The sequence below is a fragment of the Lagopus muta genome, chromosome 4, assembly GCF_023343835.1.
Source record: "Lagopus muta isolate bLagMut1 chromosome 4, bLagMut1 primary, whole genome shotgun sequence".
Lineage (NCBI taxonomy): Eukaryota > Metazoa > Chordata > Aves > Galliformes > Phasianidae > Lagopus > Lagopus muta.
In genome coordinates, this window is record NC_064436.1 from 69,606,793 (window position 1) to 69,729,592 (window position 122,800).

Here is a 122,800-nt window from a genome sequence, read left to right on the forward strand (position 1 = left end):
CAAGGGCTTTTAAAGGTGAAATATGATGTATTAAAATATAACTCTTAAATAATGCACTCGTTGCAAAGCAGAGTATAAAATAGAGGTGTCCCTCATTACTGCAATGAAAGAAATAGTGAGAAATGAGGTCTTGACTTGTGCTGATGACGTTAATGGCAGACCTTTTGGCATTGGATTCTGCCTCATGCAGAAGCACCCGAGAAACCGAGGCTCCAGATGAGACCTCAGTGAAAGTGTTTAATTAAAACAGATAGAGAAGGCTCCGGGGAGACCTCATTGTGGCCTTCTAATACTTGAAGGGAGCACATAAACAGGAGGGGGAATGGCTTTTTACGAGGGTGGATGGTGATAGGGCAAGGGGGAATGGTTTTAAAGTGAGACAGGGGAGGTTTAGGTTGGATATGAGGAGGAAGTTTTTGCCCCAGAGGGTGGTGAGGCACTGGAACAGGTTGCCCAAGGAGGCTGTGGATGCCCCATCCCTGCAGGCATTCAAGGCCAGGCTGGATGTGGCTCTGGGCAGCCTGGTCTGCTGGTTGGTGACCCTGCACATAGCAGGGGGTTGGAACTGGATGCTCATCATGGTCCTTTTCAACCCAGGGCTTTCTGTGATTCTATGATTTTATGAAGTAGACTCCAGTTTGAGGGACCTAAACGTGTAGAAAGCTTGAAATTTCTATCAGTGTTGCATAATGTGTTGAATTTCTATCCCATTTAGAGGGGAAAACTGCATCAGAAGGCTCCGAACCAGGGCCAAAATCAACCCCAAAGAGATTGTGAGCAAATAAGGACTCTAAAACATTCAGCAGGAGGGCTCATCACCAAAAAAGCTTTATCCTCTGAATGAGGAAGCTTAGGATCCAATACCAAGCGTGAAAGGATAAGCTGGGATAAGAAAAGGAGCTCCAGCACCTTCCTCCCAAAGAATGGGTGATGCTAAGCCCTGCTTTGAAGCAAAAGCAGAATACTTTTATCAGCCTTTCTCCAGTGACCCCAAGCAGGATGGTGTGCTGCTTGTTGTAATCCCAGCTGACAACAGACAGTGCCACTCCTGCGAGTGTCACAGTCACAGTGTGAGGACTTGTGTCTTGACTCACATGTTATGCAATCCTCCCCACCAGGAAGCTAGAAAGAACCTATTAAATCTGCCCACACAGCGTCTCTAATGCCTGAGCTGAAAGCGTTGGGAAATTATGATGGATGCATGGAGCCCTTCTCCTGGTTTCAGACAAATGGGGGGGGGGGAAAAGCTCCTTCAGAAAAATGTACAACTAATTATGGATTTTCCAGCTGAGATAATGTTTGGAGGCCTAACTTGTTCTTTAATTAAATCAGAGGTTTACACCGGAACGCTTACATTGCTGGTAGCAGTCTGTAGGGAGTAGCCTTGGATTTGGTAAATCAGCTGCCTGAATAAACCACTCGTCAAACTAAAATGTTACGTTCCTTGAATTATGTGCTAAGTTTAAACAAAAAAAAAAGGGGTAGAAAAATAAAAAATAAGTGAATTTAGTGGGAACAAAGAATGACAAACTGACAGTGCTGGAAGCTGGAAGCTGGAATCTTTCTTTTACGCACAGGATTAGGATAGCACCTGCGGTACACATTCTGTCTGTGCCACCCATCAGTCCTTCAGCTCTGGTGGCAGAGCTCCCCAGAATCGTTTGTGCCTCATCTCTCACTCACAGCTTTCGGTGGGCATTCAGCTATTGACATGGGCTCTCTCCTATCGGGTCGTTTGAATCATTCCTGCACTTCTCTAGGTTCTCCTCTTGCTGCTTAGCCACATCTACTGCCACCTGAGATGGGGCAGACAACACGGCATGTCTATCTGGAGCTGGTAAATCTGACACCAGACCTATGGGAGACCTGTGCCCTTATGGAAATGGACACGTGATACCGCTGGGCATCTCAAGTAGCACCCGATGCCTATGTCTGGGCCACAGAATTGATCCTCAGATTTTAATTGACCGTAAAGGGAAAGTAAAAACCTAATTTGGTTGCAGATGTTTGCGTGTTGACATGCTCCTGTATCAGGAGCCCCAGCCTTGTACCTGCAGCACTCTCAAGGGGAGCCACTCAGTGCTCTGCAGGCACGATCTCTGATGGCTTTCTGAAGCAGCCTGCTCTCTTTCAGCATTAGCTGTAAAGCCACAGACAGATTTTCCACCACACCCAGATGAGCAGCACTGGTGAATTCTTTTCTGTGCTCAGCTCTCTCATCTCCATCTCTCTTTCTCTCTTCCCTCTCTTCTATCTGCGCCTCTTCTGCCCTTCCTTCCCAGCACAAGGCTGCCCAGGCTTCACTCAACCCTGAGACCAGGATGCAGGCTGGTTGGGATGGACAGGCAGCGTGGCAGTCACCTCAAGTTATGTTCCTTGTACACACTTCTAATCTGAACTCTGGAGTGTCAGCTCCCTTTATAATCTGTGGGGAAAAATCATGCTCTTTTAGGGCATGAGTCAGCTGATCTGTTTTAAACATCTATTTTAGGATGAGATGAAGCATGCCTGCAAAGTTTCTGTTCTCTGTTGACTTTAAAGGGAACCTGAGGTGTTTTGCTCAAATAGAAATACCTGTACTATAAAAGTCTATCTTTGGTCTGATGAATCCCGACATTAAAGAGCAAGGGTGACTTCATCCATTAGACACTCATTCTTTTGAATTAATTCACTCAATCTTGAGTTCTGCTACCTGGCTCATACACCATTAGATTCTTGCACTGTTAGCTCCTCGAGGTTCCCTTTCTTCTTTGATTTGCTTCTCTGTCAGAAAAGGATCTTGCCTAATACTTCCAAGAGTTTATGCACAGAACGTAGTATGACTCTGCCCCGTGTCTGTGCTTTCTGCCCTCCATCTGCCTCTTTCTCTCTTCCGTGGTCACTGATGCAGGAGTTCCTTATCATCCCCACACTTGCATTGAGAATCTCACATTGTCTACTGATCTCTTTTGCTCTCACTTTCATCCCTTGCCTTTCTGTTTCCTTCCACTCTTAATTTTTCACTGCTTATCTTCTTTCTCACTGAGTACAATCATGCCTTAAGGCCTGTCATAGAATAATATAATCATAGAATGGCCTGGCTTGAAAAGGACCACGATGATCATCTGGTTTCAACCCCCTGCTATGTGCAGGGTCACCAACCAGCAGACCAGGCTGCCCAGAGCCACATCCAGCCTTGAATGCCTGCAGGGATGGGGCATCCACAGCCTCCTTAGGCAACCTGTTCCAGTGCTATCAGAGCTGCAACCTGTTCCATATTCTATCATCTTTATCATCACCCCCCCTCTGAAACCCATTTGCCACCCCCATTCCTGCCCCACCTTCCTTTCTCTCTCCACCTCTACACTCAGTGAATGCACAATTGCTGCCACAGCATCATAGAAATGGTTAGGGCTGGAAGGGTTGTTTGGAATTCATTTATCAGATCCAATTCAGTCAGGTTGCTTAGGGCTTTGTGCAGTAAATGATTCCGAGGATAGAGATACCAAATCTGTCTTGGATTCTCCCAGCACAAATCCTTTTCAATATCTGGATGCTCAGGCTCAAGAGCCCCAGCTCCCCCCTAGGGAAGGTTCTTCAGCCCTCTGATCATCTTCATGGCTCTCCTCTGGACCATCTCTAACCCCTGTGCTTATTCAAAGCCAGCTGCAAAACCCAACATTTTGCTCTATTGCTCTATTTGCTGCACCCTCTGGCTCCCTCCTCTCCACTGCCTCCAGCTCAAGAGCTTGCTCTTCATTTCCAAGACCCTTTTTACTTACTGCCATGCATCCCACACCTTACATCAGTCTTAGGAAGGCAGTTCTTTCTGCCAACGTCGCCAGCCTCTGCTTCATCTGTGCTGCTGCCCAACCTCCATGCTGGTGTGCAGATAAGCACCTTCAAGCCCTTTGCCATGCCACTGCCTGCATTTTGCTGCTATTCCTGCAGAAAGCTGCCCAACAGCCTCCTGGGGTGCTGAGCTGACTTCCCGTCATGCTGGCTGACATTGTATCATTGTTTTCTTGCTTTCCTCCATCTGTCTGTTTCCATCTGTTATCTCTTGCCTTATCCTCAGTCCGTAGCCTTTGAGAGGCAGACTGCCTTTTTTTATTGCTGTGCTCGTGCAGCCCATGGTACAGCACTTGTCTGTGTGCAGGGCTGAAAGGCATTTTAATGATACGTATTCAATAAAATAAGAGCAGCTCACTCACAGCGATGGCCACCCAGCCTTCATCTCTCAAAAGCAGGAAAAAAGGCCTCAGCTTTGTATAAGACTTGACCTCTATCCCCCAAATCCTCTTCTGGGGTAATGGGAAAACCTCCTTTTTAACTTTCTGATCGTCCTCAAATTACCTGCAATTATCAAACTCTGAAGTAAGATTAATAACATAGAACTCTAGTACGGATTCAGCCTTGGCTAAGAAAAGGCTGTAAGCAGACTGAGCAATTTCAATTTAAGCAAATTAACGATTTAAATTTAGCCTGGCAACGAAAGCCCCACGAATCATAAACCGTCACCCCGTGTTAAATGCACAATCATCTCCTTCTCATAGTCGGGTATCATACAAAATCCTTGTCATTTGGTTTCTGACCACTCTAAAATCATCGCTTTGCTATTAGTCATGCCACGAATGTCTGGAAACTTACCATGCTTAACATTCTGTTTCCTACTTCATGGAAGGGTTTGGGTTTTTTTTTTTAATTATTATTTTGCTATTAAATACAGTGCAGTGCTATTCTTAGATAGAAACCTTTAACGTTAACTGAGTTTTTATACTCAGTAAAGGTAAGGGACCAACTTGAGAAGCTGTCTTGTTTAAATACTCATTCCTCAATTTAACGTTGAGAAGCAGAAGCAGGAGATGATTCGGATCTTAATGACATTAATGAAGTTGATTATTTTAGGAATGCATGCTGCCACACAGATTATCTATTTTAGAATGTAACAGCATCATAAATTAGACGTAGCAATTAAAAGAAAATGTAGCAAATGGGAGATAATGAACATTCTGGACAGATGGGGTGGTTGGGCAGGGGAAGTGGTAGGAAAGCAACAGTCACAGGTGTGCATTCTGAAGGATCCCGTTGTCCCACTTGTTCTTTCCCAGTACAATCAAGAAGGAAGCAAGATTTTCCTTGATCAGAAGTGAGGATTACATTACCATTTCCATTCTCATTCCCCATGCTTCTTTTTTAGCCGGGTATCTACACCTGAAACCTTGCCAATTCTAGACACCAAATCACTCCAAGGAAATGTGGTTTTAAAAAGCATCTGTTTCTATCTGATCATTTCAGAAGCCCAGCCAGAAACAGAAACTGGTTGTACAAAGCACTGTCCAAGCACAGAAGGAAATATTTACTGCATGTTGTGTTGAGGGACATGGTTTAGTGGGAGCTATTGGTAATAGGTGAACGGTTGGACTGGATGATCTTTTAGGTCTTTTCCAACCTTGGTGATTCTATGATTCTATGGTTTACACATGAATCATGGAATCACACCTCATGAAAGGTGTAAGAAATAATAACCCAAACTGCACTGTGATGGAGGCAGAAATCTTGCTGGGGGCTTGGCTCTTGAAAAATCCCTGACCTCAGGGAGGAACTGCCTCTGCTGTTCCCATCATGAGAGCTTTCCTTTCTCAACCTTCCAATTCTTCTTCTGTCATGAGCTGGGCCACCCATTCATTTTAGAGCACAAGCATTGAGCTCCGCACTGTGCAAAAGCCTTCCTTGAAGGTGTGCGCTTGGCTTTGACACTCTAGTGGTCGGCGACCCTGCCCATGGCAGAGGAGTTGAAACTAGGTGATCTTTGAGTTCCTTTTCAATCCTGGCCATTCTATGATTCTATGACACGTTGAGTTCATGTGACAATGCCGTTAACTTGGCAGCACAGCCAACCTTGGTGCAGAAGATGTCCACCAGGTCTCAGCCATCATCAGTTCTGAATCACCAGCACCTGCTGCAGCTTGCTGATGGGCTCTGGTTGGGTTACAGCATGCTCCCATCAGCTGGTGCTGACAGCTCACTGCTCATCTGCACCATCAGGAGCACCATTGGGACTGCAGGCCTGTGGCTAAGGGCAAGAAAAGAAATAGGAGATGAAACAAAATGAAAGGTGATCGATAAAAAGTGTAATTCCACTGATAATCCCATCTGTCGGACTAACAGCTCACCTGTAATGTTTTCTTTAATAATAATAATAACTTATGCTTACATAGCATCTCCTACATGCAGCTTTCTAAGGTTTCAAAGCCCAGTACAGCCATGAGAGGCAGGTGGGAATTCGTGTTGAGTATCGCTATCATCGCTTCTTCATTCTGCAGGCAGAGGAGCTGGCAGAGCTGGCTATGCGCTCTCAGCGCCGCAGGCAAAATTGTATCTGCTCTGCACAAACTGATTTCCTTGCACTGCTTCTCCGTCTGCAGCACGGCAGGCATGGAGCACAGCCAGGAAGGCTTGGGCCACTTCTTGCCAGGATCCTGACCTGCTTGTCCCCTCCCTGTGAGGGCTGTCCGCTCTGCTTCTAATCCAGTGTCAGCTGCACGGCGCTGTGGCTGCAGGTGGGATGTTCAGAGCTGGCTTTGTCGCTGCTCAAAGCTGTTATAGATGACCACCTACTTTGTTTATGTCTAAAGACAGTGCTGGAGATTGGGAAGAAGCATTGGTAATATGTTTGTACATATCCCAGTGTTATAGATAACCGATAGATGACTATGGAACAGGTTGCCCAGACAGGTGCTACGTACCTGGTCCCTGGAAACATCCAAGGTCAAGTAGGATGGTGCTATCTGAACCAGTCTTTCATTTATTCATTTATTCATTCATAGTTATGATGCTATTTGGGTTATCCTAGACATGGTCCAACAAATAAATTGCTCTCCTTAGGCTACAAGCATGAGAAACACCACTTTATCTATACTGGAAGAAAACAAACAGATGAGCTGGACCTTGATCCACATATGTACATGGGGGTGCTCTCTTGTACAGCAGGCATCCAAGCTCCCATGTAGGCAATGGAGATCAGGCCTGTGGATGGATTCACAGTCCATTCTCAATGGAGCCTATGGACTGATTCACACTCCCTGGAATGCTTATATTTGCTCTGCCGTGCACCATCTGAGCAGATTGAAGTGTCCGAGTTGTGAACCCAGACAGAAGGCAGCGAGGTAATCCACATCAACAAATGCTGGCTCACCCCAGCTCCAGCAGTGCCAGCTGTCCCATCCTTGGACTGGAGGATTACCCTCTTGCAGAGCCAAGATGGACTCCAACACAGTCCATTGGTGGAGTCACCATCCCTGGAGGTGTCCCAGAACCATGGAGATGTGGCACTGAGGAACGTGGTCAGTGGGCATGGGAGGGATGGGTTGGGCTTGGGGATCTTAGAGGTCTTTTCCAACCTTAATGGTTTTGCGTTGCAGAGAGTCATCAGCACCTCATTACTATCCTGAAATCCCAACACAGAAGATTAAACTCATAGCCCATCCCCACCTATTGACCCATATGTTCTTGGTGAATCGCTTGAGCTGTGCTCCTTCAATCTTCTCATATTCTCCCCTGCTCCTTTCAATACAGAAACAACTCTAAAACTGTGATTGACTAAAAATGCACTTTACTCCCTCTCATGCCTCTTCAGATGTTGCCAAGCTGGCTTTTCACACGCTTGCATTGTCGGAGCCTGTTATAGAAAAGCATGATGCTGACTTCTGTCTGGCAGGTCACTCTCAGTGTGGGAGTTTGTGAACCCACACTTGAGAAGTGTAAGATGTCCGTCCTAATTCCTTGAGACATCTGTGAGCCCGGCTTCCTTGGAAACAAGGCTTAGGTGACTGCATCCTGCCTATGTGTGCATTTCTCTTTCTGTTTATCTTCCTGATTTAAGAGGGATAAAGTAATAACTGGCTGATAGCCATTGGGAAGCTGCAAGCAAATGTTGTGAATTGCCCAGCCGCAGGAGGCTTTTTATAGAGTCTGTTAATTAGAGCCTTCTGAAACACCGGGGGACCCAATTATGAGCTACAGCTCTGTAGGACATCAGGCTTCACTGGTTCTGCTGATCACTGCCCACCTCGTTCACTTACATGGCTCATCACTCTTTGTGGGCAAAGCTCACTGTGCGTGGAGGCCTCGTGTTCCCAGTGTTACACTCCAAATAAAGCTGAGTTAACCCAAGTTACCTGCCTGGCAAACTTAAGCAATAGTTTGTGCCACTGTAGTGCTCTTTCTTTGCAGCCACCACACAGGTGTCTACGCCGAGTGGTAGACATTGGTCCAACCTCTCTCATTCAGAGGAACCTCTGCACTTTTGGGAAAGACTGTACTCCAGTTCGTGATCTACAAGTAGAATATGAAGCCAAACAGGCAGCCACCCAGCTCAAAAGGATCCCAAAAGGATCCCATCCCAAGCCAGAGCAGAAATTCAGCCCAACCAACAGCCTGCACTGGGAAATAAGAAGTTGGAGATTTGGGGCTGAAACTAGATGGCCTTTAAGGTCCCTTTCAACCCAAGATCTTTGATTCTATGATTCAGGACCGCTGTCCTGTCACCACCTGCCTGTAATGCATCTGTCCTCGTCTTGCAGTCTTCTTTGTCTGCAACATCCCCTTTCCACTCCCATCCCCTTCTCGGTTTCTCTCCCCCTGCACAACAACCCTTTTTCTATTTGGTTTTCGATTGCCTTTGCCATGCCCGTGATATTCCAATACTTGATCTCTCACGGTGATTAACGCTCCCGTTTTGCCAATTGATGAATCATCCTGGCTGCTTCAGCACACAGCCACACAAAGCACACGTCGTTATTCTTGGGCACCATGTTGTACGAAGGAAATGCGTCCCCTCAGATTGCTTTCCCCGTTGCCGTTTTTGGCTACAGGATCAACCCGAATTTGCATGCAAAAAAAATTTGGTAGCCAATGTGCTGTGGGCGTGTTGCAGTTTTCAGTAATTTTATCAGCACGATTGCTGTATCTTTCCATCTGTGAAGCAGATGGAAATTCACTATACCAAGATTTTAGAAGCTCGGAATTGGTCTCCTTCGGAAATCCATACAACCCAAGTTCGGAGCCTGCTGTTGTGAGACAAAGCCTGCCTCACCTGAACCAGAAGACCCAGGAAAAACCACCTCCTCCGAAGGAGAAGACAACTATTTGGGGATTCATTCACAGCTGAAGCAGAGTTGGATCATAAGGGCTGGAATATCCACAGTTTTGGCCTTTAGGCAAGGCAACGGCCAGGAGAAAGCAGTGCAGACAAGTAGGAGGCGCACTGGTGTTTCTGCATTTTGCCACTTAGAGCTTTGCAGGCATTGATGCTGAACGTTTAAGTAAAATGAAGTTTGCTTTGAGGAACAAAGCGGAAGGACCCGTTGCTGTAGATAACAAATATGGTCCGTTGCCGGCTCCTCTGGCTCCTGCTTTGTTCATTGAGGCTTTTCCCATTTCCAACGCCCAATTTCAGGTGCTCAGAACTTCTGCCAAAGAGTGATCGTTTGGGCAAGACATTTCTGGGCCAAATGCCTCTCTCCAGCTGTAAAGTTTCAGATGAAACGGTTCTGTGGTTTTCAGGAATGAGGGGAAGAAAAGACTATGTTGTTTAGTTAGATTGAAAAGTATTTTGGAATCTTATGAGACGTGGGATGATGAGGGAGATACCCATCCTGGGAAAATCCACCTCAACGTGCCCAGGGAGGTGGATGCCTTTAACAAACCTGGCTTTTTTTCTTGTGTTCGCTCAGATTTATGGCAGCTTTACAGACAGGATCTGCGACTGTTTTGCCCTGGTTGAGTCTATCTCAGCCCTCCACAGCTCCTGAGTGTGAACAACACTCGCTCTACTGCTTGCTCCAATTCCTGTGTTAGGAATACAGCAGCTCGAGAGAACTTGGCCAGTGCCAAGGATAATATGGGCAAGAACTGACACGAAGGCAGGATTCTGCCCACCTCTTCCCAAGGCATCACGGTGGGGTGAGGTCTGTTTCTCTCATGTAGGAGGAACAAAGAGGTAGGGAGAGATAGATGAGGCAGAAAGGAGGCAGGGCTTGCTATAGAATCACAGAACCACAGAATGGCCTGGGTTGAAAAGGACCACAATGATCATCTAGTTCCAACCCCCTGCTATGTGCAGGGTCACCAACCAGCAGACCAGGCTGCCCAGAGCCACATCCAGCCTATAACTGTCCTCTGGCACAGATCATTCTGGGACCAGGATCTCGTGGCATGTACCACGTTCCTGTAGCTCTGACATCAGCTGGTGTCATCCTGATGAATTCTGGCGTTTCCTAGCCAGGGCAATCTATCCTGCAACACTGTGCTGTGCAAGCTGGAGGCAGATGCTGTTTGTGTTGCTGTGGGAAAGCTCCCCCAGAAGAATGGCAGAAAAATTGGAAGCGCTGATTAGAAGCATTTAGCATACGCATTACATAGCTTTCATTCCAAATTACCCTGATCTAACAAGTGCTGGGGGTGATAATGAAGAGCTACACAGACATTCTGGCAAAGAGCGCCGTAGGGTTTTAACCAGGTCTCAGGGCTGAGAGCCTTCGGTCTTCTCTGGAAGAGTAATTCAACCCCAGCCAAGTGTTATGAGTCAGATCTTCTGTCGGTGTCAACCGCTTGGCTCCAGCGCTGGGCTTGGCTCTGCGATTCAATGGAAATCAAAATGCAACGCCTGTTTTCCATGAAGCTAAACACGACAAAGGGGAAATGAAACCTGATAGTCGGAAACAAACATTCCACGCTCGGTTCAAGCGAGAGCCTGGCATTTGCAAAATGGCACGGCATTCGGTTGAGCTCATGGGAGAGATATCAGTTGGGATTCATCACCGCGCTCAGTGACTGCGGAGGGGTTGTGTCACTGGAGAGAGCAAGGAGGGAGGGCAGAGCTGTGATGTTTGATACGGCCCACGTTTGAGGCGTTGCTCTGGTCACCACGGAGTGCCGTGGAAGTGCCAACAAAACGCGGTCTCGTTTCATCTGCTTGGAAAACAAAGCACGTTTCCTCCTCTGAAGCATCCGCGCTTCCAGTGTGTTGGGGGCATCTGACCTTTTGCTATCACTGATTGAATCTGAATTCTGAAAGGAGAAGGAAAAATAGAAGGAAATGTCACGTGGAAGTGGAAGCAGAGCGTATCAGCGTGGTCCGTGACAAAGCTGGCTCTGTTTCCAACAGAAGAGTGAGTAGCTGTGATCATATTTGTGCCCTGAGGACAGCTGGGTTATAAATCAGAGAATCACAGAATGTCCCAAGCTGGAAGGAACCCATGGGGATTGTTGAGTCCAACTCCTGGCTCCACAAAACACAAGCCAAAAATCAGACTGTATGGCTGAGAGCATCATCCAGACACTTCTTCTGCCTGGGACAAACTGGAAAATGAGTGTCCTCTGTGACTGCATCCTCATCCTAGAGGCTTTCCCTGACCATGCTGGAAGGGAATGCTTGCTTTTTGAAGGAATGCATTAATTTGGGGATGTTTCCAAAGCAGAGATTTAACAGGAATGTCTGTGCTCAGGGACATGGCTTTTTATTTCTATTTGTCTATTGCTCCACAGTTCCTCGCAGCAGACTCAGCTCCTTCTTCTGCTTATTTTTAGCCGTGAACTGGAGCAGCAAAGGGGAAGCCAGCATGAGTTGAGCATACATCTGTCACCACCCGCTGTCACAGCACCCAGACCTGGGTCTGTCCCCTGCCACACTCACTGCGTTGTCTCCAGCAGTCGCATCCTGCTTTCCTTGAAACATCCAAGCAGGAAGCCCACACCACCAGCCTGCTGCAGCCTTATCCCTGCCATCACTGCGTCAGCGCTGGGTTCTCTTCTCGGGGTTCCTATGGAGACTTGCAGTGTCCTCGCAGGTGGCTGCTCCATGTCCATCATTTGTCCACTCCTGTTAATTGTCATCAGTGAGCCGTAGCAAGATGAGCCCTGCCCTGTCACACTGGAGTAAGGCAGGATTCCCACTGTTCCATCCGTAGCTGTGGGCACCAAGCAATGAAACTCGCTACGACTGCCCGCTGGTTGGGTTTGTTTTATTCTTCCCCACTGGTGGCAAAGAGATTTGGGTCCCCTTCACCTGGAAGCAGCCAGCTTTGGTCCTCTGTGGAACACATCACAGAGGAGACAAAACAAAAGCACAGACCCCCTCGGAGGGCCCTTCAATGGGCCACGTGAGATGCTTTGTCTTTATGACTCTTTCAGGCTGCATGGGTAAGTGTTAATTGCATCGTGAGCCATTTGTATGTTCATAGGAAAGTTTAAAGCCCTGGCCCTCATTTTTCAGCTCAACATTTGTATATGGCTCCCTAATGGCACTGTTTAGAGCTCTGTTCCAGCTTCATTTGATTCCAGAATCATAGAATTGCTGAACCATTAAGATTGGAAAAGACCTCCAAGAGCATCTATCCCACCATCCAGCCGTGCTGACTGTCCCACTCCGGGCTCATACAGAAGCAACGTTGACCCAACCGGATGTGTGAGTGCAAACCCAGACACCATGCAGCCAGGTAATCCACATCAACACATGCTGGCTCACCCCAGCTCCAGCAGTGCCAGCTGTCCCCCTGATGGCCTGTTCTCGGACTGGAGGATTATCCTCTTGCAGGGCCGAGATGGACTCCAGCAGGGACCGAGTCCATTGGTGGAGTCACCATCCCTGGAGGTGTCCCAGAACCATGGACATGTGGTGCCTGGGGACTTGGTGAGTGGGCATGGGAGGGTTGGTTTGGGCTTGGACTTGGGGATCATAACTTAATGACTATGATTCTAAGTCCAAGGCAGGGGTGCCCAAGAGGATGTCCTTCCTCCTGCACCTCAGCAGTGGAATGCCTTCCTGCTGCAGCAGTGCAGGCTCTGTCACTTCAAGTCAATCTACATGGAGTCCTTTGGCAGTGGCTGCTGATGGATGCCTGGAGGAGGGTATATTCATCTGCACCTGTGTTCCCCTGCTGTCTCCTTCCAGGTGCTGGCAATCTGTAGCAATTGCCTTCAAAATGCAGCTTCAGGCATACTGAGCAGTAGGCAAAACCAGCTTTCTCCCATGGCATTTTTCCAGTGAGGGTTTTGGGGTAAAAAATGCTTTCTAACCTGTATATCTGAGAGTGACACTTGTTCCATTCATGCCTGAGTCGAGCAGCCTCCTTCCTACAAGTGAGAATCATAGAATCACGAAATCATTAGGGTTAGAAAAGATCTCTAAGATCCCCAAATCCAGCCCCAACCCACCCCACCGTGCCCACTGCCCCAGTGCCACATCTCCATGGTTCTGCAACACCTCCAGGGATGGTGACTCCACCACTCCTAAGGCAGTGCCTGACTTCCATTTCCAAGAAGAAATGTTTCCTACTAACCAACCTGACCTCCCCTGGTGCAATTTCAAGCTGTCACCTCTCCTCCTGGTCACCATTACCCAGGAGCAAAGGTTGACCCCCACCTCTCTCCAGCCTCCTTTCAGGGGTTGTACAAAGAAGGCAACTTCTGCAGCTGCCGTAGCTAGGCAGGGGCATTGGACAACAGATACAACTTGGATTCATTTGCATACCACGCTATATTTATTAGTTCACTTAATTCTATGCTGAGAGGCCAGAGCAGTTAATTTGCAGAGTCCCATGAATTTCCAACCTTTGATGTGAACATCATCAGGGGTTTTAGTAACGTTATTAAAGCGAATGGTGAAATCACAGAATCACAGCTGTATTTGGGATAAGCACCGAGATCACGATGCTGTAACCACAAGCAACACAGCAGAACCTGATAGATGGGTTTGCCTTCTTCAGCAGCTGACGGCGACAGCATTGAAATTTAGTTGGAAAGAAGGATGGATGGCACAGAAAGGCAGCTTGGGAGGCTGATGGTTTTATTTCGTGGAGAAGAGAGTTAATATATCTTTGTGCTGCTCTGATTAATGGTTCTGGAGAGCGTCTTGGAAGCATTCCTGAGGAAGAGCAGTGAGCTGGTCAAGGAAACGAATAACCCTCACTAATAAGAACACTGGAATAAATTCAGGTACCTCCTGCAAGTTAGAAAAGCAGCACAGTCTACACGAAGCATGGCTTTGGCCACTGTTTGTGCACCAGGCTCTCTGCGTGCCCTTGGCCGTGCTGCTTAGTTTGTGCCAGTGGCTGCAGAAAATAGTGCTGCTGGCATGGAGCCTATCAAGGATGTCCTCTGCCCATTCCCAGATGCTGTGGGCACTGGGAGATCATAGAATCATTCAGGTTAGAAAAGACCTCCGAGATCCCCAAGCCCAACCCCGACCCGTCCCACCATGCCCACTGACCTCATCCCTCAGTGCCACATCTCCACTGTTTTTGGACACCTCCAGGGACGGTGACTCTCCCACCCCCCTGGGCAGCCTGTGGAGAAGAACCTTTTCCTAATATCTGATTTGAAACGATGGTGGCTGGATCTCAAAACCTGCTTGATGCTATGGAGAAAGGGATGGGTGGAGGTGAGCCAGCGCAGGAGGCACAGAAATGTGCTCCATGTGAACCAGACAGCACTGCAGCCAGCACAGCCGTTCTTATGTGTCCCTCCTTAGAGGGATTTTATTCTAATGGTTTCTTAATGAATGCTTTTATCTGATGGCAAGGCAGCTCTGTTTCAGGATGGTGGTAGCCTTTATGTCGTGCTTGGGGCATCTCCGCTGGCTCATCCTGGCTGGGTTGGGAGCCAGGCAGCTCCCAAGTATGGAGCTCAACGCTGCTGTTTCGTTTCAGGCTTTGAGGTCAGAGCTCTCTGGAGGTTTCAGAAGTCAAAAATGAAGCAGTTCAATGGTTTAAGTAACGTTTTATTAAACGATACACTGCGTTTCTAGAGGTGATGAAAAACCAGCGTGAGAATGAGTGGAGAAAGGCTTATTTGGGGCTCAGTGAATCATTTCATTCAGGCTGGAAGGAAGGCTTGCTTCAAGTGCCTGCAGCTTCCCATCAGCATGCTGCTAAGACAGAATCTTAAAGGAAAATGTGAATTTGGAAAGAAATTGAGAAAATCAGCCCCTCCTGCTTCACTTCCAGGAATTGTGCCCACAAATGCCCAGCCAAGTCACTGCTCTCCTGACAGTTCCATCTTCTCCCCATGCTTGTCCTGAGCCCAAGCACTTGCAAAACCACACGCTAAAAATACTGTGGCTGGGACACAGAATGAAGGAGAGCAGGAAATTCAACACATTGCCTTTAGGATCAGTTTGGACACGATCGTTTGTTGGGGCAGGAGAAGAGCTGACTTCATCCAACCCTATTTTTAGGATGCAGCTCAATGGCAGGTGGGCTGCCCCGCTGTCCTTGCCTGCTCCCACATTGGAGGGATTTCACCCCAAAGCTGGTAGAACAGCAAGCATGCAGGAGATGCAAGCCAAAAAGGGTGAGGTCAGGAAGAGACAGCATCATAGCCGAGCTCCCAAAGAATATGGTGATATTCAACAACAGCAACATAAAACCCAGAGGCAGATAGCCATCCGCCCTGACCTCCCGCTGGGCTCAGCGCTGAAATTCCAGCCAGCAAACCTCACTCGTGCTGGGCAATGATAAAAACCCTTTTGGCAGACATTTCGCAGAGCCTCACGCGCTGCTTAAACCTGCTGTAGCCATCAGAAGGAAGGTGATGGTGGGCAGAAGTCCCCAGAGGGATGCAGAGGCGGTGCAGGTGATCTCCTCGACCTCTCCATGTCATCCCCTCTGTCACCGAGCATCCTCAATGCGGAGCTGGGAACGGCTTTGCTGCGGAGCCGGCAGGGCTGGTCGTGTGCCAGTTGCCATGGAAATGCAGAGCGATGTGTTTGGGAAGTGATCCTGGAAGGGCATGTTGCTGGTTGGAGGAGATGTGGGGCGAGGAATGGAAATGTGGCAGTGGGGCAGCGGCCCGTCGGTGTGTCACCTCCTGTGGACGAGCCATGAGGAATCGCTGCTCCATCCATCACAACCCGGGGTGTCCAGCAGATCACGGCATCGCAGCATAGCTTGGCTTGGAAAGGACCTTAAGGATCATCCAGTTCCAATCCCACAGATCAAACTATAGGTCGGTTCCCTTGGGAGGACCTTAAAGCACACCTGGTTCCGATCCCCAAACCATAGGATCACAGAATCAGAGCATAGCATGGGTTGGAAGGGACCTCAAAGCCCACCCAGTTCCAACCCCTAAATAACAGAATCATAGAACCATACAATGGTTGGCTTGGAAAGAGCCTTAAAACCCACCCAGTTCCAACCTCCACATCGTAGAATCATAGAATCACAGAATCATAGAATCATAGCATGGCTTGGATTGGAAGGGACCTTAAAGCTCACCCAGTTGCAACCCTTAAATCCTCAGAGCATGTCTGAATTAACAAAGAGATTTATTTACCAAAACCACTCCTCATCTCGCAGCACTGAGGGTTCAAAAAGGAACTGGACAGTGGAAAAAAAATACCAAGAGCTACTGAATATAGGGCACTGTTTTAATGCAGGAGAAGCATGAGCCATGAATGTCTGGGGTGTGAAAGAAAGCACATGGGGGTTATCTTTTACCCTGAACATCATCTATGACTACACAGGACTAAGTCTGGCTGTGGCAGTGGCATTGCCATGAGCCTGTGCTCAGCCCATCCCTTTGGGAAGATGGATTCCAGCCTCAGCACAGTTCTTCTTTACTTGGAGGTGAGGTCCTGGCACAGGTTGCCCAGAGCTGGAGGTGCTTGGGGCCAGGCTGAGCTGGTGGGGAGCAACCAGCTCACAGCAGGGATTGGGGCCAGGGGGGGGGGACTTTAAAGTCCCATTCTGTGACTGTGATAAAATCCCCCTGGAAGCATAGGGAAGAGCCCAGATCATGCTCCTAAGGGTGAAAACTGAAGGAGAAATGGGACAAACTCAAGAGTTAAAACTTTGTTTCCATGCTGGAAACCCCCTTGGGAAACATCAGGACCTGAAAACTGGGGCAAGATACGAGCTCCATTTGCTCTCCCCACAAAACAGGGAGAGAGCTGGCCCCGGTGCATGGATTTCCTCCCCGTCCCTCTGTGACGACACCATTCACCATAGGAAGGCTATCCCACGTCCTCCTGAGCCAAGTGCCCCTCTGTGCACCGAAGCCTGGTGCCAGCAGCCGGCCCCAGGGCCTGGCTGTGCTCCCAGTCACGTTTTCCATGACCTCATGCACCTCATTGGAGCCATCTCTGGTGGTGTCACCTCCCTGCTCAGAGCCGATGCCGCCCTCGCCAACGCGGCCACAGCTCCGCAGTGGGAGCTGCCAACAAAAGGAGTCCTTTACAGATTTCAGAACTGGTTTTCTAACGCCGATCCGTTTTTGTTTCTCTCATTCTAAGCAGAATTGGGTCAACAGGGCCGTACCCAAACCACTGCAGCCGCCCCTGTGTGATTAGCAGCAGCTAATGGGTTGATGGTTGGACGTGGTGCTCTTAGGGGTCTCGTCCAACCTCAACCATTCTGTGATTCTGCAGACAACACAACGTTTCCCTGCCTCAAACTGAAACGCCGCCACTACTTTAAGATACACAGGTGGAGCAATTTTTTTTGCCTCCAGGAGAAAAGGAGGCTTTGCCTTCCTCACAAGAGTGTGGACTTTACCCTACGACCCCACATCCCCCTGCGCAGTGCTGACAAACCACATCCAGCTCAGCACATCCAAATAAAACAAGAGTGGAGACGTGGCTGGTGACCCTGCACATAGAGGGGGGTTGAAACTGGATGATTGTGGTGGTCCATTTCAACCCAGGCCATTCTAGGATTCCATGGTTGGTTCTATGTGGCACTGAGGGACGTGCTGGGGTCGGCTGGGGGCTGTTTTGTTTCCATCCCCAACCTCGCAGCCTATTCTCTGACACTCCCTGAATCACCAGCCAGCCTTAATGCTTCTCTGCACTTCTCTGCCAGAGATCTCGGTGCATTTGACAGAGGAAAATGTGGGGAAGAGCTGCGAGACGCATCTGAGAGTGCTTTGCCCAAGGTGCAGCCATGAGTCACGGCCCAGCCACGAATAGCACTGCACCCTTGCTTGGTCCCATAGGTGCAGCTGTGGGCACCTGGCATCCCAGCAAAGCTGTAGCCATGCTTCTGCTGGGGAGCAGGGACACATCCCTACCTGGCACAGCTTGCAGAGGGGTGTTGGACGCCCCATGGAGGCACTTGAGATCAGGTTGGACGGGGCTGTGAGCGCCTGATGGAGCTGTGGGTGTCCCTGCTCCCTGCATGGAGTTGAACCAGACGACCCTTAGAGTTCCAACTCAAACCATCCCATGGCTCTATAATTCCCAGCCCCTTTGCAGCTTTCTCCTTCCTTCCCACCGCAGCCACATCCCAGATGCAATGCTCACAGCCAACGCTGACTTTCCCATTGGGCTGCACTGCGAATACTGCCCTACAACTACTTTCTAGTGGGCTCCAAATCACCTTGAGAAAGCCTTCCCCTCCTTGCCCAAACCAACCGTGCTCAATGCCAGCTCACCAAGGCATGGCCACTGCTGGGCTGGGCTTTAAATCCAGGTTGCTTTTGGAAATTTGGAAAACTGGAAACACAGAAAACTGAAAATATGGAAAGTTTGGGGAGCTGGAAATCTCCAAATGATGAAGCTGGACAAGCAGGCTTTCTTCAGTGCAGATTTCAAGATGCTGAGAGCAGCATTGGAAAGAGCCTTCCAAATCACTGCTCCTATCACGTCTACCCTTAAAACATCCCCTTTGGGCGCATCGATGGGGTCAGTGTGCCTTTTCCCAGCCTGAATCCGTGCATGTGGCACCGTGCTGGGTGGGAGCCACGTGCGGGGAGGGCTGGGGAGCAGGAGGAGCTGCCTGCAGCCTTTGGCTGCTCGCCCCATCGCAGGAGCAGCCGCACAGCCGGGATCTGAGCGCAAAATGCCAGCAGGAACGGCAAAGCGTTGCAAAAACCTCCTCGGGAAGAGGGGGAGAAACCTCAAAGCCGGCACCTTTCACGCTTCTAGAAGGAACAAGAGCAACAAAAGGCAATTCACGGGGAAGGAAGAGAAAAAAAATATATAGCAGAAGGCGAATAAGAGCTTGGGGAGATGTAAATCTGGAAGAACAGCAGCCCACGTTGGGAGCGGAGCCAGAAGCCCAACGCTCGGGGCCGCATCCGGAGGGCGCTGCGTCCCAAGAGCGGGGCTGGGGGCTCCCAAGGGACCCCAGGGGGGGGTTGTGCACACGTGTGTGTGTGTGCGCGCTTGCACAGCACGGGGATTGCGCGCACACGCAGGGGCGCGTGCAGAAATACACAGAGATAACATGGAAGTGCACGTGAATGCGCACAGATAGAGGTGTGCGCGCATCAGCTCGCGTCGCTGGGCGCGTGAACTGATGCACGCGGATGCACGGGCACACGAAGCGGGCACAGACGCGCGCGCACACGCGGAGCGAAGGCACCGCGGCTCTGCAGCGCCCGCGCGGCTCGCAACGATTTGTTGAGATCTGGAGATTGATAGTTAAAATAAAGAGAGAAAGAGAAGGAGAAAGGGAAAGTGGGGGGGGGGAGAGGGAAAAAAAAGAACCGAGAGAAAAGGCGGAGGGAGGGGTGGGGGGAGGGAAGGGGCAGCGCGTCACGGGAGAGATTTCCTTATTGGGACTCCCTAGCCTACATCCTGAGTCCATGTATGGGCATTTACGTCACGGCAGCCTCACTGGGGACTCCAGAAATGGCTGCGGCGGAAGGGTCGGAGCAGCCCCGCTGCAGCTATAAAGGGGGTGGCGGGGAGGGAGAGCCGGGTGTCCGCACGGGCTGCGCTGCTCCGCCGGCCCCCTCCCGCCCCCCCGGGCACGGAAACCCCGACCGAACCCCCAGCACCGCCCCGAGCCCCCCCGGCACCTTCCTCCTTACCCTCCGGATTGCCCTACGCATCCTGCAGCGTCTCTAGGATTGTTCCCAGCGCGTCGCTGCATCCCCTGCAGGGTCCCCGGCACCTTCACCGAGCTCCTCAAGCACCCCCTGCGTCCCCTGCGTCACCCCAAGCATCCCCTGCATCACTCTGAGCATCCCGAGCATCACGCAGGGCACCACGGAGCATCGCCTGGATAACCCCAAGCATCCTCCTGGAGCACCCTGAGCATCCTCTGCATAACCCTAAGCATCCTCCAGAGCATCCCAAGCACCATCCGAATAACCCCAAGCATCCCAAGCATCACCTCGGGTACTGCAGAGCATCCTCTGGATAACCCGAAGCATCCCTGGAGCATTCCTACCCGGCTCACCCGGAGCATCCCCCAGCCCACTCCGTCTGATCCATCCCTGCATCCCAGCGAAATGCTCAACGTGATGGATTTCTCCTGCTCGGACCCGTTGTATTCCAAGTACGAGGAGAGCTGCGAGATGAAAGCCGGGGACCTGCAGGGCTTGGGGCAGCCTGAGCAGCAACTTCTGGAAGAGGCCGAATTCCTCGGAGGTAAGGGCAGGGCTGGGGCACCCTGCTGGGACTGCATTCCTTTGCCTGGAACCGAGCATCCCCTCCTCTGCCCTGCAGCCCTTGGCTGTGGGTCAGGCAGTGCCCAGGGTAGGGGTGGGGAGGTGAAGCCCAGGGCTCCCTGTGCGTCCCCGGGGGGAGGGGGAGGGAAACCACACAGTGACGCACCATCCAACTCCCACCGTTCCCTCGCGTCTCCCGGCCTGCACCCCATTATCTTCCTAACGCTTTCCATTCTGCATCCCCAGGTGAGCTGCTGGAATACCCCCCCCTGGGCAGCCAGCTGTCCCCCTCGCTCAGCTACACCGGCAGCTTCTTCATCAAGGCTGTGCCTGAGCACCCCCAGGACCAGGAGTCCCTCTTCAACCTGATGTCAGGGATCTTGGGCATCTCCCCCTTCGCCCCCTCTGAAGGCCACCAAAGACACCTGGATGCGCTCTATCCCTGTCCTGAGGTGGCACCCAACCAGATGGACATCTATCCCAGCTGCCAGCCTGAAATGAATGGCTCCATGCAAGCCCCCTTCGCCGAGCAGAGCTACGGCAGCTTCCCCTCTGCGGACGCCGTGCACCCGCTGCAGCCTCAGCCCTCGTTGGGAACCACCTCCCAGTGCTTCTTCGAGAGCAAGCTGCTGGACACCAAGCAGGACATCAAGCTGCCCTCCAGCTCCACAGCGCTGGATAAGTTCAAAGCCCCCTGTGCCCAGTGGGAGCCCATCACCCCACATCAACCCTTCCTGCCCACTGGCTTCCATCCCACCGAGACCTTCCCAGCGGGGGAGAGCGGCCAGGCCATGTTCCATCCATTGGGCTCCAAGATGGAAAACACGCTGACCATCAGCTGCCAGGCAGAGCTCGGAAGCCTCACGGAGGATCCTGGCTGTTTCCCCAGCACCAATTTGGGTTTTGGCTGTGAGCCGGAGAACTTTGCTGATACCAAAATCCAGAACCTCCCTGCCCAGCTGATGCCTGAGTTCGACTCTTCCTTGGCACAACCCGACGTCCTTCCAGGTCTGATGGGCTCCACCGAGATCCTCCATCCCCATCCCTCGCCTTCGGTGCCCCCCACGGACTTTTTAGGCCACCCTGTGCCAACCTCCGTCCCCTCCCTGCTGCCCACCCCTCCTACCTTAGCCGAGCCCAAGAAGAAGACGCGCCGCACCAAGTGCTCTTCCAAATGCTTCTGCCCCAAACCCCACGAGAAAGCCTTTGCCTGCCCAGTGGAGAACTGCGTGCGGAGCTTCGCCCGCTCCGATGAGCTCAACCGGCACCTGCGCATCCACACGGGCCACAAACCCTTCCAGTGCCGCATCTGCCTGCGCAACTTCAGCCGCAGCGACCACCTCACCACCCACATCCGCACTCACACGGGTGAGAAGCCCTTCTCCTGTGACACCTGCGGGCGGCGCTTCGCCCGTAGCGATGAAAAGAAGCGACACAGCAAAGTCCACCTGAAGCAGAAAGCGCGGACGGAGGAGAAGCTCAAAGGCTTGGGGTTCTTCTCGGTGGGTCTCTCCTTCGGCACGCTGTGAAAACCCCATGTTGGTGATGGGAGGTGGTGTTTCCCAATACAGGACGTCGAACGTCCCGTGGAAGAGCATCCCGTGGTGGGAACAACCTGGAGATGGTGCAGCCGTGGAGAAGGTGCCAGTGAAGGTTGCCACAAAAGGAGCGCTGGGAGGAGAGGTTCGGACCAGGCAGCGCTGGACAGAACGACTCACATTGCCATAAAATCACGGAATGGTTGGTTGGAAAAGACCTCTAAGATCATCCAGTCCATCTGCCACCAAGACTTTCCACCATTACCACCGAAATCAACACCTCCAGCCAATGGAGCCATCTCCAACCTGCAGAGACTGAGTCATCCCTACAGCTCCTCTTCCAAGGAGGAAAACAGGGCCGAATACACTGTACAGAAGGGGATTGCCCACCGTTTTTATACTCACGGACACACGGGCTGGGGCTGAGTTTGCAGCCAGCTGTGCCTCGCCTGCATTGCACGCAGCGTTCTGGGCGCACGGAGTGCTTTGCCAATGGAAGGCAGTGGCAGAGGAGCGGGCGCCGCGCGGCTTCACGATGGAGAGCGGTGAGCGGCGGCGCCCCTTTAGGAACGGTGATGGTCGTAATTATGGTTATAAATATTTTCCTGTTTGTAAAAAGAATCTATCAGGACTATTGCAGAGTCGTGTCTATTTTTATAATTAAAGCTTTGTTCTCATCCCAGCTCTCTCTGCCTTTCAAAACCCGCGACAGCCGTGGGATTTCTGCGGCGTTTTTTTGTTTTGACCTTTAGCTGCTACATCACGGGGGGGGGAAAGGGCCCAAATAACTGAGCATGGAGGGGAAACCCATCAGCAGGGATGGAGAACCCATCAGCGGGGATGGTCTTCATCCCCCTATCGCAGGGTGGGCAGCTCTGTCCCAAGGCACAGAGGGGAAGGGGTTCTCTGCAAGAAGGACGCTGTGGCTCTGGGTTGCTTTGCAGGGAGCAACGTGGCTGCGGATGCTGTGCCCTGGGCACCAGCCCAGCGCTGCTCCTGGAGGGATTTGTCCTACTTGGAGTCCCACAGTCGGCTCAGCCTCGGGCGGCCCCAACCTGTGGTCCCTGCGGTATTATGGGGGCATTGTGGGGCTGTGCTGCAGGAAGGAGGCACGGACACGGCATCCCGGGGGTCTCGATGCAAGCGGTGGAAAGGATGTGTGCCTCTGAGCACCAGCAAGGCTTGGGTAGAGGGCAAGAAGGAGGCATCCTGCAAGAAACGGGGGGAAAATGGGCCTCAGGGATCGAGGTTATTTTTCTCCTCGTTACCATCTCAGAAAATTGGCCATCTGAGCCAAAACTGCGTTACGGAGGAATAGAGATTTCCCGCTCCATCCTCGGTATCCCTCAGCTCTTTGCTGGCATTTGGGCTGCAGCATCCTTCCAGGGATGAGGGACACCGTTATGAGGGACACCGTTATCCCGTGTTATTCCCACAGAACCCCCTGCCCCACACCATGGGGTGGCCGTGGGTGGGAAATGAATTTGGGAACTTGGACGAAAGGTCTTTCAGGGCTGCGGAGAGGTGGAATGTGGACAGTTGTACCTGGTGCCCTACGTCCTAAAAGTCCCCTTGCACCTGTCCTTAAGTCTCAGGCCCCCATTGGCACCCAAGGGTGCTCACCCCCTCTGGGCGGTGCTCCTGCTGGCACCCACTGCAGCACCACACCAGGAGAGGGCACACGCAATTCCCACACGCCACTCAGCCATGCATCATGCATGAGGCTTTATTAATACCCCTCCCAAAGTTCATCCATCATTGATGAGAGCCTGAAAGCTCTGCAAAAGCTCTGGGCTCTGTAAAGCCTCCAAGCTCTGCTCCATGAGCGGAGCTATCGAGGGAGGAAGGGATGGAGGATGCAGCTGACTCAGGGCAGGATGGGGGCAGGTTGTACCACAACCTTTCAGGGTTTCTTGGGCATGGGGACAGCTGCTTGTCCCCTGGGATGGTCTCCCCATGCCATCTCCCCAGAGCTGTGTTCACAAAGAAAGGAACACCGTGCTGGGTGGCTTTGGCACCAAGGACCAAGCTGGAGTGCTTGGGGTTGGAGGAGGAATAAGGCAAGGGCTGCTGTGGGGTGCTTGGGGACAGATCAGGACCAAGCCGAGGTCCAAGATGAGATTTTTGGGTTGGGACTACATGGTCTTTGAGATCTTCCAACCCAAGGCATTCTCTGATACAGGACCATGATCCAGGCCAGGACTCTACTAAGAACCAGACAGTGACTGAGGCTCCAGATCAGGACAAAGCTGGGCGCTCAGGGACCAGACCAGCACCAAGATGGGGAGCTCGGTGTTTGGGAGCCAAGCCAGGATGCTCAGGGACCAGGTTAATCTGTTTGGGGACCAGATTACGACCAAGCTGAGATGCAGCCTGGATCACTCAGATCTGGATGGGGACCAAGCCTGGGGACTGCCTGGGAGTTTGGGTACCAAACACAGGGGCTCAGGAATCAGAGCAGGATCAAGTCCAGGATGAAGCCAGGATGCTCAGGGACCGTTTCAGGACCAAGCCGTGTTTCTTGTGCCCACGGCCACCCACCCATGGGATGCTGTAGGAGGGTACTGAGCGGCAATCCCAGGCGGCTGCTGCCGAGGGCAGGGAATGGCTGTGGGGGGCAGAAGAGAGGAAGGGCGGGCAGGAGGGATGCGGGTTGGGGAATGCGGGTGCCGCATGGCAGCGAAGCCCGGCGGATGGCCCGCGGTGTTCGTGGGGAGACAGGCAGAGGGAGCTGTGCGGGAGGAAAGCAGCAGCGAGCGGCACTCCGAGCTGCAAAGGAGGAGGAGGCGGCGGCTGCGGGCGCTCCATCCCTTCATCCTGCCGTCCCTCTTTCCTCCATCCCTCATCCCTCCATCCATCCCTCCATCCTCCTCCCGCTCCCCATGCGCAGCCCCCCCTGAGCCTCCGCTCCCTCCTCCCAGCGGGGCCTTCAGCCTCTGCCCTCCTCCTCCTCCTCTTCCTCCCGCCCCTCCCGCTCCCCCCCCCTACACCCCCCCCCCCGCTCCCTCTCCTTCCCCGGCCCCATGGAGGTGCTGCCCGCGGGGAACCGGAGGCCGGGGGCCCCGCATCTCTCCTCCCCGACAAAGCCCTGAGCCGCTTCGCAGACGCAGCCTTTGTGCACTGGGGCGGGTGGGCGCTCCCTGAGCCCCCCCCTCCCCACACACACACATACACACTTATTCTCGAGGATAAGGGAAAAGAGAGAGAGATGCTGCCCTCGCCGGAGGAGCCCGGAGAAGCAGGTATGGGGCAGAGGATGCCGAGCTGGGAGGAGGTGGTTTGTCCCTAAAGCAGGGGGGGGGACGCGATGGGGACAAAGGTGGGAGGAGAGGGGGACCCGCCGGTGGGGTTCAGCCATCCTTGCCCCCACCCTGCCTTCACTGCAGCCCTAAGGATGAGGACCGGCATCCTCCACCCTCCTTCCACCAAGCAGCTGCAGATCGATGGTCTCTTTATTTGATTTTGTTTCGAAGGGGGGGGGGGGGGGGGAGGGGGAAACGGGGAAAGAAAAGAAATAAGGCTCAACAACGCGATGAAAGGCTCCATGATGGATCGCAGGTAGCAGCACCCGAGCAGCCCACAGCTGTGGGGTTTTCTGCCATCTCTGAGAGCGCTGCTCAGCTTAGGGGGGGGGGGGGGGGAGGAAGGGAGGGAGGAGGGAGTGAGGAACGGTGGTCTCCTTCAGTCTATTTCTCATCGTTATTTTGGGGTGGGAAGGAGGAAGGTTTGTACGGACTCACGGCCGTGCCCGGGGCTGGGACCATGCGGCGTTCAGAGCAGCCTGGGCTGGATGGTGGCTCGGGGCTGGAGAACACAGAGCGAGGCGGGTCGGCACCACGGGAGACACGGGCAGCGATCCAGGCCTGGAATATCAGCACTGCACGATGCTGTGGCCCCGGCCCTAAGGGTAGAAAAATGCTTTATCATCCCACCAAAGGCGACCGATGGAAAGCAGGTTGGCTTTGTGCTGGTTGGGCTCAGCCAGGCGGGGTTAACATGAGGGGATGCGTTTTGTAACGACCCCAAAATACAAACCAGGCCAGCAGACAGCTTGCAGGAGCAGCCAGGCAGCTCCATACATCCTCCCAGCGCATCTCTGATGTGGTTTATTATTACTGTCATTACCATCATCGTATTTTTACATGGATTTCTTTCCCTTCCTGATTTTTCCCTAAAAGAAAAACGGTTTGGAGGGGTGTGTTGAGCCACCCTGGGCATGGGTGGAGGTTTAGTGATGGATTATCCCCTCAAAGTTCCATGGTTTTGGGGTATAGAGGGGTCTTAGGGCGATGGGATTTACCTTTTGCAGGATATGGCTGGGGATGTTGCCACACTGGGTCCCCTCAGTGCTCTGGGGAGGGAAAAACCACCATGGTGTCTCTTTGGGGTAGAAACACGCTGTTTTATTTCAAGCTGCAACACCGTTGCCAGGCCAGTGGTTTCACGCATGGTGACGACCTGAAATAATTAAACCAAATTCCTCGAGAGAGAGAAGGAGGCCATAGCTGGATGCTCCCAGCCCTGTGCGGTGCTGGAGGCTGGCTTTCAGCTGGCTTCTCCCATTTCCCAAAGGCTTGGTTGCCCCCTGATACTTTGGAGGGTTTGGGAGCAGTGGATAACCCCACGGAGAGCCTCCCTGCAGCACTGCAGCGTAGGGGTCCCACAGCCTTGGAGGGGGGTTTTGAGACCCAAAACCTCATGGGGAGAAGGGATCCTTCGTTTGTGGATGTCGCATCTTTGGGGTGAACCTGGGTGTTTTATGCCCAAGCAGCAAACGGGCCAAACCTGATGGGTCTGGGTTGGTTTGGGGGGAAAATGGGATGGAGGAGCATCGGCTGAGCCTGCAGCAAAGAGGGAATGGGAGAGGGACAGCCCAGCACCCATGGGGTGATGCCATCATAGGTGTGAAATGGGGACACCCCCAAGGCAGTGATGAGACTTAATGGTTGTGGTGAGGAGCTGAAGAAGTAACTGTGGGAGACAAATTCCTGATGTGAAGCTGCATGATGTAAAATGGCTGGGTTGCCCTGTGCTGGGAGGAAATGAGACTCATCTGGAGACAGGGATGCTCCTAGGGCTGGAGATCTCTGGTACCACAGTGGCTCCTTGCAGCATGCTTGTGCAGGAGGTACATGGAACACCTCTCAGCTGCAAGCTGAGGGCTGATGGAATGGACAGAGGTTTCCCATGGGTTGTATGACTGTGAATCCTCCCAATGACTGTGAGCTTTCACAAGGGTTGTGCACCTCCCAAAGAGCTTTGGATTTTCCCAAGGGTTGTGGGTCTTCCCAAGGGTTGAGGACCTTCCTAAAGGTTGTGGATCTTCCCAAAGGTTGTGGGTCTTCCCAAAGGTTGTGGATCTTCCCAAGGGTTGTGGGTCTTCCCAAGGGTTGTGGATCTTCCCAAGGGTTGGGGAGCTTCCCAAAGGTTGTGAATCATTCCCAAGGGTTGTGGATCTTCCCAAAGGTTGTGGGTCTTCCCAAGGGTTGTGGATCTTCCCAAAGGTTGTGGATCTTCCCAAGGGTTGTAGATCTTCCCAAGGGTTGGGGAACTTCCCAAAGGTTGTGGATCTTCCCAAAGGTTGTGGATCTTCCCAAAGGTTGTGGATCTTCCCAAAGGTTGTGGATCTTCCCAAGGGTTGTGGGTCTTCCTAAAGGTTGTGGGTCTTCCCAAGGGTTGGGGACCTTCCCAAAGGTTGTGGATCTTCCCAAGGGTTGTGGACCTTCCCAAAGGTTGTGGATCTTCCCAAAGGTTGTGGGTCTTCCCAAGGGTTGTAGATCTTCCTAAAGGTTGTGGATCTTCCCAAAGGTTGTGGATCTTCCCAAGGGTTGTGGATATTCCCAAAGGTCATGGATCTTCCCAAGGATTGTAGATGTTCCCAAAGGTTGTGGGTCTTCCCAAGGGCTGTGGATCTCCCCAGGTGTTGCACACTTTCTTCAGTGCTGTGCACCGTTCCCAGGGTTGTGTATGAGTGGGAAAAACATGGGAGGGATGCAGTCCGGGAACTGAGAAGGACCGAGGAAGGACTTTTGGGGACCCATCATCCCCGTGTCACTAACACCCCTCTCCCTTCCAGTGCCCAGCACCACCTGATGCCGACATCCCACAAGACTTGCCGGAATCCCGCTCCTGCCCCAGCACTCCCACCCCGCCATGTGGAGCTGTGACCCCACCGCCCAGCATTCCCCAAGCCATTCTCCGCTCCACCCATCCGTCCGTCCCTCGCCATGAGCGATGCTGCATGGTTTCCCTGCGTTGGGGCACATAGCTGAGGGATGGCCTCGTTGGACCTGCCCTACAGGTGTCCGCGGTGCGGGGAGCACAAGCGTTTCCGCAGCCTCTCCTCGCTGCGGGCACACCTGGAGTACAACCACACCTATGAAACCCTCTACGTCCTCTCCAAGACCAACAGCATCTGCGATGCCGCCGTCTTCCCGCTGGCCGCCGACGGGGCCTTGTTGACACCGGCTGCCCGGCGGGATTACTTTGAGAGCACCTCTTTCCAAGGCAAAGAGCAGCGCTTCTCCTGCGACCTCGTCCCCGCCGAAGAGTTGGAGCCGGCTCCATCTTCCTCCCCTTCGCCTCGTTATGTCCACGAGATTGAGATCCCACTGACTGAGATCTTCACCCGGGGCAAGGCTGTGGCTCCAGCCCCAACGCCGCCAGCCGCTATGGATGCAGCCTACGAGGAAGGCTTGGCTCGCTTGAAGATCCGCGCCTTCGAGAAGCTGGAGGTGGACAAGAGGCTGGAGAAGCTGACGGAGGAGGTGGAGCAGAAGATCGCCTCGCAGGTCGGCCGGCTCCAGGTGGAGTTGGATCGCAAGAGCTCGGAGCTGGAGAAAGCCAAGCAGGAGAGCCTGAGGCTCAGCCGGGAGAAGCAGGAGCTGGAGGACCGTGCATCCGAGCTGTCCCGCCAGGTGGATGTCAGCGTGGAGATGCTGGCCTCGCTCAAGCAGGACCTGGTGCAGAAGGAGCAGGAGCTCACCCGCAAGCAGCAGTGAGTGCTTTGTTCCTTCTCCGTGCTGTGGGGTGGGAGGAAATGAGTCCTGGTGGAGAGCTGCAAGGAGCCCAATGCTGTCACCAAACAACGCTCATTAGCACCATCCCTCATTAGGGTTTGCATCTTCCTCCACACGTGGAGGAAGTGTCCATATAGATCTGAGCTCCTCCATGTTCATGTCCAAGCTCTCACGAGAGATTGTGTCCAAAGGCACCAGAGTCCCATGGCCAAACTGGGGATGCTTATGGCCATCCTGCTGGGGATGCTTGTGGCCACACGGCAGTGCCCACGCTGTTCCAATGGGTGTCCCCCAGATCAGGGCTGGTTCACCCCTGTGGCCCCACAGCTGAGTCATGCTTATGCTCATGGTTATAAAGATGAAGAGGACACCTCGGCCATGCCTAATTCAGGATTGTTCTCCCAGAAGGAGTGGTGTAACCTGAGTAGTAATACCTCAACTCGCTGTTTAAGACTGTGGCATTGCCCTCTTCATTTTCATCCCATGCTGCCCATTCAAACCCTTCTTTCCACTCCAGTGCTGTTCCAGGGATTCCTCCAGCCAAGCTTGGGATCCTTTTATCCATCAGAGTCTATCACCTAAACAGGACCTTGTTACAAAAGAGTTTCTTAGCAATGCTGGAGGTCATGGCAGTGCCTATAAAGTCAGTGAGGATCAGGTTAATGGAGGCAGTCACAGTTGTGCTGGACTGGAAGCACTGGTGGGATTCCTCAAGGACCTGTCTTGGTCTTCAGTGTCTTTTACACATTCATGAATGATTTTGACTCCAAAATAATGACTGTGGGTAGGAAACAGTGCTCATGTCCATGGGATTTGCTGGTGTTAGGGATGGTCCTGGGGTGCAAAGCAGGATGATGCCAGGTGCTGGATAAGGACAATAACTCTTGGTTGGGAGGTGGATGTCTGCAGAGCAGGAGATTCAGGGGCTGCCATCAGCTGCCCCATGAGTGTTGTCCAGGGGCATTTCTGGGGTGGGCAGCAGAAGGACAAGAGCCAATGGCATGGACAACTGAGCAGGGCCTGGAGGGATGTGAAGCAGATGGAGTTGGCCGATGGTTCAGATGGGGCTTATTTGGTTCATGCACACTGTTGCCCCCTAAGAACCTAGTTATGCACCAAAGACACCTCTTGGATTTGCGTCCCCTTAGAGAAGTCCTCCTGCCCATCCACCATCTCACAGGTCTTCTATGACCACAAGATCCCCCTAGCTTAAATGACTTATTTCCAGGAGGATCAGCTAGGAGGTAGGAAGCTTGTAGCACCCAGTGACATCCCAGAGCCCTCGCTGCAGGCTGGTGACATCTATTGCTAGCAGCCTGTTTGCACCTCAGCTCTGCTGGCTTTGCTGAGGGTGTTTTTCCACCCGTTCCATGGGAATGAGAGATGCAAGAGATAGCCATCAGCATCTCCTTACAGCACCAGCCACGTGCCAGCACCCTATTTGCTCTCCAAAGCTCTGGGGCACCTTGCCAGGAGCCTTCCCAAATTATTGCTGGTGAGCTCACTCTGCAAGCAGCAGGGTTAGGGGCAATTAATTGGTCATTGAATGGCAGTTAATAATCGATGGCACAAATTGCATCGCTATGGGCTGCCTCCTTCTCTTCCTCCTCTTCGTCCTCCGGTTCAGCTCAGTGCACGAGTGTGCCCGGGTGTATTTCTGTTTCCATGGTGCTTCTGCATGCAAGTGTGGCTCTGCGTGTGTGTGTGTGGGTGTGCTCAGCAGCTGTGCATGCCTGAGTGTGCAAACGTGCATTTATGGGGCACATGCATTTGCAGGGATGTGATGGCAGTGTGTTTGATGCATGTGTTTATAGGACTGAAGCAGCACCTCAGCAGGGCAAACCTCATTTGCCTGAGTCCATCCATTGGCCCAAGGTTCCCAAGCTCTTTCTAATTAACACATTAACGACAGTGCCTCTGAGGCTCTGTACCCGCTGGGCATACCAGGGTATAAAGCTGAGCAGGATTCAGACTGCCCATAAGGCTTTTTCCTTAAGTCTGCCCTTCTCACACAAGGCAGCGTGCTTTTTTCCATCATCATGCTACGCCATCACCATCCATGCTACACTGTCATCATTCTTCTCCCTCTGCTCCATCACATGCCTGGCCCCAGCCCTGGTAACGGGGGCTTAGGCTGGGCTGTGCATCCCAACAGAGGCATTGGAGATGCTGGATCCTCCAAAATGAGGCGGTCACATTCATCCTGCATGCAAGAGCACCTCCTGCTGCCCTGTATGCCCAAATTAGCCCCAGACCAGGCTAGATTCAAGGCACATGGGCATCCCTGGCCAGTCGCATGATGGAAATGGAGTGGGGTTGAGTGGAAGAAGACGCACTGAGTGGGGATGAGTGTCACTCGCTGTCCCTCTCTCACAGGGAGGTGCTGCAGATCGACCAGTTCCTGAAGGAGACGGCCGCCCGCGAGGCCAACGCCAAGGTGCGCCTGCAGCACTTCATTGAGGAGCTGCTGGATCGGGCGGACCGGGCTGAGAAGCAGCTTCAGATCATCAGCAGCAGCTGTGGAACGACTCCGAACGGCAGTTTGGGACGCTGCGGAACACCAGGCGCTAAGGCTGCCGGCCGAGCAGTACCCACAAGGGCACAGGCACGACCATGTGGCTTCTCTGGTTCTGGATCTAAAAGGGTTCAGTGGGGAGGGATGGGGGCACCTGTGAGGACAGGGGGGATTCATTAATGGTCTTGGTTGGTGTCCGGTTGCTACATGCAGTGAACACGGGCAAGGCACGGGGGACGATGCCGGAGATGAACTTGGACAGCCCAGAACATTGGGTGGGAGGTGATGGCTTCAACCAGGGGAAATTCAGGTTGGGTACTAGGAGAAATTTCTTCTCTGAATGAGTGGTGGGTTAGGATCAGGGTTAATGACAGGCTGCCTAGGGAGGTGGGAGAGTCACTGTCTCTGGAGGTATTCCAGAACCGTGGAGATGTGGCATTCAGGGATGTGGTTAGTGGGCATAATGGGGATGGGCTGGAACCAGACTTGATCTTAGAGCTCTTTTCCAACATTAATGACTCCATGAGCCTAAGTCCACCTGCATTTCTCACATCTGATGTATTTCTCCATGTTAGCTCCTTTTCTCATCTATCCCCACAGAGAGACCGGCACCCAGGGCTGGGGGCAGCCGTGCATGGCCCCTATGCCATTCCCAACCAGCGCTCCTCTTCCAGCACTGGGTGAGCGTTTGGGTTTTTAACGGGACAACGGGCTCACGGGAAGGGGACACCCAGCCTCGGGGATGATGATGAGCACTGAGGTTGGATATCATCAACCCCAGGGCTTCGAGCCGGGCCAAAGCGGTGTCGCAGAGCTCGGGCTGCTACGACAGCGACAGCGCAGAGCCGTGTCCCACCGACGACACCGCTGATGGACATCCGTACGCGGCGCGGGACGGCGGTCGGGGCTCAGGGCTGCGGCGTCAAGCCATCCAAAATTGGCATCGCAGACCCTACCGCAACAGCACGGAGGGCGAGGAGGGTGATGTGTCCGACGTGGGATCCCGCACCACTGAGTCAGAAGCTGAGGGCTGGGAGCCGGAGGTGCCTGGCATCGCCGCATCCCGGCCCGCTGGCAGCTGTCGGCTGACGGGTGAGAGTGCACTGGGGGGGCTCAAGGATAGGGAGGATGCATGGGGGGACGGGATGTCACTGTGATGGGCAATGGCAACACGACACATGGTTTTCGGTTGTCCTTTTCCTCAACTCCACGCGGAGCATCAGTCCATGGCACTGATGGCCCCTGTCCCACAGCCAGGTCCGAGGGGGCTATGAGCAAGGGGGGCCGGATGGAGAGGGGCAGCCCGGGTCACTGCAGCGAGGTGATCAGCCCTGAGATCCTCAAGATGCGGGCAGCGCTCTTCTGCATCTTCACCTACCTGGACACCAAGACCCTGCTGCGGGCGGCTGAGGTGTGCAAGGACTGGAAGTTTGTGGCCCGGCACCCGGCCGTGTGGACGCGGGTGCTGCTGGAGAATGCCAGGGTCTCCTCCAAGGTATGGGGACAGGGGTGGCACAGTTTGGGGTGAGACCACAGAAATCTTTCTTTCAGAAGGACGAAGCCATTCTCCTGGCTTGCGTTGTGTGCCCATGTGTGCAGGGTTCCTGGTGTCACCATCAAGGGACATCAGTACGCACACTGATGGGTGCACTCGTGCATGAGTGTTTGTGGGCATGGGCCCACCTGTCCTCACATTTCCACATTGTACTCACATCCACCCATAGCTCTATGCATAGTTCTGTCCACGCATGCCCTTACGTATGCACTGTCACCAACTTATGGCAGAAACACCCATGTGTGTGCACGTGTGCACTGCAGGGTGTGCACAAAGGCCCCCCTGATAGCCAAGGGTGGGTGGTTGGGACATCACCGAGGATATCCCCCCGTGACGGCCACCCCTGTCCCCCAGTTCCTGGCCATGCTGTCCCAGTGGTGCACCCAGATGCACTCCCTCACACTCCAAAACCTCAAGCCACGCCAGAGGGGGAAGAAGGAGAGCAAGGAGGACTACATGAAGAGCACGCGGTGAGTCCCCGCGGCCCCGGGCACCCCCAGCACCCCTTCAGAGCTGATGATGTCCTGTGAGCACCGATGGCCCCTCTCCACCAGTGGCCATTCACCATCCAATGGCTCCTGCTGAGGGTTTTGGGCACCGACACCAACACCCACGGGTCACATCACTCTCCGTGGATTTCCAGCACCTAATTCTGCCTCTATCCCTGCAGGGGCTGCCTGGAAGCCGGCTTGGAGTCCCTGCTGAAGGCGACGGGCAGCAACCTGCTGATCCTACGCATCTCACACTGCCCCAACGTGCTGACCGACCGCTCGCTCTGGCTGGCCAGCTGCTACTGCCGGGCCTTGCAGGCTGTCACGTACCGGTAAGGATGGCCCATACAGACCCTGCAGTTCCCCACTGGGAGATGACAAGGAGTATCCCTGCAGTGTGCTGGGACCCCTCTGGTGCCCTTCGCTGTGTCAAGCATGACACAGACTCACTTCTCCGTGTCTCCAGTCCCAGTGTACTCAAGGAACAATGAAAGGTGTTCCTATAACCATCACGCTCTTCTCGCACGTTCCCATGCAGTCATTCCTCTTGCTGGTCCATTCCCACCATCCCGTTACCCATCTTGCTCACGTGGCCCAGCAGGGGTCTTGGTACAGGGACATTGCTTTGTGTTAGAGAAGGGCAAAGGAGAAGAGCATCAAAACTGGGTCCCAGTGAGGCTTCATCTGATGAAGTCACCATCTGACTGCCACCATCTGATGAGGTTTCCTAATGGGGAGTAGAGAACTTTCGGTCCCTCTGTCTGGGGCTGGAAGCAGATGATCTTTAACAGACCTTCCAACCTGAGACATGCTGTGGTTCTATGATAATTCTGTGACTCTGTCCTGAAAAGGAGGAATGGCTCTGCTACGGAATCACAAAGACCTGACTTGGAGACCTTGCCCAACAGCAAGGACACAAAGTCCATGGCAGTGCTCAGGTCCTGGAGGATATCACAGGCTGCTCCTCAGGCTTGGCCACTTCTCAAGGCCTTCCAAGTGTGCTCAGGGGGCTACCTTGTGTTGAACCAAGTGAGCTTGGCTGCAGCTCTTGTAACCCCACGCTGCGAGACAGCCTGGTGCCGCCAGGTTTAACCCAAAGATTCAGCCATTGCCCTTCCAAAGGCGTTAGAGCGAGTCCAAGCTCCTGGCACATCATTAACCTGTGATTCTGACTCATGCTCTAATTAACCCGTCACACTCACGAGGGGCTCTTGGCAGGCGCCTTCAGTGGAGACGTGTGAAATGGTCATGATAACACCCACCGCTTATTTTCAGGCTTGTCTGAAGTTTCAAAGTAGGTCATTCCAAGTTAGAAAGCGTGGCCTCTGTCTTCAGGATGGAACAGTAAGGAGAGGCCTGGGTTGGTGATCTCAGGACAGCTGTCTTTGACACTGATCCTCAGTGCCTCTTGTCTTTCTTGATGTTGCACATCTGTAAGCACCATTCCTGATGAAAATGGTTGTGTTTTGGTTATAAATAATGACCAGCTCCCAGGGCAGCATCACTGCCAGCTGGGCCCACCAGGTATGTTCTGTGTTCATTCCAGGAGCTCTACAGACCCCGTGGGTCATGAAGTCATCTGGGCCCTCGGGGCAGGCTGCAGGGACATCATCTCTCTCCAGGTTGCACCTCTGCATCCCTGGTAAGAGCCACACTGAGCTACTGGGGTTTGTGCTGAACACGAGGGGATCACTGGGATGGGGAGAAATTGGGTGCCAGATCCACATTGGCTTGTGGGATTCTTGTGAGTCGAACAGTGATCCTGGAGGTCAGCTGGGGGATCAGGAGCTTAGCCCTATCCCCTGCTGCAAAGATGGGGAGCTGTTGAGTAGAGGCACCTCCTTCCCGAGACAGAAATATTTTGAGGAGACTGAACATTGAACATCAAACATTTTCTTCCTCTCCCCAGCCAGCAGCCAACACGTTTCAGCAACCGCTGCCTTCAGATGATTGGGAGGTGCTGGCCACATCTGCGGGCGCTGGGCATTGGTGGGGCAGGCTGTGGTGTCCAGGGCCTGGCATCCTTAGGTAGGTGGCTCTCCTCCAATGGGACAGGAGAAGGGAACCTTGCTGAGGGCAGTGTATGCCCCTGAGAGATGCCCTATGAGGATCTCAATGGGCAAGTCCACTCCAGTGACCATGGGTGGACTTTGCTCCTCCCTGCTGCCCCCCATCCCTCCTAGCACCCCACTCCCATCAGCTGTCCCCAGCCCTCCCCCATAGGGTGCCAACAGTGGGTTCTTTGTCCTTCTAGCCCGAAACTGCATGAGGCTGCAGGTCCTGGAGCTGGACCACGTGGCAGAGATCAACCAAGAGGTTGCGGCAGAGATGTGTCGAGAGGGGCTGAAGGGCTTGGAGATGTTGGTGCTGACCTCCACACCCGTCACCCCCAAAGCCCTGCTGCATTTCAACAGTGAGTAGCAGCGCTGGTGGAGGAGGGACACAGCGTTGTCTGCTGACTAAAAAGCCATCAGATAAAAAGATCCAGTGGGGCTTTCCAGCCCTACTGGGAGGAATACGGCATTGACACTGGGAGGTGCTGGGAACTCCGTGATGGAAGGTTTTTAAGGGGAGACTCAACACCCTTCTCTCAGGGATGGGTCAAGAAGAGCTGGGAGAACGCCCATGTGGATGGGATAAAGTTTCACAAGGAAGAGGTGGGGCTGATGAAATGAGATAGGACAACTGGAATCCATCATGGAGGTGGGTCACCCATCCAGAGTAGGCCTACTCTGTCATCAGGACGAGGTTTCTCCAAGTAAATTAGTACGGGTTGGAAGGTAAATCCCAGATGTTCAGGAAGCTGTCCCCACAGTCATGGCAAATCCAGGTTGTGTCTTTGCTCCCAGGTGTGTGCCGGAACCTGAAGTCCATCGTCGTACAGGTGGGCATTGTGGACTACTTCAAGGAGCCCCACAGCCCCGAAGCCAAGAAGATGTTTGAAGAAATGGTGAACAAACTCCAGGTAAAGGACACTGGTTCCAGGTCACTCATGTGCCTGCAGCTCCCTTCCTGTGGGACCCAGGGACAAATTCTTATCCACTGCTGAAGTCACTCCACAGAGAACCTTTTAGCTCACTGGGGATACCTTGAAGACGTGCTCTGCTTCATACACGTCCTGCAGTCAGCTGGGTTCCACAAGGGCACAAGGTTCTAGATGCAGGGCAGGACATGGGAACATGTTCAGCAGCACAGCTAGGTGAGCTGAGATGGTTTATGTGGTCCATGCTCTGCTGAGCCCACATGCAGGAGCAACGGTGGGCAGCAACCCCAACCCACATCCAGCCCCAGCCTCAGGGACACTCTATGGAAAAGGAGTTTTGGAAGGTCCTTCCCTGCCCACCACCACACCATGCAAACCCTGCACATCCATGTCCTCTGTCACAACCTATCAGTGTCCCCTGGAAATGGTTGGACTCGATGTGGTCTTTTCCAACCCTAATGATTCTATGATTCTACGAGGTTCTATGAAGGATGTTTTTCACCAAGCAGAAAACAAATCCAGAGTTGGCTTCAAGGGCATGGGATTAGGAGGCATTGAGGCAGTCCTGTGAGGAACCAGGTCTTCATAGGATGTAGGTGGTGGGGATGGGACCCGTTCCCATAGTTGCATGCAAGATGCTCTCCCCTTGCTGGCCCCATAGGACCAGTGCTGGCTCCCACACCAACCCTGCCCTCTGCTCCTCTTCCAGGCCCTGAGGAAAAGACCCGGCTTCTCCAAGATCTTACACATCAAGGTGGAAGGAGGCTGCTAGACCTTCAGGGAACCACAAAGCACATTCCCTCTCTTGCCCTGTGGAGCCAGAGGCCCTGCACAACCAAACCCATCGCTGCTGCTCCTCCGTTGCCGTTGGAGCTCGGAGATGCCAGCCCATGCACAAAACCCCAAACTCTTGCAGGCCTTAGCGAGCAGCCGGCGCTCGCCCCAGGGCCGGCTCATGGACGTGTCACGGACAAGAAGGTGCTACTCATGGAAATTTTCCAGCTGCCCAAAGGGGCAGGTCCATGCTGTTTCCCAGGAGGGAAGATGGCTTCGAAGCCCACGGCTGCTCATTGCCAAGGATCCTTTGTTTGGGAATGCCTTTTTCTTGGAACTCTCTTTTTTGGGGGGGCTGTTTGTTGGCATGGAGGCTGAGGATGGCCCAGCCCATCCCATGGGCTCTTTGCAGAGTGCTGTGCTCAGTGCATCACCACTGGAGTGTCCTTGTTCCTTCCATGGGCCGGTGGATGTGGGGTGGGAAGGGCCACTGCTGCAGGGCTCCCGTTCACTTTCATTTCATTTATTTGAGAGGAGCACCCAAATGTGGGTAAATGCTGCCCAGAACCAGCAGCTATCACAGCACAAGCCCAGATGGCAGAGCTGCATCCTGAAGCTGCAGGATGAAGACAACTGGGAGACACTGAAGACACTGGCAACAATGGTTGCTCTCCAGAGATCTCCATCCTCTCCACTCAACCCTTCTGCCAAGGCAATAAATCACCACATCCCACATCCTCGTCCACCAGGAAACACGGATCACTCTCCTGCACCCATCAACATCCACCACTTGCTCTCTGGAGCGAGTTGTTGTGTGGAGAGAGGAACTGGCCTGGGCTTCACCTTTGCCACCTCATCGGGCAGCTTGAAGGAGAAACCTTGGCCAAATAATCCTGACATCCAATGCAGCTGGTTGAAGTACCAGCCCAACTGCCCTGGTAGAGCCCATATCGATACCCACAGCTTATTTTATTTCTGGTTTTTCCTTCTGGCTATCTTCTTCCTTCAAGGACGTTACCCCATCTCCCCTCAAACACTCATCTTTTTTTCCAAAGGAAAAAAGGCTCTTGAAAGGCAACCAACAGGGTAAGCTGTCTCCATCCTCTGCCCTGGTGAGAAGATGCCAAAGGTCCCCAGGCCATGGGGAACACTTGTCAGAGCACTGCCAGCAGCACGGACATGTCCTTAACCACAGCTCTCTGCCACCCCACGCCCCAACCAGGTGTGCTCAGAAGCTGAAAGAAGCCAACTGGGAAGAGCAGATCTGGGGAGGATTTTCCCCTTCTCCTGGGACACTGCTGAAGGTTTTGGTGCCTGTTGGCTACAGGGCTGCCCATGGTGCATGCACGGCTGGGAGGAGCCAGCTCTTCCCAGAGCATCTCCCCATCCTGCTGGGTGATGGGCTGCCGTGGAGCATCTATAGACTCATTTTGGTACCACCATCCTCAACCACATCATGAAAGCATCAGATTTCAGCCTGGAGCTCCCACCATGCTGGGAATCAATAGGAACCTTGAAAACACCCAAATCACCGAGGCTGGTGGTGGGCTGGGGGCAGCTGCTGCCTCTCCAACCCCTGAAGACCATTCCACCCACTCCTCACCCCATCCACGTTGTCCCCCCACCAAAGCAGGGTAGGGTTGCATGCCTTTTTTTGGCTGTAACCCCTGATCTGAAGCACCTGAAGTCCCCCACTGACAGCGGCCTTCCAGGAGAAGGCTGCTCCCTCTACGCACCAAACTTGGGAACCCAAAAACTGCCTGTGAGAAACTACCACGTCCTAGGGATAAGATCCACCAGGGGTTACCTCCACCCCAGGGAGGCCTGGACACACATATTCCAGGGGCAGAAGAAGCAAGGGATGTCTCAACCAGCAAAAAAAAACACCAACCACCAAAGCTTTGGCCCTGTGTGCCACTTTGTCACCATCCCACGAGCGTGGCCCCGGTGGAGGTATCGCCATTGGAAGCGGCCCAGAGACTCTGTGAAATCCCCTTCAAAAGAAACAAAGTATTTATTTCTATAAAAAACAAAGAAGAAGAAGAAAAAAAAAAGGGATTTTAAAGGAAAACGATATACTCCGCATGTTTATACGCTCTATGCTTAAAGACTATCCCATGGGAGAGCTGTGTCTGAAGACTGCAGCCACGGAGCATCGGAGGGTGACTCGGCCACGTGGGATGTCCCCATCCCCCATCTCCACCAGGGTTTTGTCACAACAGAACAACCTCACCCCACATCGGTGCTGAGATCAGACCAAGCCATCCGCCTCCCCTCGGTACCTTCCCAAAAAAGTCAGATTTCTGGCTTTGCAAAGCCACGTTTTTAACCAAAATCCCGTGTCACGAGAGGATCTGAGCAAGTTCAAGGCTCTGAAGATGGGAAATGAGCTTTTTCTCCACCTTTCTCAGTGCCTGGGTTTGGTTGTCTCCCTTCCTCCTCCTCCTCTTCCTCAGCTGGGGATGGAGGTATCTGACACAGTGACAGTGGTGGTAATGAGCCCTGTGTCTCTCCAGCCCTCCCAGTGTCATTGCCCAGGCTGGTAATGGCAATTAGCTCGTTAATGGCTCTGTACTCCTTCCACTCATTGATTCCCTCCCCATCCCACCAGCGTGGCCCCACTGGGTGCCCATGGCCATGGGTTTCACCACCACAGCATCAGCTCAACCCCACACCAGACCCCAGAGAAGCCCCTCGGGGGCTCTGCGATGACAATCCCCAGCAAATCCAGGGGTCCCAGGGTGAAGAAAGGCAGTGATAAGCTTTAGCTTGGGATCCTGGCAGCTTCCCACAGTTTGGAGGAGCTCTTTCTTTTCTTGCCCAAAGTTCTTCCACAGCCAATGTTAGCAGCATTCTCCTTCTCCTGAACTTTGGGGCTGGACAGGGGTCTCAAGAGGAACAACACCAGCAAAGCTTGGGGGCCAAATCCATCCCAAATCCACGTTTTTCTGCCTCTCTTGAGTGTTGGGTTTTGTGTGCACCCATCAAGGAACTGGTGGCACGGAGCCCTGGCTGGGGTTGGCTCCATCCAAGGATTTCAGTGGTCAAGCAAACAAGGCAGGTGGCAAGAGAAAAGTATCCAAAAGGTCAACAGGGCTCACAAGTCAGAAGGCACAGGACTTACGTGGCCAAAAAGGTCTGAATTCAGTTTAAAAACAAAACGAAACAAGAAACAAAAAAAGCCACGAGAAATGTTGACAAAGGCTCCTCTCAAAGCAGTTCTTTCAGCTCTAAGAGGAGCCAAGATGAAGCTGGCAGCGTGGGAGTTGGCACATGGCTTCTTCCTATCATTTTGGGTTGAAAACCTGCAGGTTCAGGTGGAGTAAAGCATTTGGGAGCCGGTGCCAAATGACAAAATGCTTTAAAAAGAATTGAGGAACGGGGAGCAGGGTGACATTAGCAGCTGGAAATGGCTTGTCGCAACCAAAGCGCAGCAGGATGGTGAAACAAAGGAGAGCAGTGGCAATGAGCGACTGCCCCACGGCAGCAAAGAGATGGGAGAACTGCCCCAAAACAGCAAGATGGGGTTTTCTGATCCAGCCCCAGGCTGGGGCCGGGGACAGGCATGTGCAATGGTAGGGGTGGGTGGAATTGCTCTAGGGAGCGAGCGCAGCAACGCACATTGCTTTGAGATAATCAGAGAACACGCTCCCCGATGGACAGCTATCCAGAATGGCAATCGTTTCCCTCAAGCACTTCTCCTGGTGGCAGCTCAGCCCCAGAGAGCCGTGTCTGAGGCACCCTGTACAGCCTGCCCCCTCCTGGAAGGTAGTGAGTTGGCCTCCTAAGTTATTTTTTTAACTCTATATAAATCTAGGTCTATTTTAGTCTTTCGCAGCGATGTGCCAGTGTCTGGAGAACCAAACGTCCCTACCCCCCATCCCACGGTCACCCTGACCCCAATGCTCAGCGTGCTGGAGAAGGGGACACGGGGGTGGCCTTGGGGGCAGCAGAGGTGTCCCCAAGGAGCTGCTGCCCACCCCGTGGTTTTAGCACTTTGGTTGGTACTATCACCTGTAGACGCACTTTGATGTTGTTGCTTTGAAACTTTGCCGAGTGTAAACAATGTGTATTTAAAGAATTACAGGAAAAAAAAGAAAAGAAAAAGGTGTAAAGAGCTATTTTATGATTCGGTGTTGAATAAAGGCTCTCGAGAACGAGGTGGGGGTCTTGGCTCACACAGGTGGCACAGTGAGCACAGATCAGTGCTTGTCCTGAGTGCTCAGCAAGAAACCAGTGGCACCAGTCACCCACTCAGGGCTTACTGGAGGCAGAGCCCTCCTCCTAATTTCCTTTCTCTTGAGGGCACCACCTCCACTCCCCAGCTCATGAAGCGAGCTGAAATATCACTGAGCAGCATCAAATAAGTGCCAGTTATAAATGGGAAGGTTGTGGGAGGTGGGGATGGCCTCTTCTCCCAACAGGCAATGGGGTTAAGTTGCACCAGGGGGCATTCAGGTTGGAATTAGGAAACTTCTCTGAACAAGCAGTCAGGCACTGGCACAGGATGATGCTCAGGGAGCAGGGGGGTCACTGTCCATACAGGTGCTCCAGAACCATGGGGATGTGGCACTTGGGGACACGGTCAGAGGGCACAGGGGGTGGGTTGGGAATCTTAAGAGGTCTTTTCCAACTTGAATGATTCAGTGACTCTATAACAAATGTAGAGATGAAGCACTGTCACGCACTGGAATCAGTCCTACTTTCCAGCACCATGAGTTTTAAGAACAGGACAGAAAACAGTTTGCAAGCTACCCAAACCACAAGTTGTTACCTCAGAAAAGAAGCCAAGCTGGCCACCAAAACTCTGCCATTGTTTTATTGTTTGAACCTGGGTTCAAAACTCCCAGCAGAAAGACATATAAATATCAACCAACCGCAGGCACACCCACCAGCATTGGAGAGGGCTCTGCTCAGCACGAGGAGAGCCTACAGGCATCAGTGCTGTGCACAAAGGGCTGGGCCACGACACCTCACGGGAGGCTGCCGCCGCCAACGCCAAGATTTGACTCTAATTAAACAAGGCCAGCGGTCGCCCGCGAGCCCTCAAAACGACCATCTGGTAAACGACCTCTTAATTAAAACTAGGAACCAACTCTTTCCCAATCTGCACGTCGGAGGTGAGAGCCAAACCCCATCAGGACAGAGCCACGAAGCGGGGTCTCAGTGGTTGTGGGGTCTGCCCCGACCCCGGCCCCGACCGCCAGCTGGGGCATCCACTGTGGAGCGAGGGTTCTTGATGGTTTCATCTACTGACACAATAAGACAGGCGGCCTCGGAGGCGGCCGTCAGCGCGTTGATGCGCACAATGGCCGGCTCCCACACACAGGCCTCAAAGTTATCGGCGATGTCCTCGTTGTTGACATCCACACCGTACCACATGCCTCCCTGTGAGAGAGGAGGGAAGAGGGTCTGGTTACACGGCACAACGGGACCCGAGGGCAGCGCAACGGCAAGCAAAGGCATGCAAATACTTCAGGAGAGGCAGAGAGCAGCTGGCAGCGTTCCTTCACACGAGGGGATGAAGCGACAGCAGTTAGAAAACAGGGCTTAACATGGGAAGTTTGCTCCACTTCACAAAGAAGTCGTACAAGACTTCGTGACTGCTTTCCACCTCAGCACTGAACCACAGAATGGCCTGGGTTGAAAAGGAGCACAATGATCATATATATTTTCAACCCTCCTGCTATGTGCAGGGTCACCAACCAGCAGACCAGGCTGCCCAGAGCCACATCCAGCCTGGCCTTGAATGCCTGCAGGGATGGGGCATCCACAGCCTCCTTGGGCAACCTGTTCCAGGGCTTCACCACCCTCTGAGTGAAAAACTTCCTCCTCATATCCAGCCTAAACCTCCCCCATCTCCATTTAAAACCATCCCCCCTTGTCCTATCACTATCCACCCTCACAAACAGCCATTCCCCCTCCTGTTTCCCTTTCCCTTTAAGTATTAGAAGGCCACAACGAGGTCTCCCCAGAGCCTTCTCTTCTCCAAACTGAACAATCCCAGTTCCCTCAACCTTTCTTCATAGGAAGGAAGACCTTCATGAAGAGACAATGATCTCAAGCATTCAGGACCTTCAGTCTGCAGCTCCTCTGGAAAACACACCACAGAGGCAACTTTTACACTAATTACCTCAGTGTTCAATATAGAAGCCTCCCTCCTGACAAACGATGCATTTTTAAATAGCAAATCAGAACTCCCAGCTCTAAAAAAGTCATCCGACAGCTGTGATCAAAGGGAAAACATATCACTTCCTTTTATAGAAACCTGCCTCAAGCCTACACTGGATCTGAAAACAAACCTCGGCATTTAATGAAGGAGGACAGGAGCCCACCACAAATCCAACCACAGGACACCAGCTCTGCAGGCTCTCCCTGCACCTACCTGCGCATGCTTGGCTCGCAGCTTGTTCAGTATGTTGGTGGCATCAAAGCCAGCGTTGTCACAGAGCTGGCGGGGAATGATCTCAAGGGCTTTAGCATAAGCACCGATCAGCAGCTGCTGCTTGCCTGGAATGGTCCTGGAATAGTCACGGAGGTATTTGGAGAGCTCCATCTCTATGGCACCACCACCAGCGACAACAGAGTCGTTCTGGAAGAGAAGAGGAAAACAGGCCACGCTCACTCTTTGTTCCAGGAAGGGGGAGAGCAGGAAAGCTCCTTTCCCAAGAGCCTACAGCATGCTGGGTTAATGTACATCCACCAGGCCCAGGGGAATCCGTCCTGCCCAGGCCGCTGCCATCCCTGCTGGGAGCACCTGCCAGCTTTGCTGGGTGCTTCAGAAATAGGTTAAAAACCTCAGGTGGCCTCTGCCAGCAGCTCCTCCCCGCCACCTGCAAGCTAGGGGGACGGTGTGCACTGCTGTGCTAGCAGACCTCAGCCTCCCTTGTGTTGGACAAGCTCCCCTCATTGTTGGGAAGCATTCAGAACAGAAGAGATTTGCAGCAGCACTCAGTGGCCAAGTTCTGCTCCTAGTTATTTTTTCCCTCCCTATCTGCTTCAGCAGAGAGATCAGGATGTTCTTTCTGAAAGCAAAGCAGTTCCAAAAATCTTGACATGCTTCTTCCCATCCCCCCAGGGCATTTGAGCTTAAAGAAAAAAAAATCATCCCCACACATTGCGCACAACCCAGAAATACCCACATGCAGAGAACAGCCATCACACAGGACCAGCAGCTCTGCAAGTACAGCATGGTCACACGGGCCTCAGGCTTCCCTCTTGGTGCCACCTGCCCACCTCCACAGCAAGGGGACAGCTGCCCCTGCCAGAAGTCACCAACAGAGGCAGCAAGCAGCATGAACAGGCACACATGAGATTGAGAAGCTAACAGGCACATTAAATCAGCCCTGCTATTCCCACTGCACACCCACCCAGCACTCCCAAAAGATCCCATTCCCCTTCTTGAAGGTGTTTACAGAATACACAATCCAGCAAGCACAGTTAAGTTACAACACTTTAACAGAGGAGACAAAACCAGGCATGCCTGAAAAGCAGATGGCAATGCTGCAGAGAGAATTCTGCCACAGCCAGGAAACAGCACTTGAGTTAATCAATTAGACACTGCTTGTCTGCGTGCTCCACTCTACAGGCTGAGAGCATTGGGTTTCTCCCAGAGAGACCTCAGCCAAATGCTGAGGTGTGAAAACATTGCTGGAAGGAGCTACAGCTGTGCCAGGTGTGATCAACAGCCTCGGTGCCAGCTCAGCCCCAGCAGGGAAGGGCTTCTGCTGGCCCTTACCTTGATAGCTCTCCTGACTATCATGATGGCATCATGCAGGGACCGCTCTGTCTCTTCCATGAACTGCTCTGCACCTCCACGCAGGATTATCGTGCAAGTCTTTGCCTTTGGGCAGCCCGTGAAGAAGTTATACCTGCCAACACACGACATAAGAAGGGCTAAGGCAATGGAAATCAGGCTTAGCACTGCTGGAACACTGCATGGGGACACAGAAATTCCTTCCAAGCCAGATGCATGGCTGCAGCTGTCCCACCCCACAGTGACCCTATCAGATCCGGAGCTGAGCCAGGTAACATACAACACCCTAAAAGGTGCTGCTTTAGAGTTATGACAACACCCCTAAGCCTTCTGTAGGGTACTGGAGGAACAAAGAAACATAAATGCATCTAAAAGAGGTAAGACTGCAACGAAAGCTTATTCCTCAGGCTCATGAGAAGAATTAATCATGCAATCTTTGTTTTTTGCACCATCACCCTGAGAGATGCTCAAAGCTGCTCGTGCTCGTACCCAAACTTTCCAAACCAGTATCACCAGTGCTCTCACAGGACTGTGGGCAGCCTGCTGGCACATTTACCTGTCTCCTCCAATTTGGGTCTCCTCGAAGAGTTCACACCTGCCCAGCACATCATCTGACAGGGCATTCACACTTGTCTGAATGGAACCTCCGCAGGCCTGCAGGGAGGAAGATAAAATGTGGCACAACCAGTGCTGACAAATGAGACAAATCTGCCCAGCAGGCTCCCACTCTTCCAAAGCAGCCCAGCTTTTAGCTGATGCAAAACCACCCTGCAGGATAGATTCAGAAAAAAAAACAAAACACCTTCTACTTTTCTCCCATCGTGTATCCAGGCTGGGTACCAGCAACAGAAATGATCCTGGACAGCAAAAGACGATGATGATGCTACTAACAGCTGAAAACCAGTGCCAGCAGAACAGGCAAGGAGCAGGGAAAATACACTTCTACCAACACACAACATACAGCACCATAGGAAAAAAAGGCAGCACAGGTGCAATCAGCCTGCAGTTATTCATTCCACCAAGGAATAGTTTTGTCAGTATGCTGCAGTTCTGTATCGTAACCATTTGGGGGAATAGTAATAAAATAAATCAGTGTTCTTTTCATTTTACATCCTTGTAAGGAACAGTGTGTTCAGTAAATGATGGCTGTTTTGTTTTGGGAGGGGCCTTACCAGCCTGGCACCATTCAAGCTAAGTCTAAAGTCTTAATGTCAAAACAGGGCAGCTCACCATCATAGTTCTCTTGAGATCTTCCTCTGGGACACGGCCAGCACAAAACATGTCTCTATCTGCAAAGTACTGGGTGGCCACGTCACCAATAGGCAGCTTGGACAGGACAACTTTGGCTCCAGATTTATGGATTTTGTCTAGTTTGTCATACAGGATGTTCCACTCAGCATCCACGATGGCCTGGTAATCCTAGCAGGCGTGAGAAGAAACAAACACACGTTACACAGGATTTGTAATGGAACTGCAAATGCCACCCCACAGCATCAGCCAAGGGAGAGCTCTTCTAAAGCAAAGGCAGCAGTAACACTGCTCCACTCAGCCATTCATGGCAGCTAACTGCTTTCTCAGAGGCAATTTTAGGTCATTCTGTGACAAAGAACCACATCTGTCAAGTGCTTCCAGCAGCAGAACCAAGGATACAGAGGATGACCCGAGTAAAAGATAGCAATATTCATGCTCTTCCCCCAGAACAGACAGCATAACACAGCACGTATCTCCAGGAAGGAAGACGTGCAGATGGCAATCACAGGGTGCCCAGCTCCACAACAGCCCAGCAGGCACCCGGGGGGGGGACAAGCTCCCATTTCAGCTCTTACCTCCACTGTGTTCACTCGGACTTCAGCGTTGTCCTTCTCAGCTTTGAGCTCCAGCTCCACATTCAGCAAAGCAATCTTGGGAGATTGATATTTCTTGGGCTGCATTTCAAACCCAGCGTAAGAGAATGTCTTCTTAAAGGCAACTCCAGCCACCAGCTGGGAATCCTTGAAGAGAGGGATACTCGTCAGGCTCAGCCTCCCAGGGTTTTCTCAGCAGGGTTAATAACTCCCAAAGGAAACTCCCTGCCACAGAGTCCTCGTTTACAAAGCTTCCACCAACAGCTGTCTCCTTTATTAACCCACTTTTGAAGCAAATAAGCAGCAAATATTTCCTTCTCTCTGTTCACAAAACCATCTTCTATCATCTCCTTTCTATCCTTCAAGACGCCACAGAAAAAGATGCTATTCACAATGTCAAGATCAAGGGAGGGAGCAATCTGTTCTCTCTCTGTTGTCTTTCCCATTTCTATCCTTTGAAGACAGGTATTTCTCATTCACAGCCCTGCACTACAGGGTTTCTTTCCCCATGTGTGAGTGCCCTGGTTTGCTTTCACAAGCTCTGCAGAAGGACAACCCTGCCCAACACTGCCTCTGAAGTGAACAAGCAAGAGGCCAAACTACATAGGATACAGGGAGGAGAAAGCACCACACACCAGGCTCTCCCACAACCCCACATCCTACAGCTTCCTACCTGCACATAACAGGTATTCCAGCACTGTGCTACGAAGCAGAGTCAACCAGCAGACCAGGCTGCCCAGAGCCACATCCAGCCTGGCCTTGAATGCCTGCAGGAATGGGGCATCCACAACCTCTGTGCAACCTGTTCCAGTGCCTCACCACCCTCTGAGTGAAAAACTTCCTCCTAATATCCAACCTAAACCTCCCCTGTCTCACTTTAAAACCATTCCCCTTGTCCTATCACCATCCACCCTCACAAACAGCCCTTCCCCCTCCATATAAATGGTGTTTGGATCACCAACAATACCTGCTGTGGAGGCAAAGAGATAAGAGTGTTTTGCTTTGCTGACTCCCCAGCAGGTGTTGTTATCAGGCTGCATTTTATGCCAGTGTCAAGTGAAAGGAGCTGCAATCACTGCCTCCCATCCCAGGCCCCAGCAGAACTTACTTCCAGAGCACCTCCTTGCACCTTCTTTATCCCAATCATTTTGAGCTGCAGCAAGTCATCCAACATCATGACAGCATCCACGACCATCTTGGAAAAAAACTCCTTGCTCTGGGAGATCAGCTTAGAGCTCAGGGCTGTGGCTGCACACTTCTCCAGCAGGCTCCTCTGCTCACTGCAATGGGAGAAAAACAAAAGAAAACCTTGAAATTTTAATGGAGGTGTTATTTGTGGTCTGATCAAGAAAGATACAGAGCTTAAAACTTAATCTGAATAATCATCCCAGTAACACAATTAGCTTGAACTGCAGTTATTCCACACCTGAATACTGAGATGGTTTTCACAGAAGCACTGAGCATTTAACACTGATTTCAGCAAAAGCCACATCTTCACCATCACTTGAAAAAAGAAATCAGGCCACTTATTTCAGTCCTTAGCTTCCCCTACATGCACATGGAAACACTGGCCTACATCCCTGGATGCAATGGCAGCCCAAGGGAGAGCACAGCATCATTCCCAGAGGAGCAGGAAGTTCCAATAGCCAGCTCCACTGTGGGGCCAGAGCTGCTCAACCCAACCTTGGGACCTCAGCCAGAGTGACAGCAGAAGGCAGAAAGGCACAACCAGGTCATCCATAAAGGAAACTTACTCTTTATCTTCCTTCTTCACTGAAACAGCAATATCTTTGATCTTGTTTACAGCCTGGCAAAACACAAACCAACAGCTGGATTAATGATTCATGCTTGTCAGTTGATCAGATCTCCAACTCCTTTTTGTATTTTATGCTATCTTTCATTCCCTCCTTCAACATCACTGCAGTTTCAAGTGCTATGTCATCCTTCCCACTACAGCAATTGTAAGACACACCCAGAAGCAGCACATAAAGTTCAAGCACCTTTACATGCAACCTCAGGCACAATCCAAGCAAAAATCGCTCAGATTCCAACAGCTGTAAAGTTTCCTGCTATAATGATTCCATGCTAAACGAATCACAGAAAGGCCTGGGTTGAAAAGGAGCACAGTGATCATCCAGCTCCAACCCCTGCTGTGTGCAGGGTCACCAACCAGCAGACCAGGCTGCCCAGAGCCACATCCAGCCTGGCCTTGAATGCCTGCAGGGATGGGGCATCCACAGCCTCCTTGGGCAACCTGTTCCAGTGCCTCACCACCCTCTGGGTGAAAAACTTCCTCCTAATATCCAACCTAAACCTCCCCTGTCTCAGTTTAAAACCATTCCCCTTGTCCTTTCACCATCCACCCTCACAAACATTCCCCCTCCTGTTTATACACTTCCTTCAAGTATGGAAGGCCACAATGAAGTCTCCCCAGAGCCTTCTCTTCTCCAAGCTAAACAATCCCAGTTGCCTCAACCTTTCTTCATAGGAGAGGTGCTTCAAAGTAGTTTCCTCCTTTTTACACCATAGAAAAACAACTTTTAACAAACTCTGGTGGGATTTCACTGTGATCCTCGCATGTTTAAAACCCTTCTAACCCATCCTGCACAGTGCTGCCCTACCAGCTGCGTGGCCGTGCGGAAGGCACGGATGATGATCTGAGGATGAAGGCCTTCCTCCACGTAGGGCTTCACCTGTTTCAGGAACTCGGCAGCAAGCAGAGTTACAGATGTGGTGCCATCACCAACCTGCACAGACAGAACACTCTGTGTCACCTACGTAGTGCAGAGGCTTCCAGAGGTAAACAGATTTCATAACTCTTTGCTCACAGAACCGTGGCTGGTTCTTTCAATGATCAACAACAGGCTGGGTTCAGATTGCACTCTGTTTGAGGGTGCAGTGAGGTCTGCCATCTCCGAGCCACCTCTGTTGAAGTCATTTTGCACCCGTAAAATCTCCAAACCCTTTTACCAAACCTGGCTGAAAACTCAGTTAAGGGTTTTAAAGTTATCACGAAAGAGATGGTAGCAATAAAGAAACCAGGATAAATAGCAGCACACCACAACTGAGTCTGACTCCTTAACACAAAGCACACACAGCTGCCACTGTGCTGCTGCATCCTGTCCAGGTTATCCCTCCTACCTCTGCATCCTGAGACTTGGCAATGTCCACCAACGTCTTCGCAGCCGGATGGACAACGTCAAGGAGCTTCAGGATGGTGGCACCATCATTAGAGATTGTGGCTTTGCCTAGAAGCGATTCAGAAAAAGAAGCTAAGCCCCAAATAAAGTCCTTCCCACCTTGAAACACACAACCCCGACATCTAACAGGGCTTTTCTAGCCTTGTTGAAGAGAGGCTGCTGTGCAACGCTCACCCTTGTCGTCCACAATGAGTTTGTCCATGCCCCGAGGTCCCAGGGTGGTGCGTACAGCCTCAGCGATCACCTGGCAGGCATTGATGTTGCTGACAAGCTGGGGAATCCCCTGCGAGGTGTCAGTGCCCTCCTTCAGCAGGATAACTGGTGTTGGCTGAGGAGACAGTTAATAGCAGAGCTGTTATTCCAATTTCAACAAGCAGCCCAGCAAGTTCACACTGCACTGAAAGGCCAAGAAAAAAACCTGCATCCTCCTTGAGCCCCTCTGCTTAGCAGGTACAACCCACACAGCTCACTTTGCCTCCACCACACCAAGGCAGGGTGTCACATGCTTCCAGAGCATAACTGAAATTCACTCAAGTGGCACCAACACACACTCCACAAACTAACTAAGCTTGGAATCATAGAATGGCCTGGGTTGAAAAGGATCACAATGATCATCCAGTTTCAATCCCCCTGCTGTTTGCAGGGTCACCAACCAGCAGACCAGGCTGCCCAGAGCCACATCCAGCCTGGCCTGGAATGCCTGCAGGGATGGGGCATCCACAACCTCCTTGGGCAACCTGTTCCAGTGCCTCACCACCCTCTGAGTGAAAAACTTCCTCTTAATATCCAATCTAAACTCCCCCGTCTCAGTTTAAAACCATTCCCCCTTGTCCTATCACTAAAGCTTCCTTCTCTATAGCACAGCCCTGTGAAGTCCTGATTTCAGCACCAGACTGGAAAGGACTGACCTGTTCAGCAGAACAGCCACAACAGCCCTTTCCCCATCAGACCTCACAAGGATGCTGAAAATGCGCTCACATTGAGCACATGGTAGGTGAACGCTGTCAAAGTGGTTACAGCTGGCTGACAGCAAACTGTGGTGGAGTCAGCTCAAGCATACAGATAGGGGCTATAAAATACCAAAGGCCATAGCAAAAGCTCCTGTGCTCCAGGAGAGCATCTGCCCTTTGCATTAAAATGACCAGACACCCTGCAGGCAAAGCTTTATGTCCAAGCACTGCACAGTTTTGTTAGGTACCCAGATTTAAGTAATTGCTTGAAAGCACAGCGGAATAATACGGGATGACTGCAGCACTGAACAATGACTGCTGCACTGAAGAGTGCCGCCGAGGGCCTGGGGTGAGCAGAAAAGAGGTGTGAGCATCACCACCGACTACACCCTGAAGGCATCTCATGAAAGGAAACACGCCGGATCCTTCCACACCCCTGCGCCCTGCCTGCTCCCCAGCAGCACTGCGGTGGCTCAGAGCAGGCACAATGAGCGACCTCCACCCTCTGTTCCTGGACTACAGCTCCCAGCACACACCGCTGCCCTCCAGGCTGGGACCCCTGGGCCTGTTCTCTCACACAACCCAGGCCCAGAGCCAAACCCAGGCCCAAACCTAGACCCAGACCTAGGCCCAAATACAGACCCAAACCTAGACCCAGAACTAGGCCCAAAACCAAGCCCAAACCCAGACCCAGACCCAGACCTAGGCCCACCATCTCCATCAACCCCAATCCCCAGCCATCCCGCCGAGCCGAACGCCCATCGACCCCGCCACAATCCCGCCCACAACCCGGCGGAAGCTGAGCGAGCAGACGCCCGGCAGCACAGCACGGCAGCGGGGCGGATGGCGGAGGATTGCGCTCACCATCATCTCGGCGGCGCTCCTTTCTGCCGCTCCCGCTGCTGAGCCAGGCGCGCACCCACAATGCCCCGCGCCGCCCAGAAGCTTCCCTGAGGGCGGGAGGGGAAGCGCGCATTGCTAGGAGACAACTTCCGGCCGCGCTCTATGGTGCAGGCGGACAGAGCGGTCGCAGCGAGGCGCCCTTCTTTCCCCCAATGACCATAGAGAGGGAGAAACGGAGGCAAACCGCCGCGCCGGAGTGAAGTGACAGGACCGGAGCTCCCGGCGTCCCTCAGGCGATTGACAGCAGCGAAAACCAATAGGAAGGCGCTCTCGGAGCAGCGCCGCCAATGGGCACGGGGTGGGGCGGGGCGGCGGTGCTGCCGGGCGCAGCCATGCTCCGCCGCTCGCTATGGCTCTGTCTCTGCCTCTGCTCCTGCCCGGGCCGCGGTGAGTGCCGGCCCCTGTTCCCCGATCCGGCTGCATTTTCCCTCGGTGCTCCCCGGTCTGGCTGCGTTTTCCCCCAGCGCACCCAGGCCCGATAGCGCTTCCCCTCGATGCTCCGTGGCCTAATCGTCCCCTTTCTTCCTATTTCTGCACCTCAGTCAGGCTGTATTTCCCCCCAGTGCAGCCCGGCCTGACTGCGTTTGCCTTCTGTGCACCCCGATCCGCGTGCATTTTGTCTTGGCACACCCTGGCCTGGTTGCATTTCCCCTTTGTGCACCCTCATCTGGGTGCATTCACCTTCCATACATCACAATCTGAGCGCGTTTTCCTTCTACGCGTACGAATCTGGGTGCATTTCCCCTCCGTGCTCCCTGTCCCCTTGGGCTATTTCCCATTTATTTTCACAAGTTTCCCCTTTCCCTCCCTCCCCTTCTCCACGCAGGTTTACGTATCCATGAGTACCTCTATTTCCAAGTGCTGAGCCCTGGAGACATCCGCTACATCTTCACCGCCACGCCGGCCAAGGATTTTGGTGGGGTGTTTGTAAGTACGAAGCACTAACTTCAGCTTCCCCTTCCTTCTGTTTCTCCACCGCACGGCCTTAAAACCTTCTATTAAAAATGGAGCTGATTGCTTTTCCACAAGCCTTTGTGTGTGCTGCAGAGGCCCGCCGTGGGGATGAGCGGGGTTGGGGACAGCGGTGGCCGTGCTCCTGAGCCCCGATTCCACTCACCCCTGTTTGTTTCATCCTTGGAGAACACAAGGTACGACCAGATCCACCTGGTCCCAGCAGATCCCCCCGAAGCCTGCGGAGAGCTGAACAATGGTGTCTTCATCCAGGATCAGATCGCCTTGGTGGAGAGGGGGTACGTGTCTGTTTATTTTCTATTTGTCCAGTGTTTGAGGTTTTTTGAGAGTGGCATGGTGCCAGGGAAACAGTCCCTATCATGTGCATCATCTCCTGGGCAAGCTTTGGCATTAAGGCTGGAAAAGACAAGTCATCAAGTTCAACCATCAACCCACCACACCATCCCCACCGACCACATCCCTCAGTGCCATATCTCCGTGGTTCTGGAACACCTCTAGGGATGGTGACTTCATCACTCCCTGGGCAGCTGTGTCAGTACCTGACTGCTCTTTTGGAGAATAAATGTTTCCTAACATCCAACCTGACCTTCCCCTGGCTCCAGCTTCCTTTCAGTGAGTTATACAGAGCTGTAAGGTCTCCCCTGAGCTTCCTCTTCTCCAGACTGACCCATCCCAATTCCCACAGCCGCTCCCCATTAGAGCTGTGCTCCAGACCCCTCACAGCTCTGCTGCCCTTCTTTGGATACACTCCAGGGCCTCAACGTCTGTCTTGTAGTGAGGGGCCCAACGCTGGGACACAGACCTACACACATCCCACCCGCCCTTCTGTCTACCAATGCCGTCAGTCCTGCTGCAGTTAGAGGACACAGAAGGTTCTGTAGGCAGCTGCCAGCCAAAGATTTGTCCCCTCTGTGCCAGGGGCTGCTCGTTCCTGTCCAAGACACGTGTGATCCAGGAGCACGGAGGACGGGCGGTGATCATTGCAGATAACGCCTATGATAATGACAGCTTCTACATCGAGATGATCCAGGACAGCACCAGAAGGACGGCTGACATCCCCGCTCTCTTCCTGCTGGGCAGGGATGGGTAGGTGCCTTGGTTGAGAAACATTTGATCTGCACCTCGTGGGAAGGGACAGGTCTCATTCCCAACTAATCCCAGTGATCAGTGTGTGCTACCTGGGCTTTATGAGCCGATTTGTTGGTGGATTCAGTAACTTTGATCCACATTTTCCCATGGAGGCGGTGTCCATTGGGTCTCAGCAATCTTTCATACATACATATCGTTCCCTTCCCCTTCCAGGTACATGATCCGACGCTCCCTGGAGCAGCACGGACTCCCATGGGCTGTCATCTCCATTCCTGTCAATGTCACCAGCATCCCAACGTACGAAATGATGCAGCCTCCCTGGACCTTCTGGTAGAGGTGGGAAGACTGCAGCAGATCGAGGACTTCTTGGTGGATCCCAGGAGCTTGCCCAGGAATCAGGTGTGAGGGAGGGGTCCTGGCTCCAGAAATCCCACCAGCCTCACCAGATTTGGCAATGGTTACAACCTTTATGCTGCCGCTGGCGTGTAGCTGAACAGCAGAACAGCCCAAGGTGATACCTTGAGCCTGGCACTGAACAAACTTCATTGTGACTCTCTGGGAGGGCAGCGCAGGCCAGTGCTTCCCCGAGAAACATTTTAACAGTGCTGAGATACCAACAGTAGTTTGCATTGCCGATTTAGGGGGTTGCAGTATTATATGGATGCAGTCCAAAGGGGAGGGGAGGGAGCATTTGGCACGGGCTTGGTCTGTTCTAGCAGGGCTCATCCAACATGTGTATATTTTTGTGTGAGCTAATGAAGTGTGAATGAGTTTTAGAAAAAGGGGAGTTGCTCTTTTTTTTTCTTAAGTAGTCTTGTCCCTAAGGATGGTTTTCCCAGTTCACTTCTTGCACTCCCTCCCAGTACACTTGCTTCTTGCAGCTGGGGCAGGGCGCATGTCAGATCCTCACAGACCCAGAGCCCAGACCTTGGGGGACACTTCTACCCTTGTCCCTCCATCCCACTACCAAGACCAGCCCCCATTCCCTCCCTGCATTCAACCACCATCCATTTTAACAGTACAAACAACACAGCCCCAGTTCTCACCAGTCTCAGTTTATTACGAACACTGAAGGGCGCGTGGCCCTGGGACACCTGAGGCTGGGGACAAGCAGCGGGGTGCAGGGCTGGCAGTGATGGTCATGTCAGAGGTGCCCATCCACAGCATCACCTCCATTCCCACAATCCAAACCCCACAGGCCCGAGGGAAACGTGGCAGAAAAGCACCCTCCCCAAAACCCAAGATGGGGAAAAAAAAAAATACCCTGGGTGCTTCCCCAGCCTGCTGTCAGTCTGTCATTTAGAGCTGTCCTCTCCTTCCAGCTGGGCACTGCACACCCCAGAGCTGCTCACAGCATCAGTGGCTGGCAGTGCAAGGTGGGTGACATTTGGCTGCCAGTGACAATGTCGTGCTGGGGGTGCTGTGAACAAACTGCTTCACATGTGGAAGCACAACGGCTGCCACTCCTATGAGTCCTCCCAACGTAGCCCAAGCTGGGGAGTTCACTCTGCAAAACCCAAAACAGCTTTTGGGATTTGGAGATGGCTTTGCTTATGCAACATGGTAATTTGTGTCAGGTTTGTGCTAGCAGTGTGGCACCTCCCCCTCCCCAAACAGCCCAGCAATCGCTGCATGGAGCTTTGCATCATATCCAGGATAAAGTTGAGGCAGGAGGGAGATCCCTGCCAGGGTCAGCCCCTCTCTCCCTGCTAGACTCTGGCATCCGAGCCACCCCTGAGGCATCTCTGTCCCACCTGCAAGATCATTCTGACCCTCGCTTGCTGCTCACCAAGTCAAGGCATGGAATGGAGTATATATAAGGACCCCAGCTCCTTGGTGTGTAGATAGTGCTAATATAGACATTAAATAGTACCCCTTGTGCACAAACACACGTACACACACATATTCCCCTCATCCCTGCAGGGTAGGAAAGGACATGCTCCTCCACACCCATGGCCAGCACTGACACGGGAGGAGCCTCGGAGGTGGCCACAACACGAGCACTACCATGTCCCCTACCCCAGCCCAGGGCCCTGCTCTCCTTCAGCTTCCCCTACAAGCACCAGCTGGCCCCTGGGGTCTGGGATATGGCAGGGGGGCTGCTGGCTCACAACCTCACAAGGGAGAAATGGATGGGCTGGTAAACACACACACACACACACACACACAGAGCACAAGGGCAGGTGGAAGCAGGGCCTGCCTCCAGCTCCCCCTGCTGCCCCACTCTGCCAGACCTCTGCCGGCACACACGGCCTCCCACCCAACCCCACAACACAACCCTGTTTGTAGTATTAAAGCTGCTGCCTCTGGCAGGACCCCCCCCGGTCCCATCCCATCTCTTTACTCTCGCCCAAGGCCAAGATCAAACATCAGTCATCTCATCCTCCAGCTCTGCATCATCCGTCTCCCCTTCAGCCTCCTCCTCTTCGTCCGATGTCACATCGGGGTCGTCAGCTTGTGCTAGGCACTTGGGACACGAGCAGGTAAACAAGTAGTTCTCCCTGGAAAGGGGGTCAGGAATAAGTGTAAGGTAGATGAGACAGGCACAACTCAGACTTGATGACGCTCAGATGAGGTGGAAGTTGTCTGATTTGAAGGGGTGGGGGGGTGTTCTCCACCCTGCAGGTACGACTGGACACCAGCATGGGGATCGTTAGCAGAAGGATGGAGATGGAAAAGGAAGGTGGTGAGGACAGCAAGGGTTTGCCAAGTCAAAAGAGGGGACCAAATGAGCTGCAGCCCACAAAGGGAGCATGTAAACAGGAAGGGAAACAGCTGTTAACAAGGATGGGTAGTGATAGGACAAGGGGGAATGGTTGTAAACTGAGACAGGGGAGGTTTAGGTTGGATATTAGGAGGAAGTTTTTCACTCAGAGGGTGGTGAGGCACTGGAACAGGTTGCCCAAGGAGGCTGTGGATGCCCCATCCCTGCAGGCATTCAAGGCCAGGCTGGATGTGGCTCTGGGCAGCCTGGTCTGCTGGTTGGTGACCCTGCACACAGCAGGGGGTTGGAACTGGATGAGCACTGTGCTCCTTTGCAACCCAGGCCATTTTAGGATTCTATGATATGACAACAGCACGGAACCCCAGGCTTGCTCAGAGATAAGTCTGACAGTAGCACAGGCAAAGCTGCACATACAGACTGCCACAAGCACACCAGTTTGCACACCAGCCAGCTCACAGCTGCATGGCAGGGCCCTAACAGAGAGCCCAGGCTGTGACTGGAGATGTGTGTGTTACCCCCACGTCTCTCCAAACAGCTCCTATACCTGAGTATCTTGTTGCGGCTGTGTCTGCTCCGCTCCCTCTGACAGCAGTCTAAATAACTGATGCAGATTTCCTGTCAGCAAAGAGAAACAGGCCAGGCTGAGAGCTTCCTCCTATGAACCCAAAGCAGCAGTTTGTACTGGTCCCCCTGAAAGCCAAGTGGGTCTGGTAATTCCCACACAGAATAAGGTGTGAATCCACCAGAGCCAGGCAAAAATAATGCAAGAGGCAGAAGATACTGGGCTGGGGTCTGTGGGGAAAGAAGGGGACACGGGGACTGCTAAGGTACGATGTCACCTCAGGTTCATCTGCACCCCAGTGTCTCACCTCTCCTGCTTCAATGTCCTCCAGAGCAGTCAGATGCAAAAGGAAGTTGTTGTCTGGGAAGGATGTCTCAGCGTTGGGGATGCAGCTGTGGTTACCTAAAAGGAAGAGAGGGTAAAGCTGCTAAATGTCAGTGGCCTAACTCTGTTCTTTTGGCTATTGGTGGACAGGGGCATGCAGGAGCCAGCACCTCCAGCTGGGAGGGCCGTGCTGTGGCTAAGGATATGGCAGCACAATGCTCAGCCACACCATCTGCAGTAGGGACACCAGCATTGCACTCTTTGCTCACATTACAGAGCCCCAGGTGCCCTGCAGAACAAGGTGCAGGGTCAGGGCTCTCTAAACAAAAACAAAACAACACTCGAGGAGACAGGGTTGTCTTGGATCAACCCCTGGGGTGCCCAGCACCATCCCATGCTTTTGTGTGCCCACAGAAGGGTGCACAGGGTAGCACTGCTCCCTTACTTCCCAGCTCTCACAGCAGCCAGTGACCAGACCCCACTGTGCTGAAAACACTTTGGAGTGACACAAGGAAGCTCTGAGTGCTGGGTCAACCTTTCCCACATCCTAGCAGCCCAGATAAGAAAGGCTCCTCCCTTGCTTTAATGGCTCATTCAGCTCCATTACACACAGACAAGGCAGGAGATTGTCTCTTCACTAATTGCACATGATGTTCCTGGAGCCCACATTACATCTGAGACCATTCAGGCTAGGACTGACCATTCCAAGGACAGGCAGGATGCCAGGAAACAGTGAGAGAGCAACCAGGCCACAGGACAGCAGCAATCCCATCCCAACTCACCAATCCCATCCTGCCCACTGATAGGAAGCATAAACCCACTTTGCCAGAGGCTATTAGGGATTGTTCAAGTTGGAAAGGACCCTTAAAGGCCATCTAGTCCAACTCCCTGCAATGAACAGAAACATCTGCTGCTCCATCAGGTGCTCAGAACTCAGTCTAGCCTGACCTTGAATGTCTCCAAGGATAAGGCAAGGCATCCACCACCTCCCTGGGCAACCTGTTCCAGTGCCTAGAGGTGAGACTTTCTAGCACAGCACAACTCCCTCCTCACAACTAGCTCAGTTGTGAGCTACCAGTAACTACCCAGTCCTTGTCCCTGCAAGTGTTACTTACAGCAGCTCTGAAGCATGTAGAGACCTGACCCCTCACAGTTGAGGAATTCACCAGATTCTGCAGAACAGAGAAGGGTGAAAGTTAAAGCTGTGCATGAATTTGTCTGGCTCAACCAGGCATTCAGCTCATGTATGTGCTGACAGACAGTGCTGCTCTGGGGTCTGTGTGCTGGAGGGTTGTTTCCAAAGCACCTCTCTCATCCCACTGGGAGGGACAGAGGGCACAAAGATCTGCACTCCTTGTTCAAGCACACGATCCCTTACCTGTCCCTGTACTCATCCAAACAGACAAATGCTACAAGTCTTTGAACACTGGCTATAAATGGTATTTTTATGGACAGGATCCTCAGATAAGCCTTCCAGCTGCCTGATGCTACTACCTACAGCCACAGCAGAGCCTTACCCTTCTCAATGTCCTTGTAGAGCTGGTCAATGAAGGCGTCCAGCTCCTCTCGTTGCAGCATGGGGAGATCTAATGCATCACAAGCATGCACCCACTGGCTCAGAGAGCTACAGGGAAGTAAAGGACACCATTAAAGGACACCATTACAGCCCCACAGTGCTGCCAGTACACAGTGGGAGCTCACACAGGGGATCTAAGGGTTAAACTCAGGGGCTTCAAGTCTGAAGCCAAAGTCTGTGAGGGGGATGCCAAAGGGTTGGACAGAGCTGAAATAAAAGACTGCTTTTACATTTGCCTCTCCAGCCCCACTTCCCATGTTTGAGCCCAGCCATTACTTAGACCAATGCAGATTTGCAGGCTGTACACACCCTCCACGCTTCATCTTTTCTGCCCTGCAAGGAACACCCAGAAAGCCCCATTACCTGGTTCCTATGCCTTGGCCATTGGTCCCAACGAGAGCAAAGAGAGATCGAAAGCCTTCTGGAGTGAACCACTGCAGAAGGGAGATCAGAAAACAGCTGAGATCAGGCCAATCTGCAGCAGAACTCCAGTCTGCATGCACCTCAAACCCCACAGGAAGCTTTAGGGGAAGCAAGAAATGGGCAGAGTCCCAGGAAAGCCCTGGCCTTAGGGGCAGACAATAACCCAAAAGGACTGGCACCCAAAAGAAGGTCCCACTTCTCCTGGCTCAACTCACCCTGCTGAGTTGTTCATCATAAAGGGCTTCAGTGAAGAGCAAACGCAGCAGCTCCAGCTGGCCCTGGCAGAACACAACACCATCAGGGTGGACAGACATTGCTGGGAATCAGACCCAGGCCGATAGCCAAGCCCAGCACAGGCCAGGAGGCTCAGAAGTCAGACTGCTGGTCTTTCTCTGCAAGGCTGAGAGCTGCTGCCCTTAGAGCAGTGAAAAGCCACTCATTTTAGCAGCAAAACCCACCTGCTGAGGTGATACTCAGCAGCTAACTAACACCCTGACCCATTTCCATAGCTGAAACATCCCTGCAACAGGAAGGAACAGCATGTCCTGCTGTAGGACTGCAACTCCAAAGCCCTCTCAGCAGCCCATTTCCTCTCTATCAGCTGAGCTGGCCCCAAACAGGGCTCTGTATCTCCACTGTGCTTGGGATTTCCATTGTCTCCCATCCCAGCTGCACCCACAGACTCACAGATGCGGGCAAAGAAGAGGGCAGGTTCAGGGATTCCAAGTATCCAACATGCCCAAAGCTCTTACCTTAAATTTGTCCCCCAGTAGCTTGTGTGCAATTTCCTCCTCTTCGTTTGCTGTCTTACTGCAGAACTGGGAGAAGGCCTTGATCCACCAGTCCTTGTCTTTAGCCTGAAACAGGAATCAAGCAAACGTACTGCACCAACACCTCTTTCTTCCCCAGCTGGGAGAGGGAGGGTGAGTCCCACTGAGCTCAGATATATTCAGTCTGCCATCAAGAACCATCAGAAGCAGTTGCACAGTAGTAGCTTATTGGAAGTAAACATTGAGATTGCCAGGCTAAAAAAAAAAAATGGAGCCAAAGGGAAGGTTCAGCTCTGCCTAATTAATTTGGTATGGAAAAATGATCTGCTTGGCTCAGGGCATAGATGCATCCCCTGCTGCCTGCTGTCTCTATGGCCAGGGATCATGAGATGTTGACATCTATTCAAGCAGGAAATTGCTCTGCCAGGCACTCGAGAAGAGATCAGTCCTTGAGAATAACAGCCATAACAGGAAAAGGCAACCACACGCTGGCAGCTGCTGACCCAAACTGCAAACCTACCTGTTTGACAGTGGCAACCATCCGGGCCATCAGCATGATGCTGGAAGTCTCTGGTGGATAATGCATGTTTCTGGGGAACAAGAAAGGAGAGCGATGATATCAGTGCTGGTAAGGAAATAAAAAGCTGGAGGGAGGCAGGAGCAGCTGCCATCCCTGTGGGCAGGCCTGCACTCATCTGTCACAGCAAATCAGCCAAGCCAGCACCGCTGCATGGAGACACGATGGCAAGAAGCTGGCACCCACCTAGCTGCTCAGAGCATACAATAATTCCCCACTATTCTGCCAAACTACAGTCCTAAGAATACCTATGGTCCCACACAAAGCCCAACACTGCAACAAGAACTGGGGTTTGCGACCAGCTTTGAGGCAGAGATGTCGCTTCACCCCTCTGTGCCACTTTAACATTTGCAAGCAGGGACAAGAATTCATGTATCCACAAGGGTGCTGCTTGGCAGATCCTAGGTTGGAGATGGCAGATCTCTGAAAGACTGGAAACGTGCAGACACTACAAAATTGCAGGAGTGAGGGGCACGCAGCATAGTGCTTGGTAGCCCTTTAGTGGGTGACAAATAAGAAGTGCTCAGCCCCAAGTGAAAGCCCCACCACAGCCAACACGTATCCTGACAGGGCTGCAGAGCAGAGCAATGTCCCACAGCCTCCATGTCCCTCATGCAGAGATGCAAAGCAACGATGGCCCTCAGGCCTGGTCCCAAGCCAGCATCACCCAGCCTGGGACAGCCACTACCTCAGCCTGTAAGCAACAGGTGGGTTGATCCCCTACCTCCATGCCTCCTGCAGCTTGTTGAGGGGGTGTGTGGGGTCATCACGGGATGGGCCAAGGCAGAGGACTTGGTGGTACTGCTCCAAAGCAGCCTGCCTGCACTCAGCACTGCAGTATGTCACCTAGAGCAAGAGGCACAGCACCCGGCATTGGCTACAGCAGCAGGAAAAGGGCTTCTTGGGCCCAGCCGAGCCCCAGCTCTTTAGCAGAAGGAAAAAGCGGTCACCTATTATAGGGCAGAAAGCCACACCAAAGGCCTGCCCAGATGCTACAAAGGAGTCAGCGACCCCAAGAAGATCACAGTCCCCCCTGACAGCCCCATACCTGGCAGCGAGGACACTGCTGGTGCAGGTCTTTGCGGATGCTGCACTGCTCCGGGTGAGGCAGCACCAGAGAGCTCCTCCCCAGCAGTCGCTGGGCATTCTCCTCTGCTGTCTCCAAAGCCCGCAGGCAGTGATCACAGGCTGCAAGCAGAAAACACAACCAGATGCCCCAGTGTGTTTAAGGGCCCTATGACACATGACAAGCACACCCCTGTCTTTAAGGGCTGCATGATACACGCAGCAAGTGTCCTCCTTTTGCTGACCTGCAGCAGAGCTCAGCAGACAGCACAGTCTAGGTAGGACAAGGCCCAGCTTGCGTCCAACCCTACTTTTGCATTTCTTCTCTCCATCCCCTCCTTTTGTCCCAAAAGACCCAAAAGCAAGAGCCCAGTGGAACAGCTTAAGCCACACACATCAAAAAAGACCGGTTTCCACTTTCACACCTCTGAAGAACACCAGCAACCCCACAGGCTGTACTCCATAGACTCATGAATCACAGAATGGCCAGGGTTGGAAAGGGACCTCAAGGGTCGCGAATCTCCAACCCCCCACCACATGCAGGGCATAAAGATTGGAAAAGATCTCTCAGATCACCAAGTCCAACCCCCACTGTGCCTCTCAGTGCCACATCTCCACGGTTCTCGAGCATCTTCAGGGATGGTGACTCCACCACCTCCCTGGGCAGCCTGTGCCAATGGCTGATTAGCACCCACACCACTCAGAAACTGTGGTGTCCCCAGCGTATTTTGTTTTTTTCCAGCACGATGGTTGGTTGGAGGCCTCCTTTAATCTGTGCCTGCTCTTTCACCTTCTTAGCAGTGTCCAATGAAGGCGTGAAGGATCTGGAGCACAGATCTTATGGCGAGAGGCTGAGGGGATGGGATGGCTGAAGGTGGAGGACGCTCAGGGGAGGCCTCACAGCTCTCCACGGCTGCCTGAAAGAGGCTGGGGCGAGGTGAGGCTCAGCAACAGCAACAGCAACAGCACCAGAGCTGATGGCCTTCAGCTGCATCGTGGGAGGGTCGGGTTGGACATGAGGAAATCAGGCAGGCAGTAGCCAAAGGAATGGGGGTCCCTGGGGATGCTCCAGAACCGTGGGGTTGTGGTGCTGAGGGATCGGCGAGCACACACGTTTGGGAACGCTGGAGCTGGAAGCAGCAGCGGAGCCCAGCCCACCCCGACCCGCAACCCGCGGCTCACCTCGGTAGTTGTACAGCGCGTTCCAGAGGAACTGCGACGAAACCACCGGCTTCTCCACGAACACCGCCTCCCCTTTGCGGATGCTCCGGGTGGCGAACAGCCCCTTCCCCTGCCACGGGGGACAAACCCGGCGTTAAGGGGAAACGTTAAACAGAGCTCGCCCCGCAGCGCGGCGGGCACGGCTCACCTTAGCGCTGCTGATGAACCGCGATTCGGCCGCGGCCCCGAGCCCCGGCCGGGCTCCCAACGCCGCTCCGCACGCGTCCCCCGCCGCGGCGGCCATCTTCGGGCGGCGACTTCCACGCTCTGACCCACGGGGGCGGGGAGTGCTTCTTCTTCCTCCTCCTCCTCCTCCTCCTCCTCCTCCTCCACGTCCCTTCCCGCCCTGCCCGGCTGGAAGATGGCCGCCGCTCCCCACATAGCGCTGGGGCTCCGCTCCCGCCGCCCCTCAGCCCACAGGGCGGGCGGCCATCTTGGCTCCCCCCACCCCGCCGCCCCCCCAAAAAAAACACAACACAGACACCTCAAAAAAGCCCCATATCGGAGCTGGGGCTCTTCCCCAGATGGACAGACAGCAGCTGGGAGCTTGCTGGTGTCTCCGCGATCGGTTTTATTTCATTTTAACCACCAGTCCGTGCGAGAACGCACCGTACCCCTGGGCACCTCCTCAGCGTGCTGCAAACTCTTTTATTTTCCACAAAAGAAAATCATTAAAAATTCCCTCCAGGGCATTTAACACACGCCTTGCTTTTCCCCGTAAACGCCTAAAATGCACGCAAACACCGAGTTGAGTAGCATTGCATCGCTCTCTCATTCACGCCTGCTTGCCTTCATCCCAGCTCTGTCTGGATACGGGAAGGAGGGATTTACAATTCTGGGACGTTTTCAGGTGTTTTGAGTCACTAGGTGTCACTGCCGGCACGAGTTAGAAACAAATCGTGGTTGTGTTGCGAGCCCCCATAGGGAGCGCTGCTCTGCTGGGCCATCCCTCCATCCTGCAGCCGTGGCGATCCGTGCTCCTTTTTATGCCAGTTTTCACCACTTATGCACATAACAGCGAAGCACTGCGATACAACCACGGCACATTCCCTTTCTGTAAGGTTTCAGTGCAAAGATGCAGCGTGGAGCATCCACTTGTGCCATGACCCAAACCCTTCTGCCTGCCTCACACCTTGTGGCATTTCTTGCTATAAATATAGGGCGAATTCTGCAAGAAATGGGCAAAAGATGAATTCGTGTTATACTTCACCAGCGATCAGGCACTGGTGAAGGCTGCCCAGGGAACGGCACTGTTCCTGGGATGCTCCAGAGCCATGGAAATGTGGCATTTAGGGGCACCCAGGTGATGCCGAGCCCTGCTGTCCTCTCCCAATCTCATCTTCCCTCTTAGACACACTGTTTGCAAAGCAAATAAAGAAGCAACGCTTGGCAAGGAGAAAAGAATGTTATTTCTTTTCTCTCTAACACTAGAAGAAAGCAATATACAGTTTTTCACTCAGAGGGTGGTGAGGCACTGGAACAGGTTGCCCAAGGAGGCTGTGGATGCCCCATCCCTGCAGGCATTCAAGGCCAGGCTGGATGTGGCTCTGGGCAGCCTGTTCTGCTGGTTGGTGACCCTGCACACAGCAGGAGCTTGAAACCAGGTGATCATTGTGGTCCTTTTCAACCCAGGCCATTCTATGATTCTGTGGTCGGAAAGAGAAGTGATGAATTACCCTGAGCTCACGGGATGTTGCGCCTGGTGCCCTGGGGATGAGGTGACAGCCTGAGCACTGTCTGCATGGCCAAAAGCTGCTGCTGCAGTGCACACCAGCCCCTAGGAATTACTAAAACACAGAGAAACTTAAATGCTCAGTCCTGACCCCTCGGAGCCCTCCCACCCACCAGGAATATGACGGTAAGCTGCAGTGTGTGGTTGCAAGTGTGCTTGCCAAGCTCTCCAGGTGCTGCTTCCCACAGCACTGCAGTGTATAACGAGGAGAGAAGTGAGCAGCCGCCATCTGGGCCAGGACCAGCACATCTGGATGAGGGCAGGGGGCCGTCTGACACAGCAGAGGTGTTGGAGAGCTGCTGGTTTATAACAGCCCTGGTCTCTGCACCTCTGAGAGCCTCATGAGACCCTTGTTCCCTGTGCAAACCATGGTGAAGTAAGGCAAAAAAAACACTCTGAAAGGCAAAAGAAAGGCAGGAAGACAGCAAGGCACTGGACAGGAGGAGGAGCACTGCTGCTCTAGGGGCAGAGTCAGACCCTGTTCATCATGTTGCATGAATAATACATGAAAATAAATACAATAATGATAAAAATGATGCAGGCGGGAGTAAAGGACTTTTCAGTTTCCACTTTTTTTTTGTTCTTGTTGTGATCTCAGCATCCAACATAGGAATCAAGATGACCAGGAGAAACAATCAGAGCCAAATCTCCTCCCAACACAGCTCTCCCTCATAGGAGCACACAGTACCTGCAACAGGAGTGACCCCTTTTTCAGATGCTGCCATGCTCACAGCTGTCAGAGACATGGACTGACTGTCACCCCAGCCTCTCTATTGGAAACTGTGCTTCCTTGCACTGTGATAACAAATGAAATCACATGCTTTGCCATGGCGATGGAACCATCAAGCATCAAGAGTTACAGCACTGGTTACCAAGCAGGGCATCTCTACACTTGGATGCTTCTTCCCACCCAGTGGCAGTTTAGTTCTGTAGCTCAAAACTCTCAGAGCAAGAACTTTTGAGTCTAGCTTGGACCAAGCAAGCTCAAATGTGCCTGCATCCCCAGTACCTCCATCAGGCAGGCATGGCTGCAAAAACAACAGTGGCAGCTGCATCCCATCAGCTCCTCAAAGCTCAACGTCCACCGTGTCCTCCTCGTGCTCCTTGACATCTGTGGGGCCAGCAGAGGCGGGCTGCATCACCCCAAACTGTGACAGCTTTGCTTTCTTCTGCTCCATGCTTTGCTTCCTCCATTTGATCCTCCGGTTCTGGAACCAGACTTTCACCTAGCAGGGAAATGGTCTTCAGAAACAGACAAGGAGGAGCAGGAAAAATTCAGATCCTGCATCATCCAAGGATCCATACTGCACAAAGCGCCTCCAGAACACCTTAATCTAAATCAGCCCAACTCAGCTTGAACTCCAATGCAAACAGGTTTGTGCTCCCGAACGCTTTTTGTTCTACTTCATAAATGTCAAGTGTTATCATTCATAAATCTAAACTTATCTTGCAACATTCTCCACCGTTATCTCGCAGCACATCACTCTGCATCAATTCCTGCTTCCCAAGGGAGGAATCCCCACCAACTGACCCCAGATCCCGGCTCATTGCAGCCATGCCCAGCTCCCCGATCCCTCACCTGGGTCTCTGTGAGACGCAGTGTCGCAGCCAGGTCCACTCGCTCTGTGCCCACCATGTACTGCTGCTTGAGGAACTCTTGCTCCAGCCGCTCCAGCTGCTCTGGCTTGAAGACTGTGCGCACCCTCTTCATTTTGCAGGGCCCTCCGGACCTCCATGGCACAGCAGGGCCCAGCGGGTCGGCCCCTGTGCAGTGAGACAACTCCAGACCTGCATGCAGAAGCAGGGATTTAAGGGGTCTCAGTGGTTGAGGCCATTCCTCCAGCCCTGCTGAAGAGCCAAGCTCAGCTTGTATGGGCTGTGATTAAAATCCAAATGCAGCTGCTCTACAACTGTAAGGGGGTGGGAGGAAGGAGCACCAAAAACAAAAGCAGGGCACTTTGTGGCACTAAAGGACGTGGTTTAGTGAAGGACTTGGTAGGTCAGGTTAGTGGTTAGGCTTGGAGATAGTGAAGATGTTTTCCAGTGCAGATAATTCTGTGTTTCTATGACAGGTACCACCTACAACAGTCTTGGACGTGCAGCCAGACCCAAAGTCAGTTCCAGTGAGCGGATTTTAACCTCCCATCTCCACAGAATCTTTATAACAACGCCCACCAAGAGTTGGTGAGTGAAAAAAACACCATCCCCACTTTCACGAAGCCTCTCATCACTGATATCCAAACGCTGGGGAAGCTCTGCCCATGCTCAGCCAGCACTGGGGGGAGGATGCTGAAGCTGGCAGCATCCTGCAGGACAGCTGTTCCCAAAGTCCCCTTCAGCTCCTTAGGAAGGCCATCATCTCCCTTTCCTGGTCCCTCCATTGGACTGAATGGCCCAACCTGCTCCTTTTGTGCAGGAGTGACTTCAGATCTGCTCTTTGTCTCTAGCACAGCCCTTTATCTAGTTGTGACCTGATGATAACAATAATTAGCTCATTAACAAACAGCTGTCACAGGACCCACAGGCCCCAGCCTAAGAGCAGTGCTATGCTGTCAGACCCAAGCAGGCACCGTGACCTACTTCATGTCATTAATTAAGGTGTAAGTTCTGCACGTGTTTAACGATTTGTGGGCTGGAGAACTGACAGCTCAACAGCCCTAATTGCACTTCAACTATTTGCAGCCCTCAGATCATTTTACCAGTCACACCTTTTTTTCCCCCCTGTTTTGATACTTGGATAATAGCGAGTGCAATTACTGACATGTGATAGAGATTGTGGATAGAGACATGTATTTTCCTATCTTCACATTCAGTATAATACACAGAGTAACATACGCAGCTATACAGATGCTGGCTGTTAAAGTAAGACATTAAGTAGCTGTACGACGTAGCTTAAAAAGAAAAAGAAACTCAAGTGTAGCAAATATTTGTGGTCTGAATATTGCAGCTCTCAGACCGGACCAGAACTCCCCACGCAGCTGCCAGCTGTGCTGAGCTGCCAGTTTTGCTCCGAATGCTAAGAAGAGACTTAATGTCAAGGACGGGGGGGGGGGGGGGGGGGGGAAGCCTATTTTCGGTCAGCCCGTCCGTTCCAAACCACGGGGCTCTCCCACCCCCCGCCCCCCCGCAGCCCCGCACCCCGAGCCCGGCGCTCACCTCCTCCCCAGCGGCAGCCCCAGCTCCAGGCTCCCGGCCCCGGCATGGGGAGAGGGATGGGAGGCGGCGGGCCGGGGGCTGCGTGGCCGGGCCGTGGGGGTTCGGCGAGGAGAGCATCGATGTGGAAAGGGGTCTTAGGGGGAGGCATGGCCGGCTGGGTGCCTCCGACCGGCCCGGCGCCTTTATATGGGGAGAGGGAAAGGGAGAGCTGCTATGCAAAAAGGGGGCGGGGGGCCGCCCGACACCTGCCGGCCCGCGGCGACAGCGAGACAACACCTCCCCCAAACCCTCCTCCCCAAACAACAGTCCCTGAAAGCCCTCCTTCTGAACCGACGGCCCTCCTTCCGAAACTACACCCCATGGTAGTTTCCTCCCATTCAAACAAGAGCCCCAAGAACGCCTTCCTCTAAAGTAACACCTCCAGGATCACCTCTCTGACCAAAGGTACACCCCTGGGGCCTTCCAAAATAATACCCCCCAACACTCATCCTAAAACAGCACCCTTTAGGGACACTTCTCCTTCGAAACCAACTCCCCCATGGACCATCATCAGCTTCCTCCCCTCCAAAACCCATCCCAACACCCCTCCTTCCCCACCCGTGTTCCTACGGACACCCTTCCTTCAAGGCCAGCACCTCCACTGACACCTCATGGACACCCACACTTTTCCCCATGGACACACACACCAACACCCACTCCTTCCCCCCACTGACACCCACATCTGTTCCAGCTGACCCCCAGAAGTGCAGCTGGCACGGACGCATGGCTGATGTGTGAGCGTGCCCAGCAAACAGCACTGGGGATACGCAGCCCTGCACGCACAAATATCCCTGCATGCACAAATATCCCTGCATGCACAAATATCCCTGCACATATCTCTGCAAGCACAACGTTCACACTATAAACTAACTCCATTGTAAGCAAACACAGAGAAATCCCCAGCACACAGCGTTTGGGTCAATAAACACAAAACAAGAATCCCCCCATGGCTTAATTATCCGGCATTAAGCGTCTCTGTGTGCAGGGCGGGCTGTCTGTACCGAGCAAATCCTGCCTTAAATCAGGGATCCGTGCCCTTCTCACACACTTTGAAGTTCCCTTTATAAAGGGGCATCTCTATATGTCAAGCAATTGGAGGGAAATGGAAATTTGGGGACAGTGCCAGCATCGCTCCCCCCGGCGAGGCAGCACCCTGCTGTTGGTTATGGAGCCTTTGGGAGCAGGATGCCTGCAGGACACAAAGGAGTCCCTCAGCTTTGCCTTTCAAACACTTTTTCCTCCCGTTTAGCATCCTGCCTTCCACGGCAGCTTCAAAATAAGTGAATAAATACAGCTGCTGCTTTATGGCTCCTTATCCAAACACACAGCCCCAACCCTGCCGGCATTTAACTCTGTGCTTAATTGAAATCACACGTTCAAAGCTGGGCAAGCACTGAAGCCTCTCCCCGAAAAGCCCATCACCAAGAAGATGATGCTAAGGATTCACAGCTCCTGGCTTGAGTTTGGCTTTGGGTTGCAAAGAGCTCGTGGGTTAAAACATGCTTAGATAGGAATTTTTCTGGCCAATTGCTTTTTTCTCTTTTTAATAAGTCACCATAACCCATGTCATTTCCCATGGGAAGAGATGGGAGGGGAGCTCTGGGTGTTCAGTTCTTACAGAGTTGGAACGTAGAACTGTTCAGTCATAGAACCATGGAATCGTGGAACTGTAGAGTCATTGAATCATGGAATCATTGGGTCATTCAATCATTTAATCGTCGAATCATGGAATCGTGGAATCATTCAGTCACTGAATTGTTGAATTGTAGAATCACTGATTCGTGGAATCGTTGGATCATTGAAGCATGAGATCATTGAATCACGGAGTTGTGGAATTATGGAATCATGAAATCATAGAATCATAGAATTGTGGAATCAATGAATCATGGGATCGTGAAATCATAGAATTGTGGAATCGTGGAGTCATGGAATCATGGAATCACTGAATCATGGAATCATTGAATCATGGCATCATGGAATCATGGAATCACTGAATCACTGAATCATGGAATCATGGAATCACTGAATCATGGCATCATTGAGTCGTGGAATCATGAAATCATTGAATCATTGAATCATGGAATCATAGCAACGTGGAATCATGGCATCATGGAATCATGAAATCATGGAATCATGGAATCATGGAATCATGAAATCATGGAATCATGGAATCAATCATTCAGTCACTGAATTGTTGAACCACAGAATCATTGATTCATGGAATCATTGAATCATAGAATCGTTGAGTCGTTGAATTGTTTTATCATTGAATCATTGAATCATGGGATCATTGAATCATTGAAGCATGACATCATTGAACCATGGAGTCATGGAATCATGGAATCATGGAATCACTGAATCACGGAATCATAGAATCATGGAATCATGGAATCATTGAATCATGGAATCATGGAATCATTGAATCATTGAATCATTGAAGCATGACATCGTTGAACCATGGAGTCATGGAATCATGGAATCATCGAGTCATGGAATCATGGAATCATGGAATCACTGAATCACAGAATCATAGAATCATGGAGTCATGGAGTCATGGAGTCATGGAATCATTGAATCATTGTGTCAGAGAAATCGTAGAATCATTGAAGCATAGAATCACTGGATCATAAAGTCATTGGATCACATAAACTCTGAATTGTACAGTCATGAAATCATGGAATTATGGAATTGTACGATCGTAGAAACATACAATCACTGAATCATAGAATCATCCTCGAATCCTAGAATCCTTGAATCGTAGAATCATCAAACTGGAGAATCACATAGAATCATAGAAACACTGATGTGTACCATCCTAATATTGCAGAATAACATGGAAGTGTAGAATCATAGAAACATGGAATCATAGAATCGTGGAAACGTGGAACCATGACACCACAGGATGAAATGCATGGTTTGGAAGGGACCTTTGAGATTTACTCGGGGATGAGCAGCGTGGGCAGAGCAGAGCTGGGAGGAAGGACAGAGGGACGGAAGCCCACGCACGGCACAGAGGGACGGACGGCCACCAAAGCTGCTTTTCTATTCAGCATCCCCGGCTTGGCGCCCCGCGTCCCATCAGCGCTGTGTGCTCAGCTAATGCATTTCAGTTCAAAAGCTGGCAATTTTCACTCGCTGGTAATGACTTGGGAAATGTAGCACCCAGCAGCCGAGCGGAGAGGGGCTGCCCTGCACGTGAGGTTGAACGGCTCCGGCCCATCATCCAGCCCCTGAGCCCCTGCTCCCCTTGTGCAGGCGCTGAGAAGGGCAGATGAAAGGACCCTGAGCCTCCCGCCTCTTCTTCTTCTTCTTCTTCTTTTTTTAATGTTTCCAGTTTTGTTTTTCAAGAGTACGGAAAATAAAAGGGGAGGAGGGGGGGGGGGGGAGGGAGTTTCTTTGGGGGTTGGGGGGGAAAAGAAATCCCAACAACAAAACAACAACAACAAAAAGCCCCCAGCTCTTTGTAAACATCCCCCCTGAGCAAAGGGAAGGGGGTGAAAAGCATTTCCTGATAACTCCATTAAAGAATGAGGCTGCATTAACATTCCAAGTACCTCGACAAGAGATGAAAGTGGGGAACTTGAGCTCAGCCTCTCCTTGCTCCAGATGTTATTATGGGCTCCCTGAAAGGTTTTTTTATTTCTTTTTTGCAAAGAGACAAAGATGTTGCCTACTTCAAACGGGGCTAATTGATGCTAATGACTATCAGATAGAGTGGGGGCCCTTGTTCCCCCCTGCAAAGGGAAAAGAGAGAGCGCATTTTACAATCCCCTCATAGAAAAACGCCTCGGCTCGCTGCTTTGGGGATTTGCGTCCCTCTTTGGCCGCTGTTTTCTCTCCCTCCTCGGCTCCCCCCTTTTCGGTTCCCCTTCTCCCGGGCACCCCGCTGCTCTCACTTGTTTGCCCATGAGAAATTTCACACCTCTCCTCCACCACCCGGCTCCTCTGCCATCCCTCTCCAGCCTTCCCGGCAGGCAAAAGATGGGGGGTAAATATCCCCAAACCCACAGCAAGCACACGTGAAAACGTGATCGGGGTTTGGCCCGCATTTCTAATCCGGGCTGCGAGTTGGTTCCCAAGTGGGAAAATATCATCTCAGCACTGAGCATCCCGCCTGCGGGGTCCTATGGGGAAGGAGGTGGTGGCACGATGTGTTGGAGCTGCAGGATGTGCTTCGTGGGCACGGTGGGGATGGGATGTTGGCTGGACTCGGTGACCTTCTTTTCCAACCTTAACGCTTCTATGAGTGGTTGCTTGGATGCTTGGACTCGATGCTCTTAGAGGTTTTTTTATCCAACGTTAACGATTCTACAATTAGGATAACTTGCCCAGCACCGCCACCCTAAGGAGCCTGAGCTCATGACCTCGTGCTTCGGGCTCTTGAAATCCAACAAAACTGGCTTAGAAATAGGAGTACTGACAGTCAGATTTACACGTGTCAGATGTTTTGCACTCTTTTTCCTCTGCTCACCCAGGTGGGGATGGATGCCTGCAGAAAGGCAGTGGGGGATTTCCCTACATCTCCTGGTTTGCCCCTTCCCAAGCCAGGTCTCACCCAATCCCACTGGAGGAAGGGAGCAGGGCCTTCATCTTCACCACGAGAAGAGGAACGTGAGGCTCTCTCTTCTACATAGAATCACAAAATGGCTTAGGTTGGAAGGGAATCGAAGATCCTCTAATTCCAATCCCCCTCCCATGGACAAGATTTGCCAATATGTCAGTTCACTCATCAGAAAGTCTAGAAAAGTGATTACTGAAGCCTGCTGTTCTTTCTGCCTGTGCTTTCTGTTCTGGGAGCACGCAGCTGTGCTCGGACATTGGAGTGGCCACCATCTGCTTCACCTTCTGCATCCTCAGCACCTTGCAAGGTCTCATTAACAGACCCAAATTAGGGGGAGGACAGGAGCCGTGGCATCTGGGAGCCCAGTTTGCAGGCAGCAGGGACACGACCAGCCCAGTATATAGTGGCTGCTGGCTGTGAGAGATGCTGCTTCTGCCCAGTTCCAGCCATTGGCTGCTGAACTGGTGAAAGCCCCGTGCAAGCAGCAGTGTGGGGAGGAAGGGATGGAGAGGAGGGGACGTGGGGACATGTTTTCTCCAAGAAAAAGGCGACACACTGCAGCCCTTGGAGCAGACAGCCCTGCTGCCCTCCCTCCCCCCTGTCCTCTCCCTTCCCACCGTCTTCCTCCAGCCCTCGGGATGCTGATCCGAATGCAGGCACGCCGCCGAAAGCCACCCTGCAAGATGCAAAAACGCTTTCTGCAAGGGGAGAGAAGGCAGAAGGGCAGCATCCTTCTGCCCCCGGCCTCAGACAGCCAATACACAACTCAGCCCTCCTTCAGACGTTGGCCTCGGCTGCATTGTCAGGTTAATTTGGGGTAATGGCCTGCAAAGCACCCCAGCCCCATCCAGGTCTCATTAGCACTTGATAATGTCAAGCATCCTGAGGAATTGCTTCTCCCCCCGCCGTCCCCGGGGCACGGAGCCGGGGTGTCCCCGTGTGCTGGGGACATCGCTGCGTGTCAGGATCCGATTCCCCAACTTTTAGCCCCTAATTCCGGGCTCCTTGGAGAATCCTTAGCCCCACATCCATGGCTTTGAGTCCACGTCATCATCAGGCTGACACCAGGAGCCCCAACATGCTCGCAATATGGATGCAGTTATTAAGAGCATCCCCAAACCACGCATTTCAAATTAATTGGGAATTACCGACAAACTGAGGCAGCGCCGGCACAGCCCTGAGTGCTGCTCCCTTCAATTATCTTTCCTCCCCGACATTGTTCTCTCCTAATGAGGAGGCTAATGACCAAAGGATGGTTCATAAGTGGTTCCCAGACTCTCCTTGCCCAGGGCAAACACCGTCCACAATAGGATCACAAATTGTAGGGAGAAGCCCCGGCTGATCACATCAGAAACGGTGCAGGGATTTATCTCTCGGCCTTAACAATAACAGTATGTTCTTAATCGCCACTCCAAAGGGACAGCTAGCAGGGGATCTGCCCGGCCTCATCATTAAAAGCTGGCAGCATCTTTGCTAGCGCTGCCCCTTTGTTCATCTTTCATTATCCCAATGCTTCGGCCCCGTTAATTCCCCTCCATCTTATTAAATCAATAAAGAGGGACGGGGAGGGGGGGGAAAGGATGGGGCAGAGCGGAGGCCGGGTCCTGCCGAGCTCTCGGCAGGGATGCGAAGAGTTGGGCTGATAGGACCAGGCTGCGTTTCCCTATGTCTGGAACGGGGAAACTGAGGCACGAAAGCACGGCAGCCCCGAGATGCTGCTGCCGCCTGGGGTGCTTTATCTGCCCGCCGACCCCGCGCCTCCTACAAGATCCCCTCCTGCCGTTCATCCCACCCCATCGGGACTGGATGGAGCTGATGCAATCAAGATTTGAAATAAAATCAGCTGCGTTGTCCGCTGGGAACCCTTTTGCAAAAGGTCGGGATGTTGCCGTGCACAGAGGGGAGAGCAGAGGGGTGAGCGCTGTGCGAGAGCCCGGCTGGCTCGTGGTCGACCCGACCCGTATCCAAAAGGGACCAACGGCACAACCTTAAGAGGGAACGGTCCTGGTGCAGAGCATCACTGCGGGCTGAGTCCCCACCTCAGGAATGCGACTTCTAAATGCAGGGATTTATCTGCAGCCCTCGTTCTCATCGCATTCCCAGGCAGCTCACCCCGCTTTGCCCCTGTTTTCATGTACCAGCCAGGTGCTGCTTCCCAGCTGAGAGCTTCATGCTGTCAGTCGGTGCCTCCTCTCTTGGCCAGATGTGATTCGAGCGGGGGAAGCTGATCTGTGCCTGCAGGCATTCAAGGCCAGGCTGGATGTGGCTCTGGGCAGTCTGGGCTGCTGGTTGGTGAACCTGCACATAGCAGGGGGTTGGAACCGGGTGATCACTGTGGTCCTTTGCAACCCAGGCCTTTCTGTGAGTCTCTGTTCCAATGTGAGCTCAGGGGGATTCCACCCCAGAAAGCTGCAGACGAAGGGACACGGTGCCCATTCCTCCTTTACTTCCCAGAGCAGGTGGAGCTGCTGGCAGCCCCCAGTGGCTCTATTTGATGTTTCAATCGAGAATTAAAGGGGAGGGAGAAGGAGGGGGGGGGGAAATGCTCTCTGATCATTTAACAAGATTACACGATGAGACAGAGCTAGGAAATGTGCCTGGCTGTCCCCAGCGCCGCCGCCCCTCCGAGGCACGCCGTAATCCCATTTAGCAACCCTCCCCCCCCCAAAAAAAAAGGGAGACGAGGAGAGCAGGGCTGCCATCTTGGGAAAGAGGCACAAATGTGCCCAGGACAGGAGGATTTGGGGGCTGGCAGCCGTTCCAGCATCCTGCAGACTCCTACATCCCCATGCAAACACACCGCGTCCGTCCGTCGCCCTGTGCTCAGCAGGAGTAATCTTGGCAGGAAGGACACTGGGGGGCGGGGGGGGTATGGGGATGGGGATTATCCACCCGATTATCTCTCCTGCTATCTCTGCTCCTCTCCCATCCCACGGATGCAGCCACCCATTTGCACCTATTCACCCCTATTAACAGTCTGGGGCTGTGCATCCCTCCCCAGTCATCCTTCCATAGGCAGCCTGTGCTTCTCTGAACAGATCCATGCCCCCGTTTGTCTCTCAAGGAGCCCTGGCTTATCCACCTGCAGGCACCAGGTGAGATTTGCTCAGGCAGGCTCGGTGTTGCAACCCTGATAACCTTTATCCCCTTAAGAAGGCCTCTCATTTCTCACTGCCTTGCAATTAGCAGCCACTCCACTGAAAACCAGCTCTTCTCCATTTTGTAGAGGGGTGACAGAGCAGCTCGGTGATACAGAGCAGCACTGGGGAAGGGGTTGATGGGCTCTCTGGGTGAGGGGCTGCTTGCAGAGCACAAGGATGCAGCCAAACAAACACTGCATTTCTGCACGGGGTTCGTGGGAAAGCCAGCAGCAAAGGCTCAGCCCAGGATGAGATGATCCCAGACCTCCCCAAGCTCTCAGAGCATCATTCTCCTTCATTTCCCGTGGTGGGTTTGATCCCAACCCTATAAATATGAGGAACATTTCCACCTTGCTCTGGAAACCATCAGATCTGATTGCCCCCATCATCACGGTAACAGCTGCTTTGTCCTGAAGGTCCTCACCCTGAGGACACTGAAAACATATTAATTAACTAATTGCCAGGGGGGAGGGAGGGAGGCATCCCCAGCACCCATCCATCCCACAGGAGGTGTGAGATGGGAGCTGAGCACCCTGAGCTCTGAGCACCCACCTGGACAACAGGTTGCTGAAGTGCTAAAGTGGAGCCGAGCTTCATTCAGCTGCCATTTGAAGAAGGCAATCGAAGCCTCCCATTCTCATTACAGCTATTCCTCTCTTGGAGCTGCAGAGCATCTCCTGGCTCAGGAACCCCAACACAGAGCATCACCAGCTCCTGGGGATTAAAGGTGGCCTGAGAGCGACGTAACCCCCTCAATCAGCTCAGCCCCCAGCTGAGCGATATCAAAACATCCCCATAAACCCCGTTGTCTCAGGGATGATTGCAATAAACCCAGCGGTATGCGAGATTAGCGCTTAAACCCGCTGGCACTCGGGGCTCTGTCAGACATGGGAAGACATTATTAGCACAGTTTGGGCTCTTTGAGAAGAGCCGGCTAATCCTGGCCCTGAAAAACAGCCAAAACAAAGGGCAGCTTCCATCACATCTCCATCCATCCTCTCTTTTTTCCTTCGTCCTCTTCTCCCATTTTCTCTTCTCCCATTTTCTCCCTACGTTGTCCCTTCTCCATCCATCCATCTCCCCCTCTCCTTGCACTGCCTTTTCTCCCACCCAGGAATTAAAGGACAGACAAACAGGCCGTGAGACAGAGGGACAACAGAAAGACCTGGGCTTTCCTCTAAACCAAGAGTCGCATAAATAATTTATTTTCGCACTGCAAAAATAATCGAAGCCCTGTATATATTAGATACCCTCATTGCCAGCTATGATACATTCATATATAATACACAGAAAAACAATATAAAAAAATACAAATAAGCAGCCCTGGCAGCTCAGCAGCACTTTGCCACAGTCTGTGCAGAGGGAGGTGCAGCCCCCAAGCCCAGGGGTGAGCCTGTGTCCTCCTGGATGCCCTCAGTCCCCATTGGGCAGTCCTTGTCCTCGTCACCACGGTGGCTCTGGGAGTCAGGGCTCCTCTGTGAGGTGGCCAGGCCCATCTTGGCCAATTTGGCTTGCTGTTGTTCCAGGCTTTGTTTTCTCCACTTAATTCTTCGGTTTTGGAACCAGACTTTCACCTTTGGAAGAAATGAAGATTGGTTTGGAAACTCAGATTCTCCATGTCCAGACCTTACACTGAGCCTCAATAGCCCACAGCTTCATCATCCCCTGACCAGTAAGTGCCCCCCTGACCAGTAAGTGCCCCCCTGCCACGCTCTGTCCCCAGCATGGATACAAACTGCCCCCCAGGAGCTGACTTCATACAGATAAGCTGCAACCAAGACCCAAATTCAAGCTGGCCGCAAGCCTGATGCTTCCATACAACATCAGGATAACCACCCTGTGACTCAGTTTCCCCAATCGTAACATCGTAACAGCCTCCATTCCTTTCATATAAAGCACCAGCAATCACTTGGAGACCCCCCCCCCACACCTCCCAGATCTCACCTGCTCCTCAGTGAGGTGCAGTGCAGAGGCAAGCAGGCACCTCTCCGTGCCCACCATGTACTGCTGCCGGGCAAACTCCTTCTCCAGCCGTGCCAGTTGGTCACTGGTGAAGATGGTACGCACCCGTTTGGCTTTGCCAGCTTTGGTTTTGAAGATGGGGAAGCAGCACTTGGAGAGCAGGAAGCCTGGAGGGGAGGGAAAACGGTGGTCAGGGGGCAAGGGGTTGAAAAAGGGGGACAGGAGCTCTTGGAGTGGAGGAATCCCATGGAAGGGGCAGGAGGGGTCTCTCAGGATGGGATTCTCCATTTGGAGGAGATTTCATTGAAGGTGGGCCCTCTTGGAGAGGAATCCTTTGGAAGGGGTCACCTTGAAGAGGTGGGAACGAGGTCCACCGTTTTAAGATGTCCCCATGGGAGAGGTGGACAACGGTCCCTCCTGCAGAGGTGAATTAATGCCCACAGTTGAAGATGTCCCTTGGGGGGGGGAGAGATGGAAGGAAATCCCTGCCCTAAACCAGCCTGTATCAATTCGACAGTGATCCTATGAGTGGAAGGAGATCCCCATTTGGAGATGCCCATATTGGAGAGCTGGAAAAGGGTCCCATTTGGAGGTGGGGGGGGGTCTCCTGGAAAGAGCTTCCCATTTGGAGGTGTCCTCGTGGGAGTGTTGGACTGGGGTCCCATCTGGAGAGGTGGATGAAAGCCCCCAAGTTGGAGATGACTCTAAGGGAAGGGTCCTGGTTACAGAATTGTAGAGAGGTCCCCGTTTAGAGGTGACCCTACAGAAGAGATCCCCTTGAGAAGGGGCTTCCCAGTTGGAGTTGGGTCCCCTTGGGGGGGAGTTGGACAAAAGTACAGTGGGGAAGTAGAAGGAGTTCCCCATTTGGAGATGTCCCTATGGGAGAGGCGGTCAAGAGTCCCTGCTGGAGAGGTGGAATAAAGTCCCCAGTGGAAAGGGGGGTAAGACAGCCAGATCCCTCCTGGAAAGATGGAAAAAGTCCCCCGGTTGAGGCGTTCTTATGGGAAATGCGGACACGGGAACCCGGGGCGGGGGGAGGTGGAAGAAGGTCCCCTTTTAGAGACCTCCCCATGGGGGATGTTTTCCCTCCGGAGCTCCCCGCAGCCCCGGCCCTACCTGTGGCCCCGAGGCGAGCAGCCCAGGCGGGCGGGGGTCCGCAGCACGCAGCGCAGAGCGGCCCGGGAGGTGCCCCCCAATGCGGCAGAGGTGGCAACGAAGGGGTCGGTGGTGGTGGAGGTGCCGGGGGGGGCGAGGAGCGTCCCAGCAGCGCTGCGATGGTGAAAGCTTGGCCAGGCCGGGCGGGGGGCGGAGGGGCCGGGGGCGGCATGGCGGGGTGGGCTCAGGGATGTGCCGTCCGCTTTTATAGGGCCGGCAATGGGAGTGGGGGGGGGGGGGGGTGGGATGGGATGGGATGGGGAGGGCGGGGACCGCCCCGATGGCACCTCCCGATGGCCGCCCTGGCTGTGCCCTCTGTGCTTTGGTGCTGGAAGGGCGCAGCCCCCAGAGCTGTGAGTTTAACCCCATTTTGTGGCTCTGGAATCCGGGATATCCCAGTGCGTCCAAAGCCAAGCAGTCCTCCTCCAGGTGGACATCCTTCTATGTGGCCGCACTCCTTCATTTTTAGGGGGGCAGAGCCGGACCCGGTGCCATCGAGGCAAAGGGACGTGACAGGGGACACGCAGAGATGCGGTGGCAGGGGAACCCAAAGATGCCTTTCCCCCCAACCCCCCCCCCACCCAGACCTCACCCCAGGCCCCCCACCCCCCCCGGCGTCAGAGCCCTGCTGATGGGATTCAGATGGTCATTAAGGGTTGAGATGCTTAAAACCGAACGGCTTTTCCTAATGAGCTGGGAAAAGTCACACCTCGGCCCAGCGCGGCGGGGAGCACGGCCCGGTCAAAGGACAGCAACCGGGCTCTGCGCTTTATGGGGGAGGAAATGGGGCGCTGGGGGGGGGGGGGGGGGATGAGGGGCACGGGGCCCTACAGGTGCTATTTGAGCCCCCCACCCCTCCTGCTTGGCTTTCCCGATGGAGTGATTTATCCCCCGCCTTGGGCACGGCAATGGGAATGGGGGAAAACGGTTGTGCGTGGGGATGGATGGGTGATGGCTCCGTGTGTTTCATAGCAAAAAAAGCTTGTCCCATGGACGGCGCCCCACACAACCGAGGGCAAATAAAGGCCCTTGGGGGGGGGGGGGGGGGGCCGAGATGAAAGGGCAGATTTGCCATTATTAGTTCCTAATGACGGCCTTGAAAGGGCCGAGATAAAAAGGCAGGAGGCTCCTTCGTGTTTGGGTGGGAGGTGCTCTCCTTTTTTCTTTATGCCCTTTTTCCTCTCTGTCCTCGCAGAGCTGTGTGATGGCACTCAGCAAACACCCCAGGCCCCAAACTGGACCCCCCCTCCCTCCCCCCGATGTTTCTCTTTGCTTTTTGGGCTGATGGCATCCGGGGTTGGGACCAAAAAAGTGGGGACAGCGGTGCTCAATGGGATGGGTGGGAAGGAAACCCCGTTGGGGGGGTTGGAATTTAGGATTTTTGGAGAGGTGATGCTGTGGGTGAGGGCTGCTGTGATGCAATGAGGACCCGGCCCAAGAACTGTGAGCTGAGATTTGGGATGGCACCTCGATGGCTCCTTGGTAATCCCCAGCCCCAAGGCTCTGCTGGCGGAGGAGGAAGCTCCTGAGCTAATTAATAACAATGCTGCTCATTAAGCTCAGCCCGGGCTGTCTGGTTGCCGTGTGGATTGCATGTCTGCAGGCCAGGAATGGGGCTCCCAATGTCACCCCGTGTGCAGGGGACACCACCCCTGTCCTTGTGTCCATCCCTGTCCTGCGGCGTCCGTCCTTCACTCTGCACACATAAATCCCTTCTCATCCCCATGGTTCCCAATCCATCGCTGTACCGGGAACCTGAGGACACCCCCATTTTTTTTCCGAGGGGGGAAAAACAGCGCTTGGAACCAATTCAGCTGAAATTATTGAGTGAAACAGAGTTGCTTGGATGCCCACTGCCATCAAGTGGTGGAGGAGCGTCTGCCCCGCGCTGCTGGCAGGTGCAAAAGCTGGGGGTTATTTCCCATCAACTCTTCAGTGTTTCAGTCAGCTTCTGTTTGATGGCTTTTTAGAGCTGTCTCGTGGGGTTCGTGGCTCAGGAAAGGTCAGTGGGCATCCCAGTTAGTGGGCATCCCAGTCAGTGGGCATCCCAGTCAGTGGGCATCCCTGTTAGTGGGGTTCCAGTTAGAGGGCAACACTGGTTGTGGGCTTTCCACTTGATGAGCATCCCGGTTGGCCAGATCCCATTGAGTGGGGACTCCTGTTGATGAGCATCCGAGTCAGAGCACTGCGGTCTGTAGAGATCTCAGCTCCATCCCTGTTATCAACACCAATCACAGCCCATAGGATCTCAGCTGAGGATCCCGGTTAACAGGCTGTAAGTGGGGATCCCAGTTACTGGAGATCCCCAGCTTTGTGGCTTCCTGTTTATCGGGGTCCCAGTTAGGAAGCATCTCAGTTAGCAGGCTCCTGATCTGATTGATGCTGGTTAATTGGGTCCCAGTTAATTAGGATCCCAGTTAACGACTGTCCCAGTTAGAGGGAAGCCAAATAGTGGGATTAACTGGAATCCCACTTAGTGGGAATCCCAGTTAGTAGGGATCCCAGTTAGTGAATGTCTCAGTTAGAGGGCAGCCAAATAGTTGGGGTCCCAGTTAATAGGAATCCCAGTTAGGAATGATCCCAGTTAACGAGCATCTCACTTAATGAGCATCCTGGTTAGGAGGGAAGCTGGTTAATAAGCATCTCAGTGAGAATGGTCCCAGTTAGTAGAGTCACAATATGGGCATCCCAATCAGTGGGGTCCCAGTTTAGTGGGTGTTCCAGTTAACGAGTAACCCCACTGATGAGCATCCCAGTGAGAGGGGTTAGTGAGCAACTCAGTTAGCAAGGAACCCGGTCAGTGCATACTGCAGTTAATGAGCATCCCAATTAGTGGGGGGGAGGGGGGGGTCCCGCTTAATGAACATCCCGGTTATTGGGGAGCCCATTTAGCGGTTGGCAGAGGTTCCTATCAGGACTGATGCCATTCCGGTCGGGTCGCGGCTGTTCCCCCCTCTGTCCGCCAGAGGCCACTGCCAGACCGCGCAGTGACACGGGGGGGGGGACAGCCGGGGAGGGGACACACGGGGGCTGGATACAACAGCCTGGAATGGGACACTTCGGGCTGAAAAACACCGGGATGGGACGTCCTGTGTGGTTTCTCCGACACAGGTAGAAGGGTCCCGGTGGTGGGTGCAGCTATCGGCCGTGCACAGCTGGGCTGAGCTTCCAGGTGGCACCAAATGGCTGAGGAGCATCCCCAGGTGACACCCAAGGACGTGTCCTCCCCACACACAAGGCAGGGGGAGGACCAAAAAAGCGTTGCTGCCCCAGAGATGCTGCCCCCCAAGGGTTGCCAGGGACAAAAATGGGGGCTCTGACCCCCATTTGCTTCAAGTGCAGCGGGGATGGGGACACAGCAGCATCTCCAGGAAGGTCGATGGGACTCACCACCATAAAACAACGTTATTCCTCCCATTTTCCACCCCAAGATGATCTGGGATCTGTCCCAAAACTCCACCCAGCTTGGGGCTATGAATCACAGAATGGCCAGGGTTGGAAGGGACCTCAAGGATCACGAAGCTCCAACCCCCTGCCACACACAGGGCCACCAACCTCCACATTTCATAGCAGCCCAGGCTGCCCAGGGCCACAAACAACCTGGCCTTGAACACCTCCAGGGATGGACGGGGCATCACAGCCTCTCTGGGCAGCTGTTCCAGCACCTCACTGCTCTCTCTGTCAAGAACTTCCCCCTCACATCCAACCTCAATCTTCCCTCCCTGAAGATTCCACTTCTTTATTCCTTATGGGAAAGTGGTGCAGCTCTGCCATTCGGGGTCCCAAAAGGAGAAAAGGGGGGGGGGGGAACCCCCCACCCCCATCCATCCCCACGGTTGGGAATGTCAAAAGCAGTGTCATTGCCAAACCCGGAGCCGCCGGCGGAATTGATGGCAGCGGATTGCCTCCTCCTTTTGTCAATGAAGGGCGGCCGAACCCCGGCCCCGTTAATCTCCCCTACAATTGCAGTTTGCTGTGCAAACAGCTTTGGGGGCAGCGCTGGGGGCTGCATGAGAAACGTGGCATTTGGGGGCATTGTGGGTAAGCCAGCGGGCGGACGGCGGCATCGCTAACGGCGGATTGAAGCGACGGCGAAGCAATTGCCCTTCAATAACCCTAAATCCTCAGCCATGAATGGGGGGGGGTTTAAACTCCGGCCGTGATTCCCTGCTTTATGATCTATTGATTGACTTTTAGGAAGGGTAATCATGGGATGGGATCGCTGCTGGTCGTGCGATGAGACGGCGGCGTCCCAAGGGAAAAGGGGGGAACGTTTTGGGTTCCGTACGATGACCGATGTGGGATTTGGGGTTCAATGTGGGATTTTGGCCTCGTTTTTGGGGTCACGGCCTGGCGGGGAAACCCCATTTGTTTCAAGCGCAGCGGGGATGGGGACACAGCAGCATCTCCAGGAAGGTCGATGGGACATCGCCACCATAAAACAACGTTATGCCTCCCATTTTCCACCCTGAGATGAATGATAAAGGGTCCATCCCCACTCCAAAGCCTGCTAATGCCTCCAATCCTCCCCACAGCCCTGGCAATGCCATTCTGGTTCCCTCCCTCCCAACCTTTGATGGCTTTGGGTTGTTTTTTCCCTCCCCCCCCCCCCCTACTTTCCTTTTTCACTTTGAAACTGGAAATGCCCCCGGAGCTACAAACAATGCACAAATAAAGCAAAATCATATTTTAGTCAAAATAGGCAGACGGCGCTCGCAGCCAACTTTCAAATTAGCATTTTGAGGGCAAATATGCAGCCAATTTGAGATAATGAGGGCTGATTATTCAATCCAATGAATGTTAAATAGGCGGCGAGGGCGCCCGCGCCTTATCTCCCCCGCTTCCCATTTCTTTTATTGTGTTCCATTTTTAATCGTTTCAACATTTGAACTCTTGATTTGTCTTAGCTCCAACCTCCTCGCCACCCCCTCCCCCTCCAGGGGGGCAGCAGCCACTCTGCAGATGGGTTTTGCAGAAGGGAAAGCTTTTGCAGAGCCCCAAAGTGGGGGCGCATTGCAGCTGCCCCCACAACGTCACCCCAGTCGCTCTGCCCCATAGCACTGCGATGGCACTGCGCTGGATCAGTGCAATTTCTTGTCCTCTATACAAATGCAATTCCTTCGCCTCACCTACGTGTGATTTCTTTGCCCTGAGTGCAATTTCTCTGCACTCACTTGAGCGCAGTTGCTTTGCCCCTATGTAAATGCCATCGCATCGCCCTGCATGAACGCCATTGCTTTGCCCTGTGATGAGGGATGTCCCCCTCACCCCGGGCACCTCGGTGTCCCCATGGGATGAATGACACCACAGCGGGTGGCACCCAGCACCCCGTCCTTCCAACGACTTTCCCAGCCCAACGGGACGCCGTGACGAGAACGAATCCAGGGGTAATGAAAAACCTAAACCACCTAAAGATGCGAAAGCGGAAGGAAACGGGCGATGCCAGAGGTGGGGACGGAGCGAAGGGAAAGATAATCAGAGGGAAAAGGAGGGGAAAGAAAGCAATCAGAGCCAGGGAGCGGGGAGGCAGATGCTGTGCAGGGATAAGCAGCAGAGCAGCGCAGGGCAGCAGCGACTCGGAGCTATAATTGCATTCATCGCATCGCCGCCGCGATAAGAAATCCCCCGTGTGCCGATGCTGTTTGTTTCCCTGTCAGATGCATATTTATTGGGGATTTGAATAGGGCCAGGAGCTGGAGTAGGTGCAAAGGGTTCGCAGCCCCGTGTCCCCGCCGTGTCCCCATTGTGTCCCCACTGTGCTCCCACCGTGTCCCCAGTGTGTCCTCATCATGTCCCTACCATGTCCCCAGTGTCCGCGTCGTGTCTCCATTTTGTCCTTACTGTGTGTCCATCACATCCCCACTGTGTCCAACTGTGTCCCCACTGTGTCCCCATCATGTCTCCATCATGTCCTTATTGTGTCCCCATCACATCCCCACTGTGTCCAACTGTGTCCCCACTGTGTCCCCATCATGTCTCCATCATGTCCTTATTGTGTCCCCATCACGTCCCCACTGTGTCCCCATCATGGCCCTACTGTGTCCCCACTGTGTGCCCATCACATCCCCATTGTGTCCCCACTGTGTCCCCACTGTGTGCCCACTGTGTCCCCATCATGTCTCCATCATGTCCTTATTGTGTCCCCATCATGTCCCCATTGTGTCCCCATTGTGTCCCCATCATATTTCCATTTTCTCCCTACTGTGTCCCCACCATGTCCCTACTGTGTCCCAACTGTGTGCCCATCACATCTTCATTGTGTCCCCACTGTGTCCCCACTGTGTTCCCATCACATCTTCACTGTGTCCCCACTGTGTGCCCATCACATCCCCTTTGTGTCCCCACTGTGTCCCCATCATGTCTCCATTGTGTCCTTATTGTGACCCCATTTTGTCCCCACTGTGTCCCCATCATATTTCCATTTTCTCCCCATTGTGTCCCCATCATGGCCCCGCTGCGTCCCCACAGTGTCCCCATTGTGTCCCCATCATATTTCCATTTTCTTCCCATTGTGTCCCCCTCACATCTTCATTGTGTCCCCACTGTGTCCCCATCATGTCTCCATTGTCTCCCCATCGTGTCCCCATCACGTCCTCACTGTGTCCCCATCATGTCCCTGCCATGTCCCCACCATGTCTCCACAGTGTTCTCATTGTGTTCCCACCATGGCCCCACCGTGTCACTACCATGTCCCACACTGTGTTCCCATCATGTCCCCATTGTGTCCTCACCATGTTCCCACCTTTTTCACATTATTTCCTTATTGTGTCCCCACCATGGCCCCACCATGTCACTCCTGTGTTCCTGTCATGTCCCCATCATGTCCCCATTGTGTCCACACTGTGTCCCCACCATGACCCCATCATTTCCCTACCATGTCCCATCATGTCCCCACTGTGTCAGTATTGTGTCACCACCCCACTGTTTTCTCCGTGTCCCCACCACATCTCCATCACATCCCAATTATGTCCCAATTGTGTCCCCATAATGTCCCTATTCTGTTCCCATCGTGTCCACACTGTTTTCTCCCTGTGTCCCCATCACGTCCCCATCACATCCCTATTGTGTCCCAGTTGTGTCCCTATCATGTCCTCATCACATCCCAATTGTGTCCCCACTGTGTCCCCATTGTGTCCCCATTATATCCTCACTGCTTTTTCCCTCTGTCCCCACCACATCCCCACCATGTCCCCATCACATCCTAATTGTGTCCCCATTGTGTCCCAATTATGTCCCCATCATGTCCCCACTGTTTTCTCCCTGTGTCCCCACCACGTCCCCATCACACCCCAAATGTGTCCCCATTGTGTCCGCACTGTTTTCTCCCTGTGTCCTCACCACATCTCCACCATGTCCCCATCACATCCCAATTGTGTCCCCCTCGTGTCCCCATTGTATCCCCTCTGTGTTCCCCCTGTGTCCCCACCACATCCCCATCACATCCCTGCCATGTCCCACTCTCTCCACACAGTGTCCCCATTGATCCCCTTGTGGGTTCCCACCCAGCCCCGCCGTGTCCCCGCCGTGTCCCCGCGGTGGAGCAGAACGCCGATGGTGCCGATAGAGCAGCACCGCAGCCCCGCTGCGCTGACCCGTGGTCCTGCCCTTATCTCAATGGCATCAGCACGCTGTGATCGCTGTGTGATAGCACCCAAAGGGCCCCGAGGAGCAACGTTTGGCTGTGACCTTGCTGCAGGGGCCGGGGAACTTATTAGAGACGTTGGGGAGGTTTTTAATTGCTTATTAGGAGCCGGTCCAGGTGCATTGGGCTGCCTGCCCCGGCTGCTGCGTGGGAAATGAGTTTAAAGCCAAGGGAAGCTGTGCAGAGACACATGCACATACGTGCACACATAGCAAGCGTGGGCACACGTGCACATGGACACAGCCACGTGCGTGCACGTATATTCACACACCTCCATGTGCACACACAGTGCACACCCTGCAGCACAGCCCCAGCACAGCAAACATCACCCCCAGGTGCTTTGCCCACATGCTGACTGCTCTGTGATGCCCATTGGGTTGCAGTGGGAGCGCTGCTGTGCCCCCCCTCATCCCACAGCGCTCTGCAGTGCAAACCCCATGCAGCTGGGATCTTTGCAGCCTGGTGCGTGCACGGCATGGCGCACGCACAGCACGGTGCAGGACAGCGTGGTGCTTGCACAGCTTGGTGAACAAACAGGTGCACGCACAACCTGATGCAGCACAGCACGGTGCACAAAGAGGTGCAAACGCACCGTTCTGCGCACAGCACAGCGCGTGCATAGCACACTGCAGAGCAGCCTGGTGCACGTATAGCAGGTGCACGCACAGCACGGGCTGCCCACAGCACGGTGCAGAGCCTCGTGCATGCACAGCGTGATGCACGCACAGCCCCGTGCACATCACACTGCATTGACAGCACGTGCAGCACGGTGCAACAGAACGCAGCGCAGGACAGCTGGCTGCTTGCAAAGCCCGGCGCGTTCCTTCACAGCTCTGCGCAGTGCAGCGGGCAGCGCGCAGAGCGGAGGGGGCGTGGCTTTGGAGGAGGGGGCGTGGCTTTCTAGTCGAGGGGGCGTGGCTTACACAAAGGGGCGTCGTTTAGAATGACGGCAAATGGGGACGTGGATTAAGAGGAGGCGTGGCTTATAGCAAAGGGGAGTGGCTTGTTCACACTGGGGGCGTGGCTTATGGGGGGCTTTTAGAACGAGGCCGCATGGCTTCGGCCATGAAGGGCGCGGGGTTCGGCGGGGCGTTTTGGTGGGCGTGGCTTTATGGGCGTGGCCTGCCGCCGGGCGGGGCGGGGCGGGACGTGCGGCGGTCGCGTTGCGGCCCGGCTGCGGCAGCGCAGCGGAGCGGTGCGGATTTGAGGCTCGGCCCGGTCCGGCCGCTCTCTGTCCCTTCCCGGCCATGGCGCTGCTCCGCGCCGCCGCGCTGCCCGCCGACGGCCCCCCGGCTTGGCTGCCCACCCACGTGCAGGTGACGGTGGTCCGGGCCCGGGGGCTGCGCTGTAAGGGCGGCGGCGGTGGGGGCAAAGCGGGCAGCAGCGACGCGTATACCATCATCCAGCTGGGCCGAGAGAAGTACTGCACTTCGGTGGCCGAGAAAAGCGGCGGCTGCCCCGAATGGAAGGAGGAATGCGCCTTCGAGCTGCCGCCCACCGAGCCCGGGGCTGAGGCCGCGTTGCTGCTCACCGTTATGCACCGCGCCCTGGTGGGCATGGACCGCTTTCTGGGCATGGCCCGGGTACCGCTGCGGGCTGCGGGGCTGCAGGGCAGGGCGGCCGAGGAGAGGTGAGCGGGGCGGAGCGGCTCCGTGAGCCGTAAAGGGGCTCCGCGGGCCCCCCAGAGGGTGTCTGGGGGAGGAGGGGTCTGTGTGAGGCTGTCACGGGGAACTGGGGGTCGTGGAGTTATTGTGTGCCTCGGGATGTGGGGTCTGTAGGGCTGTCATTGGGAATAGGGTGTCATTGGGTCTGTGTGGACCACAAGAAGGGGTTGGAGGCATTGAGGATCCTGTGGTTCTATGGTGTTCTATGGGATTCCGTGCTCTGGGAAGGTGTTTGTATGAGATGGGGTGTCACGGGGTCCGTTCGTTGGATATCACAGGGAATGGGATGTAATGGAGCCCTTATGTGGCTCGGGAAGGATATGGGGTGTCGTGGGGTCTGCGTGGGCCCTCATAAAGATGTCATAGGAAACAGGGGTCTCTTAATACCCCGAGGAGGGGATTGCAGGAGATGGGCTGTCATGGGATTCACCTGGGCCCAGAAAAGGGCACTTGTAGGAGGTGGGGTGTCACAGGCTCCATGCGTGGTCCCTGAAGGGTGTCACAGGGAATATGGCATCATGAGGTCCTTTTCTGCCCCAAAAAAGGAGATGAGGTGTTGTGGGCTTCGTGTGGGCCCTTGTAAGGCTGTCAGAGAGGATAAGATGTCATGAGGTCTCTTTGTGCACCAAGAGGGGAGTTGTAGGAGATGAGTTGTTATTGAGTCTATGTATGGCCCCAGAAGGGTGTCACAAAGAGTAGGGTTCCGTGGGGCCTCATTGTGCCCCAAAAAGGCATTTGTAGGATATAGGGTGTCATGGGGGCCATGGAGCCCCAGTGGGTGTCATAGGGAATAGGATGTCACTGGGTCCGTGCGAGGTCTCTTCGTGCTTCCAGGAAGGGAGTTGCAAAAGATTGAGTGTCATTGGGTCCATTTGGGCTCCTGGAAGGGAGATGAGGGGTCACAGGATCCACGCATGGCTTCACAAGGAATAGGACATCACAGAGTCCTTGCGTGCCCCAAAAAGGAGATGGGTGTCACAGAGTTCTTTGATGTGGGCCCTCCTAAGGCTGTCATGAAGTCCATGTGTGTCCCATGAGGGGGGCTGCAAAAGGTGGAGGTCTTAGAGGGTCCATGCATGGTCCCAGAAGTGTATTGCAGGGAATGGGGCATCGTGGGGCCCTTGTGTGCCCCAATAAGAGTGTCACAGAGAACAGGGCATCACAGGGACCCTCTGTACCCCAAAAAAGGCCCTGTGGGCTCTGTCCCCCCGTAATGCTGTGCCATGGGTTTGTGGATTGCGTGCTTTCCCCTGACTTTTTCCCATCTGCAACCCACTCTTCCCAGCCCCAAAATGGGAATTGAGGGGACAGCCCTGAGGGCTGCCACATGGCTGTTCCCCCCCGGCATTAATTTTGCTTTGATTTCTATTAACCCTGGCTGGAAAACGAGCTCCAGATCTTCAGTTCTGCCCTAATGCAGAGCAGCACCGTGGCTCCCTGCAGCCTGGCTGTGCGTGGAGAGTGGCTGCAGGGTTTTGGGGTGCGAGGAGCTCGCAGGCTGCATCCCACATTGGCACAGCTGGGATTTGGGCAGATATCCCCAAAAATGGGGAATGCTGCAGCTTTGGGGCTGCAGTGCTTCTGGGTTTGGGTGCTAAGGGTGGGGGGGGGGGGTCTCTCTTGCACCCCTTTGTTTGCAGGGCCCCGTCTGCATCCCTTGCTTGGAGGCACAAAGCTGCTGCCAGCTTGAACGCAGCCCAGAAGAGAGGAGGAAAAAAAATAATACAAAAATAGAAAAAGCAACAAAGCAGGCCTTGGTTGTCAGCGTGGTGACCTTGCTCTCGTTTCACTGCTGATTTTTGTTGGGTGGAAACTTTGTCAGCAGTGCTTTTTCTTCGTGTTTTCAGCTCAGTGGAAAATGCGCCGTCCAACTTGGCCCCGTGTCACGGAGCGAGGCTGGGTGCGTCTGGCAGCATTTATCAGCTGAATGGCAACATGTTTGTCTGGGAGGGGAAAAGTCAGCTCTTGGTTTTGCCTAAGAGGGCTCTCGTGGCCTTTTTGGGTGTCTCCTGGCCTTTTTTGGTATCCTTGGGCTTATCCCAAGCTAGAAAGCTTCGGGTTGGCAATGCAGCAGCAGCCGTGACTTGCAGTGCTTTTATTTTTAAGTCGTGGCTTTAACCCTGTTGAGCTTTTCCTGCGTTGGCTGTGATGGTGTGGATTTTTGGCTGGTGGGTGCCTGCAGGTTGGGATGCTCTCCGAGGGGAGTAGTTGGCTTTTATCATTTGTATCCGTGTTTTGGACAAACAGGTCCCCTCCAGCCCTTTCTCTGTGCCTGGGTGGCACCCACCTTTCCTCTGGTTGCCAACGTCTTTGGTCAAAGCCATCGAGCCAATGCAGGTTGGACCTCGCTGTGAATTTGGGATGGATTTGGGGTGGTGGAGGAGACCTGCATGGGGTCTGTCACCTCTGTCCGTGGTCCTGTGTGCTGCTCAACAGATGCGGACCTTAAGGCAACCCTACTTGGGGGCAAGGGACGGTCCCTAAATCCACACTGAGGTTCCATCGCAGTCTGTCCGTCCCCAGCTGTAGGTCCTGGCCTTGAAGAGGGTCTGGGAGGTGAGAAATGTGAAAGTGGGGTCTTGGGTTGGCCGAGGGTAATGGGATCTGCTCAGGTGTGGCAGGCTGTGATGAAATCCTTGTTTTGGTTCTCTGAGGGGTTGCTGCATCTCGGTGCACGGCTGCTTGGCCAACGCAGGAAGTGCTGTGCTGTGTTGAAATGCCTCAGGGCGATGGAAGGAGGGGGGTTTGTGCCCCACTGCTTGGGTTGGGCTGCTACCCAGGCTGCCCCTTCTCACCCTGATTGGATTTAGATTCGGGGAAGCACGAAGGCTGGAGAAGGCCTCTAAGATCTCCAAGCCCAACCCCAATCCATCCCACCGTGCCCACGGACCACATCTCTCAGTGCCACATCCCCATGGTTCTGGAACACCTCCAGGGACGGTGACCCTGCCATCTCCCTGGCAAATTGAGGAGCTTCATTGCCCTGTTCTGGGCTGGATGTCCTTTGCCCACCTCCATTCCCACACCCAGCCCTGTTGACCATGTAGCACGTTAGAGCTGCAGGTGCTGGAGTGTGAGCTCTCTTCAAGCTCAGGTTGTGTTTTGTTTTGTTTTCTTTTCTTTCTTTAAAGATATTGATGCAGTTGGAACCCCCAACCTGGGTGAAGACTGGCACGTTGGCTCTGGACTCTTGGTGGCCCTCCCAAGGTCCCTCTGTCCCCTGACAGCCAAAGAACTGCAGGCACAGTCTCCTTCCTCCACTTTGCGCTCATCTGTAGAGCTCTCCCTGCCTCCAGCAGTGGTTTTCCCCTGGCAGCTACAGGAAAAACCCATAGGAGGCCCCAAAAACACCGTAAACGTTCTTTGTCACCATCACTGAGTGCTCTGCTGGTGTGGGTTGTGGTCTGTGTACCACTGTTGCATGGGGTTTTCTAGGCAAGAGGAGTCCAAAAAGTCCTCAAATCCTTTCCTGCACATTTCTGCTGAGTGAAAGCAGCTTTAAAACCTTTGCTGGTGTCTCTTGTTGCTCCCCATGTCTTGTTGGAGCCTACAGATACGTGCAAGCAACCATGAGGGTTGGCTTTCTTCATCAGGACTTTGCAGCAGGGATGTGGGGTTGGAGTTTCTTCTCGTCTGAGCTGCTCCCTCAGTTCCTGAGCCTGGGGTGCTTTGAGTTGCTTGGTTCTCCCTGCCAGCCCTTCTCTTTAGAAGAGGATTTACAGCAAATCATGCTCTTCTCTGCACCCATTTCCACCTCCTGCTCAGCCAGTGCAGCAGGGAAACCTGCCGAGCAGCCCTGTGCCGTCACCCATGCTTTGCATCCCACCAAGCTGGGCCTCATTTTCTCCTTTTCTATATGCATTTGAGGCTGGCAGAACAGGTCAGGGCGTATGGTGATCGTGGGCACAGTGGTTTTTTGGCTCATCTACTGCTTGGATTTGCAAACCGTGGGAGCTCTGGAGCATAAGCAGTTAACGAGGGCTCTGCTGTCTCTTGCTGTTATTCTCTTCATTCATAAATGTTTCATGCTCCATTTTACAGCTCCTTGAATCTCCCCGCCCGTCCTCTTCCTGGGGTCAATGTGACACTGAGGGATGTGGTTAGTGGGCACAGTGGTGAGGGGTTGGTGGTTGGGGTCGGTGATCTTAGAGGTCTTCATCAACCTCTGTGATTCTGATGGGGGGAAAACCTTTCATCTCATCTCTTCAAGCTGATTTGCAGTGAAGCTGCCTGTGGTTGTCCTCATGCCAGCGCTGCTGATAGCTCTTCTCCAGCTCTGGAGCCTGCCTTGCTACTGTCTTTGTCCCCTCCGTGCCACCATGCACCCTCAGCCCACCAACACGGGGCTGGAGTGGAAGCTTTGAGGCCTCTTAGAGAACCATTTGTCGGGCTGAATTCAGTCTCCTGACTTCCCTTCCTTCCTTCAGCCCATGTTTATTTTCAAGCTGTGCTCTGAGCAGCTCACGGAGATCGCCGTGCAGAGCAGCCTGTCCAAAACCAACACCAAAGGAACCGACGCAGCAGAAAAGCTTCCCGGCACCAGTGGGGGAAGCTGCATCAAAACAAGATCAGACTGCGAGCCCGGGGGGCTGTGCTGTTTTCCACCCTTTGCTTCTCTTCTTGATATGGAGCTTCCTCCATGCCTCTGTGCCGTTCCCCTTGTGGCCCCAATGGTGTCTTTTTCTGCAGACGTTTGGGGTTTCCCTGGGTTTCCTCTTCCTCACCTGCCCATCCCTGGCTCTCTGTTGAAGTTGTCACTAATTAAAGACCTCTCATTAGCAGGGCTGAGCTTGTTGCAGGGTGATTCAGCAGTAAATGAGAGGCGGTGAGGGTTCTGTCTGTCCCTTGCTCTGAGCTGCAGCTCAGGCAGGAGCGCTCCTGCTTCATTCCAGGTGAACCCCAAGTGCATCCCTAAAGCTGCGCCTTACTGAGTGGCTCCAGCACCCCAGGAAGCTCTGTGCAGCCTGCTGCTAGCAAAGCACCGGGTCCAGTCTGGGAGAGAAACTGGGAAAGCATTGCTGGAGGTACCCAAGGGGATGGCGATGGGTTGGGCGCTTCGGCTCAGCGCGTGGTTTGGTGCTGATGGGGGTGCAGAAGGGACAGGAGACGCGGGGCTCTGTGGGATCTCTTCTCCACAGTCAGCTTTGCCTTTGCATTAAGGGACGGCTCCGTGTCCCGTTGTCTCCTCCGCTCCCATTTCCACCCCAGGGTGTGTTTTCCCTTTGCTCAGCACTTTCTGCCAGCAGATGGGGGGGAAACGCGTGCCCTGCGGGGGCCTCGAGCCACGGCAGCGCTTTGCGCTCCGCTCCCATCGATCTCAGCAGCAGCAGCAGAAAATAGCACTGTGCTCCTGCTGCCTTTTGGCAGCTCTCCTTGTCTCTTGGTGGAGGTGAGTGGGAGTGGAGCAGAGCCTTTGCATAAGGAAGGGGTTTTAGCCGTGCTGGATGGTGGGGACCCATGTGAGCACACAGGCGATGCTGATGGGAGTTTGGTGTTGGCTTGTTTGGCTTCCCGAGAGCCCGGCGGGGCCCCAACTGTTTCCCCTTTGTGGGGCATCTGCGTGGAGTTCTGTTTGTGATTTCCTCTCTCAGCCCTGTGCTGGGCAGGCTGCTGCCTCCTCCCATGCATGCCACGGGAGCTGGGTGTCTCCATAGCCATTGTGGTGCCCCTTTTAATTTTGCATAGAATCGTTAAGGTTGGAGAAGGCCTCTGAGATCCCCAACCCATCTCACCGTGCCCACTGACCCTCAGTGCCACAGCCCCACAGTTCTGGAGCACCTCCAGGGATGGTGACCTCACCACTCCTGGGCAGCTGTGCCACTGCCTGCCCGCTCTTCTGGACAATAAATGTTTCCTGATTCCCAACCTGGCTCTCCCCTTGTGCAAGGATGAAGCCATTCACCTCCTTCCTGGGAGCTCTGAGGTCCCCTCTGAGCCTCCTTTTCTCCAGACTGAGCCATCCCAGCTCCCTCAGTGTAGAATCACAGCACGGGTTGGGTTGGGGACCTTAAAGCCCATCCAGTTCCAACTGTGGGCAGGGACTCCTCCCATGGACCAGGTGCCCAAAGCCCATCCAGCCTGGCTTTGAGTCCCTCCAGGGATGGAGCATCCACAACTCCTCCTCCCCTCTGCAAATCTTGGAGGTCTTTTCCAACCACGACAATTCAATGAAATCCCTCTTGGGGTGGGCATAAGAGCAAACAGGCCCATCAGCAGCTTGTGTTCTTCTTTAAACCCATCCCAATCCTGCTCTGGGTGCATTTGTAGCTCCACTGGAATTGATTTAAATGAAAATAACAGCAGCCATGAGACGTGGAGAGACGTGATCCACCCAAATACTCATCTCATGAACTCTGAGCCCTGCCTAAAAATAGCACATCTCCCTTTTTTGGGGTGCAGTCCTGACCTGTTGGGTGCTGGGAACCCCACACAGCTCCTTTATCCAGTGCCAGCCTGGGCAGAGGCTGTTCTGGAATGGACACTTTTAGAAGCAGAGCAGGTTTAGAGCTTGTTCATTTGAAGGCATCATTACCGAGCAGCCAAATTAATTGTAATGAGTGCAGTGTGGTAAGTGGGGGATGCTGCGAGCGTGTCCATGTGAGATGGGGTTTTACATCTCCTCATCCTCAGATGCCTTTCCCCATGTTAATTCATCCCAAGCTCTCCCTCTCTATTTTCCCTATGGGGTGATGATGTCAGATACAAAACCTGCTCGTGAGGTTTTCTCCCATTCCAGGAGTCAGCCACAAATCTGCTTTTTCCTTATCTTCCTGCATTCCTGGAACCAGGAAATCTTTGAGGTCCCTTCCAACCCAAACCATTCTCTGATTTTTCAAGCACTTGGGTGCTGAGAATTGTTCCCCATTTGTGAGGGTGGACAGAATGGGCTCAAAGCCTGTGCCCAGCAAAGTCATGGGCGCTCCTCAGTGGCTCCTGAATGGGGAATTGAGGACGTGGTTTGGATTTCCTCCTCGCTCCTATGATTTCAGCAGGGTTACACCCGTCTCCAACGCTTCACATTTTCCTCCCCTTGTTTTTTCCTTTCTGGTGACTTTGCTCTTCTAAGCAAACTCTTTTAACAGCCTAAAACACGGCGGGGATTTTTTTTAGTACTTGGGAAATCAGTTGGAAATTATTAGAACACCTCTAAAAATGCCTTCCTGCTCCTGTTGTTGTTGCAGATCCCCAGGCTGGGTGTTGGGGCCATCGGAGCTGTCTCACTCTGCTCTGCTCTGACATTCTGGGTGGAAATCTTGGCTTAGACCAAGCAGGTCTCCATGTTGTTTTGCAGCCTGCTGATAATTCACAGTGCTGTTATCTGGGGCCCCAGGGAGCTCATCCTGTCCTGCGAGGGGAAGGGTGCTGGGTCCGCAGTGCGAGGCGGTTATTTCAGGAAGAGATGCTTCCCTTCTGGCCCAGCGTTGTGCTGCCCCATCTGAACCTGTTGCTGTGGGGAATTAGGGAAGTGGAATGTAGAAATGAGTTCCTCTGGGTGTTTCTTGCTTTCCTTTGCACCATTTGTTTCAGCTAGCAACAGGCAACAGCCCTCTGCCATCCCACAGCACGGCTCTGTGCCCGGGTGTCCTTTGAGTTGTGGATCCCTGGAGGTGCCCAAGGCCATGGATGGGACCATGGGCAGCCTGATCTGCGGGGGGCACCCAGTCCATGGCAGGAGTGGGGCTATGGGGCTTTGGAGTCCCTTCTCAACCCAACCATTGTGTGATTCTGTGATCCTCTGCCATCACTGGAATCGTTTTAATGAATACCATGGATTCATTAGGGTTGGAAATGGCCTCTAAGTTCATCAGGTCCAATCATCAGTCCATCCCCACAGTGCTCACCAGCTATGTCCCTGAGTGCCACTTATCCACACCTCCAGGGATGCTGACTCCTCCAGCTCCCTGAGCAGCCTGTTCCAATGCCTGAGAAGAAAATGTTTCCAATTAACCTGAAATCAAATATTTCCTAATATCCAACTATTGAGCTCCTTTGCTATGACAGTGCAGACTCCCCTATGAGAGGCTGGATTCTGACTCACCAGCTCTCAAATATTGCAAAACCCATCACAAAGCACTGATGGAGAGCCCTCTCCTCATCTTTTCTCTGTCTTCAGGTGGCACAAGCTGCACTCCAAGCCCGGCAAGAAGGAGAAGGAACGTGGTGAGATCCAGGTGAGCATCCAGTTCACACGCAACAACCTCACGGCCAGCATGTTCGACCTGTCCATGAAGGACAAACCGCGGTCACCCTTCGGCAAGCTGAAGGACAAGATGAAGGGCAAGAAGAAGTACGACCTGGAGTCGGCCTCTGCCATCATCCCCAGCAGCGTGGGCGCGCTCGACATGGAGGACGATTACGACGTCGGCGGCAAGAAGTCCAAAGTGAAGGGCTTCTTCCTGAAGAACAAGCTGCGCAAGTCGTCCCTAACGCAGTCCAACACCTCGCTGGGATCCGACAGCACTGTTTCATCAGCCAGCCTGGGCATGGCCACCAGCGGCCCTGAGGTAACCAGGTCCCCCAGCAGACACAGCAGTCTGTCCACGGAGCGCTCCGGTAAGAGGATGGTGGCGTTAATCCCACCCGTTTGACCTTTCTTTTCTTTTATTTTGAAGGGGTTGTGGGGGCTCTCTTGCAAATTGCTTCACTGATTGCTTACCTAAGAGGCGGTGTCCTACACGAACCCTCTGAGATCTGCCTGCCTGCCTGCCAAGAACGGGGGGGAAAACATCCAAGATTTGGCTTGGAATGCCAAGGCTGCGTGCAGACGGCCCCGCTTGGCTGCTTTGCACCACCGTGGGGTGTAGAGGTGACTCGGGGCTGTTTCTCCTCTGCTCTACAAGAGCAGGTGGCAAAGAGCAGCTCCTTGTGCCTAATGAGCCGCCTCCGGCTCGGGAGCAGAGCTGGGGCAGGGGCAGAGCTGGAGCAGGGACTGCTTGCTGGTGATTAAAGCAATCCCAGCTCTTGGCGCTGGCAGAGCGATGATTTGCAAACAAAAAAGGCTCTTGTCAAGAATTAATTCTCGCCGTCCCTTGAAAACAAAATCTATCATTACATGGTTTAATTGGCTGGAGACTGCCAATTCCCGGATGGGGTGGGAGTCCCAGGGTACCGAGCACTGGGATCTGCTGAAAACTTCATCAGGAGAGAGAAGAGGGAGGAATGGCACAGACCTTCCTTACTGCACCACACAGCAGCCCAAGGGCCTGTGTGTGATTTTCGGCTTCTTTTGGCCAGATCCCTGCGTTCATTGTAGCCCTCAGACCCTGTCTGACAGTGGTTTTCACCTTACTGCTTTCTGGATCTTGAAGAGATGTGCTTGGGGAGATGTACGGCCTTGTAGAGCCGTGTGCTTTATGACCTGTGCTTTATCTCCCTCTGAATTTAATTATAGTTGAGTAGAGCCTGGGAGGGGAAAGGCTGGTGTAATTCTGCAGCTCTCATCAGTGTTTTTTAGTAGGTGAAGCTTGCTGTGCCCATTACACAGCTGGCCTCACCCAGCCTTGTGCTTTCTCCCTGCAGTGAAGGACTTTTTACCTTCTCCGAAGCTGACCCACAAGAGAGCATTCAGTGACGACGTCTCCCAGGTCAGCCCTGTCCTGGAGCCAAAAGCAATCCACAGCCTGAAGCCAAAGACAGATCCCGTGTCCCGCTCCTCCCTCTGCATCAATGGGAGCCACGTGTACAGTGATGAGCCCACCCTGAGGAGCCCCGTGCCCACCCCGCAGGGCTCCACTCCGCTGCCTGTCCCCAAAAGGCCAGAGGAGGGTTTTGGCTTCATCCCGATCCACGCTGACCCCCACGAGGTGCCCTGGGGGGCCGGCAGCTTGGAGAGGACGCAGCAAAGGGACGAGATGAGATTCATCCCCTCTCCTCCCAGCTTGGTTTTGCAGGAAGAGCTCAAGGTGTCCACCAAAGCCGTGACCCTCAGCAACCACCTGGGCAGAGCCAGGATGGAAGAAAACAGCCGCCTGGAGAACAAGCCGACCCAGGTGGCAACACCCATGGTCTTCTCTGCAGAGGTGACGAAGGAGAAGCAACCCGAGGAAATGAGGAAAGAAGAGAAGAAAACCAAGGGCGGGCTGTTCCACAAGAGTGATGCGGGGAGCAGGGGCCAGGGGGAGAAAACCGGAGCCTCGCATGGCCCTGCAGCAGCGGGAGATGACAGGAGCAAGGCTGGAGGCTGGTTTGGTTCCAAGGAGCCCAAAGACTCCCCCCAGAAACCCAGGTCAGTGAAATGGGGCTGTGGGCACCCAGCTGTTCTCCAGCTGCCCAGTGCTGCCCAGATGAGATGAGAGCAGGGGAAATGCCTCCTCGACCCTGCATTTGTAAAAGGGAGGGTGCTTCTTCCTGGATCCTCCCAAACCCGCTGTGCTCATCCATGGCTCGTGAAGGGGAGGTGTATCCCTGTGCAGGGGTGCAGCTCCACGTGCCTTGGTGTGCAATGGGAATGGGCTGTGCTGCAATCCAGGCGCTCACCAGGAGAGCAGTGCAGGGTTTCATTGCTGAAGGTTCTGTTGTTGTAGGGATTTCCTCATCTGGGCTGACTTTAACCTAATTTATGAAGCAGAAGGATTTTCATTCAGCCTAAGCCTTCTTTAACGAAGAGGTCTTTCAGGCTTCTTCTACGTAATGGGATCCGTGTGTGAGCTCTGCTGCTTGTAAGGTGCTCAGATGTGAGCCAGCAGAGTCACTGCCTTCACCCTCAAAGTTTCAGAGTCGTCAGAGTACCCAAGGTTTGCTTAGGCTCTGCTTTTTGAATGCCTCTTTGCAGGCTTCTCCATACAGCTCTTCTACTTTGTAAGGAGAAGCCTGGATGAGCCACCAGCTGTGTGTTTTGGTGCTCAGGATAGGATTTCCTTTGAAACAATACATTCTGGAAGGAAGAGATTCCTAGGGGATCCTTCTGGGATCTTCTTAAGCGTCTGAATGGGCTTTAATTGCACTTGGCAATTTTAAGATGGGGAGTTACGAGCTGAAAGTGTAACGAGGGAGACTGGAATGAGACATTAGGAGAAGTCTCTGATGGGGAGCATTAAGCCCCAGCGCTGTGGGATTTGGTGTAGCAGTGGATGAGCACCTTTGGGCAGCACTGCAGAAGCTGTTGGCTCAGCTGTTGGCCCAGGCTGGGAGGTGGATGCCCATTAGTTCCTCTTTTTGGAACTTTCTTTCTTGATCATTCAATCCTATGGGATTCCGTGATTTTTAGGATCTTGTGGATCTTGAGCTCCTTCAAACCAGCGATTCCAACATTGTTTCTCATTCTGTTCATGAAGAACTTCTACTTATTTTACTTCATTCTCCTCCCTTACACTGGGAGACCTCACAGAGCGATTCAGCTTGAAGCTGTTGAGAGGTTGATTGCATCTCGATGGCTGAAATCTGTACCTCAGTAATCAGATGCACATTCCCTCCCAAGCGTGCTGCTGAAAAGCCAGCAGCGCTTATCTGCTTATCATCTGGAGGAGAAGCAAGGCTGCTACTCATTTACCCGCATAACTTCTGGGTCTGAGGATGGATTAACCTTTGCTTTGTAGAGCAGAGCAGCTCCGAATCCGTGGTGGGAGCGGGAGGTGGGTGCTGTCTGCTCTTGGAGACCTGAATGAAAGGCTCTGTGGGGTTTGCTGTGCTTCAGGTGACATGCTCAAGGGTTGTGTGCAAGGAAGAAGCTCAGCAGGCTTATTTGAGGCAAGGCCTGGGGCGAAAACAATCCCTTCCCATATTTTCAGGCTTTCCTACAATGTTATCAGAGCACTGCAGGTCCCGCTGCCTCCGGCGTGAGTTGGGATGATAAAATGGGGCTGCATCTCATGCTTGGCAAGAGGCAAAAAAGAGCCTGTTTGCAGGTTAAAGCCCTTCCAAGGCTAAAGCCTTTTCCTTCTGTCATTGCTTTCAGGGGAGGAAAGCATAAAACTGTTGCCTGCTGTGGTTGTTGCTGGTCCTGTGTGGCCAGCAGTGAGGCTGAAAACTCAAATCCATCTTGGGAGCCATTAGGGTTGCCCTTGCAAGGGTGAAGAATGGCTCTTATAGCACCTGTGCCTGCTTGTTGCATCTGGTACCCACATCCTATCTCTGCTTCCCACAGAATGGCTTGGGTTGGAAGGGACCTCAAGGATCATGAAGCTCCAACCCCTCTACCACAGGCAGGGTCACCAATCTCCACGTTTAATACCAGACCAGGCTGCCCAGGGCCCCATCCAACCTGCCTTCTTTTTGTTATTGTTATCTGTATGGTTTGGGAGGCAAATCCATATAAAGTAGGGCCTGTCCCCATCTTGTTCAGGATGAGGGGACAGCTGTGTGTGTGATAGAGGTGAGGACAGATGGAAAACTGTGGTTCCTTCTAGGATAAGAACCCGACCTGTGCATTTCCTATTGAAAAGCTCCACTTGCACATCACCTCCAGGCCCTTCCAGGCTCCCACCTCATACAAACATGTCCTGGGTTGCAATGCTGATCTCTTCCCAGCCCCAAATCCTGCCATGCTGGAGTCCCCCAGGAAGGACCTTACATAGGATGCCTGAATTATCCATGGAAATCCTGGCCTGATGTCTTCCCATCCACCTCTCCTAGGACGCAGGGGTGGGGTTTTCCATCAGCCCCAGCTCTTCACCTCGGTGTGCTGTGGATTCGATCCTCCCACATCAAACAGGCTGTTTCCAGGCGACTTTCCATCAGGCAGTTGCTCAGTCATATTTTTTAGTTTTTCTTTTTTTTTTTCTTTTCCTTTTGTCGTCGTTCTGCTGGGAGGCTAAAATGCGCCTGTGAAGTGCTGCCAGCAAAATAAATGAGGGCAGGAAGGTACCCGCTATTTATTTTGGCTGGCGGAGCTGCGTGCAGGGATCTGGGAGGAGGAGGAGGAGGGTGAGTCAGCATTTCATTGCAGCAGAGATCCTCCATCCAAGCGGAGGTTTCCCTCTAGAGGAGCACAACGTCCTCAGCCCCTTCGCTGAGCGCTTCCAGCATCCCTGGTGGAATGAAGCAGTGGGGATTTGAGGGGGGTGGGTTTGTGTGGGGGGGAGGGCAGGGGTGCTAAACAGGAGGGGATGCTCAGCCCGAGGACAGAGGTTGGGTGGTGACAGTGCGGGTGGTGCTTGGAGAGTCAAGGCAGGTGATTAAAATCAAGAAGGACGTGAGCTCTGCTTTTGTGCCTTCAGGCTGGCGCCTTACAGGATGGTGTCACTGCCAACATGGAGGTGCTGCAGTTCTGCTGCACCACAGCCAGAAGCTGCGTCCCTTCTGCTTTGCTTCCTCCTGCTAGGGATGGATGCTCACACCTCTTGTGCCCCCAGGCACAGCACAGCCTGCTTTGCTGGGTGCTGGCATCCGTGTGTAGGCTGGGGGACAGCTGCAGGCTGCCAAATGGGACGTCCCCATGTACCAATGGGCCCAGCGTGGGCTTGGAGGAACTGTGGAGCTCCTTCTCCACCTGTGCAGGTGGGGATCTGGTGGGCTAGGGTAGGTATTTCTCCAGCCAGACTTCTGGCAGCTGTCAAGGTTGTTAGCGGTGAGCGCTCATTAGGAGCCTCAAGCTGATTAATGCTCTGTAGCGACTTCATGCTAGAAGGCAGCAGAGCTGCTTGGATCAGCCGTGGGTTGCTCCTTCTAAACACTGCTTAAGCAGAATGATGGATGAGGGTTCTTAATCTGGACTGAACCATTAATGTGAGCACGAGCAAGGAGCAAACAGGAGTAGGTCAGGATTGTGTGCTGCCCAGCATCGCCTCAAGGTCTTGTTTGTGGCCCCTAAGCTGGAGCAGCAGCTCCCAAAATCACTGTGAGAGTCATGGGAAAGATGGAAAGGGTGTAGGAGTTGGTTTGTTGCGTACCAACAGACAGACAAACGTCCTTCAAATGCTGTCTGAGCACAAAACTGACACAGCTGTAGGTGGATGATGGTGTTTGTTAATGTTTGCCTCAAGGTGGCATTTTTGTGCTTTAAAATACTTTAAAGATCTTTTTGTGACAAAGCCATCTGTAATAACAAGCAAAAATAGTCCATGCAGCTTTGCCGTTGGCCATGATCTTCCGGTGCTGCTGCCTGTGATCCCTTCCAACTTGGGTCAAGCAGGCTGGAGCCTGAGGGCTGCTCACTCCCTGTACGTGTTGGCAAAGCAATTGCTTCATTTGTTCTGAGCTCAGCTTTGATCAGCCAGCAATGGGCATATCGGTGTCTGCATTTCTCCAAGCTAAAGTGGGGTCTCTCTGAAGCCCTGCCATGAAGTGAAGCATGATCCAGAGCTGGCAGGGGTAAGTCATGGGGAGGAGGTTCAGGGGGAGGGAATGCTGCTGTTGGAGCTGGGTATTAGGGAAGGGGTCTGACCCAGACGGTGGTGGTCACGGCTGGAGCTCAGGGAGCATTGGGATGCTGCTCTCAGCCATAGGGTTTGGGTGGTGCTGTGTAGAGCCAGGGGTTGGTGGTCCTTGTGGTTCCCTTCCAACCTGGTTATTTGATGGTAAGATGGCCAGCCCTGGTCTGGCAACGGGCATTGGCAGAGAAGGTCCCAAAAGAAAGACAGGTAAATGTGGTCCCTCTTGGAAAAGCAGCGAAGGACCGGAGCCCGGCCTGGGGCAAGGTGAGGAGACATCTGCAGGAGGGGGCTGATATCCAGAGATTTGGAAGGCTCACTCTTGGGTGTTCTTACCCCAGCTGCTCCTCATGTGCAGGGAAACTCACAGAACTGAACCAAGTCCTTGGGCTGCAGGAGGTAGAGAAAGCTCTCAGACTCCTGAGGCTTAGGGCTTGCTAAGGCAGAAAGGGGAAATTTGGAGGACAGTTGGAGAAGGGCTGCCCTTTCCTTTTTGTAGTGCATGCCCTTTCCATGCATTGACTCCATAATCATTGCTCTGCCTAACAAGAGAGACGAGTATGTATTGATCATTGCATTGCTTTGAATCAAAGCGTTTGTGGTGTGTGTGGTGTATGCTTACAGCACTGTCACAGCATTAACCAGGAGGACTGTTTTGTCTTCCCTCCACAGCCTGGAAGTGTCTCCTCAGGTAGAAACCAGCTCAGATGCTCCTTCTCATTTTCCTTCCCGCTCCCCTGCCCGGTTCCCTGCTGCTGCTGTAGCCCATCTTGCTCGCATGCTGAGCCCTAACCTCCCTCCTGCTACCGGAGACAGTCAGCCCGGATGCTTGTCCCCTACCAACCCATTCCTCAACTCCCTGCAGAGCAATCCCTTCTTTGAGGACCTCCTTGCTGACCAGGTACTAAATTCTCCTTCACCTACTCACTTTTTCTCTAGTTTCCCGTCTGAACCGCATGCTTCAACAGAGGTCGCTGGGAGCTTGTGTTCCTCTGAGGATTGCAGTCCCTCTGCCTCCCTAAGACTTAAAGATCCGGAGGGAGAATCTCCAGCCAAAAGCGTTGGTGTCCCCGTGCCCGAAACCACTCCTCCGTCCCATGCAGACCCTCCTCCTCCAGATGAGGAACCCGCCGCCTCTCCTCCTCCCCTCTCAGAGTGGGATGAGACCTTCGATGCCTTTGCCACCAGCAGGCTCAGACCAGACCCGAAAAAGGAGGACTTCTTTGCTTCGGTGGCGGCGGAGGGCATGGCTTTCATCGACGATCCCGATGCCGCCAGCCCCACGGAACACTCAGCTGAACCAGATCCCGAGGAGGGGACAAAGGGCTTTGAAAAGGCCGAGCCGCAAATCAGCAGCGAAATGCCCTCAGCGCTGCGGTCTTGGACGAATTTCTCTGGTTTGGATGTTGGGGCAAACCTGGTGAGCACAACCCAGGAAGCGACTGTGATAGAGGATGTGCTGAGCCCCGTGTCCGCAGGGTCGGCAGCGAGGAGGAGGAAAAGCAGCACGCCGATGGTTTGGGCCGCCTCGCTGTCGTCTGGAAATCCAGGGGAAAAGGAGGCTTCCACCCTGCTGGGTGCTGATAATTGTGCTGGGGAGGAACAGGACAGTAATGAGGAGGAAACCTCGAGTGTAGGGGAGAATGGCTGGATGACCATTGCCACCGAAACTGCGCCCGATCCTTCTGAGAGCACCCAGAGCATTGGCCAGGGCAGCGTGTTTGGGCAGCGGCCCTTCCACGGCGAGGGCACCTTTGAAACAAAAAGTACTCCTCATGTCCTTCCCCGAAGCACCTTCAGCTCTGAGAACACAGCAGAAACAATATCGGGCAGCAATGTGGCTGCTGTACCCCCACGGGTACTGCAGGACATGGCAGCAGGGTGCTTCCCCATGGCTCCGGGCGTGGGGAAGGAGCTGCAGGATGATGGCGGGGAGATGTTTGACATCAGGAGCTCGGTGTACCGGCTGCAGGCCAGCATGCGGTTGGAAGCTGGCGAGGGCCACGTGAAGATGGGCTCTGATGCTGTCCTCACAATGTGGACGGGTGTGCGAGGGAAGGAGGAGGTCATGCCACCTCCCAAACCTCCGCGGTGGTTTGCGGCCGTGTGTGGCAGAGGGGAGGATGAGAACAATGCTAGTGACGCAACGGCAAGGCAGCGAGGTGGGGAGGAGCAGCAGGAAGGTGAGGAGGGCCTGGAGCAACCACGGAGCCATCCGAGCGGTGACACAGCTGTCCCTGCACCTCACACAGCTGTGCGTGAGGATGCTGCTGACGTGGAGGCCGGAGGGGACGCTTCTTTGGGAGAAGAGCCACCGGAGATGAATGGGACAGATGGGGCTGAACACTTTGAGACCTGCCCCTCCAGGTTCTCCGTAGACGAGCTCACCCCATCAGGTGCTGCAGGGAGCTGGAGTCAGCCGGCTTTGTCTCCTGTGTCACAGCTCAGCCTCAGCGCAGAGCCATCAATAGCCCCAGAGCAGGAGGAATGCCCTGAGGAGCTTGGTGTGTCACCCAGGCCAGACTCAGGCCAACCCGAGACCTTCTGGACGGCACTGGAGGAGCAGGAGGCATTGGGCCGCCCGCACAGGTTAGCGCCGGAGCAGGACCAGGGTGAGGGGCCGGCGGTGGGCTGTCCCCATCGGGCAGAGCAGGGCTGGCCGCCTGCAGGGATAGACTTCAAGAAGGCGGAATTCTGGAAGCCAGATAGAACGGAGGAGAGGAGCGAGCACGATGCTGCAAGCCCAGGCAATCCCTTTGCTCTGGCAGTCAGCCCTATTGCCCCCGCAAATCCCTTTGTGGAAAAGCCAGCAAGCACCCTTCCCGTCCAGGCTGTGCTGCCTGAAAGGTTCGCTCAGGGCTTCAGCTCCCCCCAGCTCCATGGGGAAGCCCTTCAACAAGGCTTCCAGCCCACTAACCCCCCAGGGGACCCGCTAGGCAATCCTTCCCTGCATGACAGCCAGCCCTTGGCCTTCTCCACCCCTTTCCCCGTGGCTGTGACTAACCCCGAGCAGTTTGATTTCCCCTCCCCTGCCGTGACCAGCCATGCTGCAGCCCAGCCCTGCCCTTTGCCGCAGTCCGGTGACACACAAGCTTCAGCACTCGTGGTTTTGCCCAGGGAGACACAGCCAGCTGAGAAGCCCTTTTTCCAGCAGACGACCAGGTGAGCGCTCCGGGGAAGGTGTGAAGGGTGTGTATTTGGTAGAGGCTTAACCCTGTCTCCCTTCTGCTCTGATCAGGGACCTCAGCTCTGGCCGTGCTGGCTCTGAGGAGGATGCTCTGCACTGTGCCGAAGGTCCTCTCCTCACCTTCCCATGCTGAATGGTAACTGTGCTCCCTGAGAGTCCTGCCTGGGCAGCTGGAAGCCTTGGCTCTCTTGGATCACAGTGGGGAACAGCCACTGGTGTCCCCTCTTAGCTCTAAACGAGGGTGAAAGGTTTGACACATCCAAGATCTGCCCCAGGGAGAACCCAGCCGCGACAAAATTGCATCCAGTGCTAAATTTTGGCTGCATCATCTTCCCTGTGCTTGCAAAATAGGTGCCTCTTCCATGGCTGCCAGGAGAGCTTCCAGCTGTTAATGCTCTCGTGAGTCCCCTCATGGCATGTGCACAGCTATTCCCTTCCCTTCTCATTAATTCAGCTTTGGTTTCTTTCTTTGTTTTTTCAACAACCACCAGGTACTAAAAACTTTCTTCTCTCTGTAGCCAAAAAACAAAAACCAGAGGTTTCACCAAGGCGGTGTCAAAAAGCCATTCTCCATTCCCTTCTGCCAAGGTGCCCCTGGGACTTCACCTCCAGGGTGATGGCAAGGAAACGTTACGGTGGTGGGTCAGAAGAAAGGAAGGTTTATTTCCTCCTTGCAGGTCCATCTTTTGCTGTAGGAATGCAGTGTTTAGGGCATGGCGTGTGGTAGCTCTGTGTGCTCTGATTCCTTTTACTGAGTCAGGTTTTTTAATCCTTCTTAACTGGGTTATTCATTCTCTGACAGATAACCTTGGTCAAAATCTGCGGATAGCCAGATCATTGTTAATGTTTCATGGAAAGAGAAGTGTCCTGCTATCCCAAAGGGTAAAATTAGGCAACGAGCAGAGTGTAATCCCAGGATTCTCTGTAAGTAGAGTCATAGAATCATTAAAGGTTGGAAAAGACCTCTAGGATGACCAAGTCCATCTGTCAGCCTGTCACCACCATGCCTACTTTTGGACTGTGCATCCACCCAAGGCCTGGCTGGCTTGTGGGAAGGAAGTGGGCTTGGATCTAAGAGCTGGTCATCACTTGAATGCTGGCCTTTGTCGTGTTACATGTCTGACAAGTCCTGGAACATCTCTGCTCTGGTTCCTCTACCTGTGAAAATGCTTTGGATACCTGCTGCTGGGATTCAAGGACCTTGGAAGAGTTACTGTTGTATCTGTGGAAGGCACTGAATCGTGAAATCATGGGATCCCTAAGGTTGGAAAAGACCTCTAAGATCCCGAGTCCAACCCCAGTCCATCCCACGGTGCCCATAACCACGTCCCTCAGTGCCACATCCCCACAGTTCTGGGACACCCCCAGGGATGGTGACCCCCCCTTCACTCCCTTGCAGCTGTGTCAGTGCCTGATCACTTTTTCGGAGAAGATTTTTCCTAATATCCAACCTGAGCCTCTTGGGGAGGTGCCAGTAATTGTCATGGGGGCATAGAGGCAATGTGAAGAGGAAAGGGACCTGGGGGTGTTGGTTGATGCTCAGCTGTGAACATGAGCCCACAGTGTGCCCAGGTGGCCAAGAGGGCCAACGGCATCCTGGCCTGCATTAGAAATGGTGTGGCCAGCAGGAGCAGGGAGGTGAGCATCCCCTGTACTCAGCTCTGGTGAGGCCGCACCTCAAGTGCTGTGTTCAGTTTTGGGCTCCTCACTGCAAAAAAAGACATTGAGGACCTGGAATGTGCCCAGAAAAGGGCAGTGAAACTGGTGAGGGTCTGGAGCACAAACCTTATGAGGAGCGGCTGAGGGAGCTGGGATTGTTCAGTGTGGAGAAGAGGAGGTTCAGGGGAGACCTCACTGCATTCCACAACTTCCTGAAGGGAGGCTGTGATGAGGGGGGGTTTGGCCTCTTCTCCCAGGCAACGAACAGCACACGGGGAAATGGCTGCAAGTTGTACCAGAGGAGGTTTAGGTTAGACATAAGGAAGAACTGTTTCTCTCAGTGAGTGGTCAGGCACTGCAATGGCTGCCCAGGGAGGTGGTGGAGTCTCCATCCCTGGCAGCGTTCAGGAGGCGTCTGGATGAGGAGCTACAAGATCTGGTTTAGTGCTTGTGGTGGCAGTGGTGATGGGAGGACAGTTGGACTGGATGATCTTGTAGGTCATTTCCAGCCTTGTGATTCTATGTGGAAGGGCCATTTTTCTGGTCCCCATGACGGCACTCTCCTAGATGCATCTCCTACTAGAACAGCCAGAGGCATGTAGGAAAAGATTTGGTATAAAAGAAGTGGAAGGAAAAAAGGAAGGCTTCAAACCTAGAGCAGGCTTAAAGGTTTAGCTGGGACAGAAGTGTTGTTCTCCTCCATCAGATAAAGAAGGAGCTGGTGTGTGATGAACTGTGGTGGGTTTATGTGACAGGGTTGGGAGCATTGCTGGTCCTGAGGTCGTATTGCTGCCATGCGCAGTGAGAGGGCAGCAGGATTGTCTTGGTCTCAAAATGAGGTTTTAGGTGAAATCGTGTGCCAGTCTTTGCAATTTGAATGTAGTTCTTGTGGAGAGCTCAGTGTCAGAGAGTGGTTTGCCACATCCAGAAATAGACTGGGGGTAGTTCATCCCTTTTCCTTCTGTAAGGCCCTTCTGCAAGCAGAGCTGGCCCCCAGGTGCTGCGTGCTGCATCTGCCCTGCATTTGCCCTTTGTTGCCTTGTTGTCTGTGAGAAGCATTTTAATAGGAAGATAAAAGGACTTAATTCCTAAGCTGCTGTAGAGAAATTCCCCCCTGATTTTTACTACACTCAGCAATCACCTTGGGAGCATCACTGGGAGCAGTGCTGTGACACAGCAAGGTTTGCTCAGGAGATGGGTGGAAGGAGAAGTGCCGGGGCTGTGCCTCCTTCATCTGGGAGATGTTTCATCTCAAAGGCATGAATTTTCATCGTAGATCTACGGTCACTTGGAGGCACAGTGGTGGATTGAGCAGTCTGCTGGTGTGAGCAATTAATTCTGCTTTCAAGTTGGCATCCATCAGCTGGTGGATGGAAGGAGGTCCGGTGTCTCAGCGCATCCATCTGGGCTTTGTCTGTGCATCTGGGTGCCTCCTGTGCAGGGTGTCGGAGCTGGTTGGTGCTACTGCTGTCCTCTCTGAAAAGGGAAGCAGGAGAGGCATTGTTGTTTTAGATATGAAGGAAACTTCTCCCTGTCAGCATGATGGGGAAGTTGCACATCTTCATCTGTCACTGCTAGCAAGGCACAAGGATGCCAGCCTTGGACTTGGGCCATCCAGCTGATGCCGTATGCAGTGCTTCTACCTCTGTCCAGTCAGCTTGGAGTGGGGCTCAGAGCCACTGCTCTGCTTTAGGAACTGCAGATACGTGGTTACAGCACAAGCTGGGCTTTAGAGAGATCTGTCAGCCTGGCTGGCATGGATCAAGTGAGTGTTCTTCCTTCCACTGATTCCTGAAGTCCTTGAGTGTGAATAGAGGCTGTGCTTGCCTTTTTTTCTTCAGAGCTGAGCTCCTGTGAGCACAGCATCTCTTTCTCCTGCAGTGCTTCTGCACGAGAAGCCTTCACAGGGTGCCCACTGCAGCTGATGAGCATCAAGGCTTCGTGGAGATCTTGATCGCATTTTAAGGTCTTTCAGTACAGCATGCAGGTCCTGCAGCAAGGTAGCATCAGGTCACTTCTCTTTCCATCATGCTGAAAAGCACTCCTGGCAGCCAGGAGTTTCGACCCACAGCACTCTTAGCGTGGCCTGAGCAGCACAGCATGTGCATGGGGCTTTTGAGCCCCTTGGACACGTGCTTGGCTGAGGTACTGTGACTGTGCAGATCCCATCTCTGGCTGGTTGCAGTGCAAGGCGTTGTTTCTTCTCTCTGTGGAGAAAGCAGTTTTTGAGCAATGCAAACACAATTTAACTACGTGAAGCTGACTGAATTTGATAAGTGGATCCCAAACCCCTAAAAACCATAGGGACAGCCAATTGCTTTAAAGCTTAGCAGGGCATTCATTATCCAACCTTGTTCTCCTCAGTCCTCACCCGGTGAAACCCATCAGTGCTGCAGTGCAGGAGGTCTCCAGTGAGAAGAAGCAGCAGAACAAATCCAGCCTGACCACAGCGCTGAGCAATGGCCTGGAGAAGCTGAAAACAGTCACCACGGGCAGCATTCAGCCTGTGGCCCCCTCATCACACCTGGAGAAAACAGACCCAAAGAAGGTAAAGGTAGGAGCCAATTGCTGGGGTGAGGGCTGGCTTCCCACCTGCTCGTGAGGTTGGAGGTGGAGACAAAATGGTGTTGGAGGATGTGGGATGGGGTCTTGCCATAGGGTGACCAAACTCCCCAGGGCTTTCATCCTGAGGGATCTTTTAACTCTTAATTCTATTCTTTCCCTGTTATCCTGGCTGGAGGACTGGGTAAGCAGCTAGTGGCAGGTCTTGTTATGGCAGTGGGTTCTGTTGTCTCTGTGCCTTTAGCTTTTAGCTGTTGAGATTTGATGAAATGCTTTTTGGGGAGACCCTGTTTATTAATCTACTTTGTGGGAGGGCTCTGTGGTCACCTCTAGCTCCATGGAGTGCATCCAGGCTGCAGTGGCTGCATGTCTGGACAGTTGTTCCCTCTCCCATGTTTTTGTGCAACCAAGTGGCCACGTGGGAAAGCTGCTTTGTAATGCGGGATGTTCCAGGTTCATCAGGTGGGATTTGGAGGCAACAGATGTAGTAAACACTGAATGCTTTGGTATTTGGTGTATTGCTGCACCTTGCAAATGCTGACAGGAGTGAAGGGAGCAGTGCTTTTCATTCGACTTGCTGAACGTTCTCCTTGGTTTCTGCTGCAGGATCCCAACGTGTTGGACCAATCAGCCAAGTATTATCATTTGACCCACGATGAACTCATCCAGCTCCTACTGCAGAGAGAGAAGGAGCTGAGTAAGAAGGAGGAGCACATCCAGGAACTGGAGAACTACATTGACCAGCTGCTGGTGCGCATCATGGAGCAGTCTCCCACGCTCCTCCAGATCCCACTGGGGGAAGCCAAGACCAAGTAACCTCCAGGCAGAGACCAGCATCACTTGCCTAAAGCACTTCCAGTAAACACGCTGCAAACATCCCTGCACTCCCCCCTCCTCTTAAAGAGGGCTTCTCCAGTGGCTTCTGTTCGCAGAGATAAGCAGGAATGGTTATCTGCTCCTTCCCAACCTAAGCTTATTCCAGCTCTGGCTCCAGGGAACTGTAGGGTGGTGGGCTGTCATCCACCCTATGGGGAGGAGCAGAGCCTTCCTCAGGAAACAGATGCTTCCTGAGGTTCCTGTCATAACCAAGTAGCATCTTCTCAGGCACTCATCCAATACCAATGCTTTAAGTGGTCCATGAACATCTGGGAGCTGGAAACCAGGCACCTCGCCCTTGTCTTCATCCTGCTACTGCTGCTCTTCTGCCTACACTCTTCCACAGGCTCTTCTCTGAAATGGTGTGCTCTGGCTGATGGACAGCGTTAAACTGGCTGACAAAATCGGGGATGCCTAAACTCAGTAAGAGTCTACCAGCACGTTACTGTCCAGTAAGTCTGCTCAGCAGGGCAGCTGGGGAAGGGGCTGCTGCTGGATGCCTCCTTCCCTTCCTGCCCTGTATGTTGCATCCACAAAGGAAGGCTCTGAACAGCTGACTCCTCTTTGTGTCAGTACCTGGTGCAGTAAGAGGCAGTACACAAAGCCACAGTGCTGCAGTCAGAGGCTGCAAAGACTCAAGCCAGCATCACTGCCTGATTGTGAGCTGTGCTGGTTCCTTCTCTGCATACAGGCAGGGTTGTGATGCTGCCTTAGAGACCCAGCCCGAAACTGAACTCGTAGAGAAGGGCCGGTGATGGTTTGTGCACCATCAGTGCTGCAGGAGATCTTGCACGGCACCCAACCCATCACCAGGTGGGCTGTGCCTGGGATACTCCTGTATGCAGAAACCACAGCTGGATTTTCTGATCAGTATTATACTTCCTCTTTTCTGCACCTGCAAGAATTGCTTTCCACTGGCAGCCCCCTATAATTGACTTTGTGTTGTCATTATCAATGCAACAGGAAAGCGCCATACAGACCGAAGCTAGTGTGCAAAGAAGGATGTCTGGCTGCCCAGCCACCTCTATGCATGATGTCCCGTTAGGTCAGACATCCACCAAACACAAATGCAAACCACATTCTGTGAAAGCTAGCAATCCAGTAATCAACGTGGATCACTTTCAAGTCAGTATTAGTGCCAGAACAGCTAAAATTAATTGTATCACACCTCACGCCAGCATCAGGTCTCTGGCAGCTTGGGCCCACCCCTAGAAATGCTAGGCCAGCTTTCTCGGGAGTTGACTGCTTCTTGCTACCTTGGAGTGACTGTATGAAGGCCTCTGTGTTGCTTGATGTAATAGATGGTGCTGGTGTGGGGTTGCTGGGCGCTGCTCCCAGCCACGTTGCAGCACAGCGCAGCTTCTGGTTTGGAGGTGCTGGGGGAGGGCATATAAACCTGTCCTTGTGTCAGTATTTTGGATGGAAGGTGCCTGTGCAGGCAGAGGATCAGCTGGTGTGGGACTTGAGCTATCTCAGCACGTAGGGCATCTTCTCTCTGCTGCAGATATCCAAAAGTTACAGGATTTATTTTAAACCTTTGTGTTCTTTTCTCCTTCCTTACTTCAACTTAACGCCATGACTGAGAAATTGTGCCTTTTGCAATAGAACAATGCCAGTTCCCTATGAGAAAAGGCTCTGAAATTCAATTCTCAGCTGACGCAGCTTGGCCAGCTTCCTGTTCTGCTTGCCTGCTAATTTGAACTAGGTGAGTCTATGTTTTAAAGCAGTCAGCAGAGCCTTCCCATCCCTATGGGCAATTTGTTTTGGTCTTTGACAGAAGTGCTGCGTGGAGAGCTCCATGATATGGCAGATGTAGATAGAGGAGGTGATAATGAGGGAAGGTGTGGCAGATATTACAAGACCAGATGCAGCTGGATAAAGGCACTATTGGGTCACACTCAAAGCCTGAGGCTGACAGAAGTAAGAGGTATCAGCTTAAAAGGAGATTTGGCATCTCTGCTAGTGACAATATTTGGTCATGTCTAGCTTGCAGACGGTCGTATTAACAGGAGGATTTGTTATCCTGGAAGATAGCAGCCATGAGCCATTAGTTCCCACCTGTGCTTGTCCCTAATAGGGAACTAATTGGGGTTTTGCACCTCTCTACCTGCATCTTTATGTTCCTCCTCCCTCTGTGTGTCTCAGATGAAAGGAACTTCAATTTCTGGTGTGAGATGTGTGTCCTGCAGTGGCCATCCTGGCTCGCTGCTGCCTGACAATCAGCTGTTTCCTTGGGTTTCAGTGACAGGCATTACAGGTGCTCCCCACACACAAGTGCCAGTGCTTGTAGCTCACTACACCTCCCCGTCTCTCCTCCTCCTCTTCCATTGCATCTAACGGCCTCTGTATGCCCCTCTCTGCCTTAGGCGGCTCTGCCTCTTCTCCCAGAGCTTGAATGTTTTGCACTTTATATCTTCAAGTTGATCTCAGAGCTCCAGAGGGCTGTGTCAGGACCCCTTCAGCAATACGTGCTTCTTTCTGCCGCCTGCGGCTCATGGGGCTATGGAGAGAAGCAAGTGGTGGGGAGCCAAGGCTGCCATCACATTTCATGTCTGTCAGAGCGTTTGGAAGTCCAGAGGTACCTATAAATGTTTAGGAGAAGGCATCTGAAAGGTGCTTTTGTCTTTTCTTTGTTTCTCCACCTCACTACTCTGAGAATGTTCCTCTTCCCACCCTCCCCAGTTTTTATTCTCTGCGGTAAAGCAAGCGTTTTACACCACTCACAGTGCTGTAGCCAGAGTGTGTAGCCAGAGGACTTAGCAGCTTTGAAGAATAACTGGGGGAAATGTTGTCCAGTTACGTTCCAAATCCATGCTTAGTGATTATCTTCCAAAGGGAGGTGAGCAGCACTGCTCTCTGTGCAGGGCAGCACCCAGAGCTGCGCTGCTCTGTGCAGAATGAGCAGACAGAAGGACGTGAAGGAAGCTGCCTGGGCCAGCAGCAGCTTTTGGTGGGTTCTGTTTTAAACACAGCCACAGCAATAATTCTGTCTTTTGCCTTTTCCACCCTTATCTGTCCTTCTCTTTCCACATTCAGACTGCTTGGGTTTTCTGCAGGGCACTGTTGCTCTCATCTGCTCTGCTTTTGTTGTCAGCCCGCAACCGGCATTCTTGCTGTTAAAGAACTCTGGCCAAGTGATTGATTTTTGTCTTTGCTGCCTCTTCTGTCCCAAAATGATGGGACAGAAGAGCAGCTGAGGTATATCCTTAAACTGGAACAAACCTGAAGGGATGTGGATGCCGAAGTGTGATGTAGACCCAGCCATATGCCTTGTCTGTGAAGGAACAGCTGTGTCATAAACGTGGGGTGGAAAACCACCCCAAAACCAGAGAGCTCAGTGTTTGGGGGTTTTGGAGTTGTTGATTCCCTGTACTTCGCGTACGCGGGAGGTGGGTTCTGTGTGTTTCATGTTTTAATAGTTTGCAACTAATGTTTATAAAGAGAGCTTGTTATTTACATTTTAAGCACTTTAAAAAAAAAAATAATAAAAGTTGTTCAAGCTGTTCCTAGATACTTCTGATTTATTGACAACAGCGTCTGTGCTGATAGCACTTGGACAGTGAGTGACATTTATCTGTTTATTTTCTGAAGGAGGATGACGGTGCCCAACTTCTCCATGCTGATACATGCCATTATTAGTCCCAAAGCACCCGCTGCCACTCTGGGGGGTGTTGTTGCTGCAGGATGAGCTTGAGTTCATCTCTGAATATTGCCCGTGTGTGAGCTGAGGGGTGTGAGCCCCTGCAAGCTTTCTTGCGTGTGCCACAGAGCTGCCCTGGGGGTTCAGGTCTGCAGCTCCATTGTTTGCTCCTGGCTTGGTGCTTCGGTACTGTGAGCAGAAAAGTGGTGATGGCATTCCTGAGGATTTGTGGGGAAAACAGCAGCTGAGGAGAGGACAGAGCCCCTGACCGTGTGGTGCTGGGGGAGAAAACAGAGCTCACGTTGCATCGGAGGCACCGCGCAGCTCAGAGCCTCGGGTGCACAGGGAGGCAGCACGGCTTTGCGCCATGCTTTTACCCGCTCCTCTGGGGTACTGAGTGCTTATGTTTCTTTGCTTGGCAGAGGGTTGATCCGCAGCCCAGACCTTTGCCTCTAGCTTCTCTGCCCTAATCCCACCCACCTGTTTTATCACTCAGCTGTTTGCCTTCTCAAAGTCTGCTTTTTTTTTTTTCTTCATTCATGCCTTTTCCTTCAGGAAAAAAAAATAAATTAACTCCCCTTAAGCTTTGGTAAATGACTTTGCTGTCAGTGACGGGAGAGTTGTGTTAGCTCTAATCCCAGTTTGTTTTTCCTCCTGCCAGACCACAAGCCGTTATGTAGCTCAGCACCTGTCCAGGGATCATGTTAGCCCTGGGAGCCGAGGAAATGTTCAGCACGGCGCTGTGCAGGGTCAGGGCAATGAGCTGCGACCCCTGAAAGGCTGTGCTGAGTAAAGGCAGCCTGAAATGATGAGGTTAGATGGGGTTCTGCAGATGGCGGAGCGCACGGAGCAGAGTGGCTGTAATTAGAAGGTGGGGTTGTTGGAGGCTGTCAAGTCCAAAAAAAAAAGAGATTTTAAGGCTTTAGTGCTGCTGAAACTGACAGGATGATGCTGAATCTCTGCCTGCTTGAAAGCTTCAACGTTGAGTTGGGACTTATGCAAATAAGCCTCATTCCTACAGGAATCATAGAATTATACAGCCACAGAATCACAAAGATTGGAAAAGAGCGCAAAACTCACCAAGTCCAACCGTCAGCCCAAAGAAGAAGAGCTGGCTGGGTTTGTTGTTTGAAGCCTGAGTTGTGCAGCCCGACGCAAGTTTTCTTCAAATCTGGCTTTGCAGATGGAAGCCGACAAGAAGCGTTCGTGCAACTTTCTCCCAGAGCCAGCAGGCAGCCCAGCTCCGCACCCAGCTGTCACGTGCGAGGCGGCCGTCAGACCCCAAATCTCACTTGGGTTCCAGACAAGTTTGCTCTGTAGCTGAAGGTTTTGTTCCTCCCCCTGCCAAAATGGAAATAAATACCAATATTGAGTTAACAGTTGCTGATCTAGGGAAGGAACCCTCCCCCCCCTCCCCCCTCCTCTCTTCCCCATGCCACTGAAACGCGACTTGTCAGTCTGAATGGATCTGGTTAGATTGATATCAGCCAAAGAATTGATATTCTTTCTGGTATTTAACCAAAAAAGTGATAGTCTTATGTCACTCCAAATGTGGTTTTAGATAAACAGATTCTCTCCCCTCTGTTGTTATAAAACATTTAGTGTGTCAACATTAGGGATCGTATCAATTATCTGGCTCGAACAGCAATGGGAGGGAGGGGGGTTTCCCTGGTATAGAAATGGAGAGATTTGGGTTATAAACCATACTTACTGCAGAGCCCTAATGCTTTTCATAGAATCATAGAATGGCCTGGGTTGAAAAGGACCACAATGATCACATGTTTTCAACCCCCTGCTGTGTGCAGGGTCACCAACCAGCAGGCCAGGCTGCCCAGAGCCACATCCAGCCTGGCTTTGAATGCCTGCAGGGATGGGGCAGCCACAGCCTCCTTGGGCAACCTGTTCCAGTGCCTCACCACCCTCTGGGTTAAAAACTTCCTCCTCATATCCAACCTAAACCTCCCCTGTCTCAGTTTAAAACCATTCCCCCTTGTCCTATCGCTATCCACCCTCATAAATAGCTGTTCCTCCTCCTGTTTTTATGCTCCCTTCAACTACTGGAAGGCCATATTGCGGTCTCCCCAGAGCTTTCTCTTCCCCAAGCTAAACGAGCCCAGTTCCCTCACCTTTCCTGAGTTTAACTTTTCTGAAGCACAGGATGAAACCTTTAGAAAAGGCTAAGTTGCCTTATGAAATATTACTTGTAGCAACAGGATGTTTTTCCCCTTTTAGGATGGTGTTAGGGCTCTGAGCAGGGTTAGACCCTGCCCAAAGAAAAGCAGACCCTAATGACTTGCTTTTCTTTGAGATAAGGGGGACATCACACCACGAGGAGGGGGTGAGAAGGGCAGCAGTGTCTTGTGGGGTCAGGAGGCTTAAGCTCTGTGGAAGCTTGTAGGCAACATGTGCTCAGCCTGCACTGCAACTGGACTTAATTAAAAGAAGCAAACCATTAACTCTGAGGACAAGGTACGAGGGCAGCAGGGGGTACAAGTCCAGTCAGCAGAACTGGTTGTGGGAGCGGGGCTTTGCTCACTGTGAGGGATTGAGTGCTCCCTCAGCACAAATTAGGATGTCTGCCTGAGGGTAGGAGTGCCCTACAGGGGGACGTGGTCAGTGGGCATAGTGGGGTTGGGTTTGGTGATCTTAGAGGTCTTTTCCAACTGATTCCATGATTGTATGCTTCTCCCTGTCCGTTCCTGGGACGCACATGTTTGTGCCGTCACACAGTGATGCAGAGAAGGGGAGGTGATACTGGATGCCGTGAGCTCTTGTTAGTTGGAAGGAACGACATGATTGTAATGGTTAAAAGCAATTGTTAACTGCCCGTCAGCGTAAAAAGATGCCTTTCCATGAGGAAAGGATGAAACACGAGGGTTTTAGGAGCTTTCAGCTTGCTGTGGTCATTTGTACAGAGCTAACGTGAATGCTGCTGTCTCTGTCACGTTCCTTCACTGCCCTGTGCCTTATTGCAGTTCCGTCACAGAAACAACAGCATTCGGGTAGAAAAAAGGAGGAACACTGAGGTGAATGGGTCAGAAACATGAACTGCGAGTGAGATACACATATGCTTTTAGGGAAGTAAGAAGATGTTTCTGCCAGGGAGACATGGTGTGTTGCCTCCGATACTCTCGTTAGTTGCTAAATTCAACCATTCTTTCTCAGAAAGTGTGGAAGGCGATGGAAGCTGATGAGACAGGAGAAGGGCACGCTGTGTATATCCAAACCCGACGGCTGCTCTGAGGGCCCCATGCTGCCCCTGTGTCCTGGCCCTCTCCCCTCAGGGTTCCCCCTCAGCTTCCCGCCAAACTACCCTTCCCATCGTGCCCCGCGCGTCGCCCCCCTGAGGACTCCATCTCCCATGCTGCCCCTCGCCGCCGCGCGCTCCCATTGGCCGGCGGGAGCGGGCCGCCTATCCCAGCGTCCCTTTCGCCGCCGGCAGCGCAGACTCCTGGTGAGCACTACATTTCCCATCGTGCCCCGCGGGAGCTGCGGAGGGCCGTGGCCAATCAGAGAGGCGGCGCCGCAAGGGGCGGGCCCGGCGGCGGGGGAGGCTGTTTAAAGTGGCGCCCGCAGCGCGCGAAGGGGATGGCGGAGCCGGCGGACTATCCCCCCTTCCAGCTGGGGAAGCCCCGCTTCGAGCAGGTACCGACGGCGGGAAGGGCACGGGCATGGTGGTGGGAGCGGTCTTTCACGGGAGCGGTGTCGGGCCACCTCCCCGAGAGATAAGCCCCCAGCCCCCCGCCGCCCCATTTTCACCCCCTTTGCCTCCGGCGCTGCGCTGATTGGTCCTCGCTCTGCCTCCCATTGGCCCACGCCGCTGTCACTCAGAACCGCAGCGCCCCGCCTCGCGGCGGCTCCCGCGGCGGGCAGCGATTGGAGCGTCCCGCCGTGCCCCTGTGGCGCTGCGGGGACGGGGGGGCGATATGAGACTGTGGGGTCGCGGGTTCGAGACCGGGGAGGGTTTGAGGAGTGAGATGGGGGTCCCGGGAGGGGCGCGTGCGTCGAGCTGAAGGGTCGTTACATGGCCCTGGGGGGCAGAACGGGCTGAGCCCGGACCCGGTGGAGTGTCTGCGAGCCCAAGGTTGTGTGGAGGTGACCGGGGGGGGGAGGGGGGTTGCTGGGCCCCTTGGAGTTGGTGCACAGTGCAGTAATTAGCCTCGATTTAAAAGAAAAAGCATGGAAGATCCGTGGTGGTTTTGTGCTGAGGAATGTGGTGTTGCCATAAGCGGTGGTTCTGGGGTTGCTGCAGGATTTGGGGCCTGCTTTGGGCTGAAGTGCAAAGCAGTGGCCATGATGGGCCCTTTGGGGGCCTTGGGGGGCTCTGAATGTCCTTTTGGAGACCTTGAGGTGCTGTTTGGGGACCCCAGGTGGCCTCTGGGGGTCTGGAGGCACCTCCTGGGGATACAGAATGGCCTGGGTTGAAAAGGACCACAATGAGCAGCACCAACCCCCTGCTATGTGCAGGGTCACCAACCAACAGACCAGGCTGCCCAGAGCCACATCCAGCCTGGCCTTGAATGCCTGCAGGGATGGGGCATCCACAGCCTCCTTGGGCAACCTGTTCCAGTGCCTCACCACCCTCTGTGTAAAAAACTTCCTCTTAATATCCAACCTAAACCTCCTCTGTCTCAGTTTAAAACCATTCCCCCTTGTCTTGTCACTGTCCACCCTCGTAAACGTTCCTCCTCCTGTTTATGTGCTCCCTTCAAGTACTGGAAGGCCACAATGAGGTCTCCTGGAGGGGTCTTTTGGGAGGATCTCCAGGGGCATTTTTTGGGAGTCTTGAGATGTCTTTGTTGGATGCTATTGCCTCTGTGTTTTTGCCACAAGCTTCTGATACAGCTCTCAAAGTTCCTGCAGCCTCCTTCAGCTGCTCCTGGTGCGGGATGAGGCCGCTGTGAAAAGGAAAGAGCCATCAGAGCTATCAAATCGAGGAGGAGCCGAAGCCTGCTCGCTAATAAGTCCTCCCCCCGCCATTGGGGAAATCTCCAAGGAGACTTTCTTCCCACCATCCACACGAAATCTGCACAGGACCGCTGTGTGCCAACCATCTGACTCGCTAATTGCAGATCCCAGAGCTTGGCTTGACCGAAGCCGCCCATTTGGGTGGTGGAGGAGCCTGGTTATGCTTCCTTCAGAGGACCAAATGTCTGTGCTCTTCCCCATTGACTTATCCCTCATTCCTCCATAGGGTTCAGGACAGGAGGTGGTGCAGGGACCTCCCCAGAGCCACGGCTGCCCTATAACAAGGGTGTGCCTGCTCGGCTGCACGAACCAAGGGATGCTCAGCCTGGGGAGACGGAGCTTTTTAATAAGGAGAAGAGGAGGAGGAGGAGACGCTACTCCCTTCTAGACACCACAGATGATTCGAGGCACACTTGGCAGCGCGTCAGGCACAGAATCGGTGCATTCTGTTCATTAAGGAGTGACTGTCACTTGTAGCAACGTTTAGAAAATGTTTCGAGGGGTATGGCAGGATGTTAATGATCGTGTACGCGTTCGAGCAGAGCTGTCCTCTCCGGGTGTATTTCCATAGTGTCCCAGGGCTGAGGTTTTCCTGGTGGTGAAAGCACCCTTGAGAACAGGATCCCTCTCCTCTTCAGGGATTTGATTTGGTTCCCATAGTTTTCTTTCTGCCAAGCTGTATATAGGACTGGTGGTAGGGTTGGGTCGCTGGTGCCTGCCTCCTGCTGCCTCCCATCTCTGTAATGATGCCCTTTTTCCTGTTCCGTGTCCACAGTGCATTCAGACAGCCCATTTTGGGAGCTGGCAGCTTTTTAGGGTCGTGGAGCAAGTGAGGGAGGGCACCTGGCCAGGTCCTGTGGCCTGGTTGCACCATCCTGACCCTCCTCGGATCATGCTGGTATTTATTTACCCATCCTGAAATGTGGTTGGTCAGGAAATCTCCGTCTCCAGGGCTGCAGGATAGTGCTGGGAGGAATGTGTGAGTTGCAGAGGAGCTGTGTTAGGCATCTTTGTCCTTGCAGGGAGAAAAGCACAAGGAGAAGTTATGTGCTAGCAACAAGAGGCTTGGTTTGGAGGAGAGGAGGCAGTTTCTAAGGTTCAGAGTCTTCAGAGTGACCTCATGTTGTGCCAGGGGAGCTTCAGGTTGGATATTAGGAAAAACTTGGGTCAGGCGCTGGCACGGCTGCCCAGAGGATGGTGGGATCAACATCCCTGGACAAGAACTGTGCAGATGTGACGCTTGGGGACGTGGTCAGTGGGGATGGGTTGGCGTTGGGGTTGGTGATCCTGAAGGTTTTTTCCAGCCTTAATGGTTCTGTGGAAGGAATGGAGCAGTGTTCAGTGATATGAGGCTCCTGTCCCCAGCACGGCCCTGCAGCTCGTTTCCCTTCTCCCACCTCTTGCTTTGCAGCTCACTTGTTTGTCCTGCTCTTCAGGCAAGTCACATCTGTCAGGTCACATTTCTGGTTTCTTTGCTGGGAGCAGCTTTTGCCTCCTGACAGAAGCAGGTTATTTTTAGGTAAAAGAATAAGGACATTAAGCATGAGAATGCGTGACAGGGGCTTCATTTTCTGACCGGCAGTTTTAATTTGTTAAGCACAGTTGCTTTTTATTTATTTCTATTTACCATTAGTAGGTTTTGCTGTCTGCTCCCTCCAAAACATCATACTGAAGTTTCTGAAGCTGTGACCCACAGCCCCTGCTTCAATCCAGGCCAAATAAATGCGTGTTTGGAAACTCTAAAGGAGGTGTGGGGTATGGTGGTTCACCAAATAGTGCTGTAAACTGCTGCAGGCTGATAGTGCCAGTTAAACTTTGGGGTTTTTATTGCTGTCAGCTCTCGAGAAAGCACTCTGCAAGCAGGAGGATGTCCCAGATCTTGGATCCTGTAGGGGAAGGAGAGGGAAATAAGGAGGATGAAGCCAACTGCAAGCATCGTGTGCTGCTTGTGGGACTCGGTGGGAGCTGGGGGCTCAATGTGTGGTCATGGGCTCAGAGCTTGCTTATCTCAGAAGTGTCCTGTGAGGATCTTAATGCTGCAAATCGTCGCTGCCTGCTCTCTGTGCACTTTGATCTGGGGATTTAAAAACCCAACGTGTTCACTCCTCCCTGAGCCAACCCGCACGCCTCCCGTGTCCCAGACAACCCCTGCAATAACATGCAGATAAAGCAGCCCTCGATTAGATATGCCTCTCTGGAGCTTGATGGCTTGCTGATTGCGTGTGTTAATTGCTGAAGGCCTTGACAGGAGGGCCCAGAGCTGCCTTAGAAGGATATTAAATGAATGCAGAAGTTCCTACTCTGGCTTCCACCTTTCAAGCTGTTTTCTACTGAATGTGGATGAGCTGCCTCATCCGCTTTGGAGCAGGGATTTCCTAAGGAGGTTACAGGGGGATGTTTAAGGCTGCTTTGCAGCTGCTGTGGCTTTGCTGTACGTGCAGGTCCAGCCCAGTGTGTGGATGCTGCTGGAGAAGATGCTGGCAGGCGCTGCGTGGTGCGAGCTGCCAAACGTGGCTTTCTCAGCCCTGAATTCGGGCTGACCCTGTTTATCCTATGCAGTCGGTTGGGTTCTGCAAACACATGCTTAAAGACGAATTGCAGAGGAGAAAAGGAAATACAGACACCTTTTGGGTTTGGTGTTTATCTGCTAACTTCATCGAATCTGCCAAAAAAGCCATCCGTTGGCTTTTTTACATCTCTGTCAGCCAGGATTGGATTTCAGACGGAGTTTGCGTCGTGTGCTGCAGGGTGTTTTTGCTCAGGGGTTGGGTGGAGAAGCTGAAGGTAAGGCTGGGAGGTGTGCTGGGGTGAACCAACCTGTAGGATCTGTGCTGTAATCCCACAGCCTGCAGCAGCAGAAAGAAGAGGAGCTGCTGCTAGAGGGAGAAGATGAAGATCTGCCTCTTTGCTGTGCATCTGAGCCCTCACCTTTTTCTTCAGATGGCTGAAGGTGCAGGGAAGGGCTCCTGGCCCTTTAATCGACTCAGATTTAGAGTATTAAAGGGCTGTGATTGCACAGCTTAAGCCCAAACTTGTACGTGGGGTTTGCTCCCGGCGTGGAATTGCACAGCATTGCCAGCAGTTGCTCAATGGCTTGTATTTTTTAATATATATTTTCTGTGGTTTAGCTGAAATCTCTTCCTAATTAATTGAGAGCTGACGTAAGCCTGGCTTTTTTTTTTATAATTTCTTTTTTTTTTTTTGAAACTAGAAAAAAAAAACCCAACCAAGTCTGTGTGCCTTTTGCTCTGGCTTAATTAAATCTTTTTTACAGTCACACTGCAATTAAATGAGTAAAGTTGTGCGTATCTCCTTCCAGTGCTGAGGAATGCCCACCTGCTTT

General features: G+C 53.2%; 8 protein-coding genes across 12 annotated transcripts; 4 read left to right on the top strand and 4 right to left on the bottom strand.

Annotated features, from left to right (window-relative positions):
- The first annotated feature begins 19,775 nt into the window (after positions 1–19,775).
- On the top strand, positions 19,776–22,553 carry EGR4 (early growth response 4). Its single transcript, XM_048943658.1, has 2 exons — positions 19,776–20,356; positions 20,623–22,553. Exons 1-2 carry the CDS (start codon positions 20,218–20,220, stop codon positions 21,903–21,905), a joined length of 1,422 nt encoding a protein of 473 aa, XP_048799615.1. The 5' UTR covers positions 19,776–20,217; the 3' UTR covers positions 21,906–22,553.
- Positions 22,554–24,931: 2,378 nt separating this feature from the next.
- Positions 24,932–41,388, top strand: FBXO41 (F-box protein 41). Its single transcript, XM_048943633.1, has 13 exons — positions 24,932–25,156; positions 27,991–28,911; positions 31,310–31,538; positions 32,049–32,128; positions 32,230–32,540; positions 32,702–32,943; positions 33,358–33,473; positions 33,674–33,826; positions 35,041–35,136; positions 35,404–35,522; positions 35,749–35,907; positions 36,344–36,459; positions 37,187–41,388. Exons 2-13 carry the CDS (start codon positions 28,190–28,192, stop codon positions 37,247–37,249), a joined length of 2,406 nt encoding a protein of 801 aa, XP_048799590.1. The 5' UTR covers positions 24,932–25,156; positions 27,991–28,189; the 3' UTR covers positions 37,250–41,388.
- A 666-nt stretch (positions 41,389–42,054) lies between these two features.
- On the bottom strand, positions 42,055–51,996 carry CCT7 (chaperonin containing TCP1 subunit 7). Its single transcript, XM_048943650.1, has 12 exons — positions 51,866–51,996; positions 50,226–50,379; positions 49,993–50,099; positions 49,473–49,598; positions 48,606–48,658; positions 47,960–48,131; positions 46,834–46,998; positions 46,238–46,426; positions 45,564–45,661; positions 44,990–45,122; positions 43,637–43,843; positions 42,055–42,639 (listed from the first exon to the last, which is right to left on the bottom strand). The coding sequence occupies exons 1-12, from the start codon at positions 51,869–51,871 to the stop codon at positions 42,415–42,417; spliced, it is 1,635 nt and encodes a 544-aa protein (XP_048799607.1). The 5' UTR covers positions 51,872–51,996; the 3' UTR covers positions 42,055–42,414.
- An 89-nt stretch (positions 51,997–52,085) lies between these two features.
- On the top strand, positions 52,086–54,742 carry PRADC1 (protease associated domain containing 1). The gene is made up of 5 exons (XM_048943675.1): positions 52,086–52,291; positions 52,731–52,831; positions 53,045–53,154; positions 53,795–53,962; positions 54,179–54,742. Exons 1-5 carry the CDS (start codon positions 52,192–52,194, stop codon positions 54,297–54,299), a joined length of 600 nt encoding a protein of 199 aa, XP_048799632.1. The 5' UTR covers positions 52,086–52,191; the 3' UTR covers positions 54,300–54,742.
- A 239-nt stretch (positions 54,743–54,981) lies between these two features.
- SMYD5 (SMYD family member 5) lies at positions 54,982–63,502 on the bottom strand. Its single transcript, XM_048943664.1, has 13 exons — positions 63,357–63,502; positions 63,170–63,278; positions 61,971–62,110; positions 61,647–61,768; positions 60,866–60,935; positions 60,328–60,432; positions 59,791–59,853; positions 59,516–59,586; positions 59,094–59,200; positions 58,692–58,748; positions 57,560–57,654; positions 57,235–57,305; positions 54,982–56,466 (listed from the first exon to the last, which is right to left on the bottom strand). The coding sequence occupies exons 1-13, from the start codon at positions 63,450–63,452 to the stop codon at positions 56,328–56,330; spliced, it is 1,245 nt and encodes a 414-aa protein (XP_048799621.1). The 5' UTR covers positions 63,453–63,502; the 3' UTR covers positions 54,982–56,327.
- Positions 63,503–64,520: 1,018 nt separating this feature from the next.
- On the bottom strand, positions 64,521–68,266 carry LOC125692750 (homeobox protein not2-like). Its single transcript, XM_048943683.1, has 3 exons — positions 68,097–68,266; positions 66,520–66,728; positions 64,521–66,166 (listed from the first exon to the last, which is right to left on the bottom strand). The coding sequence occupies exons 1-3, from the start codon at positions 68,242–68,244 to the stop codon at positions 66,008–66,010; spliced, it is 516 nt and encodes a 171-aa protein (XP_048799640.1). The 5' UTR covers positions 68,245–68,266; the 3' UTR covers positions 64,521–66,007.
- Positions 68,267–76,920: 8,654 nt separating this feature from the next.
- Positions 76,921–79,125, bottom strand: LOC125692746 (homeobox protein notochord-like). The gene is made up of 3 exons (XM_048943674.1): positions 78,915–79,125; positions 77,781–77,965; positions 76,921–77,410 (listed from the first exon to the last, which is right to left on the bottom strand). The coding sequence occupies exons 1-3, from the start codon at positions 79,123–79,125 to the stop codon at positions 77,168–77,170; spliced, it is 639 nt and encodes a 212-aa protein (XP_048799631.1). The 3' UTR covers positions 76,921–77,167.
- Positions 79,126–87,736: 8,611 nt separating this feature from the next.
- RAB11FIP5 (RAB11 family interacting protein 5) lies at positions 87,737–115,023 on the top strand. Of its 5 annotated transcripts, none has more exons than XM_048943610.1 (6): positions 87,737–88,225; positions 96,373–96,812; positions 97,779–98,484; positions 103,238–105,727; positions 109,776–109,965; positions 110,580–115,023. In XM_048943610.1, the coding sequence occupies exons 1-6, from the start codon at positions 87,843–87,845 to the stop codon at positions 110,787–110,789; spliced, it is 4,419 nt and encodes a 1,472-aa protein (XP_048799567.1). In that variant the 5' UTR covers positions 87,737–87,842; the 3' UTR covers positions 110,790–115,023. The 5 variants fall into 5 exon arrangements, with proteins under 5 accessions (XP_048799567.1, XP_048799568.1, XP_048799571.1 ...); XM_048943611.1 differs by having other exon boundaries at positions 109,776–109,959; XM_048943614.1 differs by having other exon boundaries at positions 103,238–105,154.
- Positions 115,024–122,800: the final 7,777 nt, after the last annotated feature.

Coding starts and splice junctions, on each gene's coding strand:
- CCT7 (XM_048943650.1), bottom strand. Junction 46,999..47,959: donor TGCAAGGAGGTGCTCTGGAA/GTAAGTTCTGCT, acceptor CCTCTCTTCAAG/GATTCCCAGCTGGTGGCTGG. Junction 45,123..45,563: donor ACCCAAATTGGAGGAGACAG/GTAAATGTGCCA, acceptor GTGTGTTGGCAG/GTATAACTTCTTCACGGGCT.
- LOC125692746 (XM_048943674.1), bottom strand. CDS start 79,125: ATGCCGCCCCCGGCCCCTCCGCCCCCCGCCCGGCCTGGCCAAGCTTTC. Junction 77,966..78,914: donor TGCTCGCCTCGGGGCCACAG/GTAGGGCCGGGG, acceptor CCTCCCCTCCAG/GCTTCCTGCTCTCCAAGTGC. Junction 77,411..77,780: donor TGCACCTCACTGAGGAGCAG/GTGAGATCTGGG, acceptor TTTCTTCCAAAG/GTGAAAGTCTGGTTCCAAAA.
- LOC125692750 (XM_048943683.1), bottom strand. CDS start 68,244: ATGCCTCCCCCTAAGACCCCTTTCCACATCGATGCTCTCCTCGCCGAA. Junction 66,729..68,096: donor GGGCTGCCGCTGGGGAGGAG/GTGAGCGCCGGG, acceptor TTCTGCATGCAG/GTCTGGAGTTGTCTCACTGC. Junction 66,167..66,519: donor TGCGTCTCACAGAGACCCAG/GTGAGGGATCGG, acceptor TTTCCCTGCTAG/GTGAAAGTCTGGTTCCAGAA.
- FBXO41 (XM_048943633.1), top strand. CDS start 28,190: ATGGCCTCGTTGGACCTGCCCTACAGGTGTCCGCGGTGCGGGGAGCAC. Junction 32,541..32,701: donor TGGCAGCTGTCGGCTGACGG/GTGAGAGTGCAC, acceptor CCTGTCCCACAG/CCAGGTCCGAGGGGGCTATG. Junction 35,523..35,748: donor CCAGGGCCTGGCATCCTTAG/GTAGGTGGCTCT, acceptor TTGTCCTTCTAG/CCCGAAACTGCATGAGGCTG.
- EGR4 (XM_048943658.1), top strand. CDS start 20,218: ATGCTCAACGTGATGGATTTCTCCTGCTCGGACCCGTTGTATTCCAAG. Junction 20,357..20,622: donor AGAGGCCGAATTCCTCGGAG/GTAAGGGCAGGG, acceptor CTGCATCCCCAG/GTGAGCTGCTGGAATACCCC.
- SMYD5 (XM_048943664.1), bottom strand. CDS start 63,452: ATGGCCGCCGCGGCGGGGGACGCGTGCGGAGCGGCGTTGGGAGCCCGG. Junction 59,854..60,327: donor TACTGGGGGACAAATTTAAG/GTAAGAGCTTTG, acceptor GTGTTCTGCCAG/GGCCAGCTGGAGCTGCTGCG. Junction 59,587..59,790: donor ATGATGAACAACTCAGCAGG/GTGAGTTGAGCC, acceptor TCCCTTCTGCAG/TGGTTCACTCCAGAAGGCTT.
- PRADC1 (XM_048943675.1), top strand. CDS start 52,192: ATGGGCACGGGGTGGGGCGGGGCGGCGGTGCTGCCGGGCGCAGCCATG. Junction 52,292..52,730: donor CTGCTCCTGCCCGGGCCGCG/GTGAGTGCCGGC, acceptor TTCTCCACGCAG/GTTTACGTATCCATGAGTAC. Junction 53,155..53,794: donor ATCGCCTTGGTGGAGAGGGG/GTACGTGTCTGT, acceptor CCTCTGTGCCAG/GGGCTGCTCGTTCCTGTCCA.
- RAB11FIP5 (XM_048943610.1), top strand. CDS start 87,843: ATGGCGCTGCTCCGCGCCGCCGCGCTGCCCGCCGACGGCCCCCCGGCT. Junction 98,485..103,237: donor GACTCCCCCCAGAAACCCAG/GTCAGTGAAATG, acceptor TTCCCTCCACAG/CCTGGAAGTGTCTCCTCAGG. Junction 105,728..109,775: donor TTTTTCCAGCAGACGACCAG/GTGAGCGCTCCG, acceptor TGTTCTCCTCAG/TCCTCACCCGGTGAAACCCA.